The sequence below is a fragment of the Rhizophagus irregularis genome, chromosome 14 (assembly GCF_026210795.1).
Source record: "Rhizophagus irregularis chromosome 14, complete sequence".
Classification (NCBI taxonomy): domain Eukaryota; kingdom Fungi; phylum Glomeromycota; class Glomeromycetes; order Glomerales; family Glomeraceae; genus Rhizophagus; species Rhizophagus irregularis.
Genome location: NC_089442.1, coordinates 3,137,372 through 3,250,000, shown reverse-complemented (window position 1 = coordinate 3,250,000; position 112,629 = coordinate 3,137,372). Strand labels below are relative to the sequence as shown.

Sequence of the window (112,629 nt, the reverse complement as noted above, 5' to 3'; positions counted from 1 at the left end):
ATATTTTAATCAACATAATATTTTTAATATAGTATACATACGTAATTTTTTATCAAGTTTGAGATAAGTTATCTAAATAGATAAGTAAACTTGTTTTATCTTGATATCAATTTGATCATTTTTTGATCATTCAATAGATATGAAATTTTTTTTTTTTTTTGGTATTCCATTTAAAATAAAAAAAAAATTTTTTTTTTTTTTATGATCAATAATCCTGACTACCCAAATTATTATAATTCATGTTTTTCATTACTTAAATAATACTGTTTTCTCAGGCTTTATTTAACCGACTTCCAAAGTGTATAGCATGAACACATGGCAACCATTGTATGCAACATGTACAATCAAATCAAATAAAAACAATCAAAAATTTCTTGGTTACACGATATAGTATCCCAAAACTCATTGTACCGCTCTTTTTTTTTTTTTTCTTTACAAAAAATGGAAATTAATAATAGTTATTCTTCTAAACCTTAAAGGATGTTACAATTCAGGAAAGAAATAATAAATAAATACTTTTTGGGGAAAAAAACAAGAAAGAAAAATGAGAAAAAAGAAAAGAAAGAAAGAAAAAAAGAGCGTGAGAGAGAGGAGAAAAAAAAAAAAAATATGCTAAAGTAAGATGTGATTTTTTTAGTATATAAGATTCATTTTTATAGTTTATAAAATAATCTAAAATAATATAAAAATAATCTAAAATAATATAAAATAATATAAAATAATATAAAATAATATAAATATTTTTTAATACATCACATACGCATACATTGTCGTTTCATACATTGAAACAAGGAGAAAGTTTCATTAACGATATTCAATCTCATGTTGTAACACCCAATTACATTATATAAATGGAAAAATCAAACTAAATCTGTAAATAAACGCTAACGCACCCGCACAAACCGATATTTTCCTAGGGGAATATCTTTTCAAAAAAAAAAAACATATTAAATTAAAAATTTATAATTTTCTTTTCCTAAAAATGTAAAAGAGTTTGTTAATCGGTAAGATCCGCCTGTTTTTTCTTTAAATGTATCCTGAAAGTAAAATAAAATGAGAATGAAATTACTTAAAAAAAATGCATGTGTCACGTGAAACAATACAAAGGTATAACAAAGTGTTACAATAAGTAAAGTTTTACATGTGATCTGAGTAACCATTAATAACATTAACACATTAACAGTATAAGGAGATATAATGAATATATAGTATGATATAATGTATATAAAAATTTTTAAACTAAAAAAGGATCATTTAAAAACGTGATAAGTTACCGTAGTAGTTAATCTATAAATTAATCAGTGATTAAAAAAAAATGATTAACAAAAAAGAAATAATCATATAATGAATGAATGAATGAATTACGTAAAACAAGTTTATTATGATGAAATTTGTATGACAAGAACATCATTGAATTTTTTTAGATCGAATTATTATTATTATTATTATTATTTAACAGCTTTAATACGCCTCATTACAATGTCAATGCGCATTAATAATAGAGATATTTTTGGGGGTAATTTATTTAGCCTCATTCATTATTTAAGTGCATATATCGTAATCAAGCTTGTTATTGGATAAATTACAATGATGCAATTTTTAAATGACCAAAGAATCAATCGGAAACTACATTATATTATAAATAAATTATCCAATTTTGGGTTTATAGAATGAAAAACTCATTCTAAATATACATATATAATAATAAAAAAAAATGAAGAAGAAAAAAAAAATAATTAAAATAATATAAAATATAAAATAATATAAAATAAAATAAATTAAAATAAAATAAAAAATAAAGTAAAATAAATAAAAAAAGATGATAATAATTATAAAAAATAATAATAATAATTATAAAATAATAATTATAATAATAATAAAAAAATAATAAAAAAAATAATAAAAAAAATTAAAAAAAAAATTAAAGATAAAAATAAGATAAAATAAATAAATAAATAAATAAATACAAACTGAAGTCACAAGATATCGGAATAATTTTCTCTTAAATAACAGATATTAATAATATATTAATAATTATTTTTTTTTTTAAAAAAAAAAAAATCACTAACCACGTTACCATAAACATAAAATGAATCAAATATCATATATAGTTCAGTCATTTTGAATATTTTTTTATAAATATTTGGTCTTTTGACAAAATGAAACAATAATTATTGTTTAATTAACAAATTCGGTTAAATCATTGTGGCTTGACTCCCTTAAGTAAATAATCACAATTTAAATTATTATATATTAAATTTGGGATTTCAAATAAATAACATATGATTTAATGTTGAAAATGTATTAAATGCATACAAAAATCGTAAGTAATATTTATTGTTGTTACGTCAATATGGAGATCAATGCTTTTATAGCGGGGGGATATCCTTTTCATTTTAACGCTTTGTTAATTTAGATTACCTTTATTTGGATTAATTACAAATTAAAATAATTGTTAATGAGTAATTGTTAGTGAATCGCCAAGAAAATAAGGAATCTTGTTTTTTTTTTTATACAAAATTACAATATAATATATTTATTTTATTTTATACATTTATACAACTCCTTAAAAAAATCCATTTTCCTGGTATGGATAATCCCGATTAGTTCATATTTGGCGTGGAGTATACATTTATAATTAGTAAAGATACACCTGATACACCGATTATTAATAAACAAGAGCATTACTTAATTAAGAACAAAAAGTGAATATAATGAGATGATTACGTATTATAATGTACATTAATTTTGATTTACCGCATTTTGCATTATTTTTCTTTTTTGAAAGAAAAAAAAAAAAAAAAAATATTTATTTTTCTTTTTCAAACATAATAACATAATAAAAAAAAACGAGGGACAACGAACACGTGAAAGAATGATCAAGCTTTTTTCTTTGTACTCTATATACGTTACCCTTCCTAAATTGATAATAATAAATTAGTAATGTATGTGATCGAGAAAATTGTTTTTCTCGAATAAAGTATCCATAATGTTTGTGCGTTAAAAGTACGTTTATTCTTCAAACAAGTTTTGTGTTTCTCTCCTTGCTTTTAACCTATTAAGTACTTCAATGAATAGATACATATTCGGTGTAATTATTTTACTTGAAACGGTTACAACTCTTTAAACTTATTGAATATTACCCCTTTTAAATAAATATATATATATGTATATTAAAAAAAGATTACAAAGAAATGATGTATTTGAGATGAAAGACATGCGTCAAAAGGGTATTTACTCGGGTTACGTGTTATTTGTGTGGCTAGAAATATAACTTGTACGACAAGGTGTTGAATAAACCTTTATTTATTTTCTTTATTGTGGCTGTGTTATGGCTTATTGAAAATTTCTAAAGAATTTCTAAAGAATAACATAATGTACAGTTTGTTCGAAAAGAAACACAAAATATGTAATAATTTCCAAATAAGGTAAGTAATTTAATTTTAATATTGGTTTCGTTCTTATTAATTATTTAATTATAGTAATTTGGAGTTCAGGGAATTGATTAAACTGGAATTATTGTCATTCATAAACTAAAATGATGATTCCGATTACCGCGTTTTGATTATGCACCTTTAATTTAATTTAATGAAGATTATGATGATTGAACGAATAAAAATTTGCATTATAATTTCCTTTAATGCGAATTCATAATAAAGTTCATAGTTATTGTGATAGATAAACAAAGAGACAATAGTACAAAATGGTAATTCTGGCTGAAATTATTTACTAATTAAATCATTAAGATTTTTTTACATATCAGGAAAAACATCTATTATATAAATCATTTTTAGTTAATTTGAAATTAAGATTTTATCTCTTTTTTAGGTGGTTATTATAATAATCTCTTTTAGGTGGTTATTGAAAAAAAAAAAGATTCTCGGATTGAGAAAAAGAATTTTATACTGTATGTATTCTTAATATTTACTAGGTAAATCTCTCGTGGAACAATCGTGGAATATATATTTAATATATATTTAATATATATTTAATATATTTTAATATATTTTAATATATTTATTATACTTTATTGATAAATCTTATTGACTTATTGACAATTTCCTTAATATCATTTCAGATCCATATTTGACTGTTATAATGAAAAAACGGTTTTTAGAATGTAAATAATTCATATTGTTTACCTTATTAAAAAGAGAATTTCTGTATTAAGAAAAGTCTTGTCATAATTATCATAAGTAATCATGATACAATCACTTTTAACAATGTGTCAGCGTGATTCTTGTTAATTATTATTATTTAATAATATTATTATTCATTATTATTGATTATTATTTATTATTATTATTGATTATTATTATTTATTATTTATTATCTTGTTTTTTTTTTCCATCGGTCATTCGGTCATCTGATTATTCCGTAACACAAAACATGAAACATGAAACATTCAATTATTTTAAAAAAGGGTTTTACTAATAAATGTAACGCAAGTAAATCCTAATTTAATTTTATTTTAATTTTTACCTGGTAAAAAAAATTTTACAAAAGATAAAATTGTGATTATCATCATATTTGAACATGTGATCGTGTTTCAATATAATTAATTTACATATGGAAATATTGTCATTATAATGATGTTCTTTACCAAAGTTAATCCAAATTAATCAAATTTTCTATCAAGAAAAATCTTATCATTTTATATCCGTATAACATTGTTTATCTCAAGGTAAATGAATACTGATATATTATTATAGTTTACCCCAACAAAATAGGTTTTTTTTTCCTTGATCTTCCCATCGGATTTATTTTATACCGAATTTTCTTTTTAAAGTTAACGATACAAATGAAATAAGGAAAATTGACTAATCCTTATGGTTAATTTACGGGTATCATTTTATTATAAGTACATATAGTACATATATTACATATAGTACTTATAGTACAACGCGTTTAAAAGTTCCTTTTTTTTCTAATTGTTTAAAGTTATGTAATGATACATATCATATTTAAAACAATGAAATAAATTCCTAAATGGTATAAGGAATTATTTTACTTGATTTAGAAAAATAATTAACTAAATTAAAAAATTTTTTTTTTTTTTTCATGATTTTTATTACGCAAAATGAAATCACGGAATTTATTTAAGTATTTCAGCCGGATTTTTTTTTCTTTTTAATAAAAGAGGGCGTAAAAAATTTATAATATTATTAAAAATAATTTAGGGGATTTTTATTATTATTATATATATATATATATGTATATGTATATCCTGAATTGGATTAGGTACTTATTACACAAGGATGACAAGGATGATCCATTTTTTTTTTTACATTGTCCTTTCCCTCCTTTCGTTTTTTTTACTGTTGTATGAAATATTTTTCCTGTCTAAAAATATGTACAATCATGATTCATAGTAACAATAAATTGTTTTATTAACTATTTTAAATTTTTTTTTTTTTTCATTATTTTTTTTTTCATTATTTTGATAAAAAGATGATTAGAAAAAATGATTCATTAAATAACTTCGGAGATATCCGGCGTTAATCCACGATTTTGCATGTCAATGAGTATAAAACTGCCAATCAAATCGTTTAGGATATCGGCGATTACCCGTGAAAGTTTCGACGTAATTATTTGATTTAAGCTAAATTACATCATTGTAAGAAAAATATTGGTAAATTAAATGCACTTTATATCTTGGCTGACTTGGCTGATGTTACGGGTTTCCCTTTTTCATATTATTCATTTATACCAATATTAGATTTATTTGATAATTCTGGTCAATAATTCCGGCCAAATTTATGATCCCTTTAATAGAGATTAGATCATATTGATATTGATCATATTGATCCTGTATCTAATAAATCTTAAAGAGTACAAAAATAATTAAATCTCTTGTGAGAAATGAGAAAAGTAGGTGAACAATAGGTAATAGGTAACGTACTAGATATTGATGATCACGATTTTATGTATATCAGATAATCAAATTAGATTTGACAGAGCGAATCATTATGGAACGAATTATTTTATATTTTGTACGAGCTCATGGTTTTTTTTAGCATGTTGTAATTGCTATAGTTGAGATGGAATAACGTTCGGAGCGAAATGTATGAAGAGTTGGAAAATCATTATTGTCACGTGAGATTTCGGCGTTACGACATTACGTCTTATGATACGTATCCAATAACTCAGTATACTGTCTCGTGAGATCGAACTATAATTACTCATTCTAATTCTAAAAATAAAATTCAACCATCTTGTTTCACAAGATTTATCGTGTTTCACGAGTTTTTATGGATATTTTTCGCTACGGATTTATTATCATGAATAATTTGATTTTATAAAGTACGCTAAGCAAAAAAAAAATTTTGATCATTACTATGTAGATATGTAGAATATGTAGATTTTTAAAAAGAGTTAAGTAATAATAATAGCATGATTCATCACAAATTTTTAAAAAAAGAAAATTCACAAAATCGAAATAATTTTTTAATTCATAAATAGAAATTATTTTCCTGGATTTTTTTTTCGTTCATCATTTTTTTTCTTTTTCTTCTTCTTTACTAAAAAATCTAAATCTAAATCTTAAAAAATAAAAATTTCTAAAATTTCTTCAAATTAAATCATAATGTTGTTAGGATCATTTACATTAGATATACTTGTTAATGGGTTACCCGTTCCTGAGATTAGTCAACCTTTGAATAATTCAGAAATTCCTGTAAGTTAAAATTACTCGTTAACTATACTTTTATTTACTTTTCATATCAGATATTCTTTTTTTTAAAAAAATAATAAATAAAAAATAATTATTTACTTTTCATTTTTCATATTCTAGATTTCTCCTACTGGACCTTCATATATTTTTGATGAATCAACTAATCAATGGCATGTTAGTGATATTATCAATTTGGCAAACGTACAAAATCCTGCTGGATCATATTTTACTGTTAGATTTTCTTCATCATACGTTTCACCTTGGTATCCTTTAATGGCTTATCTCGTTATTGATGGACAATTGGATTATCGTTATATAGAAATTTATAATACAGGATTTTATTTAAGAGATCATTTCGTATCATCTGATAAATCAATGAAATATTTTTTTAAATTTAATAATATTATTAGATCAAATTCTAATAATAATAATGAAAATAATGAAAACCAAATTAAAAATAATAATGAAAATAATGAAAACCAAATTAAAAATAATAATGAAAATAATGAAAATCAAATTAAAAATATTAATGAAAATAATGAAAATCAAATTAAAAATATTAATATTAATATTAAAAAAAAAATGAAATATGGAGGAATTGGTGCTATATCAATTTATTTTTATAGAGCTAAACCAGTTAATGAAATTTGTGATGATATGCCAAAATTTGAAATTAATCAACAACCTATTTTATCTAATGATGAAATCATTAAAAATGATATTAATATTACTTCATGTTTTGATATAATTTCTAATCCTTTTGGTATAATGATACCTAATATGAATTATTTAAAATCTTTATATGATTTTCCTATTGGTGTTTTACATTTACATTATAGAAATTCTTCTTGGTTTAATTCTTTCAATTCTTTCAATGGTGATGATCAGAAAATTCCTCTTTTGAAACCGATCAATTCATATGATTCTGATGGTAATATGATGGCGTTAGTAAAACAAGAAGTTGGTCACGTATTTATGAAAAAAGAGTCGAATGAGACGAAAGAGATGAAAGATACGAAAGAGACGAAAGAGGCGAAAGAGACGAAAGAACCGAAGGTGCCTCAGCAGAAATATGACGAATTCATGACAATAAAGCAAGAACTTTATCAAAAGTCAAAGCAGGAATTAATTGTAAAACAAGAACCCGATCAACAAGATTTTGGTTTTATCTCTGTAAAACAAGAGAATCATTCATTAAATAATAATATCTCTAAAGAAATTAAACAAGAGATTATTAAAGAAGAATCAAATACTTCAATCAAAGTTGAACCTATAGAAATAATTACTAATATGGATGTAAAACTACCTAAAAAACCTAAAAATATTAAAACATCAAATGATCTTGAACTTCACAAAAAAAATAAAAATGGAGGAGAAATAAAAAAGAAGAATAAAAAAGACCTTCATAATATAAAGAAAGTATGCAGACCAATCAACTCAAATTTATTGGTGAAAAAAGATTATTATTAAGGAGGGGAGGGGAGGGAAAAAAAAAAGTTTTTTTTTATTGTAAGTTTTGCAATGTTTTTGATGCTATTATATATATATATATATTATTTGGAAATGTTAAATATGTAAAAATGTAAATAGAAATATAATTCTTACAGTATATAGCAATTAATACATGTAATTCAGATTAATATTTGCTTTATCAATGTAAATTGTACAAAATAAATTTTTGAATTAATTTTTTTAAATTTTGTTACAAGTGGGTAACGAAAATTTATTCCCCTGAATAAAACTTAATATAATTTGCCGCGTTTACCACGCTACAATTTTCGTAATTTTCGTACACATTTTTATAACAGCACTTGATAATATGCTTGTATTAATATTATTACAAGTGGGTAACGAAAAATTTATTCCCCTGAATAAAACTTACCGCGTAGTTAAAAAGTTACCACGCTACAATTTTCGTGATTTTCGGTCGCATTTTTATAACGACACTTAATACACCTAATAATACGCTTACCTATAAAAAAATTTTATCCGTTATTCCTGTAAAACTTCGTAAAAATGGGCCTTTCGCGGATCCATTCACGGAAATGTAAATAATTCGATAAATTCCGTTATAAATTTATCAAGTAACTAGTGGTGTTTTGAATGTTATATAAATATAATAATAGATTAGAACGACCTTTCAAAACTTCAACGGCGATTAAATATTCTAATATTTATAATATTTATGAATATGTTCTATTTAGTGGATTGCACAATAAGACAAACCCGGTTTCAATTAAATTTCTTCAGATATATCGACATTATAAATTTTATTTGTCTAATATAATAAGCGTATTATTAGGTGTTATTATAAAAATGCGAACGAAAATTACAAAAATTGTAGCGTGGTTACTCTGTATGTATGTGTTAAATGGGAATAAAAGTAATTTTCTTTTTTCCGTTACCCACTTGTAAGAAAATTTTATTTGTCCAATATAAGCGTATTATGATATTAATCCTGTAAAAAAAGTCATTCCATTTTTTATATTCCATCCTTTTTCTGTAAAAGGCTCATATTTCCGGAATTAGATGGATAGAATTGTCAAATTCCAACATCTAGCTAATCAATTCGTGTTAATAATTTTCGATTTGTATAATAATATTTTGCCTCATATTTGGTGTAGTGTATTCGTCATCCGTTTGATCCGGTTCGGGATGATCCGGATGACCATTTCAATATTAATACTAAGTGTCACTCATGATCATCTTCATACTAGTTTTTAAACATTGCGAGTTTATAAAGTTTAAAATAGTTAAAGTTTATATTTAACGAATGACACGTTCCAGAGGATTATCCATTTATTTCATGTGAAGAGGGTTTTTTCCCTTCGGGGAAAAAAACCCTATTATTCCCAACTCCCCATGAAATAAATAATATAAAAATCTCGATAATCCGGATAACCGTTACCATAAAACGGTTACAGTACATTTCGCCGAAGCAATTTCGCCGAAAGGAAGGGACGTTTTGCCGAAAGTGCATTTTATCGAATCCATTTCGCCGAATCGTCCATTTCACCGAATTCCATTTCGCCAAATGACATTTCACTGAAAATTGTAGCGATTAACGTTTTATAAAAAATATTCACCACCGCAATGAAATAAAATTTAAATTATTTAGAGATTTTTTCTTTTTAACATATTATCACTTTAACATTCAAGTAACTGATATTAATTGTTAAACATTTCGCCGAAAATTATTTATGTTTATAGATTTTTATTAAGTTTATCTCGTTATTTATAATACATTAATCTTTTTTTTTACTTACTTTTTCGCGAATAAATGTTTTCAGGAAAATAAAGTTATCTATTTATTGCTAATTCGGCGAAATGTTCATTTGATAAAATGGCTTCGGCGAAATGGAATTCGGTAAAATGGAGTTTCGGTGAACAGAAATGACATTCGTAGATCCAATCCGGATGGTTTCAAACTGCGGATTGGCGGATTGACGGATCACCTAATTTGATGCCATATGATATGCAAATATGTTATTGCTTAAATCATTTGGTAGTATTTATTAAAAGATATGTTTTAAGGGAAAATCTTCTGCCGATATATGATAAAATCAACATCTCGTTGTATAACAGGATGCTGATCACATGCTCACTTTAATAAATTTCTTTAATTAAATGTACTAAATCACGTCTTTTTAGAAAATTGTTTCTAAATTAAGAATTTAATAATAATGGAGTAATGGCGTATCTCAAAATATACCGCTTATGGGCGAATATACCCCCCTATTTCTTTTATAATCGTAAATAAAAATCTACTGATTGCTCATCTCGAGATCTATAAACAGTAGATGATAAATTCCATGCAATTCCTATTCGTGCTTTATATGTACATCGAAAAAATCCCATCCAAAATGGAACAATGGGTGATTAAGTATTCGTAATCATGAACAAACATGGGAATAAAAATTCTACCGTTTGTTTCTGTCGTGATGATGGTGTTACAATGCCATCTTAATTTCCATTTAGTTTCATTCTAAATCACAATCCGTGCTTTTTCTCATAATTATTCGAAAAAGGGTTAGACTATATCTTTTGAATTAATAATTGACTACGGTTACTATGATATAATGGCGTAGTTATGTCACGTACCCATACGCATCTTCAAACCACCCTCACGTGAAAAACTGTATTTCATATGTTTACGTGGATTTACTAATTTACCCATTTTTCTGATTGGCTGCCGGTATTTATATATATGGATTTAGGGTGGGATTTAGGGTTGGGAATTAGGTAGTACACGGTATAACACACCTTTTTTCCATTGAAAATCCCTGTTCGTCACCCCACATGTCACAGAAAAATGTGATAAATTAGTGAAATCGATTTAAATATATCAAAGATGTGTTGTGTTAATTTTTTTTTTTTTTGCAATCACGCGATTTTGATCTGCCATTCTGCCTCCAAAAGTAGTGTTTACATAACTACTATTTTTGCCTCATTATATTCATTCAAAAACAAAAATTAGAATATACTTTTTTCTTTTTCTTTTTTTTTCATAGATAAATCTATAAAATGAATGGCACGATTTTTGTGGAGATGGCCGCTTTTTTTCATTATAAAAGGAAGCCAAGTTACTGTCAGTTTACAGCAAGAAAAAGCATTGATACATTCTAAAAAACAAACTTTCAACTTCATTTATCTACCTTCCAAAAGAAACCATGAATCGAAATATTATTTTTGCATTCGTTTTGTTTATTACCCTTTTCAATCTTTGCACGGTCAACGCAAGTCCATTGGTTAAAAGAAGCACCACTTTTAATGAATGTCCACTTAAGGGTATTCCCACCCTCATTGTATCAATGTCACCTGATCCACCGCGATCTGGTAGCGGACCTACAAGTTTTACCGTTTCCGGGGTATTAAAAGAACAAGTCACCGCAGGCACCACCTTCCTAATGATTGTATTTGCAGATGCGTCCGGCCAGAAAATCTTAACTAGTATCTACACCAAAGTTTTTGAAAAATCATTCGCACCTGGAGAAACAGTGACTATTGCAGTAACAGACGTTACTACACCTGATAATCTTCCTAATTCATACACTATCGGAGTTGGTGTTGGAAACCCAGATCTCGGTAATCCAATAACACCATTGATCTTTAGCGGCTGTACATATGCTGTTATTGCATAATTATATTAATTAAAGAAACTACTTTCGCCGGTTCGAATGTTTTAATTTTCTTTTTATTCTATCTTTTTTTTTAATTTAATACATATTATTTTCGATACAGTAGTTTTTTATTAGAAAGAAAAAAAAATTAATCTAATCATAATGTAATGACATTAAATGAGTTTTGTTCATTAATATATAATAAACTTAATCTAATCAAATAAGTTTGTCTTTAAATGTGCTGCATGTCTATGAAATTTATCAGAGATTGTGACATCACGAAATGTCATTAATAACCGTTAAAAGTTCGTAATTTTGATTGCTTTTTCTTTTCGAAGAATTAACATTTTCATTGAGCGTATCTTCTACTTCTACTTCTCCTCGGGATAAATTTTACCGAGGAAATCGTACTGGAAATCGTTAGTCGTTACGATTGGCCCCAATTTTTCTCAACTTCATTTTCAAGATCAGAGACAATGTTTTATATCCTTAAAAATCTCAATCGAGAAAATTAAATTATGGTAGCAAAAATTAAGGCTTATAATGTCATTATCCGCGCTGGAAGACATCTTGCTTTCCTAAATACATAGTGAGAAATTTCTTCCGCATGTAAACTTGACTTCTGATATATGCATACCTTAATTTTTCGTGGGAAGGTTGGTTGAACTTCCACGAACTCCTATACGTTTAATATCTTGCTGAAAAGGAAGAAAAATAAGATATAGGGCATGATTAACATATTCGAATGGCGTAAAGAAAATATAAAAGCACGAGAATGTGGAATTTTCATACCTCTTTACATGCGAGATCTTTGCAAGACGCAAAGTTAGACTAATGCCCGACGATCTCGAATTTGCAAAGTCCTCAGCCCTTCATAACATATGGTTTTGACATCACTATTTACTTACGAGGTAGGCTTACACTCAGTGTACTGCAACCGTTAGACATTCCTCATTTTTCTCATGTTTGTTTAGGGAAAAAAATAGATAAGAGAGGTAACGTTAGCACATAAAATTAAATATGTCGCACAGTGTTTCTTTTTGTAATACAAAAAGACATGTGGCTCAGCAAAATTCTTCCGAGCTGATGATCACTAGTAGGTTCGGAAGGACAATCATTTTGATTTCACAAAGTCCTCTCCCGAGAACTTGAACAACTTATTCTTTCTTTTGTATTAACTAAGTTACCTGATAGATAATTCGGAAAGGAATCGTATTATATTTCTTGAACATTATAAGTGGACACCGAGCGATTAATTATGAAAAAATATATACAGTCGGCCCTCGATATAACGAAGTAGGCGTCCGGGCCGATCAGAGCTTCGTTATGAGAAAATTCGTTAATGCTATAACGAATTATTCGGTATAGCGGAAAAATTTGGTATAGTGCGCCTTCATGAGCATGACGTTCTACAAATGTAAACTTCGAAACATAAATCATCTATCTTTTGATAAAATGAATTAAAAGTGGTAAAATTGCTTGTTGAGAAAAATTTCATAAAAACTAATATTAAACTGCCCTTTATATTAAAATTTATCTTCGTTATATTAAAATAAAAAAAAATTCAAAGAAATTCGTTATAAAAGGGGTCAATTTAATTTACATACGTGAATTTATAAATTTTTCTTCGTTCAACGTTATACTACATTTTATTAGTAATATTTAGGGATTGGAACCGTCCAAAAAAACCTTAACCGGTTAAAAACCGGTTAACCAAGGGTCTTAACCGGTTAAAACTCGGTTAACCAAGGGGTCTTAACCGCAAAAATTACCTTCTTGACCCTTCTCGCATTACTTTCTTGACCCAGTCAAAATATGCATGATTATGTATGACAAAAATGTTCCTTTCTTGACCTGAAACGCGATTGTGATAAACAAAAAAGAAATATTTTATTTTTTATTTATATTTAACAAAAATAGCGTTCAATCTGTCTTTTGCGAGTTGCGAGCATGGTCAATACTTTTTTATTTCTACAATATTGATAAAATTAAAATAATTTTATTTTATTTACAAAAGATAGCTGATAAAAAGATTACATTTAAGAGAAATACATTAATTAGGTAATAAATACTAGCATAAAACTAAATATTAAAATATTAAAATAAAAAAAAAAATTATTTTGTCATTAATCATTAATGATAAAAAAATTTAATCTTTGTGTATATCTCTTGAAAAATTATGAAAATAAGAAAAATAACAACGCGTTAATGTTTTTTGCAGGTCAAGAAAAGAACATTTTTGTCATACATAATAATGCATATTTTGATCAAGTCAAGAAAGTAATACGAGGAGGGTCAAGAAAGTAATTTTTGCGTCTTAACCGGTTAAAACTCGGTTAACCAAGGGTCTTAACCGGTTAACAACCGGTTAATATTAAAAATTGCATATTTAGTTATAGGAAGACTATATAATATATATCACTAAAATTATTATAAATAAATAGAAAAAAATTCGGCATTAAAACTTCAAGTTTAGGAACACGTGGCCGCAATTTACATATCTCTGGGCCGCATTATATAAATCTGACTAGAATTATGATAAATATAGTTTTAACCGGTTAACCGATTTTCAAAATCCTTTAACCGGTTAACCGTCTTAACCGGTTCCAATCCCTAGACTCATATTCGGTGTAACAAATTTTTTCCATATGATTAAATGCGTACCACTCTAAAGATTCGTTATATCGTGAAATTCGTTATATCAAAAATTTGCTATAGAAAGGGTACTGTAACTTTGTTTTATAATTTCAATATAGTTATATTAAGACAAGGCTGGTTTCTTGCTTTATTTTTGAAAAGATATCTTAAAAACAATTTTATTATATTTCATTTCTTACATTTCTTACATGGTATTTCTTTTCGAAAAAAATATACGTACAATAAGATTTATAAATACTGTACTAAGCTTTGTTAAACTCATTAAGATACTTATAATAAACTATGAGTATAAACATATAATTATGTATTTACGCGTTTAATATATAAAACAAAACATTAATATACTGTACATTGCATCATTTTATGTATATCATAGGTATAAAAAAGTGTTTACATTTGTGTACAATGTATCCTTTTTAATTAATAAACTTGAAATTTCCAGACTGGTCACAGTATGAAATTCAAGTGGAAGAACGAATTATCTAAAAGGCAACTATTTGATCAGATTAGATATTGATAGCATCGTTATAAGTATCACAATCAATAACGAAATCAATTAAATCATGAGCTTGAGCATTGTAATCTTCGTTAAGGGTTTATTTTTTTATTATAAAGAGTGAAAATGGTTGGTAACTGGAAGCTCCCTGATGTTTTTTTTATCGTTCCTAAGTCTGTAAGCAAAATGACTGTCGAAACAATAGGTCATTCAAGTGATTTTAGTGTGTGTTGGAATTCAGAAATTAATAATCAGAGTGAAATGGAATAATATAGGTATTAATGAATAAATGAAGGAAAAAAATATTTTTGCTGAAACTGTTGGATTATCTTTCGAAGAAGCATAGCTTCAAGAAAGGGTGATCGTCTCACGAGTTCAGAGGGGTCTGGCTCATTTTGCTGACATCGATAATTATTTCGCAGACAGACGCTTCACCGAAAATCGCAGTTTTGAACCCTACCCTACCCTAACCTTATCTAACTCTAATCCTTAACCCTAATCCTAATCTAATACTAACCTTAATTTTCATACCTAACCCTAACTCAAATCCTAAATTCATTTGTCGGTAAGATGATTGTCAGCGAAACATTTGCCTGTGAAATGACCCATGTCGGCGAAACGTCTGTCGGTAAGATAATTGTCGGTAAATGAATGTGACCCTTGTATGATCAGTATGATCAGCTGTCTCATCATCATAGTAGTACAGTATGTTTCAGTTGTTTCACCCCATTTAGCTGTCTTGTCATAAATATTAGGCGTGGTCGGGATATTTTCCTCGACTGAGTCTAAACTCTAGCATTAGTCTGATCACTTTCTGGGTCATCTTCTTGTATTTCATCTTCAGGGTCATCATTAAATCCATATTTGGTTTTTCGATAAAGTGATCTATCTGAGAATCAGTAAATCTTGAAATAGTATCTGCGCTATATGTTTTGATGTATTGAATCTTGTCCATTCCTATTTTTTCGAATAAATTGTCAATCCTCAAAGCTTTCTGTGTTTGCTTACATATAATTTTGCACTTGGTGTCGAGGAGCTCAACGAAATGTTTCTGTATTTACTGCAATTTATATAGACTAACAATATCACCATTTCTCTCTATTGAAGTCTCATTATTTGGGCAGACCAAGTTCGCTGAAACTTCAGTCACATGTTTATCTTCCTCGGATGAAATCATTTCTTGAATAAACCCTGTTCGTTTTTTCGCTCATGGGAAGTAGTAGATATAGTAGATGCAATAATATTCTGGGAAATCAAGTGTACTTTGTTACTAGAGGTAACTAATTCACGTTGAAGTTTTTTCTTCTTATTCCTCTGATCTCGTCACTAACCTTATTCTTATGCTCGTTCAAGAAAGCGTCTGTCTCTTTTTCCTCCAATGACTTATGATCACTCACACCCACCTTCTCACATACGTTTGAGGAATCGAGGCTTCGAGTCTCTATTTCATCTATAGTATTCTGCTCATTTCCTGAAATCATTTAATAATCGTTACCTCTGGTAACATCTCTGATTGAAAGAAGGTTTGCTGTTTGTTCTCCTCGTTGTCGTCCCTTAATTTTACCACTTCGGCCTTAAGCTCGGAAATTGCATTATCACGCCTGACATTTTCAGCAACAGTATTTGTCCTACCCTTCTCCAACTCCTCGATTCTACTCTTAATCTCAGCCCTTACTAGATTCACAATCTCGCCCGTAGCCACGCCATACTCGGCCTTAACATTGGCATTCTCGACAGCCTAGTAATCTTAACCATAAGTCTGACGTTCTCCTGTCTAAGTAAGTTAATCTCAGTTTCCATTTTCAGAAACACTTTTAATACACTATATACAAGCATTCAAATAAAATAAATATGTGATTTTGGGCGAACCAAGTTCGTTAAAATTTTGCCAAGAAAAATTTTTATTAATACAACGGTAGCGTGACTCACTACGCAAAAATAAATACAAATCGGGACTTTGCCCGGGTTACATGCAAAATATACGAAACGGTTTACTAAAGTAAACAACACCTCTGCGGTCTGTTTTGATAAGAAATAAAATACGTTAATATTATTGAATCTTCTAAAAAACGCGAATCTGAGTAGCAGACTTACTTGCGCATATCAAATTTTAATATCACGAGGCTTTCCTTCGTGATACAAAGGAGGTCTTCTAGAGCTTTAATTGCATAGTCAACTCGACCGGTGTAATCTTCCTGAAATATTCTTCTACAATACTATAAAAATATCTTGAGAAGCTTTTTTTAGTGATGGCAATTGATGCGTGTAATATTGCTGAAATAAAATCACAACACGTCGCCTCATTTGCATCTATCATTGTCTCTATGATCGAAAGTTTTAAGATAATATCCTCTATACAATGATTGAATGGTTGTTTATTTCCTCAAAAGCTGTAAAAGAAAAAATAAATTATTATTCACGATAGTTCATTCCAAAGCGAAGTAAAATTAAGAGAATAAACGCTCACCGGGAGTAAATTTATTATGTCTTTCTCATTAACCTTATTCCTATATAACATCTCCTTTAAGTCATCAAAAGACTTATATGAGGAGTAATTTCATAATTTCTGACTAAGACCTTCAATAAATTTTGTAAATGTTTTTGCTGGTCCTCAACGCAAAACCAATACTCTTGAGTTTGTTTCAAGAAAGGCAAGACCAAATATTTTCTCCTTGTGAAGAATGTTGATATCATCCGTCATCATCAAATTTCAAGTTTTTCTTTTTCGAATATTCGATAAGCTCCTCTGTATTAAAATCCTTAATGACGTCCGCCATTGTTCGAGAAGAAATTTCTTCCGTTATTGAGCTTGGAGAAGAAGGTTTAGAGGCTTGTGAAGACATGATTTTTATATATAAAGCGAAAAAATATGCACTCAACTGCAGTTACAGGATGGTATATAAGTATTTTTTTTGTTCCGAAGTGAGATACGTCCCGGAGAGAAATAAAAAAGATTTTTTGTATCGGTTAACGTAATATATATGAAAAATTAAGATGTAGTACAAGGTACATCATTAACACGTGATTTATCGAACTTAATGGCCTCATTGGCTCATTCACAATATTATTAAATACTGGAATAAACGTCGCCGGAAGCGGATAATTATATATAAAAAATTGCGAATATATCGCTGTTACATGATACAAATATGGGTAAAAAAAATCCTAACTACTCGTTAGGAAAGAATTCGGATGTGGATAACATCTTCATTAGACATTTCATTAAGATAAGAAAATATCCTATCTTCTGCTCGCATAGACTTCAGGATAAAATTGGCGAAGGAAGTCGTCACGATTGATTGCCCCAACTTCTTCTAGATCAGAGACATTTTTATCCTTGGAATCTCAATCGCAATATGCTTTTTTTTGAAATTTAAAATTATTTCAAATTTTTTTTTCACATTTGTAATATTTGAAATTAATGAATCACATTTTATATAATAAAAGCTTCAATTAATATCTTAAAATAAAATTTAAAACTTTAAATAATTAGATAGTACTACATGCAATTTTACAGCATAAGAATTTAATTAGACAGAAAAATTCTAAAGCCGAATTAAAAAATATCACATGATAATTTTTATGAATAAGTTATATAAGTTATATCAAAATTTAATAGTTTTCTTCTTTTGTGACATGAGAATATGAATTAACGAATAAATAGACTATAATTTGCCACTGTTCGCCATCAACTGATTAGTTACTATCTTAAATTAATTATTAAATAAGAACAAATATTTGGATAAGTATTAAGAATGTAACTAATTTCAATTTAAATATTTAGTAAATTTTCAAAGGAATTTACTACATAAGTGGAAATAAGTGAAAATAAAATAATACACAAAAAATTTTTTTAATATTGTTATATAAAGAGTGGGACAGTGGGTGTAAAAATTTAACTCAATCAACTATTATGTTATTGATTTTTTATTCTTTTAGAAGAAATTTTTTTTTTAAAAAATATTTTAATTATATTTTTAAGTTGGAATTTGTAAAGTAGTACCAATATCCCATGCCAAAATTTAAATTCATCGGGGTTATTATTGTACAGGGATTAATCTTACTATTAGACTCGAAAAAGTTGATATATTTGATATCAAGTAATGATTAAATAATATTAAGTTATTTCCTCAGAGTTGTTTTTAGTATACATATTTATAAAAGTTATGTCAGAACATTGACTTTTGTACGAGATTGCTTTGCAGTATTAGTAGGTCGTTGTTTAAGCAGTGGTCTTCTTTATTGTCCTTTTTAATCTATTTATTATCTTGTTATCAGTAGAATATGGCTCAACATCATAAAATATTTTTTCTTGTAATTCTAATATAAAGTTTATTACTACATATTTTAGTAAATATAACGACAATAGTACTAGTTTATGATATGATTTATTTCATTAGATATTCTGTATGTTAAAAAATTCTGATAAAATAGCTTCATCATCTTAATCAATTGCAATTTTCATTGTTGAATTATAAACTATCAATCTTTTAACTGCGTGGGATTCATTCAAAGTTTCGAAAATTGTTTAAAAAAAATACATAAAGCTGATTAAAAGTATTAGTTGACTATTCAAACTAAGAAGAAAACAACAACCCCAACAGCACCCAGAAAATTCTTCGATCGCATGACAATTTGGGATAATTTCCTAAAATATCACTAAAAATATCTTTTTTTCTAAATAAAACTTGAAGATATAAATTTATACATCTTTTAAATTATATATTATCTGTAATTTTACATGCTCTACAAGTTTACTTAGGGTAATCTTTGACTTTTTATATATATTTTTTCAAAATGATGAATTTTGCAAAAATGGCATTTAAAACCCTCTTCGGTATTCTAAGTAAACTTGCTCAGAAGGCAAAAATACATATATTTTATAAATTTTAGGGCCGTATAATGTATGCGTTAAGTTTTATTTGAAATATAAAAAATATATATTTTTTATCGCCAAAAATTAACCAGCTATTTTAGGAAATGATCGGTAAAAATTGTCACGTGATCGAATAATTTTTCTGGGGTAGTCATGTAAGAAAACAGTGAAATAATGCATGGGATATTGAAACTTTTAACTTTAGCAAAATATTAGTTAAAGTTTCTTCAAAACTTAATTTCCTAATAATTTTGCGATGAAAGCATCTCGTTTATTTATAAAATTAAGAAAAACTCTGTATGATTAGTAGTTCGAACACGAATATACTGTACAATCTTAAATTCTAATTATCTTGAAGCACTTATCTTTTATAATATGAAAATTAAATAATTTTAAAAAATATCTCTTTATTTTTTTTTTAAAAAAAGACAATACTAAAATAGTTAATTAAGTTTGCTTATTTTAATTTTTATGTTAATAAAATAACCATTCGTTAAATTAATGTAAATAATTTCTAATAACCAGTATTCTTATAATTATTATCCATTCCTATTTATAACAGACATTTAAATAAACTTCTTTGAAATTCAATCCAACCAATACAGATTACTAATACTTTAATTTGCTTGAGAAAAATGGGAATAAAAAATTTTTATTATATTTTCGTGAAATATATCTCGGTTTGCGTCTTTACATATAATCAAATTGAAGACTAGCAAAAAACCAAATAATACCAATTTTGTTTCATAGTAAATGTCCTTATTTCCTTTATCAAATTAGAAGGTTAATAAATTACTACTATACATATATAATAAGACTACTTTTTGAGGATTTACTTAATCAATTCACTCAAGCCCTTTGAGAGGGTAGCAATTTTATAACAAAATTTGATACACACAAATAAGTTTACTTTGAGAGATAAATTCATTTAAATTCTTTGGCAAATTTTGCAAAAAATCAGAAAAAAATAATCAAACTATAAGAAAAGTAATTGATAATACAATAAATAATAAATAATATTATATACAAATATGAGTTTGCATTAGCAGTTAGAGGTTTAAATATTTTTCAGGGATTTAAGTCGATATTTATGTAAAATTTAACGTTATTAAGAGTGAATCTAGGTTCTAGAATATGGTTATGTACTGTATGTAATAATATATTATCTAAAATTATAATTTCTGAATTGTCACAAAATTATACTTTTTACCGTAAATTAGTAATTTGACTATCTTAGAATTGATCAGTAGTCTCTCGTTATTAGGTGATAAGAATTATAAATATAAATGTATCATTATTCGTAAAAGTATTTATTATCGATTTATTATTAACATTATATATTCTAAATAAGATGTTATTACCGTATATCACGGGCCATAGTACCGCCTATGTATAGTACCCCTCAAAAAAGAAGTCACTTTCCCCATTGACTTTATTATTTAAATAATCCAGCAAATATCTTAGGTGTGACGTGTAACAATACCCTAATTATTTTATAAGTTTAAACACCCTTTATTAATAGTAAAATTCGCGTAATCGGGGGTACTGTGGCCCACTATATACGGTAATAGTCTTAATAGCTTATAAAATCTCATTTTTTAAAGAGAAATTCTTCGTTTTATTTACAAAAAGAAAAATCTTTTTTCATCAAAAATTTTTTGCAGGTAATATATAAAAAATGGATAAATATATACCTACTAGCAGAAATAATTACTCAATCTCAATATTATTAAAAGTAATAAAATAAATTTTCTAAAATTGACGAAAAATTTTTTTTTTTAATAGAAGTAAAAAAAATCGAATCCAAGCTTATTGATAATATTTTGAGATTCTAATTGCACTCTTACCAATTTATTTTTAATTGAATTAATTATATTTTATAAAATTATTTTTTATTTTGCCATGTAAAATACTTTTTAAAGTTATTACATTATAATTTTTTGTAAAAATAATATGTACCTAAGTAACAATTTTTTTACATGATAAATTTTTCGGCATATTATGATACTACGCCACAGTACTTATATTAACATGCAAATCTTTTCCATTCAATGCTCAAATGATTATTACATGCATTTTGATCGTCATCATACAGTCGTACAAACTTTACGCCCAAATTTTTATTCAAGCCATAAATTTATAATTATTTTTGACGACTTTTACCGATAGAGATTTATTTCTCTTTGCAATAAAATAATAATAAAAAGAAATATGGATAATAGTTCAAGCCAGGTGAATTATAATTTCGTATTAAATTAAATGTTTAATCAATTAAAAAACTTGTTTAAAATTATTTTTATATATTAAATATAGAGCGAAAGTTCTTCAAGCAACTCTGCTCAACCAATTAACAACTCTATTTCGAATAAAACAACATCGTATGAAAACATCTCTAACAATATTATTCTTCTCAAATTAGAAGAGGATGGATTTACAACTCCTGATGGAAAGGCAAAAGAACTTATCAAGGAACTGTCCGAAATAAAATATTTATATGCTTTAAAGCTACTATTTGAAAATCCACTTAATCGATTTACTCCTAAAGTTCTTCGAGATTCTTTGGTTACATTAGCAGATCCAAAACCATTTGATTATTATGATATACAAAGTGTAACTAGGTTAGAGTTACATTTACGTACATGGGTGGCGGTTTTAGAAAAAATTTGTTTTACACAAATGCGTTTAAGTAAGGATCTTCGTAATAGAATTTATAATTCTTTACCAAAATTTGTTGAAATTCATCGAAAAACAACTCAGATCATGCAGGAAGGAATTGATAATAAATATATATCTGATTTTAATCAATTTAATCATCGCCAAATTAATAATGATGATGATAGTATTAAAAAACGAAATTATAACATTGACTTCTTACTAATCCACTTGCGAGACACATTACATAGTTTGCGTGATGATGAGACTTGGTTTCAAGAAATTATACGAAGAACTAAAAATTTACTTAAAGCTGCATTGAATATTACTCCAGGAATTTTATTAATAGCAGGAGTTGCTCTTCCAAATGATAATAGTTCAATCTTATTAATGCTTACTCAAATACGTGAAAGCTTAAGTTTTAAATATCCTGTAGCATCTTATTATGTAGATTGGAGAATTATGCTGATAATTCAACATAATCTTTTTACCTGGTCCGAAAATCCTGAAATGATAATTAGTAATAAATTCTCTGAATTGGTATTAATGGAATATTTTTGGAGCTTTTTAGAAAGAGAATGGATTAATGTTACTAATAAATCTATCTTGGATTCTCAAACAAAATTTGATGAAGTATCAAATAAAGTTGCTAAAGCTTTAAAAAATACTGGAAGTTTCTTAAATGATCTTGCTGGAAATGAACCTCTTGCATTACCACATATCTTATGGTTTGGAATATTAGATCTTGCACAAAACCTTGTTCAAAAGTCTACTCGAACTTCTACATATGGTCTTTGTTATTATTTAGCAATTGAATCACTTAATAAAGCTCCAAGTAGTTTCATTCAATTTAAAGCAGTTGAAATATTATTACATTTGCATAATATTAATAGTCAAATGTTTTCAATGATTGATGATGATTTTGATCAATATATAAAAAAATTAAATGAAAATAAATCAACAGATTTTTCAGAAAAATTTCAAAATTTATTATTATTTATTAAAGAAAAATATCTTGAAGATTTAAAAATTTTAGGCAATGATATTGAAAATGAAAAGAAAGGAAAAGGAAAAAGAAAAAGTTTAAACCAAAATTCGTATTTAAAGAGGGAACAAACATCAAGTTCTAATATTATAGATATTATAGCAAATGAAATGACTTGTCCAGTTAGTAGTGAACCAGAAGATCAATTATGTATTTTAAAATGTCAACATACATTATCACTAAATAATTTAAAAAAATTAAAACAAAAAATATGTTCTGAATGTCGAGAAAAGATTGAAGAAGATGACATCAGATATTTATCACAAAATTCTATTTACAAATATTTATATACCAAATTTTCTGAATCTGGACATATTTTACCTTCAATTGAATTAGAAAATTCAGATCAAATATATGATAGTGATAATTCAGATAATTCAGAAGCTGATCTTATATTAATTAAAAAGAAGAATTTTATGAATCCAACCATTAAACTAAATTCAAATATATCATTATCATCAATACTATCAAGAAATTCAAAGAAACAACATCCAACATATCAAAATATTATAAATGAAATAAATGAAAAACATTATAAAAAAGCTGAATCCTTGTGTAAAGAATTTTTGAATTTTTTTCCTAAAAGTTATTCTTTAAGGTGCATTTTAGCTTATATTTATAGATGTCTTAAAAATTATAAACAAGCACATTTCTATTTAAAAGAAGCCATTAATTTAAAACCAAAAGAACCAATTGCTTATTTAATTTGTGGAGAAATATTTTTTTGGCAAGGTGATTATGATAAAGCAGTAGATAATTTAAAGATATCAATAAATTATAAGGTTAAAATAAATAACTCATATATAATAATTGGAAATAGTTACTTATTTAAAGGTTATTATTATTATTCTATAGAAAATTATAATATTGCATTAGAAAATAATCCAAATAATTATTCATGTCTTAAGAATAGTGCATATAGTTATGAAAAAAGAAGGGGATATCTAGTAGAGGCTTTAAAAATATTAGATAAATTGCTAAATATTAATATGAATGATTCTTTAATTTTATGTTATTATGGAGAAATTTTATGTAATATGGAACAATATAATAAAGCCATATTATATTTTACAAAAGCAAATATTATTGATCCAGAAAATACTCATAATTTAAATAAAAGAGCTATTGCATATTATATTCTTCAAGATTATGATAAAGTTTTATTAGATCTTGATAAGATTATACAATTAGATCCATTAAATAGTTTAGCACATTATTTCAGAAGTCTAACATATTATACAAAGAAAGATATTAATAATGCTGTAATTGAATTTAAAAAGTATAAAGAATTATTTGATTTTAATGATATACTATCAAAAACTCAACTATTTCATCTAGAATATTTACTGAACAAAAATAATTCTACAGAATTAAATAATATATTAACAAAAATTAATCAAATTTCTAATATTAAAGGTAATAAGTTACTACTTTTAATTAGATGTAAAATACATATGGAATTAAAAATGCATCATGAAATAAAAATAGATTTAGATTTATTATATTTAAGTAAAGGTTATTTTGAATATATTTCATATTTTTATTTTTTGCAAGAATGCATTGTGGATTTTTGGCCACTTTCAGTAGTTAATAACAAACTTGGAATTGTTAATGGATTTAGTAAACACATGTATGAAAGTAAGAGTATAGTTAATTTAATTTCTTATACTAATAACAAATAATCAATTCATTACTAATTAATAATAAATTATTTTAGAATCACTTGTTTATTTTATGTCAAATCTGGTAAATCTAGATAACCAACTTCATCAATTTCAAGAAAATGATATAAATAGGTAAGCGAATGTATTTATTAATATATATTTAAAAATTTTCATAATTTTTTTTAATTTTGAATTACTTGTATTTAAAAAAATCCAAGTTTATCAGAAAAGGTGATAAATCCAAAAAATGAAAAACTTTATTTGAATTTGCCCATATTGAATAAGCACATTTATAATTTTAAAATTATTTGGAAAATAAATGTTAAAGAAATATTACATAAAGAATGCTTAATAAAATTTATAATTAAAAATGTAAGTTTTTTGATTACTAAAATATCTTTTTCTCACTATTAAAAATGTTATTTTTTAATTTATAAATGGATTTATTATAGGATTCTGAACAACAAGAACATATTTTAAAACATGAAGATGTGTTAAAAATTGTGGGATTAGGTTGGATTGAATATCAGCTTCCAATAAATATATATGAATGTGAAATACAACTTTCAATTGAAATAAATGGTTCTATTAATATGGTAAATTTTTATTTTGCTTAGAACTTTCTATTTTAAAAGAAATTGATTATAGTAACTTATATTTATTTATATAGCAAATAGATTATGTTCGATTTGGCTCTAATAATGAAATGATAACTTGTATTCCTAATATGGGTGATTTGTTGCTAGATTTTCATAAAATTTGTCCAAATGTTCCAGAAACTTTTAAAGATAAATATTTTTCAAGAATAGAAATGGAGAACTTGCTTGAGTTGAAAGATATAATTAATAACTTAAAATGATAGTTTTTTAAATTTAATACTCTGTTTTTTTTTTAAATTTTATATTATAATTTTATGAAAATTAATAAAAGTATATTATTTATTTAGCTAAAAAAAGCTTAAATATGAATTAATTTGTTATACAATTAATTATATGCGATAATCAATTGCAATGCTGAATAAATCCTTTATCAATCTCTTCCCGTATAGCTTGATTTATTGCAAAATTTGCCAGTTAACAAAACATTTCTATAAAAAAAGTAAATAAAAATTTCAAAGTTCGAAATTTGAAACATCCAATGTTCAGTACCGAAGTAAAGCATGACGGAATCTATAAAAAGATAAATGAAACGTTAATAAACGTTTCTATTTCAAAAAATAAATTGAAGTTTATAACTTCGAAACTACCCAATTATCTAATGCTGTTATGCCAAAATTGAAACTGGTGGGAACCTACAAAAAAGAAAGCAAGTCTGAAAAAAAAATCAAAGTTTAAAAAAAGTTATGTTAACGTTTCACAAAAAGGTGTGAGTCGATTTTAGAATTCAAATAATCAACCAAAAAAGGGATCAGACGATTTGTAATTTTTGTTGAAATTTAAACGAATCATCTAACCGAATTGGCTGAAATTTTGTTAATGAAATGATTTCTACCAATGTTTTTTGAATCATGTTTTATGTGTATTTAATTAAAATCACATATTTAAGAAGTCATTTCAAGATGTAGATTTCTGAAATTACCTATTTGTGTAGAATCTACACAACTTTTTAAGATACAAAATCATTAAAGTATTTTATAAACCATGATTTTATGTGTAAGTTACTTAAAATCGTGTATTTAAGAAATCATTATTTCAAGATGTAAAACTTTGAAACTACCTAGTATTCATGTAGAATCTATGCAATTTTTTAAAATACGCCTTGTTGAATAACTGTTTTTAAGTGTAAATTATGCAAAATATTTTTACAGGGTATAAATTTCCAGGAATTATACATATTTGGCAATTTTACGTTAATATTCGCCTCATATAACCTCCTCACGTAGAATTTGCATTTTAAATAATTTTTAATTGGAAAATAAGGAAATTCATCCGTATGTTTCACAAAAATCTTTAGGCTATACACAGATTAGTTGACAGAACACCCAACTTTCCAACGTGATTCATCTACTCCTGATCTATTCCATAATTATTAGTGGGTCATGTGTACGTTCTGATGGCCAATATACAGTTCCGGTTAATGAAATTTTAATCGAATAGTTTTTTTTGCTAATTAACGAAAAAGCTTAATTTGTTTCACTAATCATGTTTCATTTTCGGCCATTTCCACGCTGCCGGCAGATCGATTACCGTAGCTATCCGAATGTTGATTTTTTTTCAGTCTCTTTAGACTAGATTTTTTTTTATTTAATAATATTTTTTTCGGTCTTTTTTTTAGACTGTCTTTTTTTTTCAATAATATTTTTTTTTTGGTCTTCTTTTTTTGAGACTGGATCTTTTTTTCAGTCTTTCTTTTTAGACTGGATCGTGTTTTTAATAATATTTTTTTTTGGTTTCTTGTTAGGCCGGATTTTTTTATTTTTATTTTTTTAATTTTTAAAATCACAATTTTTTTAAAACTGAATTTTTAATATTTCTCATCCTGGTTTTTTTCTCTTTATAATAATCTATACAAATATGTTTTTATGTAATTTTTTATTTATTTTTAACATAATTTTCTTTATGTATAGAATATTATCGTTATTATCTGTTTCGTCTTTTAGGCTTAGATCTAGATCAGTGGTTGGACCTTTAACGTACTATTATTTTTTATTATCTAAAATTTATAGAAACAATAAATATCACTAACCTCAACCTAGGTACTCATTTACATTAACTTGCTTTCTATATGGTTAATTTTACTAATAATATTAACAACTTTAATAATTCGTTTTTATAGATAAGGACAACTAAAGAAAAGGAAGAAAATTCACAGATTAGGCTGACGCACTAACGCTGCAATCCTACAGTAAGTATGATTTTTTTATTTTAATAATTTTTTTCGTTCTTTCACATCTTAGGTTTGGATCGGCAATACAATCATATTTTTTTATTGAATAAATATGGTTTGTTTGATTTTTTTAGTTAGAATAAGATTTTTTTTTTACTTAAAATAAAAAAGAACATGTTAATATTATAAGTTCTAATTTATCTAAACAAAAATAGTATATTGATTTAAACTCATTTAATCCTGTTGCAACGCAGCTAGGATTAAATGTATATTGTCGATCGTCACCGTCTTGTGGAATATCACTTAGAAGCACAAATGACTATTACATTTTGATCGTCATCATAAAGTCGTACAAACTTTACGCCCAAATTTTAATTATTTCTGACAACCTTCACCTGGTGTCAACTGGACTCTAATAGTACAAGGAATTTCTCTTTGAACAAAATAATAATAAAAGAAATATGGATAATAGTTCAAGTCAGGTGAATTATAATTTCGTATTAAATTAAATGTTTAATCAATTAAAAACTTGTTTAAAAATTATTTTATATATTAAATATATAGAGCGAAAGTTCTTCAAACAACACTGCTCAACCAATTAACAACTCTATTTCGAATAAAACAACATCGTATGAAAACATCTCTAACAATATTATTCTTTTCAAATTAGAAGAGGATGGATTTACAACTCCTGATGGAAAGGCAAAAGAACTTATTAAGGAACTGTCCGAAATAAAATATTTATATGCTTTAAAGCTACTATTTGAAAACCCACTTAATCGATTTACTCCTAAAGTTCTTCGAGATTCTTTGGTTACATTAGCAGATCCAAAACCATTTGATTATTATGACATACAAAGTGTAACTAGGTTAGAGTTACATTTACGTACATGGGTGGCGGTTTTAGAAAAAATTTGTTTTACACAAATGCGTTTAAGTAAGGATCTTCGTAATAGAATTTATAATTCTTTACCAAAATTTGTTGAAATTCATCGAAAAACAACTCAGGTCATGCAGGAAGGAATTGATAATAAATACATTTCCGATTTTAATCAATTTAATCATCGCCAAATTAATAATGATGATAGTATTAAAAAAAGAAATTATAACATTGACTTCTTACTAATCCACTTGCGAGACACATTACATAGTTTGCGTGATGATGAGACTTGGTTTCAAGAAATTATACGAAGAACTAAAAATTTGCTTAAAGCTGCGTTGAATATTACACCAGGAATTTTATCAATAACAGGAGTTGCTCTTCCAAATGATAATAGTTCAATCTTATCAATGCTTGCTCATATACGGGAAAGCTTAAGTTTTAAATATCCTGTTGCATCTTATTATGTAGATTGGAGAATTATGCTGATAATTCAACATAACCTTTTTACCTGGTCTTAAAGCCCTGAAATGATAATTAGTAATAAATTCTCTGAATTGGTATTAATGGAATATCTTTGGAGCTTTTTGGAAAGAGAATGGATTAATGTTACTAATAAATCTATTCTAGATTCTCAAACAAAATTTGATGAAGTATCAAATAAAGTTGCTAAAGCTTTAAAAAGTACTGGAAGTTTCTTAAATGTTCTTGCTGGAAATGAACCTCTTGCATTACCGCATATTTTATGGTTCGGAATATTAGATCTTGCACAATATCTTGTTCAAAAGTCTACTCGAACTTCTACATATGGCCTTTGTTATTATTTAGAAATTGAATCACTTAATAAAGCTCCAAGTAGTTTCATTCAATTTAAGGCAGTGGAAATATTATTACATTTACATCATAATATCAATAGTCAAATGTTTTCAATGATTGATGATGATTTTGATCAATATATAAAAAAATTAAATGAAAATAAATCAACAGATTTATCAGAAAAATTTCAAAATCAATTATTATTTATTAAAGAAAAATATCTTGAAGATTTAAAAATTTTAAGTAATACTATTGGAAATGAAAGGAAAGGAAAAGGAAAAGGAAAAAGTTTAATTCAAAATTCGTATTTGAAGAGAACAAACATCAAGTTCTAATATTATAGATATTATAGCAAATGAAATGACTTGTCCAGTTAGTAGTGAACCAGAAGATCAATTATGTATTTTAAAATGTCAACATACATTATCACTAAATAATTTAAAAAAATTAAAACAAAAAATATGTCCTGAATGTCGAGAAAAGATTGAAGAAAATGACATCAGATATTTATTGCAAAATTCTATTTATAAAAACTTATATACCAAATTTTCTAAATCTGGGCATATTTTACCTCCAATTGAATTAGAAAATTCAGATCAAATATATGATAGTGATGATTCAGATAATTCAGAAGCTGATCTTATATTAATTAAAAAGAAGAATTTTATGAATCTAATCATTAAACTAAATTCAAATATATCATTATCATCAATATTTCCAAAGTTTTCAAAAAAACAACATCCAACATATCAAAGTATAATAAAAGAATTAAACAAAAAACAGTATGAAAAAGCTGAGTCCTTGTGTAAAGAATTTTTGAATTTTTTTCCTAAAAGTTATTCTTTGAAATGCATTTTAGCTTACATTTATAGATGCCTTAATAATTATGAACAAGCACATTTATACTTAAATGAAGCTATTAATTTAAAACCAAGACGACCAATTGCTTATTTAATTCGTGGTGAAATACTTTTTTGGCAAAATGACTATGAAACAGCAGTAGATAATTTGTGGAAATCAAAAAAATTATAACGTTAAAATTAATAACTTATATATAATGCTTGGAAATAGTTTTCTTGCTTTAATGTCTCATTCAATATTTAATTTTACTGGTTATTCTAGCTATTATAATTTTGCTTTAGAAAATTATAATATTGTATTAAAAAATGATCCAAATAATTATTTCTGCCTTAAGAGTTGTGTATACAGTTATGAGAAGAATAGAGAATTTTCAAAATCTTTAAAAATGTTAGATAAATTGTTAAATATCAATAAGGATGATTCTTTGATTTTATGTTATTATGGAGAAATTTTATGTAATATGATACAATATAATGATGCTATATTATATTTCACAAAAGCAAATATTATTGATCCAGAAAATACTCATAATTTAAACAAGAGAGCTATTACATATTATATTCTTCAAGAATATGATAAAGTTTTATTAGATCTTGACAAAATTATACGATTAGATCCATTAAATAGTTTAGCATATTATCTCAAGTGTCTAACATATTATACAAAGAAAGATATTGATAACGCTAAAATAGTATTTAAGAAGTATAAAAAATTATTTTGTTCTGACAATAATATATTAGCAAAAATTCAATTGTTTCATCTAGAGTATTTACTGAATAAAACTAGTTCTGAAGAATTAAACTGTGGTATATTAACAAAAATCAATCAAGTTTCTAATATTGAAAATAATAATCTACTACTTTTAATTAGATGCAAAATATATATAGAATTAAAAATGTTCCATGAAGCAAAGTCAGATTTGGAATTGTTATATCAGAGATATTTTTCTGAATACATTTCATATATTTATTTATTGCAAGAATAATGGATTTTTGGTTATCCATAAATGTTAATAATAATAATGATTTCTCAACACTTGGAATTATCAATGAATTTAGTAAATACATTTATGAAAGTAAGAGGTTATTTAATGTATTAATTTTTTTGTAATGAATAACCAACAATCAGTATATTAATTATTAATTCTGAACTATTTTAGAATTAAATGTTTATTTAATATCAAACTTAGTAAATCTAAATAGTGAACTTTATCAATTTCAAGAAAATGATGCAAATAGGTAAGTTTTATACGTTTATTATACATTTAAATTTTCAATAATGAATTAATTTGTGTTTAAAATCCAAAGTTTATCAGGAAAGGTGATAAATTCAAAAAATGAAAAACTTCATTTGGATTCTCCTACACTAGTAAATGAGTTTGCAAACTATACTAATATTATTTGGAAAATATATGTTAAAAAAATATTACATACAGATTGTTTTATAAAATTTATTTTTAAAGATATTGTAGGTTAATTAAATGTTTAAATCTCTTTTTTTACTTTTAAAAATGTTATCTTTTTAATTAATATATGGATTTAATAATAGGATTCTAACCAACAGAAGCATATGTTAAAATATGAAGACTTATCAAAACTTGAGGGATTAGGTTGGATTGAATATCAGCTTCCAATAACTGCATATAATCCACAACTTTCAATTGAAATAAATGGTTCTATTAATATGGTAAATTTATATTTTATCTAAAACTTATTATTTAAAAGAAAATTAATTGGTATAACTCATCACTATTTATTTATTTAAATAGCAAATAGATTATGTTCGATTTGGGTATAACTGCGAAATGATAACTTACATTCCTAATATGGGTGATTTGTTACCAGCTTATTACAAACTTTGTCCAAATGTCCCAGAAATTTTTAAAGATAAATTCTTTTCAAGAAAAGAAATGAAAAACTTACTTGAATTGAAAGATATAATTAATAATTTAAAATGATATGTTTTTTTTGAAATTTAATACTATTTCTTTTTTTTTCGTCATTTATATTTGAATTTTTTAAAAATTAATAAAATCATATTATTATTTAACAGTTAATGTAAGAAATTCAATTAAAAATAATTAAAATAACATTTTAAATAAAAAAATTTAAAGCTCAGAAATTTCAAGTGGATTATTATTTTAAGCAATATTAATATGATCCTTCAAATCCGTTCAAGTAATCCGTTCACGTACTAACTAATTTTATAATGATTGATTACTACTCAATGTCTTTATCCAGTAAAATTGTTCTAAACTTATATTATATAATACGTAAAACACAAGTTCTGAATTTTTAAATGTCAGTTTCGTAACTATAGTAAGAGGACCCCGGACAATTATAATCAAGGTCATATCCCCTATGTTAAGAATTTTTAAAATTTTATTATTGCCATCTTGAATTTATTTTAAAAGATATAAATGTAAAATTTTAATAAAATAGTTGCCTTCCTACTATTTATAACTTTGTAATTTAAAAAGTAATATTTAATAATGTAGTTTTTTATTTTTTTGAATATTTTTATGTATACCGATAGTGAAAAAGTGTATATTTTTTTGCCAAATTTCGCCTTGTTACACAATTTTATCTTCTAATTTTAATCAGTAAATTTGCATAATTTTGGTATCAAAAGATTCTTTTTTTTAAAAGAACCATTTTTTTCTATATTATTTTATAATATTAACTTAATAAAACTATAAGATAAATAATGTATAAAGTTTAAAACATAGTCGGATATGACCTCAACTATAATTATCTGGGGTCCTATCACTGGTCGAAGTAGGGGGATGTGCAATACATTTACACTAGAGAAATTTTATATACACGTCACATTTCAAATTGATTTACCAGTAATTTCAATTAATTCCAATTAAAGTGTATATTAAGGAAATTTGTTGTAAACTTGTCCAATTTCCATGAAGTGTATATGTCATTTGAAATTTACAAGTTTCTATTATATAAATGTATTTTAAATTGTGATAAAACCTTCTTTATATATCATTTAAACTTATAATACATTAAACAGAAATTTTTTATGATATAAGAAATGTTAATGAAATTTCGCTCATATTTGCAAATATATAGCTAAAATATTAACAATAAATACAATAAATTATTATAAATTTTATATAAATTTTATGTATATTATAATGAAACTTCACTTCTATTTAAGAATCATAAACTTCGTAGCCACGCTCAATTAAGGCAATGTATTACTAGACCTACACTAAAGATGACTTTAGCAAGGCTTTCTTTGTGAATTAAAAGAAATTTCATACACTTTGCCAGCTGGTGAGAAAGCCTATGATCTCTAACCTCAAACTTCTTTTCTACAAGATCCCTAAACATTTGATTCAGAGACCTAGACCATCTAAAAAAGAGAAAATTGAAATGTTAGTAAAAACATTTCATTGAAATGCATAATTAGAAACAAATCTCACCAAGTTTTCACGTGTTTAAAAAGTCAAAAAACCAACCATCTGAAAAAAGAAAGATGATGAATATTAGTGATCATTCTTTGTTAAAAGAAAAATTAAAGAAAAAAATTGAACTTACGAAATCCATGTTCAAAAATATCTCTGGATACCAAAGAGCAAGTCATCTATAAAAGAAAAAAAAGTTAGTAATCATTTTTTAATGTCAAAGAAAAAAAATATCTTACCGAAATCAGCCTCCAAAGAGCTGAAGACTTATCCAAATACTCTCAAAAGAAATAACTCACTATCCAAAAGTCTTCCACAGACAAGTCATTACCTACAAAAAAATAAAAAAAAAGGAAATTTAGTATGTTCCTCATAATTAATGGCGAAATTCTTTTCCCAAAAATTTTACTTACTGTCCAAAAAGTCCCTCCAGAGAACATTACCTACCAAAAAAAAAAGAAGGAACATTTAATACATTTTTTATAGAAACTTTTTCCCCAATAATCACCAATCGTCTGAAGATTCTCTGTTACCTTTAAAAAATTAAAAAGAAAATTTTAATACATTTCTAATACTAATAATGAACTATTAAAACAAAACTAACTTGCCATTTATTTTAATTTCCAGTTCTTGTTTTATTGTAAAGTATAATTTTTACTTTTGTTTTCTTCAAGTCCAGCTATCATAGGCTTGGAAAAAATTTTATGAAAAATAATAAGAAAAAAAAAGAAAATTATAGTAAATAACGATAAAACAAAAAAAAAATTCAAAAAATTGATAAAAATAAAAAGAAATCACCTAAGAGAGCACTATTTGCGAAAATGTTCAGTTGAACTTCAACTTTGAGCCATTGGAATTATTTGTTCATTTCCTTTAATTTTTGTCAGTTGTTCATACCAATAGCTCATTGATGTCATTGTTGTGAAAAAAAAATTAATGAAGGAGAAAGAGGGAAAGGAATTATGGGAAAGAACAAACTTTTTTTTTAAAGAAAGATTATCCGTCATTGAACTGCGCCTATCAGTTATTATATCATGTGATACACATGACAAAATAGGACCCGATTCCATTTTGAGGATTGATATAACATATTAAACTATTTTAACTATTTTAACTATTTTTAATCACGAATAAACTATTTTTTAATTTTCTTTACATTTTCTTTTATACTCTTCAAAATAATAAACTGCAATTATGGTTTTTGATGCTTGGAATATGTTCAACTTAACCATCACAAAATGACACAAATAGCAAATACAATAATATAACATTAATTATTATTTCTCACAAACATTCTAGATTTTTTAATATAAATTGACTTGAGATTATTAGAGGTCATAAGCTTTCTCACCAGCTGGCAAAGTGTATGAAATTTCTTTTAATTTCACAAAGAAAGCCTTGCTAAAGTCATCTTTAGCATAGGTCTAGTAATACATTGCCTTAATTGAGCGTGGCTACGAAGTTTATGATTATCTCTTTGCTTTTTTTTTGTAATTTTGTAATAATATAAATTTTGTTTTAGTATAGCAAAATTTCAATAATAGTAAGTAAATGGCTTGTTGCAAATTTAATATCATATTTCAAGTAAATTTCAAGCTATTATATGCGTAATAAACATTGATATTAAATTTAATTAAAATTTATTTAGAATTTATACATTATAATTAGCGAATTAGTTTTAAAATCATAAAATTTACAATAAATTTTACCCGTTTCAATCTATAAATTAAATTTGATGGAGATTTCTTAAGCGTAATTGAGATCAACAAATGTATAAGCTATTTATGGGCAATAAACTTCATGCAAATCATCCCACTTCGACCAGTGTATAGTAAGTATATAAAGCGGAGATTTTCCACCGCTCTTACAGTACTTTCCTGAAATTATCAATATTTAATTTATTTTATTATTAAAGATAATTTTTGCATCACTGCTTTGCACAAGTTATTTATATTTAAACCCAATATTACAAATAGGGATGAAAAAGGTTTGGTTTGAGTTATTTTGTTCCTTTTGATTACTTTCAGTTTTGCCCGTTCAAATAGTAAGAAATAAACGCGTAGAATAGGCCAAATAACCATGGAAATCTTTCCTTTTTTAAATAATTTCGATAATGTTGGTCAGAATTTTATTACTTATTTTAGTAGCTGACTGACATTATCATAATTCCGGCCCTGAAAAAATGCGTAGAGCTAATAGTAAATTTTTGCTAATTTCCTATGACCTATTTATATATTTCTCGGGGTCTTAGTATCAATTTAGAACCGGAATGGACCGAGCGAGTCAATTCCCATCCCTAATTATAAATTATTAAAAATAAACTGCCATATTTAATATTTACGATCACATTTATTTACAGAATAAATTACAATCGTTGACATTTAATACTAATTAAGGGTTGGAAATTAATTTTGAGAAATTTATTGCAACATATTTACAGTCAAACCTCTATGTACCGATCCCCGGTGTACCGATAATTTCCTGTACCGATAAATTTTCATTGTCTCGTTTCACATATAATAAAAAAACCGCGTTGTATCGATATTGTATATAATTTCACGATGTAACGTATACCAATACTTTTTCTTGATCCTTTTATAATAACATATATTAAGATGTACCAATATTTTTAGCTACACTAGTATTAATTCGGGCCAGCACTATAAAGTTGGCCCAAGTAAAAAATTTAATTTGAACTCTTTTGCGGTTTATTTTGCCGAAATTAATTATTTTGGGCCATTAATCGGGTGGTATTTGCTCCACATTATGTTACTCGTAATATATTCAATGTATTGATATTGTTTCCAATTAGAAGCATCGGCGATATCAAGGTCTGACTGTCCGCTAATCTGATAATAAACGTGATTTACAATATGATATACAGTAATTGTGTACCAATAATTCAATGTACCGATACTGTTTCCCTAAAACAACCTCATCGGTACATAGAGGTTTGACTGTACCTTTCTACCTAAAAAATCTCAACCCACTCATTTCAGCTTTAATAAGATAGATAAAATTTCAGAATTTTTTTATAATCGTTTCTTGTGCTTTAATATTATACACTAATAATTTGACACCAACTAATTTAAAAAAAAAAAAATTAATGACTTATTCTACCATAGAAGAAAAAATTACGTAATATATAATATCCTTTTTCAGTACTATATAATTTTACCACGACTATCGTAGTTTTAAAATAATGATAACCTATTCACATGATTACATGCCGCAAAGGCACTTGCCAAAACGAAAAATACATCCAGGAGGACAACGTCGAGCTTAAAAATTATAGTTTTGAATAAATATAAGTAAATTTACTCAGTAATAAAATAAAATTTTATTTTTCTATTAACCTGATACCGTGGTCGATATAATTGAAACGATGATCACGAAAATAGCGAAAAAAGCCTTGATCTTCATTTTTTTTTTCAATTAGTTTTAAAAAAGTTTATTTAAGATATTATAAAGAACTACACTTTCAATTTGTTTTTATTAAATTTGAAAAATTCAAAGTATTTTACAAAAATTGAATTATGTCCTGTAAAAATATAACACGAAGAATTATAACGCGTTATTTTTTTCAACAACGAATATTGTGGCAAAGTACTTGATATAATTCAATGAATTGAGCAATAGTCGAGTAGGTTTGAAAATCAATAAATAAGCCACATTTAATTGGCTTAAGCAAAACGTTGGTTTATATTATTGGTATTTATATACGTAGCATCATAATTCAACTTTTTGATTTTATCATCACAATAATTCATCCGATGAATACTTTGAATACCTTAATAACTCAATCTGATAAAATTCTTTTTTTCCAATAAATTTATCAAATTGATCAGCAGGTTTAAGAACTAGAAACCATTCCGAGTTGATACGAACAATAGTGAGTTTCCAATTTTTATACCTTCCAAAACGAAGAATACATTTAATACGGTAATACTGTGCCTTAGTTATTATATAAAAAATAAAATTTTAGTGTTCATTCTGTATTTTCAGACGTTGAAAGGGACTGGATTGATCGCCATTCACAAAATATTCCGAAATTGTTGCAGTCCACCTGATATATATCCTTAATCCTCCTCTTGTTATCAAAGGTCATGATGAACTTGTATGTAAAAATATGGCAAAGATTTTCTAACAAAGTCGTTTATAAAGATGCATGTAAAACTATGTAAAAACGGTAAAGAAAAGGTGGTGCGGGTTGTGTAAGAAGAGCATGTTCGCAGTTATAAGAAGGATGGAGAAAATGACAGACGCGGAAAAGGTGTGAAAAATTCATGCTCTCGGGACAAGTTAACCTTCAATACATAATATTGAATCAATTTGCATATTTTATTAAAATCGATATTTTACAATAAAAAATAGTTTGACAATTTGATTCCAATGCGCAATTACGAATAAAAAAATTTTTATACATAAATTTATTATTCGTTCTTACAAAATATTCGTTAAATAAATTTTAATTAAATTATTTTTTATAAATTTATGTTTAAAATTTAAAAAGTTTTCGCTCTGCAAAAATCAACTATTCACGTGTTAAATTAACATGTGATACGTAAATACCCATCTCATATTATTTTTTCTGAAATGAAAGAATTTCGATATTATTTAAGACAATTTTGCATTGCTGTTCCGCATAAATTATTTATATTTAAACCCTAGAAATAAACCATGAAATTTATGATCACATTTATTTACAAAATAAATTACAACTTGTTAACATTTACTAATAGAGGATTGGAAAATTAATTTTGAGAAATTTATTGTTACATAATTCTTTTCTTCTCGACAAATATTTGGAATCTTTGACACTTATTTCAACGAATTTTTATAATCGTTCTTCGTGAGATGCCAACTAATTTAAAAAAAAAATTGAATTTATTTTAATGACTTGTCCATTTACAGAAGAAAAAAATTATGGTGAAACATGTAAATATTACCACGAATACCGTAGTTTCATATAAAAGTAAATTAAAACTAATGATACTTAACTTATTCAATCACAAAAGCACCCGTCAGGAGAAGGTGTAGGAATACATAAAGGAGGACAATCATGAGCTTAAAAAAATCATTAGTTTTAATAAATACAAGTTAAGTAAGTTAAGTAAGCTTTATTTAATTATTAACCTGATACCGTGGTCGAAATAATTGAAATGATGGTCACAAAAATAGCGAAAAAAGCTTTGATATTCATTTTAAAGTTTATTTATGATGTTGTAGATTTATACTTTCGATTTATTCAATTATGTGAAAATTCAAAATATTTACAAAAAATTGATTATGAATATTGTGGTAAAGTATTGAACCGTAGTCAAGTAAGCCTGAAAATCAAGTAAATAAGCCACATTTAATTGGCTTAGATGAAACGTGGCTTATATTATTGATATTTATACGTAGCAGAATTCAACTTTTTGATGTCATCATCACAACAATCATCGATTTTTACACTATTGTTTATATCAATTCGGAATGATTTCTGGTTCTTAAACCTTCCAAGAAGGTTGATCAATCTGATTATCATCAAATTTTCAGATCAATTCGTCTAATATGGGTGATGAATGAGGGACGAAGACTCTTTCCCCTTTCCATTTTTTCACATAGAAATCCGCAGTTAAATACTGTTTTTACATTTTACACCCTTTTTACGTCTTTGAACGTTGAGAAGAAAGAAGACCACTGGGTGGCTTCTTATGGAAAGGTTCTTCTCTTTATTACCCGACCTCTGAAAGAAGTTTTTACTATATTTTTATCTTACTTTTTAAACACATATTAAAAATATGGTTTTTACTTTTCAAAAACCTATTCCCTTGGGAAAATTTTCTTTCGACGTCTCATTTCACAAATTTCACGTGACTAAACCCAATCGGGCTGGATGTAACAAGATTTACGAAATCAGAAGATCAAAAAGTTTCTTTTTTGAGTTAGCCGATCCCTCAGCAAACACCAATGATATTCATCTTAAAATACACACAAATGATTATCACATGAAATCAACCCCTATTAGCTACTCTTCCACCTGTAGCTTTCCTAATCTGAGGTTTCAGATTAGTAAGATGTTACAACATTTTTTTTCTCATCAAAAAGTTATCCCACGCTCCATTCAAAAGAAATACTTTAATCTTATTCGTTCCAAATTGCTTAATCGATATTTTCTTGTCAATTCACGTGCTGATAAAGTCACACTTAGAAATTCACAAACAAAAACTTTCTTTAAATTTTCATATAAACGTTACCGTTTTTACTTTGGTATATTTACACCGTGCAATTTTTCCACCACCTACAATTTTGAACCTAAACACACACAGATATGTCGTGTCCCCTCTCCTTACATTATGTCTCATAATAGACGCGCTTGCGTTTCTCATCACAAAAATTTAGACATTTTTCATAACATCAAGAAACCGACCCTGTTATCGGATGATAACATAAATAACAAGCAGTTTCATGCAACTCTTATCCATAAACGATGGCAACATCGTACCAAAAAGCACGTTTATTCAAACCGTCTAGGAATTTCGTATGATGTTTCATACTTAGCTAATGATCAAAAATCCCTTCCTATACACATAGAACGTCGTATGTATCGAAAACGATTTAATAACTTCCGTTCACACCACTCCGACAGCAGTAAAAGGAGCAAAAAACAAAAATCCCGTTTTCAACGGGCTTGTAGATCTGTTTTCTACAATCGTGGTCACACGAAAAAGAACAAACTTCACAATGGCTTGGTAACTCTTGAAGAAAAACTACACCGTGCTCGACAACACCGTTTCCTCTTTTTACCTTCACAACATATTAATAAACCTGTACAACATTTAAGATATTATAAAGGGCTGATGCTCAGACTTGAGAAAGATTATAATTTTCCTATACCTCCTGAACGATCCAGGCGACCTTTAGGCGCTGTAGGCGCATTAACTGTTTTACGCATGACCCAAGATCGACTCTCTCGACAACGTTCAAGGGATAATTTACTTAGTACTTCACATACTCACTCACCTGCCACCACACCACAACCCATTCTCCTCAAAGAAGAGGAGACGTGGCATGAGAAGTTGGGCATTTGGATTCCTAACGACCTTCTCCCTTATGTAACTGATGAACCTGTTTATATTTCTAAGAGACAGGCAAAAATCAAAGGTCAACATTTTTCACCAGGATGTGGATTCTGGTTCGATGGTATTAGAAAACGCAAAGAAGCTCATGAATTAGCTGTACGACAACAAAAAGAACATGAAGCATGGGAAGTTAAACGCCGTGCCCAGGAAGAAGAACTTTCCGCTAGAGCTAAACTCTGGGGTACTTCCTCCAATCGTATAGAATATCGTGAAGATATGTGTAAAGATCTCACTAAATTTCAAGATCATTTTCATAAGAAAATCACACCTTTAGCCGACCGCCGTTCGGTTTTACATAACAGACTTACACAAGGCAAAAACGTTTACAAAACTAATAAACAATTGCTCCAACTAGAGCAAGAATTAGGTCGTTTTAATATTGACTACTTTTCCGTTATTGACGACAACTCACCCCAATACCGTTACAAAGGACACACCTCGGACGACACAAAACAACTAGAGCTAAGACCACACAAGCGTCCCCCTATCTTACCTGCGTATACAGATAGGCATAACATTGAGATCAAAAAATTGAGACTGGATATAATGTCTCCTGAAGACTCTAAAGTCTTCGCTTTACCTTAACCCCGTTCGATTACAACTTTCAGCTTATTTACTTTATTCTTAGTGGCTTGCTGATAGTTATATACTTACATTTTTTAGCCACACATTCATTTTAGACTAGTAATTTTTTTTTTTACATCTTTTTTTTTTGGGTAACCCCACGTACTAATTTTTATACCATAGTACAACAATAAGAATAGTGTGAAACATTCCACCTATGACAGTATTTACAGGTGGTGGTCTTAACCGACCAAAAGAAAAATACGGATCATTTCTTTTTTAGTTCTGATTGTGCTAAAGCCTTTTCTTTGGTCCATTGGGTTGTGATGTCGTGTTAGGGACTCCTCCGGGTTCGTTAAAGGTACCAGAGTGGCGCTGTCCTCGGGCGGTTTGATTATAGCTTAGTATTAGATAGCGTTCGACTTTTGTTTTATCTTTTGTTCTTGTCTATCTTTCTGTAATCTTGTTCACGTGGTTTTTAAAAATAAAATCTAATATGGGTGATAATCATGAAATTTATCCCAAATGTAAATACCTTTCAAGGAAAGATATAATTAACAACTTATAACAAGAATTTAAAATAAATCCACCACCACCAATATATATAAATAAAAACAATTGTTTTTTTTTTGCAAGCGAAATTTAGGATTAAGTTAGGGTAAAAGCGGGTTTATGTTGAGAATTAGTCATATTCTCTTCCTTTACTTACCATTATTTTGCTGGGAACAATTTTTTTATTAGAAAATGCGGTACCGATCAATAAACTTATTTTAAATTTGTAAACAAGAAAAAAAATATTTTATAGTATTCAAACGCAACGAATAATCAATAGTTTTTTTTTTTGTGGAAAATTTGAAATTTTCTTTTTAACTTACTTTTATACATAAATAATTTGTCCTATTTAAAAATCTTAGATAAAGAACTTGTCCTTATCTTGAAAGTGTTTAGAATAGTAAAGATTTAAAATATTTGTATAATATGACGAATATATTTGTAACGTTTCGCGGGTAATCTGATCAATTCTTTTTTTTGCATCCATCAGTTACAATGAACTTTTTAGGAGTTGCCCGTATTTCGAAATTTCCGGCTTTAAAAAAAAAACACCAAATAGACGTATCACTATCTTAGCTCTTAGGTAATAACATTTCATTTGGTGGGTATGCGATATTTAGCGGTGGCGATCAAACAACTTAACCAAATACTTTTAATATCGTTGCAAAAAAAAAATGGTTCAAGAATATTCCATCAATGTAATATTTCAAAAAAAAATTTATTAAATTAATTATAATATTGATATTGTATTTAAATTTGGAGTCAGTTAATGGGAGAAATTGGAACAAAAAATCCAAATATTTTAATAACCGCATTTTAATAATAACACATTTTTAATAAAACAAAGTAAATAACTTACTTCATCAACTTCTCCTAATTTTTCGTTATGATGAATAACTTCGAAAAGTATCATCTCTGATAATCTCTGATAGTATATGTAAAATCATGAAATTGTCATTGGTTTTTAATTTTTTATCACTAAAATTAAAGAGAAAAGAAACCGATTAGTATATCAAAAGTAGATATAATTACCATTAAGTCCAAACTCCAAAATCATTTTTTTTTCTCAAACTTTTAGTTTATTTTCATATATCCATGTTAAGCCAGCTTAAAAATTTCTGTAATATTTAAATACACGTATAGTTCAGACTTCAGACTGAAAAGTTTGATTTTGGCTTTTATTAGAGTTCAGCAAACTAGTCGAAATCAGTAAATTTATAAGTCCGAAAAATGATTACATAGAGTGTTAATTGACTTGCCATTTAAAGGATTATAATATGCAAACATAAATTTTGATAAATATGAGCAACAATTTCATAATTTTTTCGGATTTAAAAATCACGGTCGTTGTTACACGTGATCAACAATAATTTACTTGATTAATAATTTCGACAAAATGAAGGAAAATTTATCTTATCAACAAGGAAATAAATTTATTCCAAAGAACTGAAAGATTGTCCAGAATGCGGTAAACCTCGAATATCTTTTGGATGGTGCTTGCGAAACTAATGCCATGAAAGAAAACTTTCCATATTGAACATCAGGAAATAAAGAGATTGATGAATGTGATGGCGGCCTCAACAACCTCCTCTTAAGTGAAAAGAGTTTTAGAATAATAGCTAGCACTTTACAATTTATATCTTGTAAGCTGTCCAAAATTCAGTAACAACGATTGTTCCAATATTCTATTATTTCTATGGTTAATCATTTAAAATCATTTACCGATATAATCTGTCAAATAAAATATTAGTGTCTAAATAATTCAGACCCATTTTCAAATTATAGCATATGGTCTGTATGGATCTACGTTTATCTTTATTCAAAGTATGGCTTAAAGTCGGCCCCAACTGATAAACTGTTATCTCCTCTAGAATAGCTTATCCTTCGTCTGCCATTATAAAACAATTTCATGATAGATAAACAGTTTACAGCAAAATTCAAAATATACGGGACACTTGAGAAATTTGATTGTCGGGTTGTCGGGCAGCCGGCAGTAGGTTATTATATAATCTGATATACAGTCGACTCTGGTTATAACGAACCTGTTTGTACCGAAACCTCGCTATACCGAATCATAATTTCCAGAACCGATTTTTTATAAATAATTTCACTGGATATAACGAACTTTTATAATAAAACACTATATAACGCATCCGAACCAAACTTAACCAGCCCCTATATATCAGCTATATAATAACTTTATACTTTCTATAACGAACGGTCATGTGACTATATAGTAGTCCAGGCCAATTTTATAGTGCTGGCCAGAATTACTAGTAATTTTTTCGAAAATTTATGTTAAAAGAAATTATAATTTTGGCCAGCATTACAAATTTGGCCTAAATTACCTATAAAGAAAACTAGTTCGGTATATTATATAACGAATTCACTATATACCGAACTAAACCTCCTGGAACGGAGGGTTCGTTATATCCAGAGTTGACTGTACTACTATTATACTCATGTCACGTGTTATTTATACTTTTCTAATAAATAACCTACTGCCGAGTAACCCGGCTACCCGACAACCCGACAATCAAATTTCTCAAGTGTCCCGTATATTTTGAATTTTGCTGTAATAGTGCGCCACAGAAGACCGGATACGAGCGATCGAATCTTCCAGTTGGTCCTACATTATCAATACCCAACTGATGTTAATTTAGCGCATAATAATCACACGATCTCAACCGAATCCCGTTATTTTTATCGGCAATTCAAGATTCTGAATACATTTAAATTATGCAATAAGTTTTATCCCCAATTTCAGATCAAGAGTTTCCTGATTTCCAACATGAAAAAATAAATCATGTGGCTATCGGATAAATTTTTCCTTGTCCTCATTATATATTTAATATAATTAATACTCATAGTAGGAAAGAAAGAATAGTTAATCAGGAAAGGTGGCAGTTTATGTATAACGCAAATAATTGTTTCAAATTAATTCTATGTTACATGAAAAAAAGTATGCAATCTTTTTATTTACTAAAATAGTGTTAAACATTCTTAAAGAATTTAAATTGGAAGGTAAATTACTATCTGATTAGCTTATCTTATAAATGTAAATTTTTTTTTTCTTTGACTGACCGTTGAGATACAGTACTTACTCTCCGATTTTTGTTTTGAGTGTGCTAATAATATCATTATAATTCAAGGATAAACACCCGTTTTTCTTCAAATCATCATAAGATGCTGGTTTTAAGTTACGACTTTTTGCCAAATCTTTATGTAACTTATCAAAGAACCAACACATAAGATCGTTAAAAACATGCATGCAATGAGGATCATCAAATTTCCAATCTGAAAAATCTTGGACTTTTGCAAAACTTCTTTTTGTTGATTCGTTCTTGTTAAAATACCACATGTTCGTGTCATCTGTTCTATTATGACATGGCGTTGCTACAAGTTCGTCCGTGTCATTAGTTACACATGCAAGACCAGCGGATTGATGGCTAGAATGATGTATTTTTGTTTCGTCAACGTTTTCATGATGATCCCGAGATCCCCAGCACAAAGCCCCGCACAAATAGCATGCTTCGGTACAACCAAGCCTTTCCATGATTGATTTGTCATCAGATGGCTTTTGAAAAGGTTCTCGTCTTGGAGGATGATTATTCCCTTTAGTTTCAAGTTCTTTCTCGATAATGTCTTGGAATATTTTTAAATCATTTTCCGTAATTTGACCGTAAAGATCTAATTTGTAATCAACATTATCAACCTGAATCATGTAATTGTTTACAAATTTCTTTATTTCCTCATAACTGTGACAGGTACGAATTTCTTGAAGTACTCGTTTGAATTCTGCACTAAAAGTATCTTTATATTTTTGTTCTGGGTTTCCGCTTGAATTACTATTAATTGTACGTACAAACCAACTTTCTATGCATCGTTTTGGATTCAAAAAATGTCGTATGGCATCTTCTTTTTCACCATTATGAACTTTTTCAGCAAGATTTTCAAAGTATTTAAGTCTAATTGATTCAGCACAGATTAACCAAGCGATATTACGTACAGAATCTTTTCGTTCATTATTTCCTGCATTCATGGCTTTTTTGTGAATTACTCTCATTAAATAATCCGCAACGATATGACCCTCAGAAACAAGTGTATGTCCATATTGGAGCCGAATATTAATTATCTTTAAATATTCATCTTTTTTTTAATTAAGTATGCCAAGCGGAGTATTTTCCTTATCCCATTTTTCTTGGCAACTAATCATTTTTGGTTTAAACATCAACAAAGCATATAAGTGAACATTCCATTTGAACTCGGGCAAATAATAATTTGGGCAAATTTTTAATATTCTATTTTTGAGATCACGTATAATTCCATGATAAAAATAATAAGCAGCTTTTTCTTTTAAAATATCATCTATCAAATTATCAAGCTTGTCCTCAAGAACCACGAGTTCTTTCGTTTCTATAAATTGTGAAAAATGATCTAAATATGGCTTGCTAATTATTTTATATGCTTTACGGTTAGATAAATCTGGTATATTTCCTTTTATGTATTGATGATAAATTTCTCTTGGTAATAAATAATATTCATCTTTAATCTCTTTATTTATTTTTTCTTCTATTGGTATAGTATTATCTTTTGATAACATATGTTGTTGTAATAAATTCCATACGTCATCGATTTTTTGTTGCCGTTGCTGATTAGATAATCCTTCATTTGACATGTTTTTTAGAATATTTTCTAAATGTGTGTTAATTACTATGTCGGAAGATTCAGATGAAATACCTTTTCGAATAAAGCTGGTTTCAAGCATTTGAGTAAGTTTTGTGAATAAAGATTTACGATTAAGTTTGATATAATTTTCAATCGTTTGTTTAGCTTCCATTTCACACTTCTCATTATTTTTATCCCGAAGGTACTCTTCTAATTCAATTCTTTCTTTATTTGTTTTCTCACATTCTTCACATTTGATTTTAATGTTAAACTCAAACTCAAATTTGGATTCTTCTTTATCTATTTCCTCATATTCACATTTAATATTACAATCTGGGACGTTTCTTAGTTTCTCATTAATTAATTTTAAACATTCATTTCGAAGAATTGAATTTATGTTTGACTTGTCATTTGGAGACCAATTCAGAAGTTTAGAACGAACTTCTTGCATAATTGATTCCTTATGTTTTTGGAATGATCTGTCAATTGTTTCCTTCAACTTTGTGATTCGTTTACCAGAATCAATAAATTCATAAATTTCTTTGATATTTTTGAAACGAACAGCAAAGTTCTCATTAGAGACTGCCTTCCAGTAACTCTGAATTAATGAATACCACGTTGAAAATTTAATTTTGTTTTTAGAATTCTTACTGTCTTCAATTATAGAATTATAGAGATTGACAACATCTTCATGATATTGTTCTGACGGTGGAGCGTAAGCAGTTGCACCATTTTTAAATGGTCTAAATGGTTTGAGAAGCTGGCCATTTTGTATTCTTTCATCAAGAATATGAAAACAGTCTGTATTAGAAATTCCCATTTCTTGATCTTGTTCGTTAGCTATTTTTAAAGCTTCCCGAAGAGCTTCCCGAAATTTTTCCTCTGGCTCGGATATTTTTGTTATATTTCGTTCAGAAACATGCTGTACCATAAGAATATCAGGTGCCATTCCAGCTTTTTCAAGACGTGCCAAGTCTCGCGTTGATTCTCCAAGTACATTGAGAATTGTTAAATTACTAACGCCCATCGCAAAAGTTGTTAATTTTCGATCTTTCTTTTCTGATTCTGGATCGTTCATCTTTTCTGATGCACCAAGACCCTCACTGTCAATCAAGATAAATGCATCAATATTAAGTTCGTCTGATAAATCTTTTTCCAAAAATAATAGCCGCATAAAAAGACCTCTAATACAACGTCCAACTGAAACAGCAAATCTACATGCAAAAAGAGCATTCAATAGAGTAGATTTTCCTGATGACTGCAAACCAAGTATACTGATCACGAAAATTTTAAGATTAGGATATTCATTACAAATATGTTGGCAAATAGCCGAGAACCAAGTTTCTGACATAGTTCCAGTATCCCCATTAACTAATTCTATAGTGTGTCCACTAATTAATAATTCTGAATAAAGTTTAGGTAATTTCAAAATGATTTCATCACTTGGATTATTAACAGAAAAAATTTCATATAGTTGTCCCAATTCACGGAAAAAGTGTTCTAAACCTAAACTCATGTCATCAACTTCTGCCCAAATTTTTGCAATTTCATCTTGAATTGTTTTCTCATCTTTTTGACTCCTGTTGACCAAACTGGATTTACGTAATTCTTCATTTTTCAATACAGCCTGATTTCGAGCTTTAGAAGATTCTATCATAGAGAGCCTGGATATTTCTCTTTCAAGGTGTGCTAAAGCTTGTATTCTTTTGTTAATGGGTAGTTTTAGAACGAATTTAAATAATTGAATTAATACTTGCAATTCAGAATTATTTTTCCAAATTTGGAGACCATCATCAGATTGTTGTCTTCTTTGAAGTTGCATAACATTTAGTTTAATGTGACGACAAGTTTTTTCTTTAACATAATCTACCAAAAGTTGAGACACATGAAATTCAATATCTTCACTAAATTGAAGCGATTTTCCCAATTTTATTTCACTGATCTTGAATGGCAAAGTATCCGAATTATCAATATCTAAAGCTTCCTTGAACATCATACGTACTTTCTTCATTGTTCTGTCGTGCATTAAATGATTAATATTAATTGTGTGTTTATCCTTTTTTTCGTCACTTACGTAGCCATATACCACTTTTTTGGAACCAATTTGGACTTTAAATTCATTTAATTTATTTTCAGTATATCCAGACATTAAAAAAACCAAGAAACTAGAAGGGAATTGTTTTAAAAATTGAATTTGATTTGGATAATCTAAGGCATCACATGTAAATTTGCGAGCAATATAATTTTATTTGTTCCTTCTTTATAGTAGTTTTCAAAAACATCATTCCATAAACTTATGCTACAGGTTTCTTTGGTCAGCCAGGTAAACTCGATGCTTCCGCTGATCATATGTGGTATTCCATATTCTGCTCTTGGATCAGAACGTGAAGAGAACATAGTATTCGAGGCCATTAATTGATTAAGAATAGTACTTTTGCCTGAAGAATTATTTCCGATTCGAACAGCGACTATTAATTGGAATGGATCATTGAAAAGGTGATTTTCAATAATTGTTCCAGGCTTTGTTTCCCATTTAATAATTGGACCAGTAAATGAGGGAAGCATTACTTTAAATTTTCCTGCTTCATCTAATTCAGGTAATACCAAGGGAAATGCAATTGGAAATTGTGATAAAGTTCGAAAAATATCTTGAGCCACAGTACATTCAGCAGAGGCAAGCAAACTAGCAATGCAATCAAACCGAGACAATTGATTTCTCTTTAAATCTTGGCTTTCATCTATCATTGACTCTTCATCAGAAAGTTCATCATCTTCATCGATCAAAGTTTTAATATTTTCTGCTCTAAGAACATCAGCTCCCCACATCTTAACTTTCTGTCGGATATATGGAAGAACTTTGCCTACACTTCCACTTTCATGAGCCAATAATTTTGGTGGTGACAAAATTCTACTTAATTTAACGTAATGGTAGGGTTCAATCAAAGGTATTTCTTTACCTAGAATAGGATGCCATTGTTCGTGTATTGTTATCACTTTATTATCAACCATAATGTTGAATGTTACGAAAAATTGTGGTAGTTGTATGTTTTTTTATATATATATATATGTAAAAAAGTTGATCATAACCAAATCTAATTTTAGAGTTTTGATTTATCACCACTTTAGTAATTTCTTGGGTACTATAACACAGAATCATGTGAAATTAACGAACTACCGTTTATAGAATTATAGAAAGGTTATATAATTTGTGCACCTGCCAAAAATTTTTCATTTTCTTTAAAACACGATATTATTTATAAATCTCTAAGAATCAGTTTCAGATACTAATTACCTGTTACTCTTGAACAATTAAAAATATAAATATTAAAACACATGGTTATCTATTAGTAATCGAAAAGAAAGTTCAAAGTAAATGATCGACAAATTATAACAAATTGTGACTAAATCTTTGACTTCATATCAAATAATCTAGTTGTTAAATTTTTTATTTAATAATTATAGTCGGTGAAACCCAACAATATTCATTCTAACATTTGAGTAATTTTTTAGAGGTAAATTTAGTTATTAAACATGTTACACACAATAATTGTGCGACAATATCGAATATCACCATTCCGAAATTAATATAATTTTATCCGGTAGTGAAATGTGATACACAAATACTTTCTTTTTCTCTTTCGCCTCTTCGCTTACAATGTCATGTTCAAAAATATTTTCAGGAAATTTACCTGAATTAACAGAGAATATTATAAAGTACTTTCAGAATGATTATTCAACCTTATATTCATGTATTTTAGTTAACAGATTTTGGTGTCGTTTAGCGATTCCATTATTAGGGAAAATCCATTTTCAATACCTACTAGAAATTATAACTTTATTGAAATTTACCTACATAATTTAAATGGTGAATTAAAAACAATATTAATAAATATAAAATTACTAAAAATTTATTACTTTCAAATACACTTTTCAATTATCCTAGTTTTATAAAATATTTGAATTTGTTGAAGATTGTTACTTCTGTTGAAAATTGGTTTTATACTGCTAGCGGATTTAATAATTTATATTATATTAAAAAATTAATTATATCATTATTAAAAATATTTGTTGAAAATGAAGTAAATTTACATACCCTTGAAATTGAGATAAATTTTTGTATCAGATGTTTCGATGGCATTCTTGAGTTAATTTTACAAAATCCAAATTTCATTCGCAATATTAAAAATCTAAAACTTTTTATTTTAAGAACTAATAATGACAATAATATGCTAATTATCAATCGTGTATTACAAGTAATCAATTTACATCAAAATCTTAAAAATATTTTATTAAGTTTACATAGTAATAAGGAATTTCTTTTTTATCAATCATTATTATCATCAAAAGATTCTAATTGTTCAAATACCTTAAATACAATTACATTTTATCGTGTCGATTTTAAAGGTATAATCAATTTAGATAAGACAATTGAACAATTAAATGTTTTAGAATCTGTTCATATCATTTATTGTCGTTTTTTAAATATTAGTTTTATTCAACAAATTCTTAATTTAATCAAACCATTTAAATTAAAATCCTTATTCATAAATGCAACATCAGAAATTGATGAATCATTATTATTATTATTACAAAAATCTGGTGGTTATTTAAAGAATTTCAGTGTCAATCGTTTAGGGTATTTCTGGAGCGAACTTAAACAACAAATACTTGAATCAGTTATAAAATATTGTAAAAGTATCAAATTTCTTGATATTGATGGAATCAAAAATGAGATTATTTATCCAGTAGTACTCAATTTGATTGAAAATATAAAACAAAATCTTAATTGTCTTTTTATTAGTAGTGAAAGATTTAAATTAAATGGATTACAAAATTTAGGACAAATCCTTCCTTCTAAATTAGAATATTTAGATTTGACTCTCTGCATTGAAGCAAGTGATTTTGAAGTATTCCTAAAAAATTCCAAAGGTACTTTTATTAAGAAATTGTTAATTAGAGATTTGAATCAGAAAAATAATAATGATATTATTTTACCTTATATAAAAAAATATATAATGAAGGAGAAAAGAGTCAGGTATTTGAATTTTAGGAATCTTTATAATGAATTGTTTGATTTTAGTGATGAAGTGAAGGAATTTAAGTTATATAATATTAAAGTTCAAAAATACAATGATTTACACTTCGACATTTATCAATTTATGCAAAAACTTGATTAATTATTTAAAATATTATATAATAAAGATCCTTTATATATATGGTCTTGCATTTGTGTGGCACAGTAGGACCGGTCCCAAGGACTGACCAGTCCGCATACCGGTCTTCATATAATAAATGATTTTTATATTAAATTTAAAGCTAAAAAAATTTTTTTATTTGCAAAAAAGAAAAAAGACCGTTCGGTCTTAAAAAGACTGTGGTCCTTTCCTACACCAAGAAGAACCAGTCTGTCTTTTTAAGGTGTAGACCGTAGGACCACGGTCTTTTAGGACTGATGACCATCCTTAATCTAATGGCCGAACTGAACCTTCGTAAGAAGACCGTCCATTGACATGGCATATGAGGCAACAAAATCTATCTATTCGTACTGTTATTTTGTTACTAGCCAGCGGTGTGTCATTGTACGAGAAAAATTTCAAAATCATACCAGAAAACTCGTCAAAGATCATAACGGGCAAAGAAACCTCGTTTTGGAGATAGACTATTGTCATTCAACCGGAAGGATAACTGGATTAGTCGAGGTCAAAAAAGATGACTTTAAGCAGGGTTTCGCACAGGTCATCGTGCAGATGAAATCATCATTGATGTGCCGTAGATTGTTTAGTTATAGAGAACGTATCTAGGTGTTTAAATAATTATGCAATCAATTTGATTTTAAATAATTAACAAGTTATGACCAAAAATAATGGAATTTACTGTATATATCAAAATTTATTTATCAAAAAGAGACCAAAAACTTGATTGTTTCGCTGCAGTAAACTTTAAACTGAATTCGTCTAAAAATTCCTCTACAAGAAATTTATTATTTGAATTCATTTCAAAATCTGATTTATTGTTTTCCAATAAAATATAATTTTAGAATATGTAATTTATTTTTCCATTTCAAATATTCTTTATCAAAAACTTGAAATGTAAGATAAATCATAAAAAGTTAACTAACGATCAATTTAAAATTTAAAGCTATACTTCAATAAAAGTTGATACGTAAGTATTTTTTAATAAATTTTCCAAAAATTATTTCAGGAAATATTGAGATAAGTAAATAAGTAATATAATAACAGACATAAACAAATAAACTTAATTTCGTCTTCTAAAATAAGTACTAAGTATTTTTTAATGTTATAAATTTTTTTTTTAATGAAATTTAGTAATTATTTTTCATAATTTAAAAATTGGAATCATAATTGATATATCAAATTATTTATTTAGCTATATTTATATGAAATCAATTTAATAAATTAGTAAAGTGAACTATTTATTGCTGACTTGGCCAAGTCTTTTTAAAAAACTTGTTGTTACCTGATCACCACGTTGAAGTGCAGCAACATCGACCAGGGGGGAAAGGGAAAAACAAAAGGGAAGGGGGAAATGAAAGGAAAGGGAAGGGAAAGGGGAAAACGAAAGGAAAAGGAAGATTGTATCCGCAATGATTTTAAAAAGAAAGCTTTTTTTGTCTTTTTTTAGGCAAAATTTTTTTTTAATAATATTACCGTTGTTTTTTTCAGTCTCTTTTCTGGTCTCCTTTTTTAACTGATTTTTTTTTATATTTATTTTTTTTGGTTTCTTTTTGGACCGAAGCTTTTTTTTTAGACCGAATTTTTTTTTCAATGGTAATATTTTATTCGGTTTTTTAAAACTGATATTTAAATAATTTTTTCTTAAAGCTGAAACTGAATTTTTAACCGCCTGGTTTTTTTTTTAAAACTGAATTGTTTTTTCCCTTTATAATTTATTAATATTCTTTTTATTTTTATTAACTTATATATGTATAGGTTATAGGTATATTATTATTTATTTCATCTTTGGGAGTTTCAGGAAATGATCCAGTTCGGGAAATGGCCAATCGGGAATTTAACTTCAGGAAAACCCCCCTTTTCTGATTTTCTTTAATTCTTTCTGGATAGTGGATAGGCAATATAATCAAAATAAATAAATATATATGTATTTTTTTATTTGAAACAAATATGGTTGGTATTGATTTTTAGTTGGAATAAATACATTTTTTAAGGGTAGATAATTCTCCCTAATGAAAATCACTATAGGGAATGTCCAAAAAAATTAATTAAATTCATAATAGTTTAATAGTTATTTCATGAATATCAATGATTTTCACGACTGCGCCGTGAAAATCATGATATTTATGAGACACGCGAAATAACGTTAGGGCAGTGATAATATCCGCAATAGTTATTTCGGGGGTCATGAATATCAATGATTTTCACGACACGCGAAATATATTGTTAGGGCCAGTGACATTTATTACGTAATTGATTTTCACGACTGCAAATCATGATATTTATGCGACACGCGAAGTAACGTTGCATTTATTTCGTAATATCCATTTATTATAAATCTTACGTTACATCTATATGTTATATGACCTTTCTTCCAATTTCCTAGGAGTCCGGTAACCCAAAAAAATGAAAAAAAGAAACGTTAGTACATTTCTTTAATACAATTAGACAACAAAGTTCTTCCAAGTTCGATAACCTAAAAGAAACAAAAAAAAAAATCTTTTTTATTAAATGAAAAAAAAACGTGTTTGTAGATTCAAATACCCACCCCCTAAAATATTGCGTAATAAATGTCACTGCCCTTACTCTACCCCTAACTTTAAAAATTTGATTTAAATTAAAATTTATAATTAAATAGAAAATTTTTTTTTAAATAATTAGTATAAATAATACTTATAATAATTAATTAAAATAATTTATCTTATTTAATTGGTAAATTAATAAATTTTATTTTTTTACTCATATTATAATTCAATTATAAATAAACATTGTAATAATTGATTTCTTAAATATATACCAGAAATTTCATCAATGTTGATTTATCCTGTTGCAATACAACAGGTTACACTAGTTTATAAATATATTTTTTTTTTAACATGATTGTCTGGATAATGAGTATCGAAGTAGTGATAATGAAGTTTCATGATTTCGAACTTTCAGGATTTTAATTTGCCATAGATAATTTATCATTTTTCCTTTTTTTTTCTGCCGTAATAATTACAACAAATGTACTGTAACCATTATAGGCTACCATCTTATCTATTATACTAATAAATTACAATACGGTTTGTGGGATTTATTACCTTATAAATTTCTAATAAATGAGATTTCGCATCTCTTTAGATTATTTTTTTAAAAAAGAAGATACAGTAAGAAAGAATTGTAATTTTCATTATATATTAGTAATTTACTTATGGCCTTTATGGGGTTTAAAAAAAAATTCGGATAATCTCCCCTTGATTCTTTAATTATATATAATCTTGCCATTCCCACCAAAATTTTTTTTTTTCTTTTCATAACAAACCGTAACATCATAAATCTAAAACCAATATGAAACTTCAAAGCTTTTACCTTCTTACCATCTTTTTCATGTGTTTATCTGTTCTTGAAAGCCAAGGTATAGTTCTTATCATATTCAGTATTTTCTCCATTCTCTTTTCTAATAATTCTACTTTTTTGTTTTATTTATAGCATATAAGGCCACAATAAAACAGACTTTGGGCGTTTTGTGCAGATTTTGGGTAGAAGATGCAAATCATAATCGCATAGCTGGTGATGGAAAAAGACACTACCATACTTGTGATGGCGCAGATAAGGTCATTGAATTTGGCAATCAACAGTACTATATTGTTGCGAAAGTTGAAGCTAGTTTGCAGCTAGAAAAAGTCCGAGGTCCTTTCGATGGCGATCATTCGTGTTTTTTTTATGGCACTATTGGTAATTGGAGTTTTGACTGTTAATTGTTTATTAAGTTATTATCCCAACGATATGAAAGACGTGAATCCATTATATCTATTCCTCTAATTTCTATTCTTATTTATCATATTTATATTATTTCTATTAATTATATTATAATTGGTTGAATATTATTTCTATTAATTGTATTCAGTCATAATTATATTATTATTATTAGTCTAATTATTTTTTCTTAAGTATCATTCAAAATGTTTTGATTTTTACAATGAATTAAACATTCGAACATTCGATAACAGAAAAACTTTGAAATAAAACAATAATTTTTGAAATTCAAAAGCATGTTCGCAATATATTGTGACTTCATCTTCCCCAGCATCACCATAAAAAATCACTATCACGTGATCTGTGATGGGACTTAATTTCGGATTTTTATTTTATTTTATTTTTTAGCGCGTTACATTTATTCTCTCTCCACTTTCTGAGCTTTCTCTTCTCTTTCAGATATTTCAGTTGTTACTTTTATTCATATCTATAAAATACTTTGCTGAAACCTATGAAATCGCGGCTATGTAGTAGCCATGCTGCTGCCACTTAATAGTAGGCGTACGGCCACTCTATGTTAATTCTAACGCAGTTGTATGCATTTAATATAGAAAAATGTGTGTCATAATATAGAAATTGTAACATTAAACGTGTAATCAATTTATAGAAAATTTGTATTAATTTTATAATAAATATGTAGCAAATTGCAGTAAACATATAGTAAATTCGGTATCCGATCAAAAAAATCACGACAGTCACTTGCACGACTAACACAAGATCGACAACAAAATCTCGACAATCCAAAATCTCAAATCCCAACAAGCCATTATATCGACAATTTTGTGATGTGTGTTTCTAATAAAATAATTTGTTACAATATGTAATATTTAGTTTAAATGTGTTATAATTTTGTCAGGATTTTGACTTGTCAAGATATTGGATTGTCGAGATTTTGTTGTCGGTCTTGTGTCAGTCACTCAAATGATTTTCGAGATTTCGTACCAAAACCATTAGCATCACATACACCTATACAATTGTTTCAACGTAATAATCAATCGTCTATTCTCCTTCGATTATTTGCATTTTATAAAAAATTTTCTATAACTCTTCCTGCTTTTTCATTTATACCCAAATAGATCTCATTGTTACTATCAATTAATAGCAACGCCATTATCAGACCTCTTAAAATTATTCTTGCCTCATTGGCGTTGCTGGAACTTTACGCTAATTCTTATTTTATCAGGCGCATTATAAACATCTTGTCGTATCACCCAATTAATCAAATAACTAGATTCGATATTCCCTTTGTCCTTAACTTTACTATTAAGCTTCAAAATATCCATTATTACAAAAACTTTTTCCCTTTTGTTAAACAATTTTTCGTTTTTCTAATAAACTATTTTTAAGTACTGTCATCACTTCTTCCTCCACGTCAATTATTTTCTCTATTCTTACATTATACTCTACGTCAAGATGATGAATATACAAATATGGCGAGTAATAAATTTTTACTCATCAGATATTCAGATTTACGATAAAATAAATGAATGTGGTAATCGCCAGAAATTTATGACATCACTCGCAGTCAAAAAGTGAATCTGACATTTGTATCACGTGATTCAATGTATGATATCACGTGATAGTACAATTGGTACATGTAGAATAGGATCGAATCACTATTTCGTGTATATATGATAGCCTCAAATTATAGACTTTTTCTTTAAAACTTTTTCATTCTTCGTATCTTAAAAAAATACCAAAAAAAAAAAATAAAAAGATACTTTTACTAAAAAACAAATTTGATATAACAATGTTCAGACATATTGTTGGAAGAAATTTGTCACCCATTAAAAGATATTCTACTAATGTAACTCGTGAAGGTATTATTGGTTGTTGGTGTTAATAAATTTTATTAAGGAATATAAAAATAAGTAAATTATACTAAATAGCAAATAAAGATGATAAAATGAAAAATATCGTCACATACGCGGGTGTTGGAGCTTTTGCGTTTCTCTTTTTGGGGAATGTTTCATACTTCAATTACTGCTTTGATCAGACCAGTCGATGGTAAGTGAAAAAAGATTACTGATTTAAATATCTCATGTCTAGATACTAGAAAAACTAGACGCGATCTCTGATGACTTAAGCTCCATTAAAGAATACTTTCAGGCCGGAAATTGGGAAAATCGAAAAACAGGAAACTGAGAATTAACTTGCTGTTTTTATCTACATTTCTATCAATTTTATATGAATAATATATGAATAATGTAATGAAATAACAACAGCTATCAATTGATTATAAGCTTTATTTGCGAACTTTTTTTTATACTTTATGTGATATTTCCTGTCCTTTATTATATTTTTTGTACAAGTAAAAGAGGAAGAAGCCGGATGGTCTATTTTTTTTTTTAAGCGACGTAAAAAATCGATTATGTTAAATCATTCAAATTCAAAGTCCGTTATCACTTTACTTAATATGTTTGATATTAATTTCCCTTGTATTATACTTAACCTACAAGGGTTGCGCGAGAATAGTATCTTCGTATAAATTAAAGAATTCGACTTATAACTAATCCTCCACACGTGAGATGATTAATATCACATAACGTTAATATTTTGCTGCTCATGTACTGTACTGTAATATTTCTAATTACTTTCTTATAATAGAGTCATGCGGTAATTTGAAAAAAAAAATAAAAAGTTAATTGTAGAATTATTGGCTGAATTGAGAGCTGAGCATTCACATTACATTGCTCTAGTGCTAGTCGTACCATCAAAATAAAGTGAGTCCGCATATTCTCATTGTCTTTTGATGAGTTTAGAATTCATTCAACTTGTATTATAAAAATATCAGGAGTTTTACTAAATAATAAATAGTTGCTATGATACAGTATTGTAAAATAACAGCCAAATTTAGTGTAGATTCTCTAAATAAGTGAGTCTATAAGTTGTACTGTACGGTAAAATTATACAATACAGTACTATTAACTTTTGTACAAATTAGAGCAGCTCTTTTCTCAAATATGATTGGCTCAAAAATCTTGAAAAATTTGAAAAATACGAAAAATAAGACTTTCATAAAATGATAAATAAAATTTGAGCTTGTATACAATATTAATAATATTGTTTTATTTTAATTTTTTACACAAAAAAAGAACTAAATAAATAAAATTAAAAATTAATGTCCTTAAAAAAAAATACTCATTAATTTCACAAGTATTTGAACTAGCTTGATAAAATTTATATTTAAGTAGTTCCGTTTCATACCTAATAAACAACTTTATTTAATCTACCAAAAAAATTCACAACTCCACAAATATTTAAGCTAGCTTGATAAAAATTGGTGTCTAAATAGTTCTACGCTCATTAAACGACTTTATATAATCTACAATGCCTAATATGTTTAATCAAAGTAAATGTATGTTCTCCAAATTTTCTTATTTAGTCTATTTCATCCAAATAAAAATTCAGGTTCCTCGACAAGTACAGCAACGACGACATCAGTAGTAGTAATGGGAATAGTTCTATTTTTTAAAGATCATAATTCAGGACGGAAATCAACAATAATTAATAACCATAATAACAATAATAATTATCCCCCTTCTACCTCATATCCTCCTCCTGCTTACTCTAATGCTCAAGCTCTTTCTTATTATCTTCAGCTTATGTAATGATATTAGTGTTCTATATCCTAAATTTATTTGCTATACCATTGTTTAGAAAAATTCTAATTTATATTGAGTATATTGATAAAAAAACAAATATTTATGTACTTTGCTTTTTTTGGTTAATTTTTATTAAACTTTTGACGCCATATCTTTGTAGTACAGTAAAAGATACCTAATATTAGGATTGACAAATTGTATCTTTGTTCCAAATCTTCTAGAATACAATAGATTTTTTAAAACGTTAACCGCAGCCGGTTCGATTTTTTGTCCTAAGCCGCACCGAATCGAATATTGTCGTAATAATTTGGGAGTTAAATGTATTATATATGAATTAGTCGTCCTGAGATAAACTTTTAAAACTCTCTTAATTTCTTACCATTTACCAATTATCGATTTAATAAACTAATTATTTAATCAAATGATCAAATGGAAATAATATAATATGAAAATATCTGGGTGAAACAAGTATAAACTTGCAAGAATCAAATCGATTCCATAAATTCGCAACGAGCTAACCTAATTACAAACAACATTGGACCGATCTAACTTATGCAAAAAATGTACACGTAATCTATCCCATATATGCTTCCGATATTGCATGCCATCTAAGGTATAAAAATTCATCTTAAAAACTGCGCGACAAAGGTGGTAGTAGCACGAATTAATCGAATTATTTAATATCAGATATCGTAATTGTCGTAATTGAAAATTTATTAGATACCAATAAACAATTCGAAAATTAAGGTTGGGTTATGAGTAAACTAACTTCATAAAATTATTTATAATTGTTAATTCGTGGATAAAATTAAGTTACATTGATTAGAGATACAGCAATTATCAAACTAAGATTAGGAACAATTAATTTTATTTCAAGATATTAATTGATACTTTTTCATTTACAAATTATTATTAATATTTCACTAACGAATTACGTTTTAAATTTCAGAAATATTAATTTAAAATACAAATAAATAAAAATTGGCTACAGAAACAATTTTGAGAAAAAATTCTCGATTTTTTTTGTAATTTTGTTATAAGATGACTGGTTGAAAACTTTTAAACAACCGTAAGTTTTTTACTACACGTGATTAAAATAGGATTAATATACAGTTTACAGCAACTGCAAGTCCTATCATTGAATAATTTACCGATATAAGAAAAACGGAACCTTCAAAACAGAAGTCAAAAGAAGACCTAACGCAATAAGCGACATTTATAAAACCATTAGGTTTAATATTGAAGTGATAAAGAAAAGGTTGAAATGTAAAAATATACAGACCGAAAATAGAGCTTAAGCACACACGCACGCAGTCGGCGAATAGCCAGTATTAGAAAACTGGCAAGAAGTACCGCCTGGGCAACCGCCTGGACAACCATAAGTGCAAGTATTACAAGATGGAGCAGAAGAAACAAACGAAACAAGAACTACTAAGAGGATGAATAAAATAAATCGAAAATCCATTGGAATTATAGTAAAAAGGGATTAGATTGAAAATGGCCATGGAACCTAAGGACTATATATAAAGGATGATGATCTGGAGATTAAACCGATCATCAAAATCATTTTTTTCCAAGAAACTTTCTGGAAAGAAAGAAAAGATAAAGATAAAGAATTTGTGAGTTGTGACAGCCAAAAAAAGAAATTCATTCAAATTTTGTGTTTTTGGACAAAAAGTCTAACACTGTAATACCTAATAATTTTTCTTGGCATGCTTGGCATAAAAACAAAAATTTTGATGGCGTCACTTGTACTATAAACAAAGTACATATATATCTGTACCATTTGGAAGTGAGTCAACCCAAAACGTTTTCTGAACTTTTATTACTTCGATTATCATCAATTCGTCAACCTACTATATTTTCGAACCAAAAATGATGGCGATATGGTACGGCCCCTCAAAACAACCTCCTTTTAAGTGGAATGAGTTTCAGAATAATAACGCTTAACAATTTATATATTGTAAGCCTGATCATTGATCAAAATTCAGTAACAACTATCTAAGGAAATATTGAGCGAATTATTCCAATATTTTACAGTCATTTAAAATCATTTACCGATAATCTTTCAAATAAAGTATTGGTGTTAGATGATAAAGTGATGGATTGATAATCAAAGCAAATATTTTGTTTGATTCATTCCCAAATGATTCGGATAAATATGTAATTTATTTATAGTACAACAAAAATTATTTAGAATTCATTCGTTTTTCAAATGGTCTGGACCTTTAACGTACTATACTTACATTATATAAACGCATGTTCCACGATTAAATTAAACACAATAAATCAATGGTACTTTGGAAATATACTTCATTGATTTCAATACAAAACCAGTCATTATTTATTATATTATAAAGTAATATACTGTAATTAGTTAGCAATTGTTACTCTAAAGCAAAAGAATTTCCAAAAATCAAATATTAAATAATTAATTGAATAAATTTTAAAATCTAAATTAATACTGATTAGATCTTTGGATTCATGATCACATGATCACATGATAAAATACCATACAGCAATTACAGCATCAAACATATTTGAGTTTGGATGCAATTTTTGACGATAACATCATTCTTCTCGGTTTTACAGTTTGAATAAGTGAATGTAAGGATTGATAAAATTAAAAAAGAATACGAGTCTCAGAGTGAAATTGACATCGTTAATCAAATAAAATAATTGCGCTAGAAGCGTCAAATATAAACAATTGCACAAGAAAAATTCGAAAAAAGAATGTTTTTTACGTAATTTCTTTTGACGTCTAAAAGTCATGTGTATATTACGTGATGTAGCAACTGATGTAGCGGATCACACAACAGGCTTGTGCAACCGAATCTTGTACAATTTCGCAAAAATTCTCTCTCTTCACTATTTCTTATCTGAACCAACTAAAAGCGCTATGTCAGAAACAGATATTCTCGCATCAACCTCTACTTTCGTCACTGCAACTGGAACGTCGTTCACGCAAGCAAAATATAACGGACACTTGTCCCAATTTTACAAACTCAAGAGTCAAGACGAGCAAAAAGTAGTTTGAATATTATAGATGTTAAATGCATATTTGCTGAATAATTCTCTTGAAGAAGCTTTATAGTTTTGGGTCAACAAACTTGCCCTCTGAAATTCTCACGTCAGGTCAAGTTCCTTTTTCCTCAGTTTGATAGGTGTTAGAAAACTCGATATTATAAACAATTGTAACAATTCGTATTAGGTAAGTAAGTTCGCTCATTTCTGTTTTTCGTTACAAATATCAGATTCACGCGTTTTCGTTAAATTCGTTCACTCAATTGATGAAAATTCTTCAAATTCTAACTCTGTGTTGACGAAATTCTACGCAGGAAAAAATACGAGATCAGTTATAGATAATAATGATTCTATGCGTTGCGAGTACGTTTCAACAATCTTCCATATATAGATCTGATCGTGTAAACTACGCAACCAAAAAATTGTCGATTTGCTAAAAGAAATAATTTGTATAACCGAAGGAGAGTAGCACAAAATATTGTCTAATTTAAAGATAATAGTATGTTGTAAGTGACTTCGAGTTTTTACTATACTTTTTCTTACATACTTATTATTACTTGGTTTCTATTTTAACAAAGATCCTAATTTTTTTTTAAAAAAAAACTAGACGCATTAAGAGAATTTCGTTTAGTATATAATATTTTCTATATTATTTCCTCGTATGATTCTAACTTTATCAACTGGGCCAAACTTGTCTGTTATTTGGGAACATAGATGAGCTTAGATATATTCAAGAAAAGACGGTGAAGAATTTGACAAAAAAAAAAAATACTCATGTCAAAGCTAAACTCGTGCAGGTTGAAATTCCTGATGAACATTATGATAAGTTGGTTAATCTTCAATTACATGAGAATAATGAACTTCTTGCACAAAGAAAATAAGCAAGTATTTTACTAAAGATCCTGCTGATGAACAGTGTTTATCTAGAGCATATATACAAATAACTTTCAAATTCAAAGCAAAATTGATGTTTAAAGGGAGGTGTCATAACTCGTAATCCTTCTCGCTAACGTAGTGATATATATATATGTATATATGTATATCTTGTTATGGCATCGTGGGAAATTTGTTGGATTGGTATTTCATTCCACATACCATACACACCATTATTGTACGAGCGAAATGGAGTACGCATCTCGCTCACCGAAGATGCACTAAGGACACAACCAACTTGTGTAAAAATGTGAAGAGAGTCTTAGAAGTGATAATATAAATAGATTTTTGTATATGATGAACCTGAATTTAAGAAGCGTCATATGCAAGAAAATAATCTACAATAATAGTATAAACGCCATCACACACCACGAGTCAACAAAAAAACAATTCGGAACCGGAACTGATATATCCCAGTTAAATTTGAATTCTTCAAATGTTTCTATTAATAAGAACAGAAGCTAAAGGAAAAGAATTATTCGATGTTTCTTACGTCATCAGCATTAAATTATGGCCTATGCTAGTCCTTAGAAATGATTCAAGGATCGATCAATCTAGAGAATCTAATACAAGTGTTGAGGGAGACATATATAATATTATTTATTGGTAATGTCAGAAATTAATTATATAACCGAGATTTTGTCCCATATTTGATTGAAGCTTAAATATTTTTGAACGTAGACATATACTGTAATTATGAGAAAAGTCGAAGATGATAGATCAGAGTATCAAATCAATGCGGATGAATGAATTAATTACTCTGGTAGGAATTTGGTATTGAATAATCTTCGTAGTTTAAGTCTCCGATTTCATCAAATCAGCTGATAATCATCACAAATATGAGGGACTGGCGAGAGCAATGATGAAAATATATTGGTTTTCAGGGATCTGGTGAATTTATCTTTTTGATGGCGGAGGCAACCAGTTGTTTATAAAAAGATTACAGTTAGTTTGTAAGATAGGATGTATCACTATGTGTGTCTCAGTTCGCTCTATCATTTTGAATTAATAAAAGATTTGTTAAATAATATATGACATGTGATTAAGTAGCTACTACATTACTATTTACGAGTTTACCATATATGAATTTTTTCTATTGTAAGGAATGTTTATTGATCATCTTAACATAATTATCATCAAAAGGGATTCCAAATTCGATTCTTGTGCCGTGAATAATAATTGCCAGAAATCATACAAAAAGAAAGTCGTCCGTCATGAACAAAAAAAACAAATTTTTAACAAATATTCGAGTTATCTGTTTACCAAATTATTATCAATCAATGAAAAGAAATCCATTAAGGAATAAGACACGATAGTTTGGCGCTTTGATCAAACTCCAGAGAAACTTCATTGCATTGTCAATCACTTTTCCGTTTCATAGATGCATCAAATAAGTGCTTCGGATTTTTATTCTTATATTATATAGGTTCACTGAGAAAATTCGTCAGAAAAATATGCAAACTGGAACAAAATCTTACTCGTTACTATAGCGCGGTTAAAAGTTTTAACGAAAAGAACACTAAATTGGAAATCTTATTTTTCTTTAAATTTTGCTTCATAATTTTCACGAGAGATCTTTCATCATCTTGAAAAAGTTCTCTTGCAGAATTATTATGAAATTAAAATGGAATACGTGGAAGTAATACAGTATGAAGTAGAAATAGCTAGATCATTTTATGAGAGTATTCCTCCTATTTATTATGTTATTTACTTAGCTGACTTCTTATAACAATGAAAATAATAAAGTCTCAAGATTGGGCTTTTATCCTATTAATTATGCTGACGACATATTTTATTTTGCTTATATATTTGAAACTGCACTGAAAAAAACGTTAGGTTTAAATAACAAAGGTAAGAGAAATCTCTCGCAAAAGCAATTCATATTCCTTTACAATATTAGAAAGTTCGCTTTGACTGATTTTTTCTTTCTAAGAATGTGTTCTTCGAGAATCAAGGCTTGGTTCCTCGAAATTCAAGGTTGATCTTTGAGACTTTGGATATTTCCCTTGTATTTCGGGTTTTTCTTTGAAGAGCGTTTGTATCTTTTTTCATTCGATTCTCATAATGAATGAAGAGATAATTTAAATTGACGTAAGAAAATACTAAGCGAATAATTAGTACAATGGAAAAGCAGCAAGTAACTAGCAGTAGCTCATGCCTAATTTCTGAGATATGGGCAGTATGTTAATTCTAACTATAACACGGTCAGTAGGGAACGAAAAAAATAAACCAGCAACAAGTCAAGAAATTGAAGACTGAGCTCACAAGTCCATTTCAAATGTGTGACTCAGTTTCTCCGCATATATGACAACACTGGAGGAGCTCTCATTCATCAGTCTCACCCGACAGGGAAGTTTCTTTGTTAAAGAAGGTTCGTAACCAATTCCTCCTCCTGAATCAGTAGGTCAAGAAGCTACCTAGCTTACTGGGAGCAGGTGGGGGCTTCCAAGACGTGTCAGAGTATTTCGTTTATCAAATTTGTAAATCTTACTCCTTTAGAGTTTGTCATTTAATTCTTGGGTGTAGTATAAAATATTTAAATTCGTTTTACATTGCAAATTGACGTCTATATAGGTGAGAAAATCATGATGCTTCACAAATTCACAGAAAATAATGTAAAATTTTTCAATTAAGATCAGGTGAGAGGTTACAAATATATTCCTCAGTATTCATAAAAGTTATATAAATTCATAGTAGGAGATATTTATAACAAAGACTTAGTTTTTCATTGTAGGAGCTTTTAAGAAATGAAATATCATTGATGAGATAGATACTTGATTTTTTGACTGATTGATACCTCCGTATATACCGTAGCATTTGTCGTAGTAATTCAAAATATCACGCGCACTTAATTTTCAAGATCTTATATACCAAGAATATACTGTACCTGGTTAAAGCTTTATGTATTCTTCCTTTAATGAAAATAAAAAAAAAATGTATTTAAGTACATTCTTTGGGGCGAAGAAAATAAATGATATGGTCTGATGATCAACTTTGAATTTTAATCGTTGAGAGGAAAGAAAATGAACGTTACCACGTTTTTTCTGGGAGCGGAAAACATATTTTATTTGGAAACCATGCAAAGAAAAAAATCTCAAAACTTGGTGCGATAACAAGGTAAATAAAATGTTCATATATATTTCAGTATTGTCTCATTAAACTCGATTAATCTATTGATCTATAAACTAATCCACCATCATTTTTATTAGTTAATGCATTTATATATATTGGGAAGGAAGGATAAACGTAAAACAAATTAATGAAGAATTTAATACTAGTTATATTATATTAAGACCGAGTTTACATGTTTTATACATGTATTAATAATATACAATAAATAAAGCATTCTTGTACAATATTTCATTTATATCTTCAGAGTGATCTAGATCATGGTGCAAAGTATCGGAGTATCGTTTAACTACTTGACCCATAGACCCATAAGGACCTCATTTTTATGAAATGTTATCAAAACGACATACAATATCTATTCTAGTATACATTACATTGATTAAAATGGATTGGAAAATATTTTAGGTTGTTAGTTGACTTCGAGATTATATATAAGTTCCTTAGGTACAATGACCTGCAGCTTGTAATTATTTTTAATGTAATAGTGCAATAAATAATTTATTCCAATTAATAAGTGCATTTATAAGTTTTATTTTAAATTTATCAATTATACACTGAACAAATCAATTATTAACTAAGCATGACATTGAAGTAACCAGGAACATTCTTGTTACTTACTACTAATATTTCACAAACTCCAATTATCACTATTCTGACAAAAAAATTCGTACTAACTTATATCAGAATTTATAAAATTTCATAATTCCTAGATCTTCTAATAGGGTCTGGCCCATTTCATCAACAGGTTTTTGAAAATCCGGTAAAATTTTTTAAATCATGAATGATTTCGGACATTTTACTGCAGATTTCAGTATTTTTCAGAAGATTTCCGGAATTTTTCTTGTGCGCTGCCCCTTATCCCTTAATTTTAACCCTAATTTCTTTATCTAACCTTAATCCTAAACTAATCCTAAATTCCCTTATCGGTTTGTCCCTGAGTTTCTCGGGAAGTTATTTATCCACGCACTAAGTTTGTCAGTGTGACATTCTATGTTAAATTTAAAACACATAACTGCTCTGTCGTCGGCTGAAACAATTGTAATAATGAAAATTAAAAAGCTTATTCGATGTAATCTAATCGACCGCAGTTTATTAACGAGTTTGAAACTTCGGTTTCAAACTACTTTACATAATTACCATGAAAATTATCTAATTAGTTAGCTCCTAAGTCACTATTAATCATTTCTCCTTTAATTAACGGTCTATATTTTAAAATCAGTTTATCGGCCAATATTCCATTTTAGGAACGATTCAAATTTAATATTACAAATTATCTTGGCATTGATTTTCTAAGATAAAAGAGATAAAGACGATCAACAAATCATTAAAATTAATTTAAACGTCACAATTATACAATTAGAGTGAATAGTTTCAATGGATTTAAAACGAGAAGCTTTATTATTGACAATAAATATTTAATTATTATCATATGATGTTTAAAATATATAAGGGATAATTTATAATTTTTGTGAAGCCATAAATAGTTTTCCTTTTAACCCTTCTTTCACGAATAATAAGTTTTAGCGATCTACGGTACGGGGCGCGGATGCGGGGTATGTAACCAGATATATCTTTATGACGTAATGCAGGGATATTATTATTATATATTATTATTACCTCCATAATGTTAAATAATTTTTAATAATTATATAATTTATCTTTAATTAACCGAGTCGCAAGAATGTATACTACAAGTATTTATATATGACCAGATCTGGTCCTAATATCCGGATTATCGAGGGAGACTTTTCGTTAATGTAATAATCAATAAATCTTTTTTATAATCATATATTTTCCCCAAGAAAATTATAATTCATTAAAAATTTAGATCTTCTATCACCGACAATTTTATTTTTTTTTTAATATATTAGTGTAATTATGATATTTCCAAATAAGTAAAAATTTTTTTTTTTTTAGACTTAATTAAATCATTCTTTAAAGAATCTTCTGTGAATTAAATAACTGTGTGTATGAGTGTGTGCCTATATCTGGTATGGCAAATAATCATGTCATATTGCTACAAACATTTATTTGTCTATTTTGTCGCAGTGAAATTTCCTTCAACTCTCCTATTATTGTTAGTTTATAGATAAGATTTGCAAAATTTATATTAAAATTGCCAATTTGGGCTATTTAATTAATTAATGTAAATAAATCTATCGCAGTAAATCCTCGTAACAGTTACGCCAAAATAATAATAAAGAATAAAAAGAATAATTAAATGTATTGAAATAGTGTATTATTATTGTAACATGTTTCTTAATACAATCTAATCCTTGTTCTAAACTTTACATGTTTTAAACTATTTTATAAAGTCTCAGATTACCATGTTTCAAATGAGCTTGGTTAAAGTTTGAAGTTTTGAGTTTCAAATTAGCTTGTCAAAGACTTGAACGTATAGTTTGTGTGCTACGACAGTAAACGGCAAATCACATCATATTTCACGCAGAAGAGTAATTTTGTGTTTCTGCAAGAATACCTTTCGTATGAATAGTTCAAGTATTCATATGTAATATGCTATAAAGAACTACAAATAATTAGGGGGGTTTCTTATTGTCATATGCAATATCCTTATATCCCTAAAAATCTTTTTTTATCACAATTGTTCGATCGACAAAAAAAAAAATCGAACTTTTTTATTGTACTCTATTTTTAAAAAAAGAATATTTTCTTTGAATATGGAATCATTTAAACGTAATAATAAATTATTTAAAATTACCTAATACATTCCTCGTTTTTAGTCTATGTTACACGTTTAATAATCGATATAATTCTTATCCAATAACACCTCTTCAACTCCATTTATGTCTCGGTTGTTTGACAAACTATTTTTAGGTTTATTGATTTGATTAGCTAGTATCGTTACCCTTTCGTAAATACGAGAAAATATTTTGAAAAAGCGAAATCCCATGCAACCATTAAATAATAATTAATTACACATAATACTGAAATATGAAATTAAACGTGTAACAACTTTTATTAAATTACTTTTTTTTTTTTCTTTAAAAAAAAAAAGGAAAAAAAGGAACAAAAATGTGAAAAAACAAAAAATTTACAATTAAAAAAGAATTGATACCAAACGATATTATACGTGCAAATTAACGTATAAATTTTTGTAATAAAAAAAAAATTAGAAAATTAAAATGAAGTTTGATTGCGATATGATTTTGTGTTCTATTTTAAAAATAAATGATATGTGGAAATTCTAAAATGAAATTAGCCAAAATTTCTTTTTTTTTTACGATGTAAATTATCAACATGATGTAAAATTATCAACATTATTAAAAATTAAAAAATAAAAAATAAAAAAAATCGAATTAATTGCGTTCAGGCATATCCATCGTTAAACGTTTTGAACCTTGGCCACCTTCCCAATAATATTCTTTTACAAACCAAGAAAGACTTTCAGCAAAATCTTTAACAAATTGATCTCTTATTTCTTTATTTCCAAGTCTTAATAATCTTGGTAACCTATGATAATAAAAAGGAAAGAAAAAGATTATTAAATATTTTCTGCACCCAAAGAATGTGAAAGGTAATCTCAACTTAATACTCACTCGGCTTGTATAGCATCTATAACTTGTTCACCATGCCTTGAACCATATTTTTGAACACTATAACCACCGTGAAAATATTTTTCATTTACTAATGGATATTCATGAACATGAGATGGAATTGTTTCGTAACCATAAGATTGTAATCTACCACCAAGTGAAGCTGTTTTGCCACGTAATAATTCTGCAAAACTTAATGTGGTTTGTTTTCTATTATAAAGAGATCTTATGCTTGAACCATCCGAAATTTTTGGATCCGAATTTATTATATCATTTGGAAGTGTTAATACTTCTGATGATAAAACATATCCCAATTCAATATAATTTTCTGGATGTCCATGTCCTATATTAAATGTAATAATGAAAATTTAGTTGACGAACCTATTTAAATACGATATATTAAAAAAAAAAAATGAATGTCTTACCGTGAATATCAATCAAAAGACCACGACCAAATCTTTCCTCGATTTCTTCAACAGCATTATTCAAAAAAGTATGATAATCACTCCAAGCTATTTGAGTATCAGAAGGGAAATTACTACCGTCACTTTCAGCACCTTCTCTCAAAGGACGATTTACATCAAGTTTGCTTCTGCCTAAATGATTTATAATAATATAAGGTTTTCTTCCTTTGAATTTTTCCGTAATTAATTCGGCTAATTCTCTCCCAATTTCTTGAGTATTAATATCATTTGACTTTACTACACTTGGAAAAGTTTGTTTACGATCCGGTATATAATCAGGAAATAAATGTCCTCCATGTGGCATCGATATAACTATTGGTAAATGACCTTGAATAAATTCACTATAATTATTATATCCATAAATCGGTTCCAAGAGTAATTCTGGAGATAATTGTATTGGTTCCACATCAACAGATATCGGTATTGGAAAATGATTTTGAAATTCTGGTACTACTATGAAAAGAAATAAAAAAATTGAGAAAACTCCACATAATACTAAAAATTTTGGATTTCGTAAAGGATTAACTCGTGGCATATTATTATATTTATTATATAATAATAATAAATAATGTATATATTTTTTTAAAGGAAAACGTAAAAAAAAACGTAAAAGGTATTAAAAAGATTTTTTTTCTTATAACGTATTTATATATGTATATATATATATATTTTTTTTTTTTTGTATTTTTTTTTGTTCGTTTGTTTCTTCTTTTTTTTTTATTTATTTATAAAAATAGCATAAGCTATAAAACAATCGACGAGATTTTCTTGGCACTTGGCAAAAAATTTTTTTTTTTTTACAAAAAAAAAAAAGAAGAAAACAAATAAATATATATTATCTAAGCGAAAATTTTTTTTTTTGACCCTGATGCAAGTCAAAAAGAAACATCTCTGTTGTGGGGGACTCCTTATATATAGTTTTTTTTATTATTAAAAGATCGATTATTTATATTGTTTATTTATTTTGATAAACAATAAAGCAATTGATAATTTTTTTTTCTTATTTGTTCATTAAAAAAAAAAAGGACTGTATAAAGGAAATTATGCATTTAAACACAGTTACACCTTTCCATATATAGATGTTTTGGGATTTCTTTTAAAAATAGAAATAATTTAATGTCCGAAATAAAAAAGCCAGGTGCATTTTTTTTATGTATTTATGTATAACCTTAAACCATAATTTAACTATAAGACATACATTATCTGCCAAATTCTGTTTCATAAACCACGGCGCAAAGAATATCATGCGACTTTTAATGGTGTGATTAAGGTATTGTTAATGAAACTAATGAAACTACCTTTTTTAAACGTTTTATGGGGATCGAACGTTATGATGAATAATTTATTTATTATGATATCATCACAGGAAAAATTTTTGATTAATAATTAACGATGAAAGGTTAAAGAAATTTATCATTTAAAAAATAAAAAAATGTACGGTTAAATAATAACCCGAGTTAAAATTTAATCCGGCCGAAATTTAAAAAAGTTCAATTCCTTCCAGTTGAAGTATTGTTGGGCCTACCTTTAGCCAACTTTAATTGTTTTTCCTTCCTTACCTTTGAGATTTTTTGATTTTTTTTTTTTTGTACTATGTATAAAGAAAAATGTTCTCCTTGTGAACAAATAATTTCTCCCGTTTTAGATTAGTATATAACAATACCATTATAAAATGGACAATACCATTCTACTATCAAATGAGTGTTTCAATAAAGGAAACTTCCATTTTTGTTTCCCATTAGGTTTGTGGCGTTTGTGGCAAGTATAAGCCACTAAGCCACGGGCACAAAAAAGGATGTACGTCTATCAAGTATTAATATATATAAATAAATTCTCGGATTTTGAAAATCCGTGATGAAGGAAGAAAAAGAATCCGATCCCAAATTAGTTCCGTAAATCACACAAGAAAATTTGTCGTCGCTCAAGTAATATGCATCTATATTTGAATAAGTATGAAGAACTTTCTTCTGAAATTTCTAAAAAGAAAATGTAAACAAAAAAAATTCAAAATGTGCACAAACCAATACCATATCAAGTTCTGCATGCGTTTTTTAATTGTTATCATTAAACTTATTATTTACTTCATTGAAATATGGTGGATTAATGGATTATTATGGAACCGTAATCCGTATTCCATAAAAAATAATTTTAGTAATAAAAATTTCATTATTACATTCACATGTTTTTAGGAAATAAAGTCATAACTAAATTTAAAGAATTCATTTTTAAAAATGAATAAATTTCGGGTCTCGGAAATCTCGGAAATGTAATGAATATCGATGGGATGATCCTTTTAATTTATTTAAAACGAATGTAAATCAAAATTCGGATCATGTCACGTGAACTGATTTTTTATTACTAAACTAATTTAGTGATTTCAGCCTGTATCATGGCGCAAAAACTTTCTTTTTTAAGTTTGCCCAGTCAAATAATAATAAAAATTAATTATCTAAAAATGTAAAATCAGGTGCTAGCGATGAAATTTTGTACCATATAAATTTATTTCAATGAAACACCGCGAATTAATCAATGTACAGTACAATACATGATTAACATGATTAATCAAAATTCCGCGTCTCGGCATCAAGGAAGTTTTTGTAAATTAATTTTCCTTATATTATTGATCCTAATAATTTTAATTATTTTAATTATCACACTTATTATTTGTGGTTAATTAACCCTTTTAAAAATATATATATTATAAAAATGAAATAAAAATTATTTTTGTTTCATTAATTTTATAACAAATATAATTTAATTTTATAATATTATGCCAACCGAGTCGATCTAGCACGACAAAGCGAAAATAATTTGATCATAAAAAGTATTATTAAAAAAAATTCATCATCATGCATTACGTGTATTTAAATAGTCTTAATAAATAATCTTTTTTTTTTAGACTGCATTGTTATTATTTCTTATTCATTTTATTCGGGTTGAAACAAAAAAGACCCTTTTTTTCTCAACAGAAAATTCTTTTTTTTTGTTTTTTTCTGTTCATTTAAATTTTCCATATGGCTATAAGATTATCCCGGATCACATTTATGCAAAGATTGTTGAACAAATCTGAGAATAATATTGTGTAAATTAATTAATACTTTATAACCATTTATACTTTTTTTTACATATACCGTAAACGCATTTATTAAAATTTATTAAAGTTATTTGTATTTAGAAATTTTAAACGCTTTTAAAAAGATATCTGATATTTAATCTTACTAAAAATATATTTATTTATTATTGATAAGGTAAAAATAAATTTATTGAGATTATCATCTCTACTGGCATTATAGGAACGTCCACTAAAGTTACAATAATTTTGGCCGAAATGATAATCGTCTTTTTAAAAGTTTGTAACTGCCAATAGCTTTTTTTTAAGCATGTGGGCTATTTAAAGACAAGAATTATCTTTAACAGTGTGAAATCATAAATAGTCTGTGATTTGATTAGCATTTATACAGTACATTGTATCACTATTCTCGAGCGAATATAATTGAGAAAATCAGCAAAGGTCAGAAATCTTATTCTATTTTTAGGTGGAAAAAGAAATCTAAACAGTTATTCTAAGCATCTCGTAATACTAAAATGTAAGAATCAAGATTCCCGTTGAGGTTCTTGAACAATAAAAATTAATTTTTGTGCATTTTAATCTAAGAAATTTATTTCGTATAAAAAAAAAATTACTATAAAAAAAATTGGAATAACTCCGATAAATGATCATTTTCTAGTTTTCATTCCGATGAAACTCCGACACGTGATCATTTTTCTGAAAAATTTTTTATAGGGCGAATAGGTCTTCTGATAATTTCAAAACACATAAAATGAGTAAACAATAATATGTGTTATAGTATATACGGTCAACTCTATAAATGCACCTCCTTTGGGATCATATACATTAATTTTCAAAAATAGTGCATTTAAAGAGGATGTTGCATTTATAAAAAAGTAGATGATTTTAAACATATAAGTTTAGACAAGACTAAAGGATGCATTTGTAAAGAGTACATATAATGGGTGCATTTATTGAGAGTGCATTTATGGAGAGTTAACTGCATACTGGATTACATTACATAAATAAATTGATACTATTAGTAAAGTAATATAATGGGCATTCACAATTACGAATTTTAGAAGGTATTGGTGAAGGAGTAATAGGAGTAATAGGAGTAATTGGTAAGTGATGTAGAAATAATAAGCTGTAATCTGTAAGGTAATAACAATAGGGATTAAAAAAGTATATTTGCGAAAAATTAAATAATATAAAAAAATTGCTATAATGTACTTTTGGCCAGAATTAAAAATCTAATAAAATACTGGCCGGCATTACGTCATAATTTCACAACTAATAATATATTATCAAAATATTTATTTATTAATTCTTATGAATATACTTTAAAATAATAATGGCAAGTAATTTAAATAACATCAATAATTTAAAATTTGGAATTATTAACTATTTAATAAAATAAAGTTACCAGTTTATTTCTTTAAAATTTATTTTTTTAAAGTATAAAAACATTCATAAATATAATAATTATATTGTTGAGTACAGATTTCCTATACCATATAATATTTTATTTTTTTGTAAATTTGCCAGTTTTTTTTAAGTTTAATCTTTTAAATAAATAAATTTACTGTATATCAGATATGATTTTTTAAAAATTCTTTTATATAATAAAATATTGTTAGAATTCCAAATATCTATATCCACTTTATATTGTATTTTAATAAATATTAAAGTTAAAAAAATAAAATTATTTAGATTTTTTTATTTAAATAATCTTAATAGTATAAATTTTATTGAATTTAAAAGTATATAATTTAAAATTTTGAAAAATATCATTAAAATTAAAAATAATTAATAATTTTACTCAATTCTATATAATCTAAACTTAACCAATTCTTATTTTTATAGGGTTTTTATTATTCATAATGCAGTAGAATCATTTTAAAGATCAATTTAAAATTGACTAAAAGATTATCAATTTATTTATAAATTCTTTTTTTTTTAGTAAACATTTTTTATATTAAGAAATCAGATAATATAACTGATTTATTAATATTATCAATTAGTTTTTTAAAGTTATGATTCTAAAAAAATTATTAGTTTTTTATTGATCTATTAAATAATTATAAAAATTGTAAAAAATAGCAATTCTATATAATCTGATTTTTTATATATAAAACTAAAAAGACTAATAGTTTTTGAAACTAATAATTATTTTTAAATAAACAATTTTTAGAAAATTTTATATAATTAAATAAATTTTATATATAATTTATAAAAGCTTTAAATTTCTAATTCAGTTCTAATTTTCAGTTTAATCCATTTCTTACATAAAATTTTATTAAAAGCGTTTTTTGGTTTAAAATTTTTAATAAAAAACATTTACAGGTCAAAACTTTTAACTAAAAATATTTTTCAGTTAAAAATCTTACTGAAAATAATTTCAGTTTGAAAAATCAGTTTCAATTTTATTTTCCAATCAAAAAAATAGAATTGAAACCATTTTTTTTTGAAAAACTTCTTAATCTGAAACCATTTTTAAATGAAATTTTTTAATTAAAAAAATATTTATTAGTTAAAATATAATTGTAAAAACTTTTTAATAAAAAGTTTTAACCTAAAAAAAATCTAGTAAGGAACTAAATTCAAAACTGAAATTGAAATCAAACCAGAAATACAAAGCTTTAATAATCTATTAAAATCCTTTAATATTTTATGATTTTATTTTATTTTTAAAATTAATTTTATAATTTTATAAAATTATTATTGTACTTTTCAAAATTCTGCTACTTTCTATATAAACTAATGTTCTACATAAATCAATTCATAATAGTACAGTATAACTCTGATTAATCCTAAAGAATAAAAAATGTATTTTGCAAATAACTTTTAATTTAGCAGTTTAATTTTAATGTTTTTTTTTATTTTGATCAGGATAACAAAAACTATCAATTAAAAAAAAAATTAAAATCAGATTACTAAAACCTAAGATAATATTTTTTGGAATTCAAATTGAATTCAAATTAAGTCCAAATTAAATCAAATTTCAGAGAAAAAATTTGATTTATACAAAATACTAATATAAATTATTTAATAAAAAGATTATTAGATTATCAGATTATTATTAGATTACTGAATATTTATTGGCTATAATCTCTAATAATCTGATAATCTAATAATTTGGTAATCTTTTTATTAGGTAATTTATATAAGAGTAGCAGAATTTTAAAAAGTATGATAATTAAAATAAATTAAATTTTAAAAACTTTAAAATAAAAATTAAAAACTTTATTTATTTATTTTTTTTTATAAAATATTAGCTTAAATATAAAGAAAAAAAAAAGTTTTTAAAATTTAAAAAATATTTTAGTATTTTCTTTTATTGTTGTTTTTTTTATAAAAAAAGATTATTTTAATTATTTTTAATTGTTTTTTTTTTATAAATTAATTAAATATAAAAATAAATAAATAAATATATATATTATCATTCAGAAATAAAATTTGTGCGCACCCGCGCATGTACGCACCCTTCCATTTTTGGTAATTTTTATCAATCATCAATTATCACGTGACTTTAGTAACTACTTTAGTAAAATCCTGATTTTTTTAAATATTCATATCACAACTCTTATGTACATATTATAGAGCCTTAAAATTTTATTTACTATGCGTATTTTTGCCCATTCTACAACTTTACTTAATGAGCCATGAAGGGTTTAGAATGTCATTTTTGACTTTTATATATAATATATCCATGGGGGTGCGCACATGTGCAGGTGTGCACAAATTTTAAACCCTTATTATCATTCTGTCAATAATTAAAATAACTGAAAACTTTAATACTTTAACAGGTTAATTAAAGTTTAACTTATTAGAAAAGTCTTATATTAAATCACAAATAATTATGTAAAATGATATTAGATATTCAATTAAAAAAAATAAGTTTTATTAAAATTATACTTGATAAAAAATATAGGTAATTTCTTATTTATAAAATTAATGATTTTAAATTATACTACTGAAAATAATACTCTTGCATTATAATTTAAAAATTATAATGCAAATTTTTTTGACTAACTTCAACTAAATAAAATTCTAATACTATTTGTAATAAAAGTTAAAATGAAAATAATTAATAAAATAAATATAATAAATAAGTTAAATAAAATAAATTATTGCAGTTTTCAAAAATCCTATATACTATTGATCATCATATATGTAAAAGATTACCTATTACATATTTTAATTACATCTTATTTTTATGCAAAAATTTTTTTTAATATAGTTGAATATAATATTAACTATACATAATATTAGAATATACTATGGGTGTTATAAATATATGTACTGTAATTGTAATCTAAATAAAAAGAAATGTAAATATAATAAAATAATAAAATCTAATAAAAAAACTGGATTAAAAATATTCTATATGTATTTATAAGAACTTTCAAAAAAGATATTTCTCTTTATAGAAAAGCCTTTATTTAAACAAAAAAGATGTTTAATTTTTATAATAATTACTTGAAAAAAAAATTTACTTTACTTTTTGTTCTATATATAATAATCAATATCAAAAACTTTTTAATCAAAAAATAGAAAAGTTTACTGTTTCTGAAAATTTTAATAATTTTAGTAATAAAAATTCCAATAATTCTTCTATTATTGATCCTAATTACTATGAAGAATTTATTAATCTGCAATTAGGGCACTGTCTGATATTACCTAATATCACTTTAATATAAAAATTTACCCCCCTTCCCTAGGTAAGATATGTTATATATATAATTCCTAAGGTTGCTGGAGAAACTAGGGGGTTTTGGCAAGTTGGCGAAATGCTGAAATAGCGAAACTTTGCTGAAACTATATGAAAGTCTTATTAAAAAGTTGGCGAAACTCTGGAGAAAAGCGAAACCTGACGAAACTTATTATAAATGCCGAAACTGCTGAAATCTTGCCGAAATTATAATAAAACTATAGTAAAATTTTGGAGAAACTAATCATAGAATTTTGGAGAGGTTTAGGCAGACAACTTTAATAATTCCTTATATAGTATTGTATGTAACCTAAGATCTTTAGTTATTCCCCTTCCCCCTAAAATATTAAGTAATATCTGACAGCACCCTTACTAAAAAATTTAATCAATTTTCAACTAAAAGTAATTATTATTGATCATCAATCAAATAATAATTATAAAAAATGCAATAGTAAATTTTATTTACTTTAATTGTAAAAAAAGTGGATAGGAAATTTCTGCTTGGAAAATAGCTTACTTTCAATAGAGTATACATATAAACTGTACTGTACGGTTAGCTAAACTGTACTGTACGAAGTGAGAACTCACCAATCAAATTTTACTGTATAATAAATAAAAAAAAATTTAAAAAATTTGAAAAGTATATAATGAGTTATGATTGGCTAAAATATTTTCGTACAGTACAGTTTAGCTGACCGTACAGTACAGTTTATCTATTTACCTCTTTCAATATATCAACATTTAAAAAATTTGCTATTCAAATTTAAAAATTTATTGGAATTACAATAAAAATTGAAGATATTGATCAAAATAAATACTATTTTTTTTTAAAATCAGTTAAATCAAATGGTAGAGATTTAAAATTAATTAATTTAAAATATACATGCCACACAAATTATTTTGGGCTGCCATAATTATAAGTAAAATCCCAAATTCAATTATGACATCCCAAATTATTTAGCATTTTATATAGTAAATTATATATAAACTAAATGAATTATGACATCCCAAATTATAATTATAGCATCACAAAATAATTTGGATAGCATGTATAATTTAAAGGATTTTGAATAAATATAAAAAATTATTCAAATCACAAAAAAAAATTGTTGTAATTGCATAAATAAAACATAAAGTTCATAAAAAAAAAATGAAAATAAGAGGTAGTAAAACTATTATCATTTTATTTATATATATTTAATTTTTTACTTTATATTGATTACTTAATTTTATTTAAGAAGAAGTTTTTACATTTGACAAATTTTTAGATGAAAATGATAGTAGTTCAAAAAAAAAAGAAAATGAATTTCAATTCCTAAAATAACAGATTTAACTCCCCAACAAAAAGTCATTATCTAAACTTAATAAATAAAGGTATTATTCACAAGGAAATTTACCATACAGTCTAACCTTGATATACCAATATTCGATATACCAATATACTATTAAAAACTTGTTATACCAATAAAATTTCATTTTCCCACTATATGTGAGGACATATAAATATCAGTATAACTTTGATATAACGATATTTTCTAAAAATTTCATATATGTCCTGACATATATATCATTATATAAAGGTGACTGTACTATAAATTTGAATTATTATTTTAATATCTGAAAAATTCTCAATATCATACAATTTAGATGTTCCAAATAAAAATATAGATAAGACTTTTAATATAGCTATTCAAACTGATAAAGTCAATAAATTTGTCAATTAAATGGAATATTTTATTGAAAGTGTAAAAGTGGACTTATTCAAATAACAGGAAAATGCAATTTTTATATATATTAGTACTTACACTTTATATTATTGAATGAATAATTTTTTAAATAAAGAATTTAGTTAATTTAAATTATATGTAAATGTTATATAAATCCGAAGATATAATAATTGTCCGGATCATATGTAACCTGGCAACAGATCCGGCTACCATTTTTTACATGGTGATGCTAGGGTCGTTGGAACAGTAATCCCACACCCGTGGTGTAACTGGACTTTACTATTTTTAGTAACAGAAACCCGTCCCAACCCGTCCAAGGTGTGACAAATAAGGTGTGACAAATAGAGATCAGACTGCAAAAAAATTTTAAGTCGCTGAGATAAATATAAACAACGCGTTCCTAACGGTCACTTGACATGTGACAATAAACATCACCTCGGTTACACCACGCGTGCGGGATTATAGATCGGGTCGTTGTCGTTGGATCCTCAAGTCACGAGATGATCAGTCAGATTGAAAAAAGCTAAGCCACCATTATTATATTGCTCGATTTTTTCCACCGGCAAAACAGCCTTCTCTTTCCCCATGCTGGTCTACTACCGTGTGAAAAATGTTTTCTATCGAGTGGACCGAAAACAGAGAAACACTCTACTCTAAATAAAAAGAAACGGCTTTTTTGGTTGACGTTGCTGGGAAAATAAATGAAAATTCGAATTAAGGACTGTCAGAGAGAATTTTTAAGTCTCACGAAAGCTTTTAGTGTAAGTAGTACTTGCTTGGGCTTTATGAGAAATCTGGTTGGTAAATATACTTATTATTATTTATTGGATGGTAAAAAAAATATAATGAAGGAACCAGGAGCAAATGACCTCTGGTTGGGGAGAAGTTATATGGAGTTTTCAACGAAGTTCTGGATAAAACCGGGTAATTATGTTTCTGGGGAAAATAAGTGGGTGGTTCTTTAAAAATTGAATCTTTTTTTTTATTTGCTAGAACTTCCATTCGAGCGGTGCAATGTTAGGTCAAGTGGGATGAGTTCTACAGTTTTCTCTTGTAGCGGATCATCTTCAAAAGTTGACAAGGAGACCAGTGACGCCATCCATAGAAGGATCTGCAGTTTCTAGGCTGTAAAGCCTACACTTCCTCCTTCCTTTTCGCATTCTCACGTACTTCCTCCCTCTTTGATAACATCATACATTTAATTCGCTATTTCTTCCGATTAGCTACATATCTGAAAAACTTCTTTGTGCACCCGAAAAAAAAACAAATGTGCTTTAATTGTACTGTTTACCTACCAAATGAGATTGGTACTCTCTCGTAACATTAATCACGAGATGATGTTTAAGCGATCCACCAATTAAAGTTTATTTTGCTCATCTGACGTTTTGTGCAAGTCAGTACTAATATATATATGTCGTGCTGTAACAAATATTCATTCACAAGTCATGAGCTATACTCTGTTCCCAGACTTCTTGCAAGAAATTTCAAAGCTCCTAGAGGACGCAGTGAACGATTTTGATGTACTCATTCAAGTAGGGCAGGAGTCGAAAATGAAAGAGTTTCGAGCTCACTCACTTATTCTGAGTGCACGGTCACCCTATTTTCGCACAGCACTTTCCGAAAATTTGGTCGCAAAGAAGGACGGCGTGGTTATTCTCAAGGAGCAAACCATCTTACCAGCAGTATTCGATTCTATACTCAGGTTGTGTTTATTTGTTTTTAAAGTATATTTCGCAAACAATAATGCGTAACACATAAGGTTATCATAGTATTAAACATAATTTTTGTTTCTTGGACGAATAGATACATATACAGTGGCGAGATTTGTTATGATCAACCCGGAGACATTTCCAGTGATATTAACCAAAATGCTACCCATGCTTTAGATATCCTAGTAGCTGCTAATGAATTAAGACTCTGCAAACTTATTAATTGCACTCAAATCTATCTTATTGAAAAACAATCATCGTGGTTGCAGCAAAACCTTACTGGCATCCTGCAGCTATCTTGTCGTCACGAACCCTTCGTGAAGCTACGTGACTATATTCTAGAAATTGTTTGCAAAAATCCGAATGCGTTGTTTGAGTCTGATGATTTCCTGCGCTTGGACGAAACCACTCTTATTTATATTCTCAAACGTGATGACCTTGACATGCCTGAGGTCAAGATATGGGAGTATATAATTAAGTGGGGGATCTCTCGTACTAACCCCGACCTTGAAAGGCACTCTGATTGGTCCGACAAAGATTTCTCAACTCTTGAAAGATCATTACATAGTTTAATTCCTTTAGTAAGATTTTTTCAAATGTCTAGAGAGGACTATTATCAAAAAGTGAGACATTTATATCGGAAAATTCTTCCTGATCAGCTCAATGAGGATATTATTCGATATCACATGGATTCTGGTTGTGAATTGCAATCTTGCGTCCTTCCACTACGAGTGTCTGCATCTCCGTTTGACTCCAAGATTATTAGTGCTAAAGATGCTGCACAAATTGCAAGTTGGATAGACTACAAGGATGGGAATCCATACACGTTTAGAAAGAATCCATATAAGTTCAAGCTCATTTTGCGTGGTAGTCGTGATGGGTTTGATATTGATAGTTTTCACCAAATTTGTGATAATAAGGAACGCACTGTCATTGCAATAAAAGTTTCCGGGACAGGAGAAGTGGTTGGAGGATATAATCCGCTTCAATGGAAAGCAACTGGTGTCAGATGGTTAGAAAATGATCCCAACAGTGTTAGGATATACCCGTATCATAGGGGGGGTGGTTATTGTGAATCTAAATATTACAATCATAAACGCAGGACAAATGATAGCTTCCTTTTCTCTCTTGGCAACAATCAAGCGCCAAAATTGAGCCGAATCCTTCGTGAATCAGCAAACAAAGCTATATCCTGGGATGCAAAGAGTGGCCCATGTTTCGGAGATGCCGATTTGCGCATGACTGGTCAATCCACCAATACATCTAATTGGGTAAGCAAAACACAATTTTATGAACACAGCATTGCCAATTTGGAAACCTTTTCCGCGGAAGAATTTGAAGTGTTTCAAATAGAGCATTGTACTATATTCCGACTTCCCAAGTTTTTTGAATTCCCTCAATTGAATGATTTGAGTCCCTCTCAAATTTCCCACTTTCTAGAAGGTATCATCTGTTTTTTGATGAGTATTAGTACGTTCGTGTTTTTTCTGTGGGTAATAAATAAAGATTGGCATCCAGTATTAATCTTTCTTAGCCTTATTTTAACAGTTGTTAGTTTAAGTTTAATAATAGTAGGTATTAGTCATAGAAATCTCCAACATTTAGTCTCTTTATCTATTTTTATCCTTTACATTTCCTTTTTAATTAATGCTCACAAATTTGCATAATACCAGTCAAAATTATTTATTGAATATCTATTATATAAACATATGTAATTATTTTGTTATAAAAAAAGGACTTTTCCTTTTCAAACAGTGTACTGAATTGTATCAAATAATTAATAAAGTCATTTACTTAACACTATAATTACAAAGTAACTAACTAAAAGGTCATTATTGTATTTTTTGCAAAGTATTACATAAAAAAGCCAGGGGCACTGACTGCTAAGTAAAAATGAATAATAAAGAACGAATGGAGTAGATCATGTTTAAAGGGAGGAATAAAGCATGAAATGAAACAATATCATGTTTTCCACCAGCCCCTGAACTATAAAAGGCGGTTCCTTCTCACTACTCCACATTATTATCCAAACTGCTAATATTTTCTTTACTATCTACCCATCTCATGAATTTCACATCTCTCAGTTTCAAATTCATAATCCATAGTATCCCATTCTATTCCATTCTTCCTTATTCAGATCAAAAACTCACTTAAAATGGTTACTATTTTCTTCAAAAGATGAATTGGATAAACTGGATGGTATACTAAGCTGATCAAATTTGACCTAAAGTTTTTGGGCAATTGCATAAAGTTGGATTATTTCATTTCAGAAAGCTTTGATAGAAGCATTGAATTCAGATGAAATGATGGAATTCTGTCAAATTCATTACAACAGGCTTCTTCAAGACTTCAATACTATTAATTCTTGTGGTCATGTCATTTAAAATTTTCTATGCCTAAGAAGCATAACCATTGCATCACGTAAATTGATTTTAGTGATTTCTCTGGTAATTTATTATTAATTCTGCTGAACCTTGCATTAACTTTTTTGTTAATTCGTCTGAACCAGTGAAAACTACTAATAAATTTCGGGGAATTATTTTTGCAAATTAATTATCCCTTAAATGGCTTTTGGGCTAATTTGTCCGGAATTTTTTTTTTTTTTTGATACAATAATGTTCCGAAGTATTAAATTTGCGTCATCATCATTTATTAATTTCACAATTTTTGATCGACATAAACTTACTATTTAAGGTTACGATGTTATTATACAAATTAGTGATATTGAGCTAGCCAAATTTGTATTACATCCCCAGCTGAAAATGATATAAACAGGGTAATTTTTATATTGTATCATTTGTATGATTAGTTAAAATATTTTTTCTTTAGCGACGCGGGCTTAAAAAACGCTATATTTATGCAGTTACAAGAGGCGTAACAGTCACAAACTTGATATTTTTTATTAAAACATTATTTACAGTATACACCGGTAAATATTTATTTTAAACGTTATAAACAAAAGAAAAACAAAAAAAAAAGTTATTAAAATTATTCATTTCTATTAATCCTATTTATCATAGATTGTCCAGCCTGCCATATTTTGTTTATGTTGAGCGGCTTACCTGGCTATCCAATTTTGAATAGTTCCTCTATCAATTTCGTAAGTTCATTCCACATTTCCTGCGCGCTATATCTATCACTTTTATTTAAATTTCCTGCTAAAAAATACCCCTCCAGAAGTGCTACAATGTGCTTATTAATTCTTTTACTACTTCCCTTTTTTCCAACTTTTTGATTTTCCTTTAGTGCCCAACCTAACTTGATCGGAAATTCCTGATGTACACTTTAATTTTATGGTATGTTAATTGCAATTCTTACAAAAAAACGATCATCTGACATAACTAATCTTACCTTATTTCTTCATTTGAATCCAGCATATCGGTAGATAGTATTTGATTTTCTATGATAATATTATAACTAGTGTAGAATCTAAGGTAATCATTCTCTTTAAAATCAAACTGTACCTGTATTTTCTATTTTCTGTGATACAACATCTTCTAGCAAAGAAACTAATTCACGTCTATTGTCGAATTTTAGTTGATCCATATTTAGACGATTAGGAAAAATTCCTAGAAATAATAGATTGGCTTAAAATGACGTCATATAGTAATATTAAAAACAACAGTTCAATACCTGACTTATTAATCCAAGGAGTCTGAGGAACTGTGTGCTGGAGGTTTGTCCATCTGAACACCTCCTGGACCATTAATGTGCATAATAACTTACTTCGGTAATTGAATAATTAAAAACCTAATAATTATGGGTATTATATAGATTTTTTTTTTATAATTTTTTGTAAATTTCGATACTAACTGATAAATTTCGTTTATCATTTTCATATGAAAATGTATCGGCAATAACAGATAATATTCTTCTTTTACCATCAATTCCACGAATATTGCTATCTAATGCATCTTGAAATGCATTCCAAAATTGTTTTCAGGAGCTGTTTGAAGAAATTGAAGAAATCCACAATTATACACTTGCATTGGTGTATCTTTGTCTTTATCTGGATCTTTTGACCGCGTCCAAAATTGAAAAAATCGAATTTTTAATTAGTTACCTCGTTATCTTAATACAACCAGCATGACACAATAAAGCTTTCCACGCACGATTTACGATCTTTGATAATATAACCAACTGGATATATTTCTTTTAGTTTTTGTGTTATTTCAATAAAATTACTTTTTTGATTTTGCCATTCAATAAAAAAATTTTTCCAATTAATAGACGTTAAAACACGTTTTTTCAAATGGTAATTGAAAACTTTATTCATAATTTCTTCATTTTCTAGTCATCAGTCGTACAATAAGGAATTTTTTCTCGATCAATTACTAATTTTATTTCATTATGTTCAAGTCCAAAGAGGGTGCTTCCTTTCAGTTTGTTAATATTGCAATTTTTTTCCAAATTAAATTAGGATTAGCATCACAAAAGATGCATATTTTTTGAAATTCTTTATAAATTCTAACAATTGCTTCATCATCGTCAAATTCTTGAAAAATAATGATCGAGAATGGTTATAATCATGTATAAAAGAACTTTACATAATTCCAATCAGGATTTTTTGAAACACAACTATTACATATATAACGTTACTACATAAACCTTCAGAACGACATGTACAGTATATCTGGGTTGGAACTTGGAACCCATTATAATTAGAGCCTGTAGTATCTTCAGTATTTCCTTGAACTACTGTAATGATAAAATCACGTTTATTTATTGTAGCAAGTGTTTCATACCAAGACGAAGTGGATAAAAAGGCATATTTGCCGTATTATCATTAGTTGGGCGAGCTAACCACCATTATCTAGCATATGGTCCATAATGCAAGTTGTCTACAAGTTCTCCTGCAGAAATAAGTGAAACTGAGTATTCTTTTTGCTTTGACATTGCTTTGGTATTACTTTAGAAGTAGTTTAATAAGTCAGATTAGAAGGATTCTGAAAAACGGTTAAAATATATATAAATCGTCCCGTATATATTACTGTATATGTCAATCACAGCTTGACGGATCACGAATTAATGATTTTAAAAATGAAAATGTCTCGTTCTTGATTTCAAAATAACTAAAACGAAAATCTTAGTTATATAAAATTCAAACATAATAACCACAATAATATGACTCCAATAATTCACAATCTAAAACTCATAATTTTCAAAGATGTTTTTAAAGTTAAAATTGAACTTTTTAGATCATTAACTTTACCTATTTTTTTATTGCCGTTTTCTAATTACTGTGATTTAGCATTATTTTAATAAAAAAAAAATTTTATGAAAATAAAAGAAAGTATGATTATAAGCTAAAAATTATAATTTTAAGAAATAATTTTCAATGTTTAAATAAGTTTACTTATAAGTAACTTTTTAAAAACAATAATGTTACACAAAATTTGAAAAGTGATAAGTAAATTTATTTAAAAATTTCTTAAAATTATAATTTTTAGCTTATAATCATACCTCTTTATTTGAAAATACAATAAAATTTTTATTTTCACGTTTTCTTAAATTTTTTTTTTTTTATTAAATAATGCTAGATCACAGTAATTAGAAAAAGGCAATAATACGATATCGCCACTATTAAAGTTTATTAAACACAAGAAATCAATTTAAATTTTTTTTCATAAGTTAATGATTAAATAGGTTTTTCTGAAGTGTTTACAGCATACGCGCCTAATTTTACTTCTACAAGAGTGAAATGTGTCTTCAAAGTTATTCCTTTGGAGGAGGGAAACAAGTACTAGTGAATGGCATGTATTTTCTAAGAACAAAAATAAAAAGAAAAAACACTAGCTGAAAACTGAAAATGATAAAATATTTCAAACAATGCTAAATCCAGATTTGTGCACTGATAATCCACAATGTATGGAAATACATAAATAACATAATTCTGTAACCTCAGAGTAGATTATAAAAAGCCATACATTCCCTACGTAGAAAACATAATCGTACATGTATAGTTTTCCGTACATGTGCGGAAATAATATAATAAAGACTATACATTCCCATAGAAAACTATACCATATAATATTGAGTGCTGTACATACATAGAAACCACGATTGCTATATATTCAGATCTGCTTGATTTTGGTCTTTTAGCATCTTTAAAATTACTTATTTATTCAAAAAAAGAATGAGTACGTTGTGGGTGTGGCAGAATTTATATATTCCGAAGCGGTTCATTGTACTCGGCCTTTGTGCACTTGCCATTTTAATAAATTATGCAGGTTAAAATTAATTTATTTGACTAAATTCCTAACTTACGGGCTTCCAGTCAATTTATATTTAATAATATTGCCCCAAAAGATCGCTCTAATATAGCTGTTGCCATTATTTATATGGCCAAAGAATTTGGCTGGTCCTCCACAATTCAGGGACTAGTATTATCTTCGTTTTTTATAGGTTATATAAGCACGCAGGTTTTGGGAGGAGCGTTTGCAGATAGGTTTGGTGGAAAATTGGTGCTTGGAGTTGGTGAGTATTCTGAAGGATTATTATAATTGTGAAAAAATGATTTTGTTTAATACTGAAAATATCTTTATTGGTGTCCGGATTTATAAATGGAACTTTGACCTTTTTTTATATTGGCATTTAGCCGCTTTTGGTTGGACTACTTTTACTTTGTTCACTCCCAGTGCTGCCAAGCTAGGTTTGAGTTACCTTCTGTCATGCCGAATTCTACTTGGCATTGCAGAAGGTGCTTGTATTCCATCTGCTTATTCATTAACTGCATCTTGGGCTCCACAAGAAGAACGTTCTCGCACTGCTGCAATTATGTCAGCTTCAATTAATATTGGTAATATAATTGCTTTACCTGTATCTACATGGTTGGGATCAGGCCCTTGGAGATGGCAGAGTATTTTTTGGGTATTTGGAGTTATTGGGCTTGTATGGTCATTGTTTTGGCAAATTTATGGTGGAAGCGATCCAAGTACTTATAAGGGAATTTCAAAAGAAGAATTAAATTTAATTTTAAAGAATAATCACAGCGTAAGTGGTAGATCTGGTTACATTAGTTTACCCACTAGCGAAGAAGAAGTAATAAATAGAAACAGTGAAAATGTTATTGATATTATTGAAGACAACGAAGTTACCCAAGATAATAACACAGAAGAAAATGTTGACGCAAAAAGTTCCAATCCTTCACGTATCCCATGGAGGTTAATTCTTTCTAGACGGGAAGTGTGGGCTATACTTGGTAAAATTTGAAAAAAAATGTTTTGTGTTTATTGTCCTAAATTATATGGTTTATTTTTATGTTTAAATTTGTTCTTAAAGTCGCGAATGTTTTCAATAATTGGGGTTACTTTGTTTTCCTTAATTGGCTTCCTACTTATTATCTTGATCGTTTCAGAGTAGATATAAAACATTTAGGATATTTTACAGGTAAATGTTGCATATATGATATATATGATATGAGCAAACTATAATAATATTGATTTTGTATTTAAATATTGTATCTGCTAGTTCTTCCTTATATTGTTCAGGGTATATCTGTATTATTTGTTGGAACACTTGCTGACTATATGACATGCAAAATTAAAGTCCGTGTTGTCATTGTAAGGAGAATTGCTCAGATAATTAGTAGTTGGGGTTTTGCCACATTCCTTTTATTAGTAAGTAAAAAACAAGCATTATTTTATGTTTTTAATATAACGCATTTGTTTATTTATATTATGTGTTTGAAAAAGGCGACATATGTAGCAAAGACCCCATTACAAGGAATTATTCTTATATCTATAGGAACTGGATTAAATTCTTTTTCAATTGCAGGAGTTAAAATTTCTCAGGTGAGGATTCTAGTTTAAGATGCTAAATTTTATAATTTAACAATCATTGTTTAAATATCTTATTTTAATGTACTGTATTTAAAATTATAAAGTTGGATATTGCTCCACGATATAGTGGTGTAATTTTTGGTCTTGCTAATTCTCTGGGTATGATCCCGGCAATTTTAGGTGTATCATTAACGGGATGGATCTTAGATGCTACGGGAAGAAACTGGAATATTATATGGAATTCAATTGCAATTTCTTATTTTATGGATGCTATTATATTTTCAATTTTGGTTGGGGATAAAGTTGTTATTGAATAAAGCATTACAGTGACACCTCTATAAGTGTACCCTCTATAAGTGCACGCACTATATAAATTCTCTTTAAGTGCATGGTGGGCATATATAAGTGCATGCACTATATAAAAATTCTCTTTAAGTGCATGGTGGGTCTGGTCCCAACTTATAAGAGCTCTTAATATTTTACTCTCTATAAATGCACACCCTCTCTAAATGCACATTCTACTATTTTTTTACTATGTTCCAAGAGGGGTGCACTTAGAGAGGTGTCACTGTACTTATAATTTTAGAATAATATTCGATTTATTTATAAATAAATATATGTAAGAATTTATAGCTTTCTTCCACCGATCATGAACGTAGTGAATTATTGGGAATTTTATTTTTTCATTCGAAGCAAGATATAGCATATAAAATATATCGCGAAAATGATCAAAATCATTACATCTGATGCATTCCGTGAGGAGGAAGTTATCAGATTAATCAGATATACAGAGAAATTAGCCCAGATATTTGGACTAAATGAGCAAAATGCAGAAGTGTATAGTGCGCTTTCCGGTGAAAATAGGGCACTAAAGAAACAATTGGAAGATTATCATTTACTTTAGAAGGGGGGTAAAAAGATTAGAAAGAGATGTGGGATCCTTAAAAATCAAATTAGAAGATCTGGACGAATGTGTAGATAGGGAGACTGTGGTTGATTTAATACAAGAAATAGTTCCCACACTGATTAGTGAAAAAGGTAAGAGTTCCTTCTATTCACCTGAGTCTTCCAGAGAATCTGATTCGGTTGAGATAATTGAGGTAAGAGAAAAAAAGGCTGTCCCTCATAAGCAACAAAGGAAGGCATGACCGAGAATGGTGATGAATTATATTTTACGATTGAAAGATATTCTAACCATAAAAAATGCATACATCAAATCTTTTGAGCTTCTTCCACCAGAATTAATACCCTTTATTCTAAAAAATTTATCGATACAGGATCTTAAAAAATGTTGCAGTATAAATAATATATGGAAAGATGAAGTAATTTTAGAAATTCGCAGAAGATTAATAGTGGATTGTACATTTGTCAATGAAAAAGCAACTGTTAAGGCATTGATTGACCCCAAATATTACTATAGCAGTATTAGTAAGGCGCCAAAAAAATTGATTTATATATTTCTAAGGAGGATCTGAATTTCCCGCAGTACAAAGACTGCAACAAATGCTGGGAAGAAAGTGATGATAAGAGAATGGCTTAATAGAGAAAAAGTTTCCGTCATTTTGCCAAATATATTTGATGGGTTAAAACCCCCCTTCGTATTTGGGTAGATACAGAAACTTTCGTAATTGTTGACAAGCCTGAATACGATATGGTTTTAGGTAATAATTGGCTAGTAGGATTGAGATATAGGATTGATAAACGCGATGCAAGATATTGGGAAAATAGTGAAGAGAAAAGACTTTATTATGTAAGAAATGACATTAATATATTGTCTCCTTCGTTATATACATTCTACGAATTATTATTCCCTAATTTCACCGCAATTAATTCAGATGGGGAGGTCATAATAACCAAGTTTTTCAAACATAGTACGTTATGATCTAAGTGAATATTATGATTCGGAATACACTGAAACAGAGTCTGAATGTTCGAGCTCTGAAACCGAATCAGAGTCTAAATCATTTAGTTCTGAGTCAGAGGATGAAGTTACCTATGTTAACGATGTACCTCCAATGATTATGGACACGGCTGATACCCCAAACGATTTTATTACCACATTTAGTGATTAGGATGGTGTTAATAATAATTTTATTTCTGCATTTCTTAATCGGGAATTAACACGGTCCTCTATGGAATGGTGGTACTCTACCGATCTAACTAGTCCGGAGCAGTGATCACCAGCTCGGGAGATTTCGCTGAGCCACATGCATTCACCCTGCGCGACAAAAAATAGGTGAATCACACGGTTCAGGTTTGTGCGACATATTAATTTTGCATATTAACCTTTATTCTTTATTTTTTTCCCCGAGAAAAATGTGAAAGAAAGACTACACGCAACACAGGACTTACCCTAAAAGCAAATAGTACTGATAAAAGCATATGTTATGAAAGGCTGAGGACTTCGTAATTTCGAGACCGCCAGGCGTAAAACCAACTATATGTCTTATAGGGTAGATCTACATGTGAAATGGTATGAAGATTCCCTTTGCATGTGCTTTCATAGAACTCTTGGCATCAGACAACAATACTAAACACACCTCATATCTCCTTAACTTTTTCCCAACAAGATATAAAGCGTGTAGGAGAATATGTGGAAGTTTAATCAACCTTCCCGCAAAAAATATTTTCCGTAAAATAACGCAAAAAAATAAGGTATGTCAGTATATGTTTTTTCATGTAAGTGGGCCAAGGAATTTTCTCACTATGGGTTCTTGCATTTAGGAAAACGAAAAAATGAGTATTATCAATCTTAAGTGTTGCCTCAAAAATGGACAAGATGAAAAAACTTTCATAATTTCACCTTGCAAGGAAGATAAAGTCGCTATTCTCGAATTTGCCGTTAAAACTCTATTAGCAAATCAAGGTTACCAAGTTCTCTTCCTCGGCTTCGACCTCTACGTCAATGATTCTAAGTAAGATAAACTCATGGAATCAACCGAAGAGATCTCTAAGACGATTTGCTCGAAGAAATAATTTGCATAACCGAAGGCAAACAGAATCAAGCAACTATGGGTATCTGCCAAAACTTATTGCAATGTCGAAGTGCGTGTGATGTGGGCAACATTTTTACTTCGTTTGTTCCGTGAAATGAGAAAAAAAGAGTTCGCAGAGGCTAATTATTTGAAATTGCTAACTTCGTACTTCGTTACCAGATGAACTTAGATATGCACAGGAGAAAGCGAAAGGCTGATGAGGCGTTCGATCCCCCCGATTACGATTACATCTATGGTATAGTCAGTACTGGAACTGACTGGTACTTCATTCTTCATAGTACCGAGGGTATATATAGTACGAGTAGGACTGAGTATCGAATTTCACTAGCAGAAGACGCTCTCGAGGATCCAAATGAATTGCGTAAGAATGTGAAGAGGATTTTAGAGGTTATAGTGGGTTTATTGAAGGATAGGCGCATTTAAGAAGCGCCGTGTAGAAGAAATAATCAAGAAAAAATAATCGTGCATATTAGCATAGACGTCATGTATCGCGGGCTACGTCCCGAGCTTTGTATTTATTTTTCGCATGTATTAATAAAAATTTTTTTTTGCATTTTTCCGAGACATTATGTCCCAGAAATTTGGTGACTTTATAACCTACTTTTTTACTTGACTGTTTCTATATACTAACAAACTTTTGAATATTTCTGTTCTTGTATAAAATTTATCGAACATGTCAAACATTCAATCCAACGATTCATTGAGGGAATTAAATGCCAAGCTCTTAGCTGAGATTGACGAACTTATTGCTGAGGATAAGGTTAAGAAAATGAAGCTAAAACAGGAGCTTAAGGCCAGAATCGAATTGGAGAAAAACAAGGCAGATTCTTCAGCTGAGAATGTTAGGCGTGATGTCAAGATTACCGAGATTAAGGCTGGAATACGAAAAGAACAAAGAGCTAACCTTTCTTCAACCAAGAAATGAGTAGAATAATAATACTATAGGTTCGAACATTAACACAATGAATTCAAATCACCTTTCGGTAATATACAGGTATCCGATTATGTAGTAAACTGGTTAAATATTGAAGTAAGACGAGCTGGTGACGCGTCTAGTGATGATACCATTATTTCATTGGTATCAACAATCAAACGAGTATAATTCGTAAAGTAATAATAGAGTAGGTTGGTTTTATTGCTCAGTTTGCATCTTGGAACGTGTCATCATCGGGTTTTCCGCATCTATAGATGTTCCGAAATAATAGGACTTAATATATTTTTCTCGGCATTTGATCTTTGCCGAGAAAATCTGATCATCACACGTACAATAAATGGGGTCTGATCGAGCAGTAAAATTATATGGTTAAGCTCATGTTTGGTGCTGGGTGACAAAAAAAAACGAACATTATTATTATAATGTATCAAGGAATATCACAATTATGCTCAGAAACATGCATTATTTTTTTTTTACTTCGTTGCTAATTATGCTATAGAACTTTATCTTAGAAAAGTTTCCTACAGAACTTAATACTTTATATAAGTAGGAGTGATACGAGATGTGAGACTCTCATAGTTAGTGATAGAAAAAAATTTAGCTATAGAAATGTGAGGAAGTAAAGAAATAATATGAAGCGGGAACTTGCATTATATGGCCTATGATCCGCATACCCCTTCCCTTGAAAGTATTACATATCTTAATTATTTAGTTTAAAAAAAGTTATTGTTCGTAATGAGATTTTATTAATTGGATATTATTTGCATAATAAAATAAAATGACATGAATTATAGAAAATTGATAAGTGACACTTCAAAGAAGAAGCGAAATAAAAGCAAAGAAATTAATAAGGGAATGTTAATTCCTGGAAGAATTGTGAATTATAATAAGAATTATAGCTGAAAAATTTGTGAATTATAATAAGTGATAGCGAAAAAATTAACAAGGGAATTTAATTCCCGGAAGAATTTTAGACCAGAGAAAGGTTTAAGCGTTGAAGACGTGTAAGTGCTCATCGGCCTCTAACTACCCTTTTTTAGGGATCCCAATTTCATAGCATCGGCCAACGTCAGGAAATCCAACCATGTGTCGCGACCAATTATTATTGGTTAACGCTATGGTAGTATTTAGGAAAGCTTGGCGGTCGTTAAATGAAAACGCGCAATCAGAAGGCGCTTGTGGTGGAAACGGCGCGAATCCTGCTTGTCCTCGAATTACTAATCAAAAGAAAAATTAGAACCAATCAGACGAATAGTTGCTTTATATAATGTATTGCGACATAAATCCTCAGTGATGTTAATATTTATATACATACGAGCAAGCAACGCATCTTTGGTGAACATAGGGTTCATGGTTGTCCTCGCCTGGATTCCGGGTTCGTTCCATTCAATCAACAGAATGGATCCTTAAAAATTTCATCGTTTGCAATATTTTCACCACGGTGTTTCTTTCGTAATGTTTTGGTCCATAAACGAAGAATGTCTTTAGAGTTTTCATCAAGATCCATGCATATCAAAACAATTATTTAGTTCTAATTACAAAAAGAAAATTGTTAGAAAAATAACATCCAAGTTCCAACCTGGTGAATTATTTGATTTATCGGAACGCTTGAACCATCTTTAGCCTTCTTAACAATATCGACATTGTAAACTTGAAGAGAAATAAGAGAAGTTTATTTTGGAAGAGTCATCTTGATTTACTGTATTGTGTATTACGCAATTTTAGGAAATGATCTGCATATGCGCCACGATAACAAAAAAATTTTCTGGAGATGAGATATTACGTAAATAAAGTATGAAATATGTTGTGGCCGTGTGGAAGTTACCGAAGCGACTTCAACTAATGACCTTTTTTTCGTACAGAATCTGATGACACTACTAGAAAACAATATAAAATTTCGGTAGGTTAATTAATGTTATGAATTGTTAATTTTTGACAGTGCATGTTCCATTTAAGTCTTTAAGATAACCGACGACCATTTTATATCCAGAATATTGATGATTCAAATAAATCGGATCGAAGTTAATGTTAGAATAATTAGTATAGATTATGGACCACAGGCATTAGCATAGAAACGTTATAAAACAAATTTATGTATCACGGCTACATGTAATTTATAATAGAAATCAGGAAAATTTTTGGGAGAGGTGTTCTACTGAAGATTCTGGTGATATTGAGCTTACAAAAAAGTCATTTGGAAACTGATAAAATATCACGATCAGAATGGTGTTTTTGCAAAATGGTCAAAACAAGAGAACTTTCGGATCTTGAACGCGGAAGATTTAACGGTTTTTTATGAAGCTGGTGACTCAGAATGAACAATAAAAAACTGGTTATGGTAAAACCATAATTCATCAAAATATAAAAAATCAGGTGCTGTTAGTATTGCTTCTCGAAGTGGATGTCCAAAAAAATTAACTGAACGGGGATAAACGTCATCTTACAGTTATTGTTGCTCAAAATCAACGTGAACCAACAGAGAAAATAGTAAAAAATTTGCTGAATCCACTGGAAAAGTAATATCACTAATATGTAAAAATATTATGAAAAATACATTATATGATATGGGATATCATAGTTGTACGATACTGCTCTCAGAAAACTTAATGTCAGTGAGCATATAACCGAAAAATTCGTTTAAAGTGGGCTCGTGAAAGAGTTTATGGACTATAAATGATTGGAAAAAGGTAGTATGGAGCGATGAATCCAGGTTTACATTATTTCAAAATGATGGAAATACGAGTTTGGCGTCTTCAAGAAGAAAAATATAATATTAACTGCCATAAAGCATGACGGAGGAGGTATTATGATGTGAGAGTACTTCTTCTGGCATGGTTTAGGTCCATTGGTAAGAGTAGATGGCCGTATTAATAGTGAAAGATATATTGAAGACATCCTTGGCTATCACGTGGTACCGTTTTAGAGGAATTTGAAGAAAAGTGCAAGAACGCGGAATTTTATTGAAAAAACGGAAACAATTTTGTAACCCACTGAACATCTTTGGGATGAGCTTGAACGTCGTGTTTGAGCCAAGCAAAAACATCCAAAAAATTTGGGGAATTGGAGGCGCTTCTTCAAGAGTGCTGGTCAGAAATTCCATATGAAGTTTATCAGAAGCTTGTTGAGAGCATGGTACGTCGAATTAAAGAGGTAATAAAAGCTCGTCAAGACATTAATTAACGTTTTTATTAAATTTTTATAAGTAAGTATTATAAATTAATGAGTTAATTTTTTTTAAGATTTTTTATTAAAAAAAAGTATTTAATATTGCGAGATTTTTGGGCTGGGTATTTTACATTATATTACGTATAATATGATGTTTAATAAATATAATTTACATATAATATTTTATTATAAAAAAAAAAATTTTTTTTATATTGTTTTAATTTATTTTATTAAAAAAAGTGGGTATAAAAAATGTTACATATTAAATTTCAATAATTTATTATTATAATGAATTTAAATATTATTAAATTTGTTAATTAATTAGTAAAGAAAATGTATATGATTTTAAAATTTAATAAAAAAAGTTATCATTAAAAAATTCCATTTTTTCTATTATTTACCGGGTGGCCCTAAATCTTTTGGCCGGGAGTGTATATACAGTATTATTAAAGATTAGCAGCTAATTCTACTATATTCTACTGATACTTCTTGATAAGTTATTACAATATCGAATTATTATTATACAAATATCAATGGACTATCAGTTTACTGATAATTGTATTAAATTTTAATGATATACTTTTTAAGAATTGTATTATAATCATTAAAACATCAGTGAAATATTGGAAACCAATATATGTATGATTTTTAAAATGGTCAATCAGTGGGATCCTGATATTCACCAAATTGCTTATATCCTGCATTTGACCAGTGAAAATTATAAAAGACTACTAGAATGGGGTCTTTCATACCTTAATTTGGAGCTTGAGATTGCATGCACTATGTGCAGCCCATAAAACTTACCTGTAATGTGACAGTAATCCCAGATCTTATTCTTTTTACCACCTCACACTTTTTCTATAGCAAGTTCTTTTTTATTCTTGTCAAATTCAACAAAGATGGTCTTGTATTTATTTGAGTCTTTTTTAACGGTTACCAATCGATCATCATGCATCACATTTAAAGCTGTAATAGCAAGCTTATTATTATTATATATAATTGAATTTCTCCTTACATACCCAGCATTAATCTATGTATGCAAATTTCCTTTTAGTCTCCTTTGCTATAATAGTAATAATATGATCCATCTTTACCTTCAAAACATTATTGATTCATTTGAATTTTGATATATAAATTCCTTTGTTACATTTTCTTCATGATATGAATGGATCTCATATTTTATTTGTATTAATCGAATATTCAGTGAACTATATAGCAGAAATTGTTAGCCTTTTGCTCTATAATTTTGCATATTTTTTCTCTGTAAAATTTGTTATACTTTTTGTTATCTATATTAAAATTCACGATTATTATACATGATACATAGATCATTTGAAGTTCTTGAACTATTCAAAATCATTAACTTCTTTGACTAGCAATTTAACCCTTTGTAAAGCATCTTCTAACCTAAAATACCATTCTTAATGGTTAGTTAGTGATTTAAATAATGAAAAACTTTGAAAGCATCAGTTATAGAAATACTTCTTCTTTTTCTTATAGGCTGTATTTTTGAAAATTAAAATATCTTGATTTTTAATTTAAAGAAAGTGGTTCTTCTATCTATATTTTTCATCTGTTTTTATTAACAAATTATTTATTTTATCATTAAGTATATACATGCTGCCCAAATTATTTTAGGATACTATAATTATAATTTGAGATACTGTAATTTATTCAGTTTATATGTAATTTACTATATAAAGTGACAAAATATATAATTTGGGATGCCATAATTGAATTTAGGATTTTATTTATAATTACGCCATTTCAAAATAATTGGATAATATGTATAGTTCAGCATATTATCTGTGAAGACTATCATAAGATGAATAATATGATGGCAGTTGAAGTTTTAAAACTTATTTTTATTAAGCTATTATTTTTTACCAATCTATTATATTAAAAAAATTCCAGAAAATTCTTTTATATCTATAGGATCTCAGATATCTTCAAAACAGGTTATAAGTCACACCTTTGGCAAATTAGCCCATTTTTTAAGAGACTCAAAAAATCGTTTTTTATAAATATCTTAGCATCTAGTAGTCCAATTTTAATGAACTTTTTTTTTTAAATTGTAGAGCTAAATGAGAGCTACATAATAAAAAATATTTTATCAAAATTGAATTACTGGATGCTGGGTTATTTACAAAAAATGATTTTTTGAATTTCAGCAAAAAGGGGTATTTTAGCTAAAAGTCCATTATGACCTTTATATTAGATATCTGGAATCCTATATCTATCCATTATACTACTAATCTATTGTATTAAAAAAAATTCCAGAAATTTTTTTTGTATCTATTATATCATATCAAATTATCAATCACTTTCCTTGTAGAACTTTTTGAACTATTGATCTTATTTACTTAGTTTTTGACTAATTTGATATTTCTATTTTTTCAAATTAAGAGCAAAAATTCTGGAGTAAAAAAAATATAGCAATATATTAGCTATCTTAAGTTCTCTAAATAGTCTTATATTGAATAAGTAAAGTTTACAAAGAATTAAGGGGAACTATATGAATTTCATCAAGATTATATTAAGTTATATTTACATAATAAATAGTGTTCCTCATGAATCAGGTTGAGTTGAGTTGAATCGAGTTTTGAATCAATTTTTTATATGATAAAATTTGTCTTATATAATACTTTAACTATATTATTTATGTTATATGAGTCTATGTGAATCATTTCAAGTCGTATATACACTATACAGAACACTAATAATAAGTATATTAATCATGAAAATGATGATTTTTAGGCTAAGATTACCATATTTTTTCAATATTAAATATTCTTTTTTGTGGGGATTTTATGCAAAAAGTTTGTAGATATTTTAATTTTGACAGTTTTAGAAAAATGTCTTTTAAATCAATTTAAATTTGTTAAAAAATTTTGCAAAAAAAAAGTTTTGGTATTTAAATTCTTTTTTTTATAAATATATTTTTTTAATAATAATGTAATTTTATTTTTTTGATAATATAATAAAATTAATAATTAGTTGAAGAGGTGTTTATTTTTAATATTATATAAAGTAAAAGAGATACTTAATTTAATATTGGAAAATATAGTAATAATCTTAAATTGCAAACTAACTGAACAAAAAAAAAATGCTAATGATAAATTAAATAGTAACGATAATAGACTAGGAGAAAAAAGAAAAGTTGAAAATGTGTCAAATTGATCAATTAAAAGACAAGTCTGAAACTGATAATAAAGAAAATGCTAAAGTTTGTTAGTTATTATTATCAGATTTTGCATATTATATAATTTGAATATCCTTCTTATAAATCTTTTATAAATAATTATAAACCAAAATAAAGGTAATTTTCAAGATAATGTTACCTGAATTGACAATGAGATATGATAAAAATTCATGAACAAGACAAACACAGATATTCTATAACAATTTATATTATGAATAATTGCCTTGATGAAACCAAGATTCAGTCCCTTATATAAACAAATAAATGATTAGTTGGGTGAATTTAGCCGAATTTATTTGAAGTTTTATGGTCAAAATATAATGTAAATGATGGGTTAAAATTAAGAAAATTTAGATATAATAATATTTTTACTATAGTACCATTAATTAAAAATTTTTTTCTTTAGTAATATCAGATTCTAACTCTTAACCCTTTTAAAAAGTATATAAATGCTAAATTTGTTCAGAAATACAATAGTTACAGAAATTATATTAACATTTATTAATTTTTTTCAAGTGTTTTAAATATTTTTAGTTAAAAAATTATATATTTATTAGGTATATTAATCCCAAGTATTGATTAACTAGATCCTGCTATGCACTTATTTTTACTAATTAATTAATAATAAACAGCAGCAAATGATTCTGCTATATTCATCAAATTATGAGTTTCTTTTAAAAATAATTGAGATTTTTGTACTCCTGATAAAAATTTATCTTTTAAAATGAACGAACTTTACCATAAGGATAGTATATAAAACAAAAACTAAACTGCTGCGGCTTAGCCGGCTAAGCCATTTAATTTTCGCTTAGATTCCATAACGCCTGTTACCAATAATAAATTATAAATTTCGGGGAAAACAATAATCCTATACGTTAGATATCACGTCCGTGAAATGAAATAATAACTGTAAGACTATTGTAGGCCTGTAACTGACATTAAAATATCACTTCCGGTCAAGTGGAACTGAACCACATAAAAAACTGGAATTAATTATCAGTCCAGTTTTTAAACTGAACATAGCCCCTATTTACACTCTCCTACTTGAGTTATCCACAATGCAAAAAAAAGAGAAATTTTTATAATGAAACTTGAAACAATCCTTTTACTTATTATTCATTGTCCAAAATTCTAGTAGAGTATATAATTAATAGCAGATGGTTTCCATTTTAAGATTGAAAGGATCCAACTTGTAAATTCCCACGCATGATGTAATATTAAGTCAACAATTAATTTTTGAATCGTGAGAATTAGATCCTTTCCCCTCTTTCCTTTCTTACACATACAATCAATATGTCTAATAGATCTCCTAGTGGTAAATTAAAAAAAATGACTAAAGTTGGTTAGCGGAATGAGGCGCCCTGGTTCATGTGTCCTCCTGAGAACATATAAATAATGACCACATGAACAGGATACATGTACAAATTGTATAATGGACCTTATTCACTGGGATTTTTTATTGGTGGTGCAACGTACACGGCTTATAACGCGTGACGCATTTATAAAAATGTATAATTAATGTTCTTTTATCCAACAAAGAGCACAACTAATGATGTAATTTTTCGTGCCCAATAAGAATTAGATCCTTAAATTATTAAAACTATTAACAATTCATTAAATTATTTAAAAATCAGGAGGGCCAAACGGTGTTTCACAATACTCGAAAATACTGGCTCACAATAACTCGAATTCCGCTTGGGAATGTTTTTCCGTAATTAACTTTTTTTGGTATTTTATCAAAGAAAGTTTAATTTTAGCATTCACCCCCACATAACTACATTACTGAATTTATCTAATACTAGTAAAGTATATTACCTTAAAGTTTGGATACCAGCTTTACTTTTGCTAATTTAAGCTTTATTAATTTTTTTTTACTGTAAGAACCAATATAATTTGACTCCTAATAAATTATACGTATCTTTTTTGTGCGTGAGAATTTGTTTCGTCATTAGTAGTCCTTTTTACCCTCTTTCTTTAAAGTTTAATACATTACGTAAAATAAATCATAATAGACATTCTTTATGTAAGAAAAATTCATTTGAAAAATTTTATACGTAATCCGCGGCTCAATCCGTTTTATTATTATTATTATTATTATTTATTTTTTGCGGGACAATTTTCGCTGTCGGTTATAACTTAAATCACATAAATCACATACATATTGGGAATTATTTGTTACAAAAATTTTTCAGGAATTTTAGAATAAGTCGAGGAATAAAGAATTAGTGACGAAACGTATACAAAAGTTTTAATTGGATTCTCAATCTACATAAGAAGGTTCAATATTATTTGTCACAATCATGTAATATTTATGTAATCGAACAACGAAAAAGTTCGCGAAACATGAATAGATCCGGGTACGGTACATATAATGATCTTTTTGGTTAATTCAATCATTTTTCATTTTCATTTTCATTTTTTTTTTTTTTTTTCTTTCAAACTCAATTAAAGAAGTTAGAATAATTTCGTGTGATATGAATCTCGAATTGTCTTCAATATTACCAAATTAACCATAATGTTTGGAAAAAAAAATTTTTTTTTTAATACAAGGCTGAAAATGTTTTTTTTTTCTTTACACAAACAATCTAAATTTAGTTTAGATTAAGAAAAAAAAATTTTTTTTATGCAAACAATTTATCACATGCTTTTAATTTGAAATGGAATAATCCCCATATTAAGTACAATTAAAAATTTTTTTTTTCTAAATTTCATTTTAAAGTTATTGGCAAAGAAAAAAGCGATTGTGAATCGACAAAAAAAAAAAAAAAAATTTAATGTAGATCCTTACCGAAAGATCATTTCTTTTGAAAGATATACTGTAAGTCAAACATTTGTCTCACAAGATTTGTTTCGTGACTCACAACTCATTTTAACTGTTGAAAGAAAAAAAAATTTTACAAAAATGAACGGGAGAAAGAAGATTAGCAAACTTTAGATTTGTAAAAGAAAATAGATTTAAGCAAACGCCCACTACTAATCGCATTAATTAGGTCAAATAATATTAATTTTAAAAGAATAGTAAGAATATGGCATCGTGATACTGTTAGGAGCAAACAAGAAAAAAAAATGCACATAATACATATTGTTATTTGTTCATGGGGCAAAGATCTCGTGACAGGTAAATTTCTCACGGCACGGGTTCCAGAATGCCAGATCCACTCCAGATCCAATGATTCATAAATTACGTCATTTATAATTAAGACAATTTGTTTTTTTTTAACTCAGCCAAATATTCGCCACCAAACTCAATCAAGATTCAACTTGTTCATATGCGTTCGGGCTGTGAGCAACTTTACTTTGTGGACTAAAGTCTGATTTCTTTTTCATGATATTTTTTATTCCAGTCTTCCAACAAGATTCGCAAATGTTCAATTGACAAATTTATAATAACATCGACCCAGACTTGTAATGGATTGCGACAAGGCATACATTGCTAATCATTATAACGAATATTCGTTTATAATCAAATGATGAAAATAATGAAAATAATGAAAATAATGATCAGTACATTCTATTTCAAGGAATTATATGAAAGGAATTTTTTTTATTTACTCGAATAGTAAGTAATTCTACTTTTAAATTAGATTATTACAAATTGGGTTATTTATCAAAGGATAACCGAAAGGTCGATTAATTAATTATTTAGTTATTTTGACGATTTGATTTCACAAGATTTTTATATTACATTTTGTAAAATCACATGTCATTTGTTATTTGGAACGGCGACCACTGCATGATTTAAACATTTAAGTATGGAAGCCACTTTATATATATATATATTCTGTCATTCACTTTCACAGTTTATTTATTGCCTATTCCATTAAAATGCTGTTTGCTTCGGTTCAAAAAGAATTTTTTTTTTTTTTTAAAGAAAAAAAAATAAAACAATCATTGACTGATTATTATTCTAAAAAAAGAAATCTAAAATAAAATAGATATAAATTAAGTTAAAAACAATATATAATTGCCTTTTTTAAATAATGTTTCACCAATTTGTTCCTTATTAGCTATTTTTTTATAATTCGTGAAAATCTTACATGTCAGCTGCTTATGACGATTATTAAATAAAATAAAATGGTATTAAATAATAAAGATCTTGCAGTATTATTCCCCAACCATTTATAAAATGCATGTAAATATTTTATTATAATTACTATATATATATATATATTATTTATATACATTATATAGAAATAATAAAATACTATTATTATTACTATTATTGTTATTGGACCAATTTATCTTTTCTTGGCTTTTTATATTAGCTTTGATTTTGATTTACATATTCCTAAAAATTTCTCTTTTTTTTTTTCGTTTCAAGAAACAAAAAAGCAGATAAAAATTTATAGAAGGATTCTTTATTTTGACTCTTTCTTTATTCTCAAATTATAATTATATATGTGTATGTATATAAAATAAGTACAACGTAGATTATCTTTGTTTATACTTTCGGAAAAATATCAATCTAAGATTTCTTTGAACGCGAACTTTTTGAAAACCCAGGTAATTGTTTATTTGTATACCAAATTGAATCAAAATTCCCAACATTTCATGAAAATGAAATTTTTTTTTTTTCGAAATACATTTAAAATGCAAAAAATGGTAAAATTTTTTTTTGTCCATGATTGGCATGCAATTTTTTTTTACAGTGTTGCAATATATTCTTTTTGTACTATAAATTCTTTTTGTACTATATATTCTTTTTGTACTACTACGTCTAATTATATAAGAAGGCTCCATCTGGGGCTGTTTTTTAAAAAGTCCTTCACTCATAAAACAAAAAAAAAAATTCATAAATTTAATAGTAACTAACTCTATAAAGATGGCCTATAAATTTGTTGAGAAAAAAGTTGGCATAATTGGATGTCCTTTCAACGGGGGGCAAGTGAGTATATATTAACTTTCATTTTATCTTTTAGTCAGTGAAAAGTTCTCAACCGGGGGGTCGTTATAAATCGAAAAAAAAAAAATTAAAAATTCAATTTGAAAAAAAAAAAATTTTTTTCGAATCAAGATAACATATCGCTATATCTGATACACGAAAAAAAAATTTGGAATATCCTTACCTTAAAAACGTGAAATATGCATTACAACTGGAAATTACTTGCAAAAATTTTTGTACTCGGTTTAAATAGGAATTTTCATTTTACTTTGCATTAATAACCCCCTTAAAATACCCCCCTAAATAATATTACACAAAATGATACCCCCCGAATTTAGTTAGTATTACCGGTACCAAAAATTACCCGGCAAAATAATATGTCTACGTTACGTTTTTCTAATGCACACACATTTTTTTATCAATAGCATAGAAACATGGGAGTTGAGAGAGGTCCAAAGAGATTGATGGAATACGGATTAATAGAACAACTTGAAGAATTAGAATGGTCAGTGGAATTTGACGGACATCATAAACTTAATGAACTACGCCCTTCTGAAGACCCAAATATAGGGAAGCTAAAGAAGCCTCTCTATGTTTCAAGGGTAGCTGAAACTGTATCCAAAGCTGTTGAATCGCATCTTAAGAGAAAACAAGTAGCGTTAACTCTTGGTGGCGATCACAGTCTCGCATTAGGCACAGTTTCGGGAACTTTATCAGTTTATCCTGATGCTTGTCTTATCTGGGTGGATGCCCATGCCGTAAGTTAAAAATAAATTTTTTGCATTATATGTTGCATTGCCATATAATCATAAATTAATATTTGAATAAAAATTCGTTCCAAATTTTTAGGATATCAACACTCCTGAAACTACAAAGTCTGGCAATCTTCATGGTTGTCCGGTATCATTTTTATTGGGTATCGCAGGAAAAGTACCAGGATTCGAATGGATTAACAAGATTCTTAGTCCGGATAGAATTGTGTATATTGGACTTCGAGATGTTGAGGCATCAGAGAAAAAAATCTTGAAACAATTAGGAATCAAGGCATTCTCAATGCATGAAGTAGACAAATATGGAATTGGAAAAGTAGTAGAAATGGCTCTTGATGCGGTGAATCCTAAGAGAGACCTTCCAATCCATTTAAGCTTTGATGTTGATGCACTTGATCCTACTGTTGCTCCAAGTACAGGTAATTATTATTACTATTATTATTCGTTAAATAATAAAAATTAGCTTTTTTTCTAACTTTTCTTTTTTTTTTTATAGGTACACCTGTTCGCGGTGGTTTGACCTTTAGAGAAGGACATTACATCTGCGAAGCTATTCATGATACAGGATGTGTTGTTGCAGTTGACATTATGGTAAATCTACATGATTGATAATATGATAATTTCTTGTGATTTATTATATTATTACTAACAAAATTATGAAACGTATATTTATTGACTTTTACAGGAAGTAGCAATTCCTGATCCTGAAATCTTCCCTGACATTGATGAAACACAAATATTCGCAACCGTAACGGTTGGACTATCTTTAATTCGATGTTGTTTCGGTAATTATTTTTTTTTCCTATGTAATTATATTATTTTTATTATTATTTAAAGATATTTAAAAATAATTTTTTTTTATTTATAATAGGTGAAACTTTGTTATAAAGGATTTCTTTCGTCGATCGATTTATACAGCAGAATACTAGAAAGATTTTATATAATATATATATATATTTATTTATATATATATTATATATATATAATTTTTTTTTATTCCTTTTTTTTTTAAAGAAAAAAAAGGTTCCTTACTTTAATAAAAATAGAATTGTAAACCAAACGAACATTTGTCAACATTTGTCAACATTTGTCATACCATTTGCAAAAATTTTATCAAGTACATTTGGGCGAAACTATACTTAACAATATTACTATATTAGATCTTAGTAATTAGAAAATATTAAGTAATTTGCGTTTTTCATGCAACTTACATATTAATATACACAACTGTGTATAAAATTTATTACTCCCCACTTAATTAATACAAACTTAATTATAATATTTTTTTTTTCTTTTTTTTTTATATAATTTTTTTAAATATTAATAAAATAAATGATTTTACTAAATCACATATTTTACGCAATCACTGATGTTTCAATATAATGATTTTTTTGGTATTTCCTGCCCATCGTCTCGGGATTTTTAAAATTATGGTTTCACACCCACCGAAAGGATTCACTACGATCCCGATGATTATAATACAAACCTGACGTTCACGATCCCGACAATGATCCCAACACTAATATTAATATATCCTCATGAAATTTTAATATGCAAGCAATAATTAACTAATAATAATTCATTAAATTTTGCATAGAGTATTAAAATTATTAAGTATTAAAAAACGATAATCCTTGCGAAACGATAATCCTTGCGAAACGTTTTAATCAATAAAATATTAATTGTTACAAAGTTCCCTTACCGAATGATTCAAGCTAATCGCATACGTAAAAACAAATTCTGGTTTGTTGATTTTAGCACTCGATCTCCGAATTTTTTTTTAAAATTATAATTTTTTGGTTTCACACCTCCAAATCAATTCTTACTGTATACGTAAAACAAATAAATACTAGTTTGTTGGTTTAGCAACTCGATCTCTGAATTTTTTAACTTTTTTTTTAAAACTATGGTTATTTGGCGTTTCAAATACTGTCTGAATTTTTCAATTTTTTTTTAAAAAAATTATGGGTTTCTAGTAATCTCTGAATTTTTGATTTTTTCAAAAAAATTATGGTTTTTGGTAATTACAAACTTTGATCTCTGAATTTTTCAATTTTTTAAACAATTATGGTTTTTGGTAATTCCAACCTCGATCTATGAATTTTTCAATTTTTTTAAAAAATTATGGTTTTTGGTAATTCCAAACCTCGATCTATGAATTTTAAAATTACGGTTTTTTGGTAATTCCAAACCTCGATCTCTGAATTTTTAAAATTATGAATTTTAAAAGGCAGTTTCTAGTTGTACGAACACGGGTCACGTGATTCAATATAAAATCTTATCTCACGTGACATTAAACGTAAAGACTAATTTTTTTTTTATATCTTTATTGTAATACCAATAAAATAACATGCACGTGTTTACAATACTACAAATGCATTGATGATAAATGCATAATAAATGCACCTAAATAACATTTGGACATGTCTTTACATAATGTCCATATTGCTTACACTTGCTACATTTCCGACCTTTTGTACCGCTTGCTGAGTCTTCTATATGACTTGAAATACAGTATTCTTTTACTACATTGATAATATCTTTTAGTACCCACCTTTTTTTATGTAAGTCCTTTTCAACATTTGATATTAGCCTCTTCAGAGGTCGTCCTTTATGCTTAACAATGATAGGATTATTAATATTGGTTAAGACTTCCAGTCTACTCTGTATATCATAAATAAAGGCCTTGAAAATATTTAATAATTCATGCTGCATATCAGCTTTAGTGGCATAATCAATAGTCTTCTTCAATAATCCAGATAATTCCACATACATGGCTTTAGATTTTATGGGTAATTGAGATAATTGGGATGATTAAGGACTATATAAATCAGTCTGAATGCAAAAAAATGTTGAAAGGTAGTTTAACTTTGAAATGGAGTATCATCTTCCAATTGTGTCTTATCACATATTGGAATAAAGGGATATTGTTGCAAAAGATCATTCAGCTCAACATCAGTATTAAGGTACCACCGACTTGGGATTATACTTATATGGAAGGTCGCAATTCTAGAGTAGGTGCCAACTTGAAAAAAATGCTAATATACCAACCCTTATTAATTAAGAAAAGACAGGTATATAGATGTGTACTTTTATCAAGCAGAATTGTATAATGCCCGATTCCCTGTGTGCCAGTTGCTCGTATATTCCATACTTCAAAAATTGTTTCTGTCAGTAAATTTAATACTAATGATTGGAAAAGAATCTGCCTTGCGTCTTGTTCTTGTTCTCTAATTCCTACACCTATTTCTTCATCATCAGTTTCCACCTATAGATGCAAAAAATGTAATTAATTTAAGAGTTTTTTCTACCAATTCTAACAGATTTTGAATGATACCTAACCTTTATTAAATGATGCCATTCTGTAATTTGGTTAATATCATAACATACAGATTGATTCATCTGCTCTTTTTGCTTTCTGAGCATTATAGGAGTTAAGAATTCTTTGATGATAATGTCTACTTGATCAAAGAATCTTGTATTTAGCATCGGCAAATTGATTGTAAGTAAGACATTATTTCTTTCTACTTCAAATTTTTTTAAATGTTTGTCATTATTAACATGATCATTAATACTAATCAACAGATTATATAATGATGTAAAGTAATTTACTTTATTATGCACATGCTTATTTATTGATTCAATCTGCTGCGTACTTTGTGCACTGGCCATAAATCGTTTGCAAACTCAAGGTATAGCCTATGAATCCTTAGTACAATAAAGGGTATCAGGCAAATATTTGACTGCTGCTAGGTATTGTTCAACTATATCAGAAAATTTGTTTAAGCATAATTTGTGTAATATTTCAGAGGTGGTGTAAAATTTTGAAATATTACACTAAAAACATAATATTATAAAAGTTTACACTCTTAAATTTGAATAATTATAGTAATTTAATAATATCTTGCTATCTACTGATCCAATCAAGATGATCTATAACTCGTTAGAATCAGCTTATCAAGATGAATCGAATGGTAGTAAAATCACATCTTTACGTTTAATAGATAACTTTCTATTAATTTAAAACTTTATTGTATACTATAGAGCATTTTATTAACTATAGAAATGCGATTTTACTACCATTTAATTCGTCTTGATGAGCTGATTCCAATAAGCTATAAATCATTTTGATTGGATCAGTAGATAGCGAGATATTATTAAATTACTATAATTATTCAAATTTAAGAGCATAAATTTTTGTAATATTATGTTTTTAGTATAACATTTCAAAATTTTACACCACCTCCAAAATATTACACTAAATTATGCTTAAACAAATTTCCTAATGTAACTGATTCCATCGAAGTTCAAATAATTGTTCGCAAAAAGAATTTTAACAAACATAGAATTTATGACAGAATTTCTCAAACTGACTATTCAATTTCCCTTTAAGTTTTTTTTTGAAAGTTTAGATTTATATGAAATATACATAGTAGGTGGTGAACATTGGGATAAATGTCCTTGATTGAACAAATCAAAGAAAGATCTGAATCAGTAAAACAATTTGTAGAGAAATGTCCATTTTATTAAGTATACTATCAAATATCTATCGGTAAGTATTTAGAGTTTCATTCTTAATAATTGCATATACCACGATTCGGGTTCTATAGTTGTTATCAACTACTGTTACAATACAAAGGATTATCTGAAATCAGTTTATGTTGTAAGTATTATCTACTATAACATTATCGTTATATCTGTTATATAAGTCTCTTTACATGATATGAGGAACATTCATAAAAGTGAAATTAATCTTTTTGAAACTGGATCTAATTGTGTTTTTATAATCTATAGCAGGTCTGAATCTTTTCAATCCATTAACAATTGAAGCATTTGTGAAGCATTACCATCTTTTAGATTATGCTTTTACCAAACTGATAAACTATATTATACAAATCTTTTTTGTGAATAAGTTAATTTGAATAATCATGCTTTAATAGGATATATATGGACGTTGAATCTATCCACTTTAAACAACATACTTCTCAACATCAGCCAGCAATTTCTTTGTCAACTTCCAAAATCTTGAGGCCATTTTTTGAATCATTGAGATAAGTGGATGGTTATGTATATTATTAAATGAGTTTATTCTTACGATACTACTTGTTTTTGGACAGGCTATATTAAGTTTTCAGGGACATAGTATTCATTGAGAATAAGTATTGTATTGCTTTGTCAGATCTGACATAGCTTGTGAAATATGGGACCCAGATTTTGTACATTTATAAGTAGTTTTTCTCATTACTTTTTGAATAGTCTTGCTAGTTTTAATCTTATAGTTAAACCCTTCCTTTAACCCAAATATATGTATCCAGTTCCTAAAGTCCTTTCAGTTAGGAAAAGTGAGTCCAGAAGTCAATTCTAAAGGATTGGATGGTTTATTTGATCCATCAGACTTATTATCAATAATTGATTGTGAGTTTGTTTCATAAATCTATTAGGCAGATTCTCTTTAATTATATAATAGATAACAAATATACAGCAACATATTAAGGAAATACTCAAGCATAACAAAAAACAGGTAAAATAAAGAAGTTATATACTTGAAGGTGAAGCATCATATTGTTCATCACATCTAACATTCTCTTGCTCTGTATTATCCATCATTATATTCAAGGTTTAACATTGAAATAAAAGACATGAAATAAGCAAACGAACACTGAATAATGTAATGTTTAATAATAGAAGCTTATAATCATTATGATATAAACAAATTGTACAATCGATATGTATCATATAATATCAATCATGATATAATCATGAGTTCATGATATAAACAAATACAGAGATAGATATAAATCATATGATTTGAAAAACCTGTGTTTGTATATTACGTGTAAGCTAAATTTTTTTCATTTTAAAATTATGGTTTTTGTTAATTTTAATCTTTGATCTATAAATTTTTAAAAGGTAATCTTAAACCTCAATCTATGAATTTTTCAATTTTTCTAAAAAATTATGGTTTTGATAATTCCAAACCTCGATTTATAAATTTTAAAATATGATTTTTGGTAATTCCAAACTTCGATCTATGAATTTTTCAATTTTTTTAAAAATTATGGTTTTTAGTAATTACAAACCTCGATCTATAAATTTTAAAATTATAGTTTTTTGATAATTCCAAACCTCAATCTCTGAATTTTAAAATATAATTTTTGGTAATTCCAAATCTCAATCTATAAATTTTTCAATTTTTTTAAAAAATTATAATTTTTGGTAATTTTAAATTTCAATCTATAAAATTTTAAAATTATGGCTTTTTGGTAATTCCAAACCTTGATTTTTAAATTTTTAAAATTATGAATTTTAAAATTATGGTTTTTGGTAATTCTAAATCTTGATCTATGAATTTTTAAAAGGTAATCTCAAACCTCAATTTATAAAATTTTCAATTTTTTTAAAAAATTATGGTTTTAGTAATTTTAAACCTCAATCTTTAAATTTAAAATATGATTTTTGGTAATTTCAAACTTCAATTTATAAATTTTTTAAAAATTATGGTTTTTATAATTACAAACCTTGATCTATGAATTTTAAAATTACAGTTTTTTAGTAATTTCAAACCTTGATTTCTGAATTTTTAAAATTATGAATTTTAAAATTATAGTTTTTGATAATTCTAAACCTCGATCTATAAATTTTTAAAAAGTAATCTCAAATCTCGATCTATAAATTTTTCAATTTTTTTAAAAAATTATGGTTTTTAGTAATTCCAAACCTCAATTTATGAATTTTAAAATTACAGTTTTTTGGTAATTCCAAACCTCAATCTATGAATTTTAAAATTACGGTTTTTTGGTAATTCCAAACCTTGATTTCTGAATTTTTAAAATTATGAATTTTAAAATTATAGTTTTTGGTAATTCCAAACTTCGATCTATGAATTTTTAAAAAGTAATCTCAAATCTCGATCTATAAATTTTTTAATTTTTTTAAAAAATTATGGTTTTTGGTAATTCCAAACCTCAATTTATGAATTTTAAAATTACAGTTTTTTGGTAATTCCAAATCTCAATCTATGAATTTTAAAATTATAGTTTTTTAGTAATTACAAATTTTAATTTCTGAATTTTTAAAATTATAAATTTTAAAATTATGGTTT

General features: G+C 27.4%; 27 protein-coding genes across 27 annotated transcripts; 19 read left to right on the top strand and 8 right to left on the bottom strand.

The window, feature by feature from the left end:
- Positions 1 to 6,586: 6,586 nt before the first annotated feature.
- OCT59_006397 (uncharacterized protein) lies at positions 6,587 to 8,143 on the top strand (the record flags this gene model as incomplete). Its single annotated transcript, XM_025324392.1, has 2 exons — positions 6,587 to 6,676; positions 6,794 to 8,143. 2 exons carry the CDS (start codon positions 6,587 to 6,589, stop codon positions 8,141 to 8,143), a joined length of 1,440 nt encoding a protein of 479 aa, XP_025186418.1.
- Positions 8,144 to 11,343: 3,200 nt separating this feature from the next.
- OCT59_006396 (uncharacterized protein) lies at positions 11,344 to 11,814 on the top strand (the record flags this gene model as incomplete). The annotated part of the gene is made up of 1 exon (XM_025313897.2): positions 11,344 to 11,814. The coding sequence occupies one exon, from the start codon at positions 11,344 to 11,346 to the stop codon at positions 11,812 to 11,814; it is 471 nt and encodes a 156-aa protein (XP_025186417.1).
- Positions 11,815 to 15,732: 3,918 nt separating this feature from the next.
- OCT59_006395 (uncharacterized protein) lies at positions 15,733 to 16,124 on the bottom strand (the record flags this gene model as incomplete). Its single annotated transcript, XM_025324391.2, has 2 exons — positions 15,733 to 15,832; positions 16,009 to 16,124. 2 exons carry the CDS (start codon positions 16,122 to 16,124, stop codon positions 15,733 to 15,735), a joined length of 216 nt encoding a protein of 71 aa, XP_025186416.2.
- Positions 16,125 to 16,424: 300 nt separating this feature from the next.
- OCT59_006394 (uncharacterized protein) lies at positions 16,425 to 17,049 on the bottom strand (the record flags this gene model as incomplete). Its single annotated transcript, XM_066141241.1, has 4 exons — positions 16,425 to 16,685; positions 16,760 to 16,769; positions 16,958 to 16,966; positions 17,042 to 17,049. The coding sequence occupies 4 exons, from the start codon at positions 17,047 to 17,049 to the stop codon at positions 16,425 to 16,427; spliced, it is 288 nt and encodes a 95-aa protein (XP_065998051.1).
- A 4,985-nt stretch (positions 17,050 to 22,034) lies between these two features.
- OCT59_006393 (uncharacterized protein) lies at positions 22,035 to 26,043 on the top strand (the record flags this gene model as incomplete). The annotated part of the gene is made up of 6 exons (XM_025331527.2): positions 22,035 to 22,055; positions 22,137 to 25,158; positions 25,238 to 25,316; positions 25,403 to 25,556; positions 25,637 to 25,780; positions 25,855 to 26,043. 6 exons carry the CDS (start codon positions 22,035 to 22,037, stop codon positions 26,041 to 26,043), a joined length of 3,609 nt encoding a protein of 1,202 aa, XP_025186415.1.
- A 2,428-nt stretch (positions 26,044 to 28,471) lies between these two features.
- On the top strand, positions 28,472 to 29,411 carry OCT59_006392 (uncharacterized protein; the record flags this gene model as incomplete). The annotated part of the gene is made up of 2 exons (XM_025333561.2): positions 28,472 to 28,492; positions 28,575 to 29,411. The coding sequence occupies 2 exons, from the start codon at positions 28,472 to 28,474 to the stop codon at positions 29,409 to 29,411; spliced, it is 858 nt and encodes a 285-aa protein (XP_025186414.1).
- A 45-nt stretch (positions 29,412 to 29,456) lies between these two features.
- On the top strand, positions 29,457 to 30,041 carry OCT59_006391 (uncharacterized protein; the record flags this gene model as incomplete). The annotated part of the gene is made up of 1 exon (XM_025313896.2): positions 29,457 to 30,041. The coding sequence occupies one exon, from the start codon at positions 29,457 to 29,459 to the stop codon at positions 30,039 to 30,041; it is 585 nt and encodes a 194-aa protein (XP_025186413.2).
- Positions 30,042 to 30,066: 25 nt separating this feature from the next.
- OCT59_006390 (uncharacterized protein) lies at positions 30,067 to 30,738 on the top strand (the record flags this gene model as incomplete). Its single annotated transcript, XM_025333560.2, has 1 exon — positions 30,067 to 30,738. One exon carries the CDS (start codon positions 30,067 to 30,069, stop codon positions 30,736 to 30,738), a length of 672 nt encoding a protein of 223 aa, XP_025186412.1.
- A 25-nt stretch (positions 30,739 to 30,763) lies between these two features.
- On the top strand, positions 30,764 to 32,524 carry OCT59_006389 (uncharacterized protein; the record flags this gene model as incomplete). Its single annotated transcript, XM_025331526.2, has 6 exons — positions 30,764 to 31,479; positions 31,548 to 31,642; positions 31,727 to 31,805; positions 31,875 to 32,034; positions 32,116 to 32,253; positions 32,336 to 32,524. The coding sequence occupies 6 exons, from the start codon at positions 30,764 to 30,766 to the stop codon at positions 32,522 to 32,524; spliced, it is 1,377 nt and encodes a 458-aa protein (XP_025186411.1).
- Positions 32,525 to 33,761: 1,237 nt separating this feature from the next.
- On the bottom strand, positions 33,762 to 34,599 carry OCT59_006388 (uncharacterized protein; the record flags this gene model as incomplete). Its single annotated transcript, XM_066141240.1, has 7 exons — positions 33,762 to 33,936; positions 34,018 to 34,045; positions 34,122 to 34,167; positions 34,228 to 34,247; positions 34,310 to 34,319; positions 34,402 to 34,431; positions 34,597 to 34,599. 7 exons carry the CDS (start codon positions 34,597 to 34,599, stop codon positions 33,762 to 33,764), a joined length of 312 nt encoding a protein of 103 aa, XP_065998050.1.
- A 4,612-nt stretch (positions 34,600 to 39,211) lies between these two features.
- OCT59_006387 (uncharacterized protein) lies at positions 39,212 to 42,211 on the top strand. The gene has a single exon (XM_025313895.2). The coding sequence runs from the start codon at positions 39,775 to 39,777 to the stop codon at positions 41,698 to 41,700; it is 1,926 nt and encodes a 641-aa protein (XP_025186410.2). The 5' UTR covers positions 39,212 to 39,774; the 3' UTR covers positions 41,701 to 42,211.
- Positions 42,212 to 45,205: 2,994 nt separating this feature from the next.
- OCT59_006386 (uncharacterized protein) lies at positions 45,206 to 46,273 on the bottom strand (the record flags this gene model as incomplete). Its single annotated transcript, XM_025313894.2, has 1 exon — positions 45,206 to 46,273. The coding sequence occupies one exon, from the start codon at positions 46,271 to 46,273 to the stop codon at positions 45,332 to 45,334; it is 942 nt and encodes a 313-aa protein (XP_025186409.2). The 3' UTR covers positions 45,206 to 45,331.
- A 114-nt stretch (positions 46,274 to 46,387) lies between these two features.
- OCT59_006385 (uncharacterized protein) lies at positions 46,388 to 49,048 on the bottom strand (the record flags this gene model as incomplete). The annotated part of the gene is made up of 1 exon (XM_066141239.1): positions 46,388 to 49,048. The coding sequence occupies one exon, from the start codon at positions 49,046 to 49,048 to the stop codon at positions 46,388 to 46,390; it is 2,661 nt and encodes an 886-aa protein (XP_065998049.1).
- Positions 49,049 to 49,107: 59 nt separating this feature from the next.
- Positions 49,108 to 49,908, bottom strand: OCT59_006384 (uncharacterized protein; the record flags this gene model as incomplete). The annotated part of the gene is made up of 1 exon (XM_025330033.1): positions 49,108 to 49,908. One exon carries the CDS (start codon positions 49,906 to 49,908, stop codon positions 49,108 to 49,110), a length of 801 nt encoding a protein of 266 aa, XP_025186407.1.
- Positions 49,909 to 50,554: 646 nt separating this feature from the next.
- Positions 50,555 to 52,076, top strand: OCT59_006383 (uncharacterized protein; the record flags this gene model as incomplete). The annotated part of the gene is made up of 2 exons (XM_025324390.1): positions 50,555 to 50,613; positions 50,843 to 52,076. 2 exons carry the CDS (start codon positions 50,555 to 50,557, stop codon positions 52,074 to 52,076), a joined length of 1,293 nt encoding a protein of 430 aa, XP_025186406.1.
- Positions 52,077 to 55,421: 3,345 nt separating this feature from the next.
- OCT59_006382 (uncharacterized protein) lies at positions 55,422 to 55,831 on the top strand (the record flags this gene model as incomplete). The annotated part of the gene is made up of 2 exons (XM_025310083.1): positions 55,422 to 55,488; positions 55,563 to 55,831. 2 exons carry the CDS (start codon positions 55,422 to 55,424, stop codon positions 55,829 to 55,831), a joined length of 336 nt encoding a protein of 111 aa, XP_025186405.1.
- Positions 55,832 to 59,245: 3,414 nt separating this feature from the next.
- Positions 59,246 to 59,500, top strand: OCT59_006381 (uncharacterized protein; the record flags this gene model as incomplete). The annotated part of the gene is made up of 1 exon (XM_025324389.2): positions 59,246 to 59,500. One exon carries the CDS (start codon positions 59,246 to 59,248, stop codon positions 59,498 to 59,500), a length of 255 nt encoding a protein of 84 aa, XP_025186404.2.
- A 2,764-nt stretch (positions 59,501 to 62,264) lies between these two features.
- OCT59_006380 (uncharacterized protein) lies at positions 62,265 to 62,531 on the top strand (the record flags this gene model as incomplete). Its single annotated transcript, XM_066141237.1, has 1 exon — positions 62,265 to 62,531. One exon carries the CDS (start codon positions 62,265 to 62,267, stop codon positions 62,529 to 62,531), a length of 267 nt encoding a protein of 88 aa, XP_065998048.1.
- A 2,544-nt stretch (positions 62,532 to 65,075) lies between these two features.
- Positions 65,076 to 65,710, top strand: OCT59_006379 (uncharacterized protein; the record flags this gene model as incomplete). The annotated part of the gene is made up of 5 exons (XM_066141236.1): positions 65,076 to 65,090; positions 65,167 to 65,302; positions 65,385 to 65,428; positions 65,570 to 65,588; positions 65,661 to 65,710. 5 exons carry the CDS (start codon positions 65,076 to 65,078, stop codon positions 65,708 to 65,710), a joined length of 264 nt encoding a protein of 87 aa, XP_065998047.1.
- Positions 65,711 to 69,005: 3,295 nt separating this feature from the next.
- Positions 69,006 to 72,222, bottom strand: OCT59_006378 (uncharacterized protein). Its single transcript, XM_025313891.2, has 3 exons — positions 70,560 to 72,222; positions 70,138 to 70,477; positions 69,006 to 70,051 (listed from the first exon to the last, which is right to left on the bottom strand). Exons 1-3 carry the CDS (start codon positions 71,131 to 71,133, stop codon positions 69,898 to 69,900), a joined length of 1,068 nt encoding a protein of 355 aa, XP_025186402.1. The 5' UTR covers positions 71,134 to 72,222; the 3' UTR covers positions 69,006 to 69,897.
- An 8,567-nt stretch (positions 72,223 to 80,789) lies between these two features.
- Positions 80,790 to 83,342, top strand: OCT59_006377 (uncharacterized protein; the record flags this gene model as incomplete). The annotated part of the gene is made up of 7 exons (XM_066141235.1): positions 80,790 to 80,849; positions 80,940 to 81,012; positions 81,082 to 81,097; positions 81,435 to 81,481; positions 81,556 to 81,790; positions 81,892 to 83,240; positions 83,332 to 83,342. The coding sequence occupies 7 exons, from the start codon at positions 80,790 to 80,792 to the stop codon at positions 83,340 to 83,342; spliced, it is 1,791 nt and encodes a 596-aa protein (XP_065998046.1).
- A 4,591-nt stretch (positions 83,343 to 87,933) lies between these two features.
- Positions 87,934 to 89,895, top strand: OCT59_006376 (uncharacterized protein; the record flags this gene model as incomplete). The annotated part of the gene is made up of 7 exons (XM_066141234.1): positions 87,934 to 88,027; positions 88,107 to 88,274; positions 88,396 to 88,998; positions 89,079 to 89,186; positions 89,268 to 89,416; positions 89,492 to 89,590; positions 89,683 to 89,895. The coding sequence occupies 7 exons, from the start codon at positions 87,934 to 87,936 to the stop codon at positions 89,893 to 89,895; spliced, it is 1,434 nt and encodes a 477-aa protein (XP_065998045.1).
- Positions 89,896 to 90,302: 407 nt separating this feature from the next.
- On the top strand, positions 90,303 to 91,650 carry OCT59_006375 (uncharacterized protein; the record flags this gene model as incomplete). Its single annotated transcript, XM_066141233.1, has 5 exons — positions 90,303 to 90,432; positions 90,536 to 90,678; positions 90,856 to 91,006; positions 91,189 to 91,351; positions 91,437 to 91,650. The coding sequence occupies 5 exons, from the start codon at positions 90,303 to 90,305 to the stop codon at positions 91,648 to 91,650; spliced, it is 801 nt and encodes a 266-aa protein (XP_065998044.1).
- A 403-nt stretch (positions 91,651 to 92,053) lies between these two features.
- On the top strand, positions 92,054 to 92,497 carry OCT59_006374 (uncharacterized protein; the record flags this gene model as incomplete). The annotated part of the gene is made up of 2 exons (XM_066141231.1): positions 92,054 to 92,233; positions 92,303 to 92,497. The coding sequence occupies 2 exons, from the start codon at positions 92,054 to 92,056 to the stop codon at positions 92,495 to 92,497; spliced, it is 375 nt and encodes a 124-aa protein (XP_065998043.1).
- Positions 92,498 to 93,247: 750 nt separating this feature from the next.
- OCT59_006373 (uncharacterized protein) lies at positions 93,248 to 93,499 on the top strand (the record flags this gene model as incomplete). The annotated part of the gene is made up of 1 exon (XM_066141230.1): positions 93,248 to 93,499. One exon carries the CDS (start codon positions 93,248 to 93,250, stop codon positions 93,497 to 93,499), a length of 252 nt encoding a protein of 83 aa, XP_065998042.1.
- Positions 93,500 to 94,534: 1,035 nt separating this feature from the next.
- Positions 94,535 to 94,860, bottom strand: OCT59_006372 (uncharacterized protein; the record flags this gene model as incomplete). The annotated part of the gene is made up of 2 exons (XM_025324388.1): positions 94,535 to 94,725; positions 94,824 to 94,860. 2 exons carry the CDS (start codon positions 94,858 to 94,860, stop codon positions 94,535 to 94,537), a joined length of 228 nt encoding a protein of 75 aa, XP_025186397.1.
- A 9,775-nt stretch (positions 94,861 to 104,635) lies between these two features.
- Positions 104,636 to 106,888, top strand: OCT59_006371 (uncharacterized protein). Its single transcript, XM_025313890.2, has 6 exons — positions 104,636 to 104,760; positions 105,183 to 105,515; positions 105,607 to 105,946; positions 106,024 to 106,118; positions 106,213 to 106,312; positions 106,399 to 106,888. The coding sequence occupies exons 1-6, from the start codon at positions 104,698 to 104,700 to the stop codon at positions 106,413 to 106,415; spliced, it is 948 nt and encodes a 315-aa protein (XP_025186396.1). The 5' UTR covers positions 104,636 to 104,697; the 3' UTR covers positions 106,416 to 106,888.
- Positions 106,889 to 112,629: the final 5,741 nt, after the last annotated feature.

Excerpts from the sequence above, each read along its gene's own strand:
- OCT59_006387 (XM_025313895.2), top strand. The coding sequence starts at position 39,775 with ATGGTTTTTACTTTTCAAAAACCTATTCCCTTGGGAAAATTTTCTTTC.
- OCT59_006378 (XM_025313891.2), bottom strand. The coding sequence starts at position 71,133 with ATGCCACGAGTTAATCCTTTACGAAATCCAAAATTTTTAGTATTATGT. Across the intron at positions 70,478-70,559 it reads TCTTTTGATTGATATTCACG|GACATGGACATCCAGAAAAT; the intron begins GTAAGACATTCA and ends CATTTAATATAG. Across the intron at positions 70,052-70,137 it reads ATAGATGCTATACAAGCCGA|GTTACCAAGATTATTAAGAC; the intron begins GTGAGTATTAAG and ends TTATTATCATAG.
- OCT59_006371 (XM_025313890.2), top strand. The coding sequence starts at position 104,698 with ATGGCCTATAAATTTGTTGAGAAAAAAGTTGGCATAATTGGATGTCCT. Across the intron at positions 105,516-105,606 it reads TCTGGGTGGATGCCCATGCC|GATATCAACACTCCTGAAAC; the intron begins GTAAGTTAAAAA and ends CCAAATTTTTAG. Across the intron at positions 106,119-106,212 it reads TTGTTGCAGTTGACATTATG|GAAGTAGCAATTCCTGATCC; the intron begins GTAAATCTACAT and ends TGACTTTTACAG.